We start from the raw sequence: 138,833 nt of genomic DNA, 5'->3' as shown, positions 1-138,833 counted from the left end.
TGCACATGCAACTGGTCCGCCATTTCTCAGATCATGCACGGCCGCTCCGCCAAGCAGTGCCGCGAACGCTGGGTTCAGAACTTGCGTCCCGACATCGACCACGGCCCCATGACTCCACCCGAGTGCGCCTTCATCACCGCCTGGGTCGACAAGATTGGCCAGAAATGGGCTGAAATCGCCCGCCGCCTCCATGACGAGGGCATCGGCAACCGCAGCGACAACGCGGTCAAGAACTGGTACAACGGTACCCGCAACCGTCAGGTTAGTGAAGACGACGATGAACGGTGGTGGCACTGTACTGTAACTAACCCGTCCAGAAGCGCACCGCTGCTCGCCAGCAACGGCAGTCCTCGACACGAGGCCGCGCGGTGCCTCCGGCACCACTGAACCTGAGCCAGCCGCAGCGTGAGCTGCCTCCGCCCGTAAACGGCCAGGCTACGCCCACGACACCCGTCAACGGCGACTACGGCTACGCCTCTCACGCCTCTCACGCCTCTCACGCCTCTCACGCTTCTCACCACTACTCGGCGTACCCCCGCCATGCCGCCCATGACCGCAGCCCCTCCGCCGGCCCCCAGCTACCGCCACTGCAAGACGCCCTTGCCCGGGACCGCAGCCACGACTGCTCCTGGCCGAACCCGTACCATCAGCAGCCGCCAATGTCCCTGCACAGCAGCAACAACGCCCCGCTTTCGCACTCGCACTTTCAGCAGCAGCAGCAGCAGCAGCAGCAGCAGCAGCAGCATCAGCGTTTCTCGGACCGCCGCAACTCCGCCTACACCACCGTGGGCTCACCCCGCAGCGACGCCACCGAGCACCACTACGTCCCGTCGCTGATTTCGGATGCTGGCTCGCCCCCGTCCGCCCGCGAGTCGCCCACGCACGCACCCGCTTCGCCCAACTCGGCCATCCCGCCCATGTCGACTCTGCCCGCACCCAACGCCATGACCGAGAAGGAAATGGCCGCCCACAATCTCCACAGCCTCCGCTACCGCCGGTCTTCGTCATCCATGGTTCGCTCCTGGAGCAGCCGCTCGGACGAGCAGTACCAGTACCTGCCGCTCCCGCAGCCGCAGATCCAGAAGCCGCGCTTGCCGCCGCCTGTCCCCATAGAGCCGTCTGTCTTGCCTGGTCGGCCCAGCAGCAGTGGACGTGCCATGGATCTGAACAGCATGCTCAACCTCTAGGCGAGGCACAGCAGACGACAGGAAAAAACCGAAACTTGGACGAAACGATCAAAACAGTCGTGCGCCTTGTTATCTTAACCGTCTTTTGGTGCCTGGACGTCCTTTGCCAGCCCTTTCTACCCTGCCTTTTTTATTTCCACCCGTTTTTACTTTTCTTGTACATTTTACTACTTATACCTTTATATTTTTCCCCTCGATCCTTTGTTTTGGTTTTTCTTATGGATTCCTGGGGGTGGAACGGACCCATTCACATATACCCGTGGTCAAGGTCATGACCACTATACAATTTTTTGTTTTGGGGTCTTAGGGGTGATCTTTGGTGATCTTTGCTTTTTATGAGAGCTTCATGGCGTTTTGGTTTTGCTTTTTGTCGTGCCTTCCAATCGATTTTGTCAACCGAGGTGAGCTGCTTTGCGGGAGAGGAAGCACATACAAAAGGATGGTTCCGGGGGTCAAAACGGGGGGGTACGAGAGGCACGTACAGCATTGGGATGGGATGGACACCACCCACACACAGCCGGCGTTTGTCAAGGGAAAATTCTTTTTACATTTCCCTCTTTTTTTGAAATATACTCTTGGAATATATTTTGCTTGCCGCTTTTGAACATTTTGACATCCCTTTGAAGTCTCGTGAGCTTTTTGAGTCTAATCTACGGCTCCTTTTGTGAATGTTCCTCCTGTTTCATTGGTAACGCTTTAGTAATTTAACAGTTTAGACGAAATCGATGACTGTCGTTTGAACTTGTCTCTCCTCGACGAAACGCAATCGAGATTGCTTTTCATTCCTTCCCGCACTACCGTTCCCTCCTTTTTAACAATGCGGAGACAAGGACGATGATCGCCGTGGACTGATCTGATCTGTACCTGTCGCTCATCTGTTTGCAGTAGTGAGTAGCCTTTCTTTGTTGAACCGATGTACAACGGACACACGAACACCGTCAGTCAGCTAACCGTGTCTGTTTCCCAATGGCAGTAGGTCGGTCCGTGTTTGTTTTTTTTTTTTTTTTTTTTTTTTTTCCTTTTTCTCCCTACGCCTACATTCTCCATGCTTTTACAGCCGTACTTTTCTTTTCGACCATGTCTCAAATCTCTCGCTTGTCTTGGCCCCTCTTGCAATTCCCTTGGAAGAGATGAATTCAAAACAAAACCAAGGGCAAGACAGCGCCCATTGCAAGTGTGCACTACTCCGTTTTCGTACACATACTCAGTAACATGTCGTACTACACACTACATTGACGGGCGCGGATCTCTGGATTCTTGGTGGCCGCATCGGGTTCGTTTGTCTGTCTCTCCGACCCCACAGATGATGGTTCAATGATGGCAGTCCTGTCGTTCAGCCGTTTCTGTTGTTCTGTCTGTCGTCCTCTCTTCGTTTTTTATTTTCATTCCTGTTCCCTTTATTTCCTGTTTCTTTTCTTTTACGTACAGCAATAGGCTGAATCATCTCAAATCACCATTGACTTTCTCCCTTTGCCGTTTCATTGTTTTATAAGCCGGCCTTTTTCGCGTCAAATCTTCATTTCACTCCCTTGCGAAGTACAACATAAAGCTCACTTGATGTGAGTTGTTGGCGTTCCCGACGACGGCGATTCTCCGTATCGAGTAAAGCGCGCTAGGATCCCATCCCAAAGGTCGCTCCTTCCCTCCCGTGAAAGCCCATTCGCCCATTTGCCCATAACTGCCCCATTTGGCAAAGGATAGTTTGGGTGTGGAAGGAGTGCACATAATTCCGCTCCTTGGATAGTATGTACGCCATACATACGCTAAGTTCTGGGTGCTCTCCGTCGTTCCTCTGGCTGTTAGCGGGTGATGCTCGTCCCGATGGCAAGGATGCGCTGTAGGTGGGTCCCCCGGCTGCCAGCATCACTGTTTCTGTTTCCCTTAGGGACACCCCTCGCGCCGTTTCTCGTGATCACTTGTGACTTGTGTAAATGCATAAGGCAGCCGCGAAGCCCCGAATTATGCATACACTGCATATCGTGACGTCCAACCCGCCGTACATTGTTCTTTTTTTTTTTTTTTTTTTTTTTTTTTTTTTTTTTTTTTTTTTGGTTCTCACTCGAATTCTCTGCACTGCTGCTCTTGTTGCCGTGGCCATCAACTCGTCCACTCCCACCCGGTTCCCAATCTGTTCTCGACTTTCTGGTTTTGTTTTCCCGCTGTTTTGGTTTTGACGTTTTTCATCTTCTTTCTCCCGCCCCTGCGTTGCTCCCGTTCACCTCGCATCTCTCCTATATTCAGACTCTTCAACTCCAAAAGTTCATGACCACACCACCTCTCTCACACACACCCCGGTTGATTCCCGCTAGACAAGGGTGTTTCGAACGGCCGGTGCTTGCTGCCCCACACTGTTCGCCGACCTCGCGAACGGACGCAATAAACCTCGAAAAAGAGTGTGGGAGACGCGAGAAAAGCTGAAAGGTGGAGTGGAGTCCCCAAGGGTTCAGGACAAGGACGGCCGAAAAGGACAAGGATGGCCTTGAAGAGTTTCTCGGCGTGGGCTGTTCGACAGGGGTTCGATCTGTGCTGATGTGCTCAGCCGTTTCACGCCCTCCCCCCCTCCCCTTCTCTTCCATCCCCCCAAACCCCCTGTCGCTCGTTTTGCCTCTTGTTTAGCCTTCTTTTCGTTTCTTGGGAACCAGTGAGAGCAGAGGACCGTATGCAGCAATCGGGGTCGCAATCTGCGGAGGAAGGCTGAGGGGTGAAAAGACAAGTATTGAAGCACCTCAGTGCGATTCACCGCCAGCTTTGGGGCACCAAAACAAAGAAACAACCGAAACGAAACGTGAACAACAGAAAGCCGACGAGCATTGCACAACAGGCTGGACGCGGGCTATCCATTTCTTCGGGACTGGACGCTCGGGACCTCTGACGTGGGGCAGTCGGTGTGCGAATAAAGTATACGACGGTCAGCGTCCACAGTCGCACAACATGATCACACAACAGCACCAAACAGCACGGGTTACTCCCGGCTTGCTTTGAGGTCGTGCAGGGCGCCGACCATTTGGCTGTGTGTCTTTGTATTGTCCCACCTTTGTTTCTCTCTTTCTACGTTGCCCGACGTGGCACCGCATATCGGGGCCGCGAAGTGTCTTTCCTCGTCCTCTTTTCCCTTGCTTGTGTGTGCATCTTGCATGGTCTATGGCCTGTGCTCTGTGGTGGGCGTTTTCCATTGTACAAAGTATTTATGGGGAGCACAGAGCAGGTGGTTGATTGTCGTTGTTTTGAGCCATGGAATGTTGGCCGACTTGGAGAGGCTGTTTCTAGACAGGCTGTCCTTGTCTCTTTGACAATCGTCCAGGACACGTACTCACAGTATTGTCAGTAGTATATGTAAATGGAGTACATGTACATGTACAACAAGGCCTTGGAAGACAAAGCACAACGGCACATCCACACGGTGAACGGAAGATTCCGTTGATGCCCTGTTGAGGTGCAGGCAAAAAGGCAAAAAGGCAAAAGGCGTCGTCTGGTGTATGTTCGACGAACACTGCGGCGCAATCACGCTGTCCAGACAACTCCTTGCATCCGGCTCGTACCCAGAGCCAATGCCTTGCTCGGCTGTCTTGCAGTTGACTGTTTCTACCTCGGCTTTGCCAGTGCCTTGTTTGTTCTCTTGGCTGTACAGAATAGCTCGCACACCCTTGTAGTTTTCAACACGTCCAAATCCAAAACATCTCCTTCATCTATTCTCGCCACTCGGTCTGTCTCTGGCCTCAATTGACGTATCCCGTGGCCATGGCAACTGGCCCTGTCCTGTCGCTATAGGACGTAGGACAAGGAATGTAGGACACGGGAGACCGTGTGATTTGTGTGACGGCGGGAAGAGAAAGCGAAACCATACGGACCGCTGGGACGAGTATGCACGACGCACGCCGTATGAACAGACGTCAATTGCCGTGGTGGCCGTACGGCGCCCATGTTTTGTACCCGTCCACATCTACCGTAAGGCCATCACGATCCTACCCGTGGGCAACACCCGAGATCGAGAACACGACGTATGTGCGCCAATTGCCGACATGGCGGGGGCCGAAGCAGCACGTACGAAGTACATTGTATTGGTTTGGTGGATTCCAGACTGTTAGACTTGCTTTGTGTGATTGGCACCGTTTGGATCAAGGATCGTCTCTTCAATTTTGTTTCTCCGGAACCACTTACTGTTTTGTGGACTGGCGCGATCGGTTTCCCTCTTTGTAAGGCGGCCAATTCCCATTTTCCGTTTTCCGTATCGTCGTTTTCTTCTTTTTCTTCTTCTTGTGTTCCAGGAAACACAATGGAAAAGAACCGCCGAGCAAAGCCAGCTGAAGACAGGGAAGGGGGATTCTTGGGGACTGGGCCTACGAGACCAAAAACGACGGTGATCTTTGGGGCGATCCGCTACTTCTATGTACACCTGCAAACCACTTTGCTTGCTTGCCTTCTCGTTGAAATGTCATCCGTCAACATTCAAACGGCGGATCGACAAAGTGGACAAAACCGTACTGGGTGCCGTTTGATTTACATTCCACGTACATCGTACATACCGTGTATCGTTTTCAGTCTACATGTACACCCGCTGACCCGTTACGATCTTGTGATCTTCAGAGACATTTACTACTTAGTTCCTCCGTATGCCAACTTTATTTCAGAGGCCCTCTCAGCGCCGGGGATTCCGAAAAGAGAAACAAAAGGTAGATCGTGTCCTGATGATCGACGACATCGTTGCTAGACAAGTCTCAGTCCGCATTTTCCTTTGCTGGTAGGACGAATGCAGACAGACTACTGAGCAGACTGAATGCAGTACACCACAGCCTCAAACCCACACAAACCCCAGCGGCAAAGCAACGCTGTTGAGTACTGCGACGTACTACTGCACGACAGTCAACGGCGCTTGTCGACGGAGAAGAATGCCGTCACATTTCTCCTGCCTACGACATTTGCCCCCGATAAGCGAGATGACCTGACCTGCGATCGTGAGACAGCAGCCGCAAAAAGGGGGGGGGAAAGGGGAAGAGAAAAGAGGACAAGAGGTAAAGGCGAGAGGAGGCGGATGAACGAGAGGGAGAGGACTGTCGATATCAATAGCTAGACTCCTCTTCTTCGGCGAAAGGCTGGACTGGCTTATTCGACACTGCGACGCATGCGAACAGGGTCCAGAACGGGGCAAAACGGCATACACCGAAGTGCACCTGCACATCATAACTTTGTCATCCAAGACAAACCAGTCCTTTTGACTTTTCCGGGAACACAACTATGATGGTCCAAGAGCCGAGCCCCATCCCATCTCCCTTTCAGAAGTCGTGAACCAACACCCTCCCGGCGTGTTCGAAGTATCAAGGGCGAATTCGTTGTTCTGAGAAAGCCGTTCTTCTTTTTTACAAACGACGAGGTCAGTGGTAGATATTGTCACGCTGCCCGTTGGCTCCAGCTCCAGGGGCTGCCGAAGGCGAGACAGAACAATAATGTCTCCTGATCTCTTGATCTGAACTTCATGGCCTCGTACTAACTAATAAAAGAAGTATTGGGCGCGAACGATGTTAACGATGCTGGCCTGCCTCGGGGCTGTGAATGGGCCAAACGGGTGAAACGCGACGAAAGCACAAACATGTTGCTCACTAAGTAGGGATGCCTAGGTCGGGGATGCTCTGTTGGTTTTGCGGAGGAAAGCCGGGAAACAGCCGGGCCTAACGAAGCTTTGCTGGCTTCATACCCATCTAAGCTGACTTTTGCCTTCGGCCGGTGCTATCCGTGCTCCCAACGGTCACCAAGCGCCCGGATGGCGGCCTTCCGAACTTCTTGCAGTCTTCGATAATATGGGCACATGGCCAAATAATTCTCCATGGGCATTCATTCGAGGCAAAGCTAAAATGCAACTGCGGAGAAGAAGACGTTGTTTCCCCGTTCGTGCCACGGCCTGTCTGTTGGTACTTAAGTCATGGAAATGCGAGCTAGAAAGAACTTGCTCGCTCAACTCGCTGTTGCACAAATCTACCGCCAGAATCAAACGCGCCATTGTCGGTTGTAACAATAGCCTCAGTGAAGCTGGTAGAGTCTCCTGCTACCAATTGTGTCGTGAGTTCAATTCCCTGGGCGTTCGTAATGTGCTGCTGAAGGCCCTGTCCAGCAGCGGCGTGCTCTGGTGGCTCTGCGTGCCCTGCCTGTCCTCTTGATCCTGCCTGCTCGGATTGGTCCTGAAATGCTGGTCCTTCGTTGCCTCCGTTTTGAGCTTCATCCTCACCGTTCGCACTGTGTGACAGAGACCGAGCCTTGTTGTACTCATACATGACCAGGTCCTCGTCCGAGCTTGAGGTCGAGGACGACGAGCCGCTCGACACTGGGAGCGCATTGGAGGTTGCCGCAGCATATGCTTCGACCCGTTGCTCGCTTGCGGAGGTTGCTCGTTCGGTGGGCACAGCGCCATCTCCTGTTCTGTTCGGCTTCGTAGCCACCCTTATCTTCTTCTTCTTCTTGCTTGTCTCGTGGCTACTTCCATCCGCTGTTCTCTGCCCTGACTCGTTCCGGCCGTATTTCTTTGTGATCGTGTCGATTGCTTTTTGGTTGACTCCCGGTAGATCATTCTGCGCAACCAGCATGCCTCCTGCGCCTGGCCTATGCCGGCGAGACTGTCGGCTGCAATGACTGAGCCGTTCTTTCGCCACGGCACGTAAAACCTCGTCACTTATGAGTTTATCGTGGTCTTTGTCGATGAGTGCCGGAAGTGACCGACCCTTGCCTGTTGTTACGCCGCTGGTTAGAATAAAAGAGCGAAGCTCACAGACGCAGTGATGTGAAATACGCACCAAATACATCAATCTTTTCCACTAGAGACGGAGACAAAGTCAAGGGTTTTGCTCTGCACGACGAGACCGCAATTGATTTTTTGACACGGTCATGAAAAGAGGCTGATATCGAGTCATCCGTAGCCGGGACATCGAGCGTACTTTGCTCGGCCCCATGCGATGTATCGCGTCTTCCGTCCGCGCCTCGTGCTTGTTTCGCCACACCTGCCGCTGCGAGGGAGTATCGTAGGCGTCGTATCTCAGCTGTAAAACGCTCTTCACGAGCGGCCCACTCCTTGCTGAGATCTGCGAACTGGTCCAGATCCCGCTCGTGAGCCTCGCGGGCTTCATCCAGTCGAGTTTTGGTCATGTCTAGGGTGTATTGCATATCTTGAAAGCCTTCAATGGCCTGTGTAATGTGGCTCCGGTAGCGTCCCGGGATTGGGTGGTCTAGGTTGACCACTTTCGGGGAAGGAAGAGGAGGCAAATCTGGCCGTCGTTTGGATGAAGGAGCGGTTGAAAGTGCCTGAGCTGATTGCCAATCCATCTTTGGGATTGTGGGCACAGTCTCGCCTGACATGGCGGCCAGGTGCAGAGACTCAATAATCTGCTTAAACGAGGGCCGATGCCAGGTGAGATCGGACTCGTTTACGAGACGAGAGAGCTTGGCATCGGCCTCACGATCCCATTGTTTCCAGTCATGCTGCTTGGCTGTGTGGGCTGCTCTTGGAGGCGCTTTTGGACTGGACTCTGCCGCTGGTGCGTTGTGTTGGCCGCCAGCCTCGGTGGCCCGATCTCGGTCGGGTTCATGACCATCGCTCTTATTGCTGGCTGCTCTTGAGCTGACGCGTCTGCCAAGGACACCAAACTCAAACCATGGCTTCCCCGACGGTGCTGTTTCACGGGGACTCTGTGGATTCGGCGTCCACGATTGATCATCTCCATCCTCTCGTTTCCTTGCCTGTGATGCAGAAGTACCGCTTGTGCTTGAGCCAAAGCTGCTGTTGCTTCGCAGATTGAGGAAACTGGACGCCCTGAAGAGTGCACGGGGCCGGCTGGCTCGTTGGGCACCGATGGCCTCCGTAGCGATGGGCGATCTCGGCGACAGCGGGGCCTGTCTGTTGCTTACAAACGCCCGGGCCATGGCTTGTACGGTCGCTTGCTGTGCGTCTCCTATGTAGGGCTGCTCCGTTCCATCATAAATGGGCGAGGTCGGTGGGCGGGAGAGCAGCGACGGAAGGAGAGCCGATCGCTCACCTGGATGGCCGCCGAACGAGTGCAAGTGTCCCCCCGGTTCTGCCGCCCGCCTCGTCACAAAGGACCGTCTCTCTAGTCGTGTTTCCTGCGTAGACGATGATACTTCTGATGGACTGTCTTTCCCGGGTGCTGTGTTCTCGTTAGCGTTGGCACGCGATCCTCCGAAGCTTAAACGACGTCCTAGATCCGACATCATGAAGGCAGATGGGCTGATCGAGTTTGCTTGTAAAATTTTAAATGTTTATTCGGTCGTGAGTGCAGCTGTTTGAAAACCATGGAGAATCGCGATACCACACCAAAAGGATGAAACACGATACTGGTTACGAAAATGAAAGCTGCAAGGTCAACAACAAATGCGGCGGACAATAGACAAGATAGGAAATCGCGATGGTTGCGCCTTCCCTTTTCATCATCAACGTGTCTACAGCAACGGAATGTGGTCGGGAAGGAGCTACCATGAAATCTGTTTGGCAGCTCCTGCGTTACAAAAGAGTGCACAATAATATTGTCAAAGTACGTCAATAATAAGACATCAGATACCTGTTCATTGTCGAGAGTTGTCCTGTTGTTTTGAACGTTACGTTGAAAATACAATCGCTGTTTTTTATTATTCTGTTTGTTGTCCTCCTTTTGCCCAAAAAGAACCCGACCCGAATATCCCTACACAACGCCTCACCCACTGCTGTCTTTTTTTGTCGCAGAAAAATCAACAACGATAGAAGCCATTAGCAAAATAATGGCCACATAGGCTTCAATGGAACATGTCCTCGGCCCTCTGCCGTGGCCGCTGGATACGGCTGGCCAGACTGTTGTCAAAGACCTCCTTGCCAGAATTGCGCCCCCGACCACCACCGCCGTTGCCGTTGCCGTTGCCGCTGCTCAATTTGTTTGGAAACAGCTCGCGAGCCGAGGCGACACCTTTGATACTGATGCCCTGCTGGTTGTTGCTGCCTGCGAGACCACGGATGTTGAACGTGCTGCTGGACGACGCGTCGGAGGGCCGCGTGATGCGATCTGTGAAAGGGTTAGCCGGATTTTCAGACTACTTTCTCACACGGGGGGTGCAGACACTGGTGCTGCTACCCTTGTCGGCCTCGTTTGGCCTTGTGGAATGCAGAACTACCAGGGCAGCAATACTGTCGCTGTCACGGTCGCCGTCACTGTCGCCATTGCGCCGACTTCTTTCGTCGCCATGGCATGCACCATCAGAAGAGAATACCGACATACCGCTGAGCCGATTCGTCACTGCGCTTGTGTCGTCAAACCGGTCCATATGCGCTGAGCTGCGTGATTCGCCCGGAAACAGCTCGCGCGAGCTGTTGCCGCTGCCGTTGCCGTTGCTGTTGTCGCCTTTGGATGTTGACAGGCGGTCCTTGATCGAGCGTGCCTTGTCGCGGTTGCGTGCAGCGGCCGCCGAGTCTGCCTCGGCCCGCTCGTCGGCTAACCGGCCATCGTAGTCGTCGTCGTCCGCGTCGGCCTCGTCGTAATAAAATCCGCCGCCGTCGTCCCGCCGTGGCGATGCCGACCGGTCGCGCAGCCGGCCCCGCTCCCGCCCCCGCTCCCGCCCACGACCGCGATCTCTACCACGGTCATCCGACCCCACACCCAGCTTCTCCGGGAAGAGCTCCTTGCCGCGGGCGTTACCGCCCACTGGGAACAATTCCTTGTCCCTGTTGTTGCTGCGACGCGACCGAGACCGAGAGTGCGACCACGACCGCGGCGTCCTCCGTCGCGTGCGCGAGTCGTAGGACCGTGACCGCCGGCGGGCACGACGAGAGGGTTCGTCGTCATCGTACAGGTTCACATCAAAGGAGTTGTTGCGGATGTCGTTTTCGCGGTCGTCCTGGCGGTCGTCGCGGTAGGAGCGGTGCGACCGGTCGGAGCGGCCGCCGTCGCGTCGCCGGTTGTATTGCTGGTTCCGCCGGCGCTCTTCGGGGTCGTATTCGGGATGCAGGAGGTAGAAGCGGCTGCGCAGCGCGGCGCCGCTCTGCTTCTTGTCCGAGGCGAGCGCGAAGCGGACCGACAGGCCGCCCGAAACGTCGTCGGGCTTTGCAGAGTAGGTCTTGGCCGGCAGCAGCTCGCCCAGCGGCAGCTGGCTCACGTCGTCAATCTGGACACCGGAGAGGGCGGCGAGGGCCGTGGCCGCGGCAGCCTCCGAGGAAAACAAGAGGTTGGCAGACGTATCGTCGATCCACTCGATGCGCTCAAAAGGGCCCTTGCTACCGCCATTGCCGGTGTAGTGTTCGGCGACGTAGGCCTTGATGTCGTCGGGATTCAGGGCGTCCAGTCCGCGGATGTGGACTTTTGTGGGGATGAGTGTTGTGGCGTCGGCTGCTGCTGCTGCTGCGTCGGCGGCCGTTGTCGCAGAGGCTTCGTTGATCTCGCCAGGCTCCTGGTTGTGTGCGTCGTCCGCGTCGATTGCGAGGATGTCTTCCTGCGGTAGGACTTCCGGTGGCGCATCATTCTGGAACTGCCCCGCGGCATCTTCCATTTCAATGTCCAAGTCGTCCATGGCGAAAAGTTTGTGTGTGATACCCAGCCGTGTCGGCGCGGAGAGGTTGGAAGGGAGAAAGGGTGAAAGAATGGAAGGATGGAAGGATGCAAGGGAGGTCAGTTGCGCACGACTCCGGGGAAGAATACTGTGACGAGTGCGACCAAAGGTTAGCTGGCGCTGAGAAGAGACTGGCAAGACAGCAAGCAGAAATGTGCACAGGGCGTGATCGGGGGGGGGAGCTGACGCTCCCCATGCGCGCTTGTCGGATACTCACCGGTAAGCGATGTCGAAGGTGCAAGAAGGGAGAGCGAAACAGACGACTCAATTCGGCTGGGGGGGAGCGTGTCGATGGCCGCAATGTCTGTCGCGATGCCCGTCGCGAAAAGCTACGCAATATGAGAAGGCGAAAGAAACAAGGCGGAAAACAGCTGTAGTGTCATGAAGGGAGTTGCAAGGCTGTGGCGCGCGGGGCCGGTCTTTTGCCTGGTGTTTGTGTTCTGCTTGGATGCCTTTTTCTAGCTGCTCTTGTCGTTTGTGCCAATGGGAGCTGCGTATAAAAAAGCGGGTCTACGGTGATCCGCATCGCATCAACAGCGTTTGCGGGACGACATCGCAATACTTTCGGTCAATGAAACAGGTCACATGCAACCCTCGTAGGCTGCTCTAAAAGACGTCCGCAGTAGCAATGACACTCGTATCGTGTTGCTTGTAAACATGTTCGTACTGCCGAGTGTGCATTGTTCTCATTCACTTGAATTAATGCCCGAGCGAAGAAAACGGTATAGGAGAAAACAGTAAATGTTGCCCAAATGGGGACCCGACAAAGAAAAAGAGAAGTGTGTCCGCTCGGTCTCTTTCTGTTGCCAGAATTTGATTATGCTATGTCGGAGGGTAAACTGGACCGTGGTCACTTTTTGTCTTCCCTAATGAGACGAAACAACCCATAGATAACACCAAGTAAATAAACGCAGAAATATGAAGGGGGGGAAATAGAAAAAAATAAAGAGAAGACCCAAAATCCCAAACACTAAGAGTATCAATAAAAAGAAAAGAGAAAGACATGAATTCGTGGCCGTTTTGCTCCGGGCAATGTTGCAGGAAAGCCTTGTACATGACAATTACGCCTGTGGTCTCTCTATTCCACAGTGGAAAAGAGGCAGTGTGGACAAAGGGAATAGGAAAAGAAAGCAGTACATGATGAGCCTGATCTCCCAGGTCTAAAATCCAAAACGCTCTCAAGAGCCATAAAAAGAAACGCTTTCGTCAATTCCGTTCCAATGAATCGCGCCGCATGAGTGGAGGAGAACTCCGGTTTGCACCAAAAAAGAGATTTCCCATGGTAACAAGTCAAAAAAAGAAAGCATCGCAAAAGCATCGCAAAAGCACCAGTTTTGTCGCTGGAAGGTGGAGCTGAAAGGCAACGTGAACGGCCTCAGAGGTAGATGTCCCCGCGCTCGCCGTTCGCCCACTTGCGCCACGCCTCGGTATAGGCATCTTCGAGGTCTCTCACCCAGCGGCGAGTATCGAAGAGGCCGCACTCCCACTTGTGGTCCCAGAGCATCTTGCGGAGGTCGGCAAGACGACCCTCGCCTTCGCCATAGGTCCCGACACCGTCGGCGCAAGCGACTTGGCGGTAGGCCATGCCGCTGGCCAGTTTGATGGCCATCTTTTCGTACTGGTCGTCGTCCTCGGCAATCAACTCGGCTGCTGCTTGCTGACCAGCGGCATCTTTGGGCAGCGCGCCCTTGAGGACTGATGCGCCAATGCGCGAGCACATTTTGTAATCATAGCGCGGCGAGGTCAAGAGGGGCGTGCTGGACCACAGCGCGTCGGCGGCTGTCGTGTGGGCATTGCACTCCGGCGTGTCAAGGAAGATATCACAGATACGGGCCCGGTTGATGTGTAGTGCCTTTGGCGCAACGTCGGTGAAGATGATGCGGTCTGCGACACTCTTACCTGCCCATTTGAGCGCCGTCTTTCGGATGTTCGGCTCGCCCAGGTCAGGGAACCTGAGCAGCCAAAGGACAGTGTTGGGCACTCCAGCGAGAATGCGCAGCCAGCTGCGGAACGTGGTCGGATCGATCTGGTGACGTATTTGTTAGTACAACCCGTCGTCAATCTGCGTTAGATTCAGGGGTGAAAGGGCAGAAAAGGGTAGAACAGCAGAAAGTTGGAAGACATCGCGTACCTTGTAGAGCTGGTTGAAGTTCCCGAGAATGATCGTATCGTCCGACAGACTGGGGAACATCTCCTTTCGCATCTTCCAGCGCCGCTGCTTCTCGTCTTGCCACGTCACGGTACGCTCGCTAGCATCGGCAAATTGCTTGTGGTCACAACAGAAGAACGTGTCGCGGCAGTAGATAATGTTCTCGGCATAGATCCACTTCTCCGTATCGACGTCGGCCTCGTCACGGAACACATCACCAACGCTAACATTGCCACGCCAGGGCCGCAGTGTGGACGGTGGGACTGCCGTGGTATCGGCAAGGAGGTAGTCGCACCATTCAGCGCCTAGCGTGCCGGCGAAGCCCATAAAGGCCATCTGAATTGGCGCCGGCCGGGCCGCAAAAATCTCGTTCTTGGCACCGCGGGTATATCCGTTCAGATTGACTAGGATGTGGATGCCATCCTGGATGATTTGCTGGATCACGCGCTCTGGGGGCCAGTTGGTCACATCACGGAAGACCGGCGAGTCGCGCTCAATCTTTTCCCGGTAGGGAGACTTGTCGCTCGGCGTAGTTGCGTAACAAAATGCTTTGGCCCGAGTGGGATTATGAAACCCAAAGACGGACTGCATCAAGTGAGCTAGAGGATGGTTATTAAAATCAGACGAGATGTAGCCGACGTTGAGCTGGGGCCGCGGAGGAGCCGGCGGTGGGTAGACTGTGCCGGAGAGCCACGGAGACCGCAGCGTGTTGCATGAGATTCGGAGGGCATTCCGCTGCGAGATAAGGCGAACATCTTTGGCTGGTAGCGGGCAGGTGAAGGTGTGGAAGGGAAGCACGGTCGGAGCGCCCGGCACGGCAAGGCTCGCGGGTGGCCGAGGCCTCGAGTATCCATTGGGTGATTCTTTGCCGCGAATGTAACGGTCGCAGTACCAGCGGTACATGACGACGCGCGTGGCTCGCTCGATTAGACGAAGCACACGAGAGCCCTCCCAGGGCTGGCCGGCCCACTTTTGCAGCTCAGCTGTGACATCAACGGCGTCAACTTTGACCGTTGTGTTTCGGTCCGCTGTGCCCATGGCCTCCTTCATTTGGCAGGCGAGCATGGCGATGGAGCTCTCGTGAAGGACACCGCGACCCCACAAGGAGGCCTCGTTGAGTTGGCGAGCCACAATGTCCACGACGCGTTTCATGAGACCACTGCCGCGGCCATATTGGCGGACATCCTGCAGCATCCCTTCATCGTCGACATGCCAGCGGTCGTAACGGCCACCGTAGAGCACCACACCGCCACGACCGGCCCAATCACAGACCGAATTGAGTGCTGTGGACAGACCACAGACGGCCTCGGTGAACTCTGGGTTGGCTGCGACAGCACGGCGATAGTACGCTATGGCCTCGCCGGAGCGACCTCGGTCCTTCACAGCATTGGCCAAGTTCGTGAGAGCAATATCGAATTTGCCGTCGCATGCCACAGCTTGCTCGTACATCTTGATAGCAAGATCCAACTGCCCGACATCCTTCAACAGGCTGCCCAGGTTCGTGTGGAGATGCACGTGCTTTGGATCGAGCTGCAAGCCGTAGCTGTAGTAAGTGAAGGCCAGCGCTAGACTGCTATCCGGGGGAATGCCGGACGGGACGGCGTTGGTCGTAGTCGGTGTCGTACTGGCAGCAGTCGGTTGGTGTGAGTGTCTGCGCGCAATTTGAACTTGCTGTTGCTGCTGCTGCTGTGGCTGTTGGGGTGCATTCTGTATCTGTTTGATTTGTTTTTGCACATTTGCGGGCTTTGCGGCGGTGGTTTGCTGAATGCTGGCAAGAAGAATGCCGACATTGTTTGCTGTAGAAGGGCTTTCCTGGATGGACATTGACAAATAGTACAGCGACAAGATGTCGCCGACTGCTGTTGACTGACCGTTTGAGCCCTGCGCTAGGCAGCCATTGGTTGCCATGCCGTCCTGTAGAATTTTGGCCATGGACAGTAGGGCATTGCTCGTGGCCGTCAAGGCAGCCTTCTTGTGCTGATACCCCAAAACGTAACGCAATCCGGGCAACTGGCCGTTGGTGTATGGAAATGTTCGCCGAGCCGTGAGTTTGGCCACTTCGGGAGCCAGAAGGGGAGGGCCGGATGATGGTCGGGAGAAGTACGACCGAGGGCTAGATTGAGGTGCTTCGGGCGAGAGGGCGGTGCGAATTCGCTGGATCAGGTTCTGGATACTGCGGAAATGGCGGCCGACGCCGACCAGCACACACTCTTCGTAGGCTTCCGACGCAGCAGCCATCTCCTTCATTAAGTAGAGGCTGTTAGCCTTGGCGTGGAGAAGACCCAGCATACGACCAGTGTCATGGCCAGGGATGGCGTAGCCGCAGGAGCCAAAGCCAGCCTGCGATGTGTCAGGACTCGACGTATCCTTGGACACCATCGGAATGTCTTCAGATGCTGTTTCGGACGAGTCGCCCAGTCGAGCAGCAGACGGTGCCGCGTCAGGAGCGACGTCGTTTCCAAGGTCGGCCCGCTTTGTGGTTCCGCCCCCGGTCGAGGCATTATCGGCCGGGGTAGCAGCGCTGTGGTTTGGAAGACGCAGGGTGTTTTGTACATAGTTGACAATCTCCACGATCTCGCGGTGCCGGTGCTCCGTGGAGAGGATGCCGATGAGATGCTCAGAGGAGTCAAAATAGCTGGGCTTGGAGTGGATAGCACGCAGCCAGTATTTGATGGCCTCGTCGCGACGACCCATGCAGAAGAGGGTCGCGGCAATGTTGGACAACACTTCGACATGGGTCGGCTGCAGAGCGAAGACTCTCTTGAACCACTCAAAAGCTTGCTCGAAGTGCTCCAGAGCATAGTGGAGGCAAGCGCCGAGATTCATCCCTTCGACCCATTTCCAACCACTTCCTTCACAAATTGTGGAAAGGAGTGTGAGCACGTCCCTGGCTTGCAGAACCAGCGGCGCATGCATAGCAAACGCGTCTCTGCGATTTTGGGCGTTCGGGTCACCGTACGGTGTGCGCATAGGGGACTGGAAGTTCTGCATCTGGTTCCCGCCCATCGCTGCCGTGGCCGCGGCAAACTGGTCTTGGCCGGCATTGTCGGATGCCAGACCTTGCGATTCGACTTGCTGTGCCTGTCTGTGCTTGAGCTGCAACTGCTTGAGCTGCTCTAGTCTGGAAACAGCTGCTGGCTTGGGTCGTGCATGGAGATTGGGAAGTGGCCGTCCGTTGAACGACTTCTTTGTCTGTGAGAGATGCAAGACAAGATTGGCGTATGTGGCCTCTGCAAATTTCAGGGTCGCATCCTTAATGTGTGCCGGCATATCCGCCCCCATCGGCGGAGCCGAGCCCGGAGTCAGCCCCACAGCATGCATCAAGTGCGGCAGGACGCCAGGTTGCCGAGTGTCGAGGTTTTCGAGGCTGATATGTTCCTGTCCGTGCATGCTGAGAGTGTGCATGTTCATGCCCGTGTGCCGTTGTGGGACGGACGAAGAAAGCCGGAACGCAGCTTGCTGTCCGGGCATGGCCGTTTGCTGCATACCGTCATTGTTGAGGCCTGGTGGAGAAAACATGGGTTGGGCAGCAGATATAAACGCGCTGTCGCATGCAACGTTTTGCGGAACAAAGCCGTAGTTGCCGACGAGACCATTGTTATTGGTGGCGATGTTACCGTTCAGGCTGCCAGCACCCGTGTTGAGGTTACTCATGTTGGCGAACGGGAACATGTGTGCTTGCAGTTGCTGCTGCTGCTGCAGCTGCTGAAGATGCGGCTGATAACCCTGCAGCAGCACGCTGTCCGGCCAAAGGGATTGCCGGTCGAAGCTGGACGTGTTAAACGACGTCGGGCCGGGTGTTGGCTGATATGCCGGTGCAAAGACGGGCTGCATGGTGGGGTTGTTGATTGGGTTGAAGCCGCCATTGCTTGGAAGCTGCTGAGCGAACGACAGTCCTGGTTGTATCTGGGCGGCCTGGTTGACCATTGCATTGTCGAAATTTGCTGACACGGCGGTAGCAACGGCGGTGGCGAGTGGTGTTGCATTGTTCCCTACCAAAAACTGGCGACCAGCGACAGGCGCAGAGAGTTGTTGGATTTCCCCAGTCTGACCCAGGAAAGCTGCTGCTGCTGGCGTCCGTGAGAAGCCCTGCTGCGATTGTACGTCCGGGGCCGATCCTGGCTGTTGGACAAACGGTGTTGGGAATATGGCAGGCGTCGCGGGAAGAGCCAATTGTTTGGAAGGCGGAGGGCCGGTTGCGAGACCAAGTGGAGAGCCGTCGTAGCCGGCATCGATGGTTCCGTTGGGCGTTTTTCGACGTAAATGGTGTTCCGGACCATGGTTGACGGTCAATGACGACGCAAACGGATGCCGACTCTGTCCGTGAAGCTGTGCATTCAGCAGATGGCCTGGCTGCGAGTTGGTCGAGGGACTGGCGGGGTGCGAGCTTCGAATGGGAAAGGTCTGGGCAGGACCGTTGGAAGGCCCTGCTTGCTGTCCTTGTTGTGGCCGTACGGCGCGGCTCTGGGACAGGTACTGGTTGTGGGTTGGGAAAGGATGTTGCTGGTGTGTTTGCAGATGATGTTGGTGTTGGTGTTGGTGTTGGTGTTGCTGCTGGACGTCGAGTTGCTGTTGGAGGGCGGCAAACTGTCCGGGTCGGAGGTGGGCGTGAAATGGCATCAGAGGCTCGAACCGTCGTCGAGACGGCACCGGCTGCTGGTGCATCTGAATAACCGGTTGCTCCATGGCGGCCGGGGGGGAAAGACGACGTTGGGACGGGGAGAGGAAGACGGCGGGAATGAAGGAAGCCGGCGAGGGGTGCGGTACTTTGCAACGCCTGCCGCCACTTCGGTGACAGCTGCGGCTGCCGTGGTCGTTATGGTCGTCAGTATCACAAATGCTGTTTGGTTCGGCTCCGTGTCGTTTGCCGTTGATCGGCGCTGCCGCTTCCTGCGGCGCCGAGATCGCTATCGAGAGCCGAGCTCGACGTCGGTATCGGTCTCTCGAGACCCTAGCCGTAGAGGCTGGGATGGAGAAGTGAAAAAGGCAGAGACATAAGAAGTATGGACGTAATAGCAACGAAGCGTGGCGACGGATGGAGAAAAGAATGGAGGGGATGCGAGAGAGGATCCCTCGCGATCAACGTGAACCGAAACTCCGAGTCGACGAGACGATCAAAAACACACGATGCGATGGGCGAGACAATTGAGGGGAAAGGGGCGAAAACGCAAATTGCGAAATCGACAGGACACAAAACAATGCGATGCGAGTTGAAGGAAAGAACAAAACGACCGAAGATGGACAAGGTGTGGTTGACGTGCCTTCCCCAAAAGTGCAAGTTTTGACCACCGTCATGCTCAGTCCACTAGTGTCCACCTAACAAAGCATTGAGCGGACCCTTTACTTACACTGGGGCTGCCGCTAAAAAAAAACAGCAGGCTTGGAGGGAAAGGAGGGGGGGGAAGGGCAGCTGGTCAACGAGGAAGGCGCTTTGCTTGAAGCAGAGACGCTAGAGCCCGCTTGGAAGCCCTGAATTAACAAAGGACAGCAGGCCAATTGGGGACGGGGCTGGGCTGGTCGAGGGAGGGAAGTGACAGGTAGGCCCAACAAGGAAGGATCAAGGGATGAAAAATGCTGGAGAGAGCCTGAGTGAGAGACGAGGCATGGAAGATCCGGGAAGGAGCAAATGCAGACTACGTCGTAGGTGTTTGGCTCCAGGACAAACGGGAAAGGGCGACTTTCGCCGCAAGAATAAAGAGAAAAAACGCCGCAGGTGCCTGCCGAGCCAAGAATAGATGCCTTGAGACTGTTTCCATCCCCAGTCAGGCGTGCTTCTTTTACTCCGTAAGTTTCGAGCTCGCTCGAGTAGTTTGTTTGCTTGTTGGCTTGTCCCTGCCGTTTCGAGAAAAGGTCCCGAATGGTGTTCCTTCCTTCCTCGTCGTCTATCCAGGTGGTGGTCTGTCACAGTTTACTTTCTTTTGGGCAGTGGCGATTTCCACACGAGAGCAAGCACTGGCAGAAGGAGCGACTATGAATTCCTTGTACGCCGTACACCTTCTGTCCGCCCTTTCATGAAGATAGCTAAAGGCCGTATTCAAGAGAAAAAAGAAACCTCAAATTTAGAAAAGGAGGGGGGTGCGGTAAAATGGAGAGCACGACCCGTGCTGGATGGCTGGTGGGGAGGGAGTGGACAGGGGTAGTGGAGGATTTGCTTGGATGGGCGAATGAAGGAGGGTAGGAATGAGAGACAGAGACAACGGGGCTCCGTTTGTGAAGCTGGGGCAGAGGTATTTGATACGTCGTATTACAATGTGTGTGTTTATGGGTGTTGGTCACAACGTCAGTCACTTCAGCTCTGTGACGAGTGTGCTGGATTGGCGCTCATCCACACGGTGGTGCTTTGCGTGAAAGTTTCCATGGTTCCTTGGCGCTCTGATTCCCTGCTTCGTTGGGCAGACTGCCAGGCAACCCCTTGCTCTGCGTGCCCATCAAAGTGCAAGTCCATGCCCCATTGAGCCTGCCCAATCCACATCTCGCCATGGATATATGATCTGTGGATCGCAAGAGGTCGGTGCAGACGATGCAAACAGTCTTTGGTTGGAGCTGGTAAGATACAGATGGACCTGACGGTGAGCCAGAGAAGGAAGCCGAGCGTCGGTTTTGACAAGGCAGGGCTCCGAATGAGATTGGCGACGAAGAAAGCGGACAGATGGATGCATATGAGCGAGTGAGCTCGAATCAAGTTGAGACACATTGAATTGACATATCGTGCTACAGGCACTAAGATGCCTTCCACGACAACGTGCGCCTGCCTTGTTAGCGACGGTTGTGGTCGCTAGAAACCCAACCGGTGGGCTGCGCTAGGAAGCGCGATGGAAATACGCTAAGATACGTAATTACTCTGTACTTCGTAGTGGATATCTGTACGGCAGCTGTAGAACGTACGAGGTACTGTAATACTTTGTGGCAAGACTCGCCCCAAAATATACCCGGATCAAAGCTCCGCATCTTTAAAAGCAAAGCCAGTTTCTTCAGGCCGTGTCAATATGGAAACCTGCTGGTGTGTGGTGGTTGACAACCGGTGTGAAGAATGGAAGCTTGAAAAGTAGATACTGCGTCCTTTGTGTCTGATATACGCAATGCCTGCGGAGTAGTCATAGTCGGTGAGAGCAGCGACGTCATGAGCAAACCCTTATTTCATGCCCCCCCCACCACACCGCTAAGAATGCACCTGCAGTTGCACGTTTGACCCACGCAAAGCTGTCCTAAGATCGCCCTGCTGACGGCAAAATATAGCGCGAGGCCACTTGTTCCATAGCGGTTTTTAGCGGGGTCTGGTGGCGCCCAGCGCCACCCAAACCGCCTGAGTCAACCGCCGTTCGGTAGGTTGCCGTATGTTGCCGTTTCTTGTTTTCTGGTCCCCTTGTGCAGTGCCTGCGACGAATGCTGGTTTGCAGGGGTTTTGCGCAACGCCGGACCAGGGCTTGCAGTCTGCGGTGTGCCACACTGCATAAGATGGGGACAGCAGTCGTGCTTTAGCGCTGTTCTGTGCTCCGTGCCAGACGATGCCCCATACATTGCAACCCTGCTATGAAAAGAATCGTCAGGGAACAAGTGTGGAGAAGCTTATTGAAAGTGTTTTTTGTGCTTTGGAGAATCGTACTTGACAGCAAGAGGTACAAATAAGAGGAATATGGATTGAAAAGACGTGCTCGGAGGGGAGAGCAAATTAAAAAGGTACCTCGTACTTCGAGAGACAACCACCAGAAGTATACGGAGTACTGCAATACTTCCCATCCGTGGCACGGAGGCGAGTGGTCCAAGGACGAAAGGAGCAAAGGCTCACATACAAGGAACACGACACCAGGAAAGCGAGTGGCGGATGCAGGGACTGTCGAGTGTCTCGTCGAAAAGGACATCGAAATAAACGAAAAGACGAGATACGGCGAAGAAGAAATAACACAACCCCACAGAATATAAACGACGCCCGGCGCGCCTGAACCCTCCTGGACGTGACGCCGAGAGACGACGCATACGACACAAATGGCTCTGGAGACTCGTCCGTTCGAGAGGCACCTCGCCATGAGAGGCACACTTTTGCTCCCAAAATGGAACAAGTGAGCCGGTCTGCCCAGGAGTGCTCATGGCTGTGTGGGGCTCGCCGAGGAGGGTGGTTGCCGTTGAATAGTCGCAGAACCGCCACAACTATATGTTGTATTTTGTTGTCTTTTCTCTCGGCGTATTTTGGTCTCAGTCTGTCCTTTGTGTCTCGCGTTGTTGTTTCCAAGATACACTTTGTGTGACGCGTACGGCCTTGCCTCCTCTTGCCTCCTCTTGCCTCATCGCTCCTTCTCGCTTCCAACTGCCTACTTTTCCTCGCGTACGTCGTAATATCCTGCAGTTCCTTCCCTCATTGTGGCGGAAGGGCTTCTGTAAATCGGGCGCAGGGCAGCAAGAGCGACAAACCCGTACGTTGTTCCGTGGCAGCAACGGAAGGAACGGTTGGATCCCAGGACAATGTGCAGGAAAAAGTGCGCAACCCAGCATTGTTCTCAGCGTGCGGTCGTCTGACTCTCCATGCATTGTGCATCTCGATCTGTACAGAAAACTATGCACGTATTCGCTGTTTATGAGGCAGACACAGCCCGGCGTGAATGGTGCAGATCATTGCGCAAGTCGGGGCGCGCATCTGACATCTCGTACAACCGCGGGAGAAAAAGACCCCAAAGAAAATAAAAATAAAAAATAGGAAAGCTGAGGGAAACAGTAAATATCTCAGCTGCACCTCCCTGCGCCGCAAGTGAGAAACGACAAAAGCCCGAGCTTGTCTTCTCGTCACATATTGGGGGCAGTGACAAAGTGAAGATCTCCGGCATGTACATTCGTATGTACATGGGGTCTCAGCAGCCTGTCTCAGAAGCCGGCAAGCGGCTGAAGTTGACTTCAAGAAAGGAGCAAGGGATTTCTGTACGACACTGACGACACCGCCATTCTGCCATCCTCACCCCCCCTTTTTGCTACCGTGGATCTCTCGTTCATCATCTTTTGATACGTTCTACGACATTCGACGGGCGCTTCCGTCTTTTCTTCGAGATGTTTTGGCAATACGGGGTACTGCCTTTGTCTTCATCACCAAAGGTGTTGTTTAACTTTGGCGAGCGACTCTATTCTGGATCGATGACCATACACTTGACAAAGTCGAGGATCCAACTAAGCAAATCTTTTCGGTGGAAAAGGAGACCAATCCAATTCGAGAAATATACATAAAAAAGCGAGACATGTAGGAAACAGAGAGAGATAGGACCTTTTGAAGCGGGTGAGCTGAACTGCCATGTCCTCGCCGCATGCGAGGCGAAATCACACCTGCAGATTGAAGGCGTGTCTTCTTTGCTTCGTATCATGGGCCCGTTTCGTGCAACAGTTTTGTAAATAAGGCACGAGGGCAACATGTGCGTGTCAAATCCCCCCTCCACCCATAAAGGAGCGAGCAAAGGAAGAGGGAAGATATAAAGAGGCAAGCCGACAAAGCGGAAACGCATAATACCGTGGAGCAAGCTTGATCGCCAACGCGGGTAGATAAAACAGCACGGGCTGCTCGCCAAAGGTGCGGCCGCCCGTGGCCCCCTCCATCCCTCCACTTCCCGTGCCGTTTCCTTGTGCCTCTTTTGTGTGTCCCTGATATCTTCTTTTCATGGCTGCCTCTGCAGCTCAACCGGCGGTCCCATTGTCCACTGTCGGCTACTGTTTCCAACTCTGTCTTGGCTCCCCCCAGACCAACGGCTTCGGTCGATCTATCTTGTCTTTCCAGCTAGCATCGATGCACCGACACGACCCCTCGGCCAGTCCCTCGCTCACAGAACATAATTTGCTGTCGCCGTCTGATAATGACACCCACTTACCTACATCTGACCCCTTGGGCTGCCGTCTGCTTGAAATGCGATGGAGGCGGGACGGTTAATTTGGGCCAAGGGGGGGTGTAGGATGCGGCGAATTGGGTGTGGGAGCGTGTTTATGTGGTACGACTGCATATGAGTAGAGCATCTTATTTATTTGCTCCGAAGAAACTGGTTGGGCAGAGAGGCCTAGTGTGAGGTGGGATGTGCTATCGGGAACACCACTACGTTCTCTACCCAAGTCATCATAAACAAGACGCCGCCACTGCCAGGCTTTTGCGTCCCGAGTGTTGTTGAGGCACAGCTGCATATTTACGTGTTTGGATGAGAGTGTGTGGGGAGATGTGTAAATTATAAATAAGGTGTGAACGAAACAGTCGCGAAGGCGTAAAGAGCATAAATATGTGCCTGGGAGCGACAGGTCTTGAATAAAAACGAGTCTCTGCATATAAGATGCCGGAGAGCGAATGGCAGCCATGTCGGGCACCAGTCGTTGACAAGACCATGAGCCGTCTGGCAGCAATGACGATGATGTAATTCAAAACAGCCGGGGAGCTCGGTGCAACGTTGTTTGAACAACGCTCACTTTTACGGACAAACCTACGTCTGATATAAAATGACAAAACATGACGAGGCTGTGCGACTGATGCGCGGGAGGACAGTCAAAAGGCACTCACTTTGCCACCAGCTACCAGCCTGTTGATACACGCAAGGTTGTGGTACGCTACGTCTGAGTTGGCCTTGTCAAACCATACTTGCAGAAGCATACAGTCAAATCCCTACGAGAAGGCCTTTTTACGACGTACTTAACAACGACAGGCGCACAAGGCTGACGGCCCAAGAGCTACGTGGGTGAGAAAGGCGGCAAACGGTTTGAGACAGAAGGGTGCCTCCAAAAAAAAAAATGTTGTCCTGGATGATGGACCTCAACTTTCACTTCTTTACACAGAAAGCCGCGGTGAGTAATAGGACGCTTCAATCTTCCTAAGTACCAAAATTGAAAAACACCATGGGAGCGCGGCGTAATTCAGAGTGTAGACCAGGAGTAATGCAAATGTGCGCAGAACAGGGGCACCATGGGGGCTGTTGGTTTTGACACGGAAAGAAGCAATGGCATGAGCGGATGCCGTCAGGTGAAAGGCAAGGACATGTCGAGACAAGAGAGCTTGAAATAACAGCATCAAAGTGCAGTCGCCCATGCCCGATTTCAACTCCTGTCTCGATGATCGTGTCCCACCCTCCATCGCTTTGCTTCGCCCGGCCCGTCCAACTTTAAACCTAAAGGGAATGCGTTTGTCGAAGAAACATCGGATATCGCAAAATCACCGAGAGAACCTGTAATAGAAAAAGTTTGTTTTTGCACTTTTTTTTGTTTGTATCTTGTCTCGTTTTTCGTAGTTGCTCCTTTCCTTTCCTTTTAACTTCCTTTTCTGTTTGCTGGTATGGTAAAATAACATTGAAATCCGGTATAAAAATTTCTTACTGCCGAAAAGCGAAGCTAATGTCTCCTGTTTGTCGTCGTTTCGTTTCTGTTTTGGTGGGCGGATGAATCGAAGAGGTTCGGGAGAAGTGCCTTCCTTTCGGCGAGAGAGTGAAAAGAGGAGCGTGATAAGTAGGCCGAGGGAGAATGGCGGAGAGTGAGAGAGAGGGAGTAAAGAAAGAGGGAAGAAAATTGGTCCGGGATGAAGAGCAAACCCAGAAAAACACAACGAGAAGAGTCTAGGTAAAGGAGAAAATCCTGAACTCCTTTCCATTTGTTTCGGAATGCCAAGAAACCCGTTACACAACGTTTCCGTCCCCACCTGCGTCAAAAGTCAAAGTCGTCGACCACCTTTTGTATCTTGAAAAATTTGTCGTATTGTCATTTTTTTCTCTTTACTCCTCGGGAATGTCAATCTCGCCGGCATCGATGGCCTCGATCACGTCCTGTGGCGGCTTGCCGTCGACCTGGCAGCCGACGGAGAAGGCAGTGCCGAGAATCTCCTTGACAGTGCCCTTGAGCTCCTTGGCAAAAGACTTGTAGCGCATTGTCCGGGCAATGTCAATGACCTCGTCCAGAGGAATCGACTTGTTGTGCTTGATGTCCTTCTGCTTCTTGCGGTCCCGTGGGGGCTCCTTCAGCGCGCGGATGATCAGAGAAGACGCAGTCGGGACAACCGACACAGCGGCTTGCCGGTTTTGGATCGTGAGCTTGACGGTCACGCGCAGACCCTTCTGTAGTGTGTGTTAGCCACTGTATCTTTGGAGTCTTTGAACCGTTGATTCGTTCTGGTCCCCCTCCTTCACATCCTCAATCGCGATCCCTGCCCTTGTCTCCGAGTGTCGAAAACTCGGACCGCAACCATGCCGCCTTCCGGTGCAGCCTCCTTCCTCTCCATCGCGTCGTCAACGTACCCAGTCACCAGTGGCCTTGGCGATATCTTCGCCGACCTTCTTGGGGGACAGACCCAGAGGACCGATCTTGGGAGCCAGCGCCGAGGAGGCGCCGACCTCACCACCCGTCGCTCTCAGGTGGCTAATTCGCAAACGTTAGTATTTCCAGTCTCTGTTTTTTCTCTTTTCTCGCTGTCTTTTCAATATCGTCGCGGATAGTCGTGGGGAAATCGTCGACAAGACAGTTTGTCGCTGGAAGGAGGTGGGAGGCAGGGAGCGGTGCATACATGATCTTGATCTCGTTGGGGTCGACCTTCGGCGCTGCATATTGTTAGAAGACGCTCGCAATTGGATGACAACATCGACTGTCGTCGACGATGAAAGGTCGACATGGATCGACGACAGGACCGAAATCGGGAGAGGAAGCAAGGATAGGGCTGGACGTACGCATTTTGACGGTTTGTTGTAACGAAAAAAATGCACTCTGGCAGGTGTGATGATTATCGTGGGAAGGTGAAGAAGAAGAGCCGTTTTGCGGGATGGTCGACAACGAAAAAGAACGAGGAGACTGTAAAATCCTCAAATCGAAACGGGGGGTGGTGAGGACCAGGGGGAAAAAAATTACTGCCAAAAAGGCTACTGCCCTCCTAAAAAATCCATACGGGGCTTGCGATTTGAGGAAAACAGTGGGGCCCTGGCTGTTGCGCGGGCCAGCAGGCAAATCCGGCGCAGAGAACGAGGGCGCAGGAAAAAAATTCTGTGCGGTCTTCAGGGCTGAGTGGGGTACAATAATTTTTGACCTTTCCAAACCAGCCAATGAGGAACAAGATTGCTTCTTGTTCAAGACCAAGCCACATGTGGCTTTGCTTATGTAATGAAACGCTAACATGAACGCATCAGTTCCGAAGCGGATGCAATACTTCTGTACGGAATACTTCTGTACGGGCAATACTCCATACTCCCCTCTGGTACAAGAGCTTCATTTTTAAAGGGCTTGAAATACAAAGGCAACTCGTATGATGAATGAAAACAAAACTAATCCTCCCGCTTATTTTTTTCTCCGACTTCTACAAAGGAGGCTACAGGACGAAAAAATGAAAACGAAAGGAAAGCACAAAGCAACACTTCTCTATACAAACCGCCCAGTGTCATTAGTTCGTGCCGCTCACAGCCAGCTTCATCAAATGGTCCATAAAGGTCTGCAGCGACACGTCATCGGTGAAGATGGTCTGCGCTGTCTGGGCGCCGACGCCACCATAGGCACCCGTAGTGTGTGTCGTCGACGGGTTCAGCTTGGACAACAGGAAACGGGCCTGCGAGCCACCAGCGTCACAAACAATGAACCGAGGCAGAGGGAAACGATCCGTGATGAGGTCCTGTGGTGAGTTAGAAGACATGGCACAGCGGAACAAAAAACAACGTTACAAATCAAGGGCAGGGCAACATACTCTTGCGTCTTCCTTTGGCTGCTCCAGTAATGCGGCAAAGTTCTCATAGCCCTCCTGGTTCTGGTACCCGGCTTTCCGCCACTGGGCGACGGTCTCGCCGTGGAAGATGAGGATGTGGAAGAAGGTGTCGAGGAGGAGGATGTGGGTGGGTTGGATGGAGGCCGAGTCCAGGAGCACGGGCAGGCCGCCGTCCTGATCAAAGGTGTAGGAATCCAGGGTGGGCTGGATCATGACCAGTGAATTGCTGACGTCCTCATGGTTCAGCACGTGCCGATAGAACGCGGTCTCATCGGGCGAGTTGTTAAAGACCTGCAGGAACTGGCTTCGCCGCAGATGGAACATGAATTGTGGGTAGAGGGTGAAGTTTTTCTCCAGGCGGAAGGAGGACGGGTCGTCTTTCCGGTAGTCGGCGAAGCGCGAGCACAGGCGGATCAGCATGCGGTCGACCCAGCGCAGGACATCCGGGCCGTCGTCGACCTCGGCCTTGAAGACGGCAATACGCGACATGAGCACGGCAGCCGCTTCCTGGTCGAACGAGTGGGCGAGGGTGGGGTCGCCGGCCGGCCCGCTGAGATTCCGGGCAATGGTGGTGACGCGGAGGTGGAACTGGCCGGACGAGTGCTGGTAGTAGGTCAGGAACTGCATCATGCCTTTCTGCGGGCCCTGCTGGATCTGGGACGGGCCGCCCTGGGCAATCTCAAAGTAGATGCCGTAGCTGGCGCTCGGGTCGATGCCGCACATCTTCCATGCGCACGTGTTGCCCATGCCGATCTCCGTCTCGCCCACCGACGTCGACTTCTTGTTGAGGGACACACCGTGGCCGATGAGGCCCGTGACCTTGAGCTCCTTTGTGGTCAGCACCTCGAGGACCGCGTTGAAGCCCATGAGCAGGTTGTCGTCGCCGTCCTTTTCAAACACGCGCACAAACGACTGCTTGAACATGGCGGACGTGAAGCTGTCCGTCAGGATCATGTGGCCGCCCGTGGAGTTGCTCAGCCCCTTCATTTCGAGCAGACCGACCTGGTCCAGACAGCCGGCGAAGATGTCGATGATGTGGCCGTTGTGGGCGGTGCGCTTGGCCAGGTTGTCGTAGAACTTGAGGGCCTTCTTGTAGTTCTTGGCGCTGTCGCGGTCGATGTCGTGGTGCGAGCGGATGGGCTCACGCAGCTCGGGGCCCACGACCATGCCGGGGCCCTCGGTGGCCGGGCCACCGGTGAAGACCATGACGCGGGCGCCTGAGTTCTGGAAGGAGGACTCGAGCAGGCTGACGGCGACGCTGATGGCCACACCGGAGCAGCGCAGGCTGCGGCGGTCATTAGCGACGGGCCAAGGGTCCTTTTGGAGCTGCTCGAGGGCCTTGGTGAGCTGGAACTCGCCCTGCTGGACGGGGAGCAGGAAGCGGGCGGCGGGGCCTAGGGGCATGTTGGGGCGGCCAGGCTGCATGCCTGGGCGCATGATGGGCTGGCCGAGGCCAAGCATTTCCTGGACCTGCTTCGGGGTGTACTCCTTGCTGCCACGGAACACGTAGGACTTGGCGCACTCGGCGTAACCGATCTCGTGGACTTGGGTCTGGGGTGGAGGGTGGTGTTAGCACAAGGGCGCACTCGCTATAGACTCAAAACAACGTACCATGGTGCCAAAGGTGATGAGGCCGACCAGGGCGTTTTCAGGCAGCAGGCTCAGGCTCATGACCAGCGACTCCTTGAGGGCCGCCAAGCTGTCCTCCTCCTGGCACATGTCGACAACATAGAGGAAGATGGGCGGGTTCTGGGCCGGGCGCGACAGCCGGTACTCGATGGTGGTGTTAGACGGGTGCAGCTCGGGCGGGATGGCGTTGGCGGTGATGTCCTTGTAGTGCGGCGGCAGCGGGTTGCGCGACAGACAAAAGGGACAGACCCAAAGGCGGGCACGCACGTCGACTTGGCTGTTGAAATTGGGGTTGGGGTTAGCATCATTCCTCCATGCCCACTCGTTGCGTTGCTCGCAATACCAATCCCATACCAGTCTCACTCACCAGAAGGGGTTGAGCACGGAGCGGCAGGGCTGCTTGCAGGTGACGGGCTCAAACTGCAGCAGCGGCGTGTCGGGCTTTTCCTTGAGCGGCGTGTAAAGGGCGCCAATGGGAACGACGAGACGCGATGCTTCCTGTACGCGAGACGATACGAAGGCACGAGCCGGTTAGCCAACGGCACATAAAATATCAAAGGGGCTCAAAGGGGCGGCGGTACTGCCGATCAAAACAGCACCATGGCTGTAGCAAACTCACCATGCGCGTGCTAGGGAACACGTTCCAGCTCAGGCGGACACCATCACGATCCTCGACCTCGCTCCACTGCTCCTTCAGAGCTTCGTAGTCCATCTTCAGCGAAGGGGCGGTGGGAGTCTTGCTTTATTTCACGGTCCGGTAGGCAAAGGGGGGGTATGAATCCGGTCGCGGCGTGTGGCTTTGTGTGTTGAGCAACCGGACAAGGGGATATCGGCATGCGATAGGCGAAGGACGAGACAGGTAGGAGAGCCGCGGTATCTTGAATCGGGCGACAATGTCAGGCGATGATGCGTCAACCGTTTCGTTCGACAGAAAGGACGAGTCGAGCAGAGAAAACGACGAGATGCAGCTGCAACGAGCGAGCAAACAGGAAAAGTGCAAATGGCAGGCAGCAATGGACGACGGACACTGCACCGGGAACAAGCTGCTGGGAAGCAATGGGACAAGTGTCTAGTAGGGTCGTGGGGAGCAGGAAAGGGGAGGAGGAGAGGCGGCGACGACAGCGGCGGTGATGGTTGGATGGCGATATTGTGTGTGGAGTGGGTTCCTTCCCGTGTTGGGCGGTCGAGGCCAGTTTGGTCTTCTGGGCTGGACTCTGCTGGACTGTGGCGCAAAGCTCTGTGTTGGTGTCTCTTGCCCCTCTTGGTGCAGCTCTTCAGGGGTGGCGGGGGCTGTCAACAGGGCCTGTCAACAGAAGGCGCCAGCAACTTGGTATGCAGTCGTAGTTTGCAATTAGGAGGGGAGTAATTACACAGCAACCGTCGCTACAGGGGATCCGAGAGCTGTAGCAGCGTGGCGTCTGCCTGTGGCTCAGCAAATTCGGGAGGACAACAAGGTGAGCTAAAAGTGGGTCTACAAACAAGCCAGCTGTTATCATTTTAGTGGGAAAGACACAGGGGAGGAACGGGGAGGAACGGGCGAAAGTCACATGTTCTGCTCTCCGAAGGGCTCCGCCAATCCCAATGGCGGGAGCAGCCCAGCCTCGCCTTGTCGTCGGACGGAATTTGGCTCGTCTTACAGGATGACTGCCAACGTGCTTACGTGCTCTCACTTACACGACGACACCTGCCAAAGTAGTGCATGTTGTGTTTATAATTGCTCTTTTTTTGTTGTTTTTATACTCCAAATTTAAAATTTCCGATTGCATCACCAAAAGAGAACCACATGCTGCTCTCTCTGTAGGAGAGCACCACCTCGACTAGAAATCCCACCGGCCGAACATACAGCAAGCTACAGCGTGCGGCTTACAGCAAGGGCTGGATGAAGGTGTAGGCCGTGTAGGCAGACGCTAGCTTCAAGGCCACATCGAGGACGTAGTGAACGGTACCACTTGTTGTATTAGCAAAATGTTCTCGACGAGTCCGGCCACTGCTCGATCTTTGGACAAAAGACAGGCACGTAGGGTAACTAAGGCACAGGAGGCACAGAAGAACTTACATGTGACGGCCCTTGGGACCGTTCTTGACGTAGCCGCGAGCGTACAGGACACGGGCAATGGCCCAGGCGACGCCGGCGCTGGCGCTCAGGATGGGGAACCGGAGGCCGCTGATGAAGAGGGCGCCCAGGAAGGTCGGCAGGTTCTCACCGAAGTTGGCATGGGCTCTTTGGGCTGTTTGGGGACCTAAGTTAGCTACTGACGCGAGGCAACGCAGCCCTGGCCTGCCTTTTCGGAGCAATAAAGGTGGCAGGGTCGCAGACTGGCGGAGGGCAGAAGGACAAATACGGAGAGACATACCACAGTTAAACTGGAAGGCGGCGTTGTCCTTCTGGGCGAGCTCCGCGCTGGCGTAGCAGTTGGGGTACGGGATCTTGGCGGCCCTGCGGTAAGTGCCGGTCAACATGGAGTGGTAGGCGTTGACGAAGAAGATGGCCGTGGCGGCGCCGAAGACGTAGCTATTTGGAGACGTGTGAGCTGGTGCAGGGCAACGTAACGATAGTCGCAGTTGCAGGGAAACGGGAAACAGGGACGACAAGAAAGAGGCCAAACAGACAAAGCAAGAGTGAGTAAACAAATGCGAGAAAGGACCTACCCATATTCGGCCGGGACTTGGATGGTAAGAGACATGATGCAGCTTTTGGAACGTATGTACGATGCTGGCTAGTTTGCAGAACAAAACGAGATGCTAGTTGAATACTGAAGATGGGCAAAAGGTAAAGAAGTCCAAGAACCAGGTAAAAAAAAGAGTAGCAAACAAGAAGCAGAAGTCAAACCTCGGCCTAGAGGGAGTGGAGGGCTGGCCGGCTGTTTAATATTCAACGACGTGGAGGCTACAAAGGGGCGTCTAGCCGCTGTCTCTTGCCTCATGTGCCGAATGAAGGAAAACGGAGCCCCGAAATATGAAAACAAGTCTTGTCTGTGCGGCCCTCGATTTCCCAAACCCCTAAAGGTAAAGACGTCCCCAAAACGACGGGTCGAGCTACTGGCTCGCCCTGGTGGCGTCGGGGCATTCGCTGGTTGAGATTTAGCGAGCCGCCAATGGCCCGTGGCGCGTAGTACGGGTTCAGGCATAGGCTTCAGGATGGCGTAAGTGCCTCTTAGAAAGTTGCGCCGCCGAGTGTACGACATGTATGTTTTGCCTAGACACGGTGTGCGGCTCATAGTGACCCCCAGTTCCTGCCAAAAAAAAAAAGGTAACACCCACGGACGGACTGACTCGCGCTCCGTTTGCTCCCGCTCCGACTCGCCAAAGCGTTACACGTAGTACACAGACTTGGGAAGGTGCGACTCTACGGACGTCGTCGCGGCCACAATACGAGGCTGTCTCATGACTTGCTGTGTAATGTAAGAATGATAGCTTGCTCTTATTAAAGACCCGAATGGCCTCTCCTCTGTCCGTTATGTTCAGACGGCTTCATATTGTGTTTGTTTCTCGTCGCTGATCGCTTGGTGCTTTGTTTTGCAGTCGTTTGCAGCAGGGACATATATTCGTCCGAATCGCCGACGGGGCGGACAGTTTTTGCTCTTGCCCAATCTGGTGTTGAAAGCCCCCAGACTTGCAGTGCGCTCCTGCCGCTGTCTCCCTATGGCACGCGGTTCCAGAGCAAAATGGAACACCATAAGGGGGGCCGGTCGCAGCAGGCGCGGAAACAAGCCGAAAGCCTTCTTTATACTTCTGTGGTTCCGCCGCTCCAGTTAAATTGGCATTGATTTTTCAGCAAGGCAGGAAAAGTCTCCGGGTGAGGGATGTGTGGATCGGCAGATGTATGCGATGTTTGCCATGTTTGCCATGTGTATCGTCTCACAAGCTGTACGTGAAAAAAATGCGCGAAAAAGGGCAATGCGATTGAATGAAAATATCAACGCCAAATACAGCATCTCGTGATAGCCAGGGACAAGGCTGTGATGGCAAGCTAGATAATGACCAGGCTGCGGCAACGTGTCACTCGAAAACCTTAAATCGACAGTGCTTATTCGCTCCGTCTGGAGCCTCGTTGTCTGGCGTTGCCGCATAAGCACAACGGGCGCAAATGGCAACTCCAATGGCGTGCTTACGGACACGCCTGGCGCCATCGCAGCGCACCCGTACTGCCCGTCCACATGCCTGGTCAGGTTAGGCAATGTTTTCCAACACCAGCCGGCTCATCCCGCTCAGTCAACATCTGATCATCCAGTGCACCGCTCGTTCGGCGGACGAAACTCCAGCCCAAGCGCGTCAAACACACGCCGCTCGGCTGTCAGCATATCCGGCGCAGGGTCGCCCCCATAGTACCCTTCCAAGTCCACCACCGATCCGTCCGTTCTGCTGCGCGCGCCGCTGCTGTCGAAGCGCAGGCCCTTTTCGTACTTGCAATACCGCCGCAGGTCACGTTGGAACGTCGTCCCACTGGACCAGCCGAGCACGGCGCACCCGACTGTCTTCCACGGCGACACGATAATGTCCACCCGACGGTGTGGGTTGGTGTTTTTTTTCTTCGCTGGTTCCGCATCTGTTTTGGCGTCCTCTTCCCCGTCTTCCGCTTCCATCGGCTCCTGCCAGACCACCAGTGCTTTGTCAAGTGTGTCAAACCCGCCACCGCCGCCGCCGCCGCCGCCGCCGCCGCTTTGCGAGTCGAGGTTGTGCTTGGGCGCATTCCCTTTCCAGCTCACCGCCTCTTGGCCGCGCTCCGAATTGGCTGTGCTGAGTGTCAGGGTATGCGTCACCAGCCCGGCCTGCTCAAGCGATAGAACAAGCCGTCCAATGAAGAGATGTGTCGCCGCCTCGTCTGGGTGGCTGATGAGAATGTCGACGTCGCCGCTGAGCTCCTTACCCCGGCGGTAGCCGCCCACAATCACCATCTGGAACCCCTCCTGCAGGTTGGTGGCGTGCTGCAACACCCGATCGGCAATGGCTTCGACTTGCACGCGCGTCAGCGGGTCCTGCAGTTCGTCGTAGTACTTGACGCCAATCTGCTGCACCCGCGTCAGCTCTGCCCAGCCGTACTCGATCACGTCGTCGAGGTCCCGCCAGCCCTTGTTGTAGAATGCGCGTGCCGTGGTATCGGCCACGCCCCAAATGTTGTAAAAGAGACGCAGGACCGCCAGCCGCGCGTCGGTCTCGTCGGTCTCGGCTTCACGCACGTGCCCACCGTTGGCCTGGAACTCGCGGAACAGCTCGGCCGTCTTGGGCCCGCACCCCCGCAGGCGGCTGACTTCGCGGGGCGTGGACAGCTTGTACGGGTAGGCGGCGATCGTGGCAATGGCCGTCGAGTACGCCCGGATGCCAATCTTGTCGCCCGTGAGCTGCCTCGCCACGCGGATGGTCTTGAGCGCGTCGACAAACTTGTCGTTTGGGCAGTGCACGGGCGTTGACCGCTGGCACGAGTAGGTGGTGTGCAAAAAGTCGGGGATGGGTGGTAGCGTTTGCATCTCGTCCATGTCCGAAGTCGACTGCCGAATCAACGACGGCCGCGGTAGTGGTGCTCCGGTGTCGAGCTTAGTCCTGCGTGGCGACTGGAAAGGCGCGCTGCCGTGGCCGCCAGCAGCCGCAGCGTCGGCCTGTGCGCGCTGCAGGATGTCGTCCGACCTTGGCACTGGGGATGAGAATGTGGACGGCTCTACTGTCGGCTCTGGCTGCACCCTACGGCCTTCGTAGACCATGTATCCGTCGTCCAAAGGGAGGACCTCGCCACGAGCGACCGAGTCCGTAAACCAAGAAAGCTTGACTACTTTCAGAATGGGCTCTGGTGGTGCTACAACCTGGACGCCGTCGTCGTCCGACGAGCTCGATATGACGATCGGCACCGGAGATCGGCCACCGAGCTTCCTCCGTTTTGCAGCCGGAGGGGCAGCAGCCGGCGTTCGCGTTGGCGCAGACCTGGCCCTCTTTCCGGGCTTTCGCAGTTCAATCGTCGCAATGCCGAGGCGCCTCAGCTCAAACTGGGCTCTCTCTTTGTTCGACAGCGTGCCCAAAAAGATGTCCGCTTTGCTTGCGTCGGTCGTTAATGATGGGATCTGTTTCTGCAGCGTTTCAAACTCGTCTGTTGGGAGGCGGCCTGGTAGCAAATATATGCTAGGGAAGGTGAGTTTGCCTGCCATTGTGTCTTATGCATGGCGTCGCACACGCGGTATGTCTCTCAGCGGTATCCCTTGTCTCGAGACAGGTGGGATGCCTTCACCGTCGTCATTTTCAAGTGCCTGGGTCTGGGTCCAAACAAGATACGGCAACGAGGCAGATGGCGGGAAGTGCGCTATGTAGGGGTGCAGAAGATGTAAGGGTGGTTATTTCGACTAAACACGGGTTGAAACAACATCTAGAGCAATCACGAAGCATGCAGGTTGTGGTGAGTTCCTACGTATAGGATATAACGACTAAAAGATACTGGTGACGCAGATGTGTCATTTGTGGGTCCGATTACGACAAGTGAAGGGGAGAACTGCCCTCCAAATTAACGCTTCCAGGAGGACATGTTAGGTCAGTCCAGGTACCTTTTAGCGGTTTACAGTGGACTAGCCAGGCCCACGCCAACAATTATCTGCTAAACGGGCAGAAGCTGGATAGTGGTGCTTCCCCCCAGATCCACTTACATCTTCTGTTATTCCAACGATAGTAGTTCCTGTTTGGTAGTTGCAAACCGGCTTGTTTTACGCAGTCGCGCCTTCCCCGCGAGTATTTCTTGCCTCAGTCGCAGCTTCTGTAAATGCTTCCATCCCTCAAAACGTACAAGGCAAGAGCAAACGCGCGTTTTGTAGAGAGGCAGGCTCCCAACTCTTTCGTAGGGAAGGAGAAAGCAACTCACTCTTGCCTCAGCCGTTGTAGCCACCAAATACGACACAGCGCGTCAACAGTGCAGTCATCCTCTTGCCGTGTGCTGTTGGTCTGTTTTTGGCTAACCCAATCCACTCGCCTGCTCCAGGTGGCTCCTCTTTTGAGAGTCCCCACTTTTCCTGCGCAGTATTTTGCCTCCCTTTTTCTCACTCTTCGCTCTTCCTCCTCAACCTCTGGCGTTTGTGTCTGCTGTCATACTCTCCTCCATCGCCATCATCGTCGAAGGAAGAACAGGACAACTCACACGATCAATCGCATCAAGAGCAACATGGCGAGTACAGCAATGGACTACGAGCCCACCAACGGTGAGCGCTTCGAAGGTGCGTTTTGTGGCCTTTTTGGGGGTTGTTTTGCAGGCTTTTTTTCTTGTTTTGGGACGTTTTTTCGCGATCCTTGCGTGGCACATCGCCACTGCACATCGAAACGACGACACATCACGTCTTCTATCACACTCATCTTATTTATCTCTCACGCTTCAAATGCTAACTTCCATCCAGATGACGGTGCTCGGTACGAGCGCGACGAGCAGCGCAGTGCTTCGCCGCGTCGCGACGAGGGCCAGGAGAGTGCCCCCCGGCGTTCTGCTTCCCCTGGCACTGCCGGCGACAGGTACGATACGTTTCCTGCATCTTTCCATTCCAGAGCATTCGACGGCACTCAGTCTAACGATACCTCCGTCGCAGACCCAAAGACAATGGCGGCTCGCGTTCTGGCGATGCCGATGATGACGGTGCAGTCAACCCCGGCTCCAACCTTTTCGTGACCGGCATCCACCCGCGCCTGTCAGAGGCTGAGGTGTCGCGCATGTTCGAGAAGTACGGCGAGGTTGAAAAGTGCCAGATCATGCGCGATCCCCACAGCAAAGAGTCGCGTGGTTTCGGCTTCGTCAAGATGGTCACGTCGGAGCAGGCCGATGCCGCTAAGGACGGCCTTCAGGGCGAGGTCATCGATGGCCGCTCGCTCAGCATTGAGAAGGCCCGCCGGGCCCGCCCCCGCACGCCCACCCCTGGCAAATACTTCGGTCCCCCGAAGAGAGGTATGTAGCTGGCACTCTCTGAATTGATTTCCGTGTCTTTTCTTGTTGTCTTGTCACGCGACACTTGACTAACATTCTCGTCATCATAGACCCCCGTGGTGGCGGCCGCTTCGACAGAGGTGATGACCGCCGCCGTGGTGGTGGTGGTGGCGGTGGTGGAGGTGGCTACAGCGGTGGCTACGGTGGTGGCCGTGACGACCCTTACCGGTACCGTGGCTACGACCGTCGCTACGAAGAGCGCGGCGGTGGATACGACCGCAGCTACCGTGACGACCGCGGCTACGATCGTGGTGGTGGCTACGACCGTGGCTACGACCGTGGCGACCGCGGTGGTGACCGTGGTTTCCGTGATGACCGTGGCGGTTACGACCGTCGTGACCGTGACGACCCGTACGGTGGCAGCAACGGTGGTGGCCGCGGCGGTGACCGCGGCGGTGACCGCGGCGGTGACCGCTACGGCGCTCGTGAGGACCGTGACCGTGGCTACGGTGGCGGTCGCGAAGACCGTCGTGGTGGTGGATACGACCGTGGTGGTGACCGCGATGGTCCCCGCTCTCGCGACCCTGCTCCCACCGGCCCGGGCGGCTACGGCGACAGTGCTCCCCGCGACCGCGACTACGGCCAGCGGTACGACACCTCCGAACAGAACGCTTAAACGTTATACGTGTCAAACATCTGCGCTAACGCATCTCTTGCGCTCTCCGACAGGGCTTAAGTGTTCCGTTTCCGATCAACTGCTGTGTCGCTTTCGAATACAATAATCCAAAAAAAAAAACTTAATTGCACGAATGTAAGCCCTGATTTGGCTCACGCAACCCAACTCCCAGCCCTGTCCAACAAACATCACCTGTCTGGACAACGCAATTGCACTACGCGCTTTATCATATTCTCGTCTCTTGTTTATTTGCACACTGTACTATTTTCTATTTCCTTTTCCTACCCGACACTCGGTTTCCGATCAATTTGTCATCAAAATTTTCGAAGATGGGGATGCGTTTACGAGTTTCTTATTTGCGGTACTTGTCTCTGAAAACGGAACTGAATAATAGGCACGAGACGGCCGGGCATAACATGTCCTCGACCTGCGAACGGCAGACTCACGGCTTCGCTTATAACTTCGGTTTCTCACGTGGTCCTGGTTTATTTTCGACGCATTTAGTTTCCTTTCTTGATTTGTTATCTGTTCTGTTTTTTTCTTTTCTGTTCTCTGTTTTCTGGTTTTCTTTTTCTTTTTTTCGTCACTTACTCTGTTCTTTCGATTTTCAAAGTCACGATCGGCGGACCATGGCATCCGCAATAAAAGGGGCGATATTTCTTTTCGACATGAAAGCAGATAGTACGGCGGACAAAGAAAGCAGCAGCAGTAATTCAGGAAGCAAACGTCAGAGCAGCAAAATCAACAAACGCAGCACGGATCAGAGCAGCACACAGAAAGACAGAAACGCAGAACCGCACAACCGCAGCGGCAAGGATCAGCAAATGTCAGCAAGGCAGCTTTTGTTCTTTTTTTATCCTAGTCGTCGTTCATCAATTTTCAACCTCGTCCCATGGAATGCCAGTACCTCGCCCCAGTTCAACCACGCGTTCGGCGACATATTCTTTAAGAGCTTCTTCCCGCACATCCCAGCCCAACCATCTTCCTGGCCTCTCGTTGCTTGCCGCCTTTCCACAGTTTTGGTTCTCGCTCGCTGTCCTTTGACATTCTAACCCCCTCCCCTATCCCGCCTCGTCGCACTTTCCCGGCCCCATGTCACTGGTCGCGTCTTTTATGGCCCTTGACTGTACGAATATGTGTACGAATATCCGAATATGTGTACAGTGTCTCGCCTAATGGCTCGCCGCATTGAGCTTCTCTATTTCCAATTGCCATTCAACATCTCGATATGCTCTCCCTCCGTCAAGACTGTTTGCACAGTGCACAGTCGTCGTTTTCGTTCTCGTCGCCAAGGCACTTTTGCCTGTCACCTGTGCTCACTTAATCTTTCAATCAAAATCAAACGCATCTGTGCCACCCAATCCGCGCTGCACGTAGCCGCCAAACAATAAATTGCGGAAAACCAACTCTCTTCATCGCCCCCAATAACACGCCATAAACGTCATTTTTTTGGTTCATTTTTTCTGGTTCTCCTCACCGCCAGTTTCTAGAATCCCAAACAAACGCCCGTTGTCGTGATTCAGAAACCTCCGCATCGTGAAGATCAATACAGCCGGCTCTGGGCCAACCGTTCACCCCATCGTCTCATCCTCATTCTCTCTTCTTTCGCCCGGTGTCACCCATAGGCGTGGCCAGCAAGCCTCGTTTTGTCTCTGCCGCCCCTGTTGGTTCTCTCCCGTTTGTCACAATTGGTCGCACTTTTAACCAACATTGCCCCTCATGCCGACGAGCTGTCATATAGCCGCAACAAACACAGCCAACATGCCCCGCGCCTGTGGAAATGGATGCATGACAGACGGCACATAGTAGACGGCAAACGGCAAATGGCAGACGCCAAAAAAAGCGAAGCAATAAAGTGCCTTTTGTCGCTCCTGCACAGCAGCAATCCATGCCGTGAGGATCGGCCAATAAACTTCCGAACGTACGCGACCGCGCGGATGCACGTCATTATTTTTTTTTTATCACCACGGGTGAAACAAATGAATTTGCTGTCGATTTATACGCCGACATTTGGCAAACACCTCTCAAGCTTGCAGCCTACAGCACACAATCACGGGTACTCGTTGCGATCGCCTCTGACAAAAGAATGGTCACACAAACCGACAGAGACCCGCTGTGACACACCTCCCTTTTCTCTTTTTTTTGCCCTTTCCGGTATATTATTGGTTACACTAACAAGACAGGTTGATATGCATCCTCGCCTCTTCGGGGAAGACCAGGTAAGACAAACGCTTTGGGGCGTGTTCGTCTCCCAACAGCACGAACGCAATGTACCACTTCTCATCCCATACCCAAACGAAACCCACTGTCAAGTTGACATGAGACTGAAAAAAGCTGTCTCTTCCCTTTTTTGCGTAGCAAATACTGTAGCAAGTGGCTATGGTCTACTTTGTGCTCTTGTCTGTTTCCAAAATCACCCAAAAGGTAGGTTCTTAGTCTGCCTTTAGCGACTTGGCAGTATTAGAAATGAATTTTTTGTGGTAATCAATCTACTATCATCTATTTCTACCATGCAATGCTACGTGCTGTATTGTATTACGTGTGTATGTACGTGAGTAACGAATATGGGGCAACATTAGGAGGAAGAGGTATACCACGACGCGAGAGGGCTGTAGCATTGGCCGTTTTTACAACTCCACCGGCCACCGCCGCCGGGTGGTGGCACCGTACTTGTAGAAAACAACGGGCAGGGGCGTCATCACCAGTGCAATGACGGCCAGCACGGTGTTGCCGCCGCCGTAGTCGAGGGCGGCATAGAGGGGCGCGCCGGCGAGAGGCAGAAACGCGCCCATAATAGACATGGCGGTCCGGTTGGCGGCGACGGCCGAGGCGGCAAAGGGCGTGAAGGCGTCGACCAAATAGGTGACGACGGGGATAAAGATGCCAATGATACCAATACCAAAGAACAAGAGGCTGATGACGGGACAGGACCAGTGGACTCGTTCCTGGGTGGACCAGCCATACCAGAACAAGGAAATGGGGACGCAGGCGGCGTAGTAGACGCAATGGGGCAGGCGCATTTCGGGTTCGTAGACGCCATTGTTTTGTTTTGTGAGCTTGGCAATGGTGCGGTCGTTTGTGGCCATGATGAGAGCGAGGCCAAGCTAAGCTGTTAGTTGGGGGTGGAGGGGGTGGGAAGGGGTGACAGGGCAATATGCCGAAAAGACGAGGTACTTACAATCATGCCGATGCCGACTGTTGGGGGTCTGTCAGCACTCTTATGATTGTAATATGGTTATTCTGCTGGGTCTTTGGAGAACGTACACGGAGCATAGGCGAGCCCGGCGACGGAGACGTTCCAGCCGTACAAATCACCAAAGACGGCCGGGATGGTGGTAAACATGAGGTACAACATGCCGTACATGGTGGCAATGTAAAAGGACAGCAGTGATGCAATGGCCGAGCGCGTCAGCAACTTGATAGGGCGGATGATGCTGCGCAGCAGGACGTCGCGCGTGCTCGTCTTGCGGTTGAGCAGAGGGTAGAGGTCGGCCCGGCCCGAGGACTTGCGCATGCGGGCCGCCTTTTTCTGGAGGACGCGGGGCGCGTACGTCTCGGGCATATACAGAGTAAGGCCGGCATTGGTGGCGCCCGTGACAATCAACAGCAGCCAGTAGGTCCAGCGCCAGTTGAGGTACTCGACGATAAAGCCGCCGCAGATGGGGCCGATGGCAGGGCCGACGCTCTGGGCCATGGTGATGAGGGACATGGTGAAGGTGCGCTTCTCGACGGGGAACAGGTCCGCCACCATGGCCGGCGCAATGGTCATGACGGCCGAGCCGCCGATGCCGGCAAACAGTTGCATGACAATGAGGGCGGGCATCGAGGGCGCGAGGGTGCCGCCGAGCAGCCAGGCATCGAAGAACCAGGTGGCTAGAATGACGACAGGGTAGCGGCCGTACACTTCGCTCAGAGGACCCAAGAACAGCGGGCCAATGGCGTAGCCAAGGACATAGATGGTGACCATGAAGGAGCCGACAATCTCCGAGGACTCGTGCAGCTCGGCCATGGTTGCAGCGATGCCGGGGGCGACCATGGACGAGGCCAGCGGGCTGAGGGTCGAGATGATGCCCATCATGGTCATAATGTAGGATTTTTTCCAAGCGGAGAAGTTGCGCGGGTTGGCCGGGTCGTCGAGCGAGTCCCAGCCGACGAGACCGTGGTCGGGGTCCATCAGCGCCAGGGGTTCGGCGGTGATGCCTTCCGTGGCCGTGGCGGTGCCGTCCGAGCCGTCAGAGCCGCTGCGGTCCGGGTTGTAGTCCTCGAGGGCGGCCATAGCGTCGTCATTGTCGAGCTGGCGCCCATCGTTTTCGGCAGACGCAAGGACGGACAACGGACGTTTTCGGCGCGAGCGAGGGAGTGGCGGGGCTTTGCTTCGTTTTGTTTTTCAAGGTCGATGTCCGGGTCGATGTCGCTGGCATGTTTTGTGCATTGGGGCATACTTCTTGCGTCTGGTCGTGTTTCCCTTTTTGTGTTTGCTGGTAATGGTGACGAGTCTGCCTCTGTTTTCTTCCGTAAGAACCCCATGGCGAAGACGTGCACCCCTGTGTGCGGTCGTCTTGATGTTTATTTCGAGATATCAGGCGTCCACTCTGTCGAACCTGAGAGCCTGAGACGACAATGTGAGTGAAGTGAATGTATCTGGAGAATATCCAGTTTGAATTCAACCGACCGGGTCGGTGTGGTCCGAAGATGATAAAAAAAATAAAACAAGACAGAAAGGCAAAAGAAAGACAAAAGAAAGACAAAAGACGGTAAAGACTGACGGAAAGAAACGGAACGGTCACCGTCACTCACAGTCCCACTGTTCAGCTGCTCTGCCAGCACCAACAATCTTCATATCGACGTAGTAGAGTATTTTTTCCGTTCCTTTCTTTTCTTCTTTTCTCGGTCTTCTTGCCTCCACTCCGGCTCCCTCCACTCCCTCTGCCGTGCCGAGTAGCCACGCATAGTATATAAGCGGTCGTCGTGGCCGCCCATTGACCGAGTCGGGTCTAGTGGCAGACGCCCCGGATGATGAGAACCGTAGCGCGGCATACTCTTCGTCTTCGAGTGTGGGGCCGCCCGGGCCATAAATACCCCAGCCCCGGACCACCTGCCGTAGCGGTGGTCAGTAGTTACACCCCAGAAGTGGAGGCAGGGACCAAGGTGCAGCCCATGTCGTGGCTAAGTATCCGTTTGTTCCCATGACTGTGTTTTGTACAGGTCCCATTGGTTTTGTTCTGGCGGCGCTTCTGGCATAACCGTGCTTGCTCGACGACACTGTCGTAATGGCCTCGACTCTCCCTCAAACCACTGACTCGCGTTTCATATGCGTGCTTCTGGTGTCCTTGCGCCGTCGGTTTGACTTGTCCCATTGCATATTGCATCCAAGATCGCCTTGACAGAGGATGCACATCTCCGGTAGAGCTCGGCCGAGCACTGGACACATGGCCTAGAAGTGTGCCAGGAGACTGCACCTTCTGAGGGTCAGAGAAGCGTCCCCGTGTCTTTGTCCAGCATATCTGATGGACAGAAGTGAGGCCTAACGTCGAGAGTTGTCAAGAATGAGACGAGACTTTGCGAATCTTCGCAGCATGATTGCGAAAAATATGTGCTGCAGGGATTTCGACTGTAGCCACCGGTCGACTGCTCGGCAACAGAGGAAAGATGAGGTGACTATGTTGTCGCCATGCTGCGACGGACAGCGGCACTTCCGCCTTGCAGTTGTGAATACGTTGTGTATAAAACGTTTTGTTTGCATTCAAAACAAGACGCAAGGCTGCTTCGATGCCTCCTTCCCCAATGGCCAGACTCAGTAAGCTCGACCTTTAGATGTCACTGGGTCACGCGTTGCGCCCCGCTTTTTACAGCTCCTGTTTAATGGGTTTCTGGTGCCTAGGGCGCGTCCCAAATGGGCAAGTGCGACACGCTGTCCGACATCGATAGCACAAAGCGAAGAAAAGAAATAGAAAAGACAGAAAAAAACGACATCCAATCACGACGGCGATGGGCAACCAACTTCTGCCTGCTCGATGACTTATGACTAACGACTATAAATACTCGAAACGACCTCGACAAAAGGGCCTGCGTCTCCTCCGCTCCCCAAGTAAATGCTACACTGCGGCATCCGACGAGCCGCTCGCCTCTTTTTCTCTTCTCCGCAACGGCTGCTCCTCTCCACCGTCCATTCTCAATCACACGTCTCCAAGATGCCCTCGCCCGCAGCGGCGCCGGCAAAGCGCAAGATTGCCGACCGTAGCAGTGGCAGTTCGGTGGTCACCGGCGCCAACAGCAACGCCCACGACCCAGCCATCTCTCCACCCCCCACAAAGCGCAAGACCCAGGCCTCCGTCTCCAAGACTGTCGTCGCCAACTTCTTCACGCCCGCCTCCCAGAAACCGAAGCCGCCGAAACCCCCGCCGAGCCAGGTGACGTGGGAGGAGCGGGCTCCGGCCGAGGGCCAGCCCACCAGTCTGCTGGTGGCCACGTTCGGGGGCGGGGCACGACGACAGCCTGTCATCGCGCCGATCAAAGTCGCTGCGTTCGACCTCGACTCCACCCTGATCACGACCGCCTCGGGCAAGAAGCACGCCGAGGGCGCGGGCGACTGGGCCTGGTGGGACCGGCGGGTGCCGGAGCGGCTGCGGGCGCTGCACGACGACGGGTTCCAGGTCATCATCTTTTCCAACCAGGGCGGCCTGGCCTTGCACCCGGATCCCAAAAAGGATGCGAAGAAGAAGAAGAACGATACACAAGACAGGGTGGCCGACTTCAAGAAAAAGTGTGCGCTGGTGCTGACGGACCTGGGCCTGCCGGTGACACTGTATGCGGCGACGGGGAAAGACCGGTTCCGCAAGCCGAGAACAGGCATGTGGGAGGAGATGGTACAAGACGTGGGGAGTCGCATGGCGAGCCACGATCGCGACAAGTCCGCGAGCGCCACCGAGGACAAACAGGACAAGGTGGGCGCCCGCGCGGACCAGAAGCAGGACGCACAGACGGTCGACGTTGACAACAGCTTCTTTGTTGGCGACGCCGCCGGCCGTCCGGCCACCGTGCGCAACGGCAAAAATGTCCCCAAAGACTTCAGCTGCAGCGACCGCAACCTGGCCGCCAACGTGGGCGTGCGCTTCGAGACGCCGGAAGAGTACTTTTTGGGCGAGGCGCCGCGGCCGTTTACGCGGGCGTTTGACCTGGACGACCACCCATTCGAGGATCCGAGTCCAACAACGGCCACGGCCACAACAGCGGCAAGCCCCTTTGTCAAGGGCACCGCCCCAGAACTGGTCGTCTTCTGCGGCCCACCCGGAGCCGGCAAAAGCACCTTTTTCCGCACACACCTGGCCCCGCTCGGCTACGAGCGCGTCAACCAGGATACCCTCAAGACGTAGGTCCGCTTCCGCCCGCACCGGGGCCATGTTGTCTCCTTGGTAAACCGTCCTGTCTAACACAACACCTCCTGCTCCAGAAAAGAAAAGTGCCTCAAGGCTGCGGCGGCTCATCTTCAGGACGGCGCCTCTGTCGTCGTCGACAACACCAACCCGGATCCGGCGACACGTGCGCTCTGGGTCGACCTCGCCAAGAAGGCCGGCGTGGCCGTTCGGTGCGTGTGGTTCACGACCAGCCCGGCCACGTGCGAGCACAACGACGCGGTGCGCGCGCTCAACAAGGCGCTGAACCCAGACAACCGGGAGGCGCTGCCGCGCATCGCGTTCAACGGCTTCTTCTCGCGCTTCCGGGAGCCCAAGCCGGCAGAAGGGTTCGCCGACATTACCCAAGTGGCCTTTGCCTTCCGCGGGACCGCGGCTGAGTATGCCATGTGGGGGAAATATTGGTTGTAGAAACATCCAGGGCATACGAAGTATTATGCTGAGAGTAGCAAATGAAACGAGAAAGAAGAAATAAAGTATGTTTAAATTTTTATTTTTTATTTTTATTTTTTTTTTTTGAGTTGAGAAAAATGGCATAAGATCTTTTTCTAAAAAGGCACACTGCCTGTGTCGGCTTTATATGTGATGGGTATGGTGTATGAATATATACAAAGGAAAAACTGAAACAAAAAAAAGGTATCTATGTACTCATAAAGGAATGTCGGGGGAATACTATATAAAAAGGGGTATCTTGGGCAAAAAATCAACAACCTTTTTTCTGTTCAGAAGAAAGGTCTGCCGTGAGGCGTGGTCTCATGACAAACAGAGCCGGGCCTGGGCCATTTGCATATCCAAAATGCAGGCCAGTCAACGACTCCGTACAAACGTCATCATTACTGTCTCCTTCTTTCTCGTTCGTTTTTGTCCTCCAATCGTGTGACAAATTACCTCCGCTGCGTCACCGTTTCGACTTGTGTTTTCGATTTTTTTTCCCTTCGCATTTGTGTCGTGTTGGATTTTGTGGTATAAGTTTCGGGTTTGTCGTCATTATTAAACAATATCGCCGAAAACGACGATATCGAGTAAGGGTCATAGTGTCATTATTTGCGGTGACGGACACGGTCAGCCAGACCGCGCAGAAACCGCGACATGGCGTGCTTCTCGCCGTGCGCGCCTGAGGGACCCGGAAACCCGGGCACACCGTGCTCCATGTACTCCACACGGTCCATGGGGCCAACAATGTCCTCGTCGCCGAGGCCGGGGAACTTGCCCTCCGCGTTGTCCAGGATCTGTGGGATCACGCACGACACGTCGTGGTGCTGAACAGGCGGTAGCATGCCGGGCGTCGCTGCGCACTCGCGGGCATCGCTGCCAGCGCGTGTCAGGACATTGGTAATATGCACTGTCGCAGCCTGGTGGGCGCGCTGCCACTCACGCTCCGTCTCCGCCCACTTGGCCTCGGTCAGCATGTATGTGTTGGACGTCGTGCCGTAGTGCTCGCCCGTGCGCACAAGGTGCTTGGCGTAGTTGATGCGCGCCTGCGCCCAGTCCTCGCACAGCGCGTGCAAGGCCTGGGTGTCGGTCGTGTCGTCCTCAGCCAAGTGGTACGGCTTGGGTAGGATCGTGTAGTTAGCGTGACCCAGACGATCGCACCACTTGTCGTGCGGCTCCTGCGCAACAGACACCGGGACGGAGATCGGCGCAGACGTCGCTGGTGTAACCGCCGAGGCTGACGCATTTTGCACGTTGGTCGCACCAAAGGGTACGTAGAACGAGGCCGTGGAGAATTGGCGGCGCAGAGGCGGAGGCTGCATTACTTCGGCCGGAGACGTGGGGGCTGTGGCTGCAACACTGATCCCGAGGCCCGTAGGCGCTGTTGGTGATAGCGGCGACAAGGACATGGCCGGGATGCCTGCGTCCGCAACAGGGCTGGTAAGGGGAAAACTGGAAAGACCATCGACGCCGGCAGGCGAGGTCACGGAAGACGCGACGGCGGGCGACTGAAGCGGCGAGGTCTGCAGAGACGGAGGCGGTAGGGGCGAAACAGGTTGCTGACGCTGTATGGCACTGCTCTCGGTCATTAAAGGTGGCAACAAGGGCGTGGCGGCCTTGGTGCGATCGCGCTCGAGGCTCGACAGAGAATCGTCCTCCGGCTCCTCGTGTGCGCTGCCGGAGGTCGGAAAGTGCTCGATGCTCTCCGTGCTACCGTAGTAGGAAGAAAGAGTAGGCGTCAGGATTGGCGCAGGCTCGAGGACGGGGGCCGGCTGGCCGGCCGACAGAGAAGATGAACGGCTAGAGGGCTGGCGAGACAGCGACGGTTCAGAAGCCGGAGCGGCCATGAGGTTGGCGTAGTTGCGCCGGGTGGTATGCGACTTGCTGCGCCACCGGGACAGTGCGTGGATGTGCGAGCCGAAGCGGAGGGTGAGACCGGAAAAGGCCGAGTCGTGTGTTGCATTGGATGCACGCGACATGACTGAAGCGGTGCTGCTGGCACGGTGGCGGTGTCGCTGAACAGAGGGCTCGTTGGCGGCGGCCTCCGAGTCACTGACAAAGCCGAGGTCGTAGATGAAGTCTTGCTGGTCATACGAAATGTCGTCACGGCCGTGTGAACAGGGCTCGTCACACAAACAGCGGTAGAGATGCGAAGTGCGGTGAGACAGTGTGAAGCCATCGCCATACTCGTGCTCCTCGGCAACACGCTCCAACAGATGTTCCTCTTTCACGTCCGGCAGCGGCCGCTTCACGGGGGCGCTCCCAGCCAGAGTCGCAGCACCAGCCGCAGCGACAACAGCAGCAAGGCCCGTGGCAGGGGTCGGTGACGCGGGGCATTCAGAGACGGAGGGTGACGGAATCGATAGTGGCAGATCGAGCGACGATGTCGAGCTTGAGTAGCGCAGGTGGCCAAGGCCACCGCTGCGGTGTGAGAAGGTAGGCGTGGCAGGCGAGGTGATGTCCGACATGGACGCGTTGTCGACAAGGAACAGGCCACCGTAGGCGTTGTTGGTGTTGTTGGCGCCGGCTTTGACAGTTATACTGCCGTCGACCATCTCCGTGGTTGCGTACTGTCCATCTTCCAGACGCTTGCGCCCCTCCACCAGCTGGGGAAGAACCAGGGGTTTGAGCTTGGCCGGCATGATAGAGCAGCAACAAGCAGCGTCGGCTGCTGCGTGTGCGCGCTGAGTGAGAAAAGGGGTCGCGTGTGCTTGTTGACTATTTTCTGCAGTTGGTGTGATGGGTCGTGAGGGTGGTGGTGTTTTATTAGTATTGCCTCGAAGCAGGCAAGTAGCTGCGCCGGAAGCGTTGGATGAACAACCACGACAGGGGAAACGTCAGTGAGTCGTAGACCGAACAATAACGGACTTGGCCCCCAAACCAAACAAGACCAATATACCGCCCGTCAATACAGCGGTCAAATAAGAGTCAATATAAAGAGGCGGTTCATAAAGCAATAGAAAATTGCCCGAGACGCGGGGTATGGCCTTTGAGCGTTGAGCTGGTTTGTTGATTGTTGGTTGTTTGGTTGTTTGGTTGTTGTTGATGGTGCAGCCGGCAAAATAGCCAAGGTTGTCTTGAACGAGAAATGAAACAAAAGGAACAAGTGGAAAGCAGTCATACGCAGCAAAGAAAGACGTGCGCGCAAAGCAACGAAGAAAAGACACTACCAACCCCAGAGTTCGTACGGTGCCTGCGTCTTATAGAAAGTTGCGATGGCAGCGGGCCGTTTGCCGGGGGGTCAAGACAGCCACAAACATCAAACCGTTGAAAGAGGCGTTCCGTTGTCGTCGAGCGATGAGTCGTTGAGGCGGCAGCAGCGTAAAGGCAAATGCAAAGCGGATACGTCGCAACGGGATATGGGATTGGGTTCGTTCGTTTGACGAGGCGGTCTCCTCCAGCGTTTGATACGTTTTGATACGTGGTTCGCCAGAAACGTCCAGGGTAGAAAAGCGAGCCAAAAAAGTGACCTGGAGTCTTTGGAATGATGCCAGACCACGTGTAAGTCGTCGGGCAGCCGCTTGCTTGCTTGCCCTCTATGTACCTTGCTGCGCTGTTTTTCTTTCTTTTTTTACCTTGGTCTGTCTTTTGCTCTTCTCCTTTTATTGAGTCGTCGATTGCTTGGCGACTCGCTTCAGGCCCTTTTGAATTCGAAGCGCGCGTGACAGACTGAGGGTCGTATGCATTTGCTGCGTTGGCCAGGGCGAGAGACCAGAACGATGGGCGGATGCAGGTCAGACCCTCTGACGACCCGTTGAAACGCACACAAATACTGCTGTACAAGCCACAAAAAGCAGCCGGGTGTTGCAGCGGGTTTCGGTTGGTGTTCTGGCTCGAGTCGTCTCCTGTTTGTCGACGGCGACCGGTAGTAATGCGTGGGGGTGCTGGCAGTGTTTGCTGTAAGACTCTGTGGGCGACAGCCAGGAGCTGTTTTGCTTGTTTGTGCTTTTTGCGCCCCACGTGAGCCACAAAAGGCGGGCAAACGAGTCGAGATCGGGTGCCCACGATGACTGGCCAGCGGTTGTCCTGCAGGATGCTGATGGGAGAATGGGGGGATGCGGGCGATGAGGTGTGACAGCAATGACTGGCTGTGGACGACGATGTTGGAGAAAGAAAAAAAAGTACAAAGTAAAAGAGAAGAGAGAGGAAGAGGAGGGGGAGAGAATATGAGTGGATTTGGAAAGAAGTAGAAGCTAGGCGCAGTTGGTCAGAGTCAACAAAAGAGGAAAGAGGTATACAAAACACACATGGCAAACAGATAGACAGGGAAAGAGCTTTCCAGTCCAATGGCCACACATAACCGAATATGGCGACAGGGCCAGTCCAGACCTTTCCTTTGACCGTTCTGGCGCCGGCGACTGTTTGTCTCCGGTGTATTTTTATGGGGACCTTGTGCTGGAGATCATCGACCAAAACAAACCGGCGTGGCACCGGAGCTGGCGGAAGAAGGGGAACAAGGAGGGTAAAATAGAGAAACGAGACAACAGCAGTGGCCACAAGAAGAGAAAACGAGAGGGAAAGTACAAAGTACAAGCCAGATACGTGATGCATGGACAGGCGAAATAGGCAGGAAAGAAACCGAGGGAGCCTGTAAGGAAAGAGCCACGGCGGGAAGACAAGAAGACATGCCCAAAGAGGCAAGGGCCACGACGACGCACGCAAAAGACAATCGACGTACGCGCAAAAACGACGGTAGGCAGAAACCAGAAGGCGGCAAAGAAGAAGAAAACCTCTCATCACTGCTGCTGACCGCAAGGGCATGGGGCGCTCCATCGGGGAAGAATAGCCACACGCCGCCAGGTGGGAATCAACGGGGTCCAGAGGCTTGGGATGAGCGCCATGGGAAGGAGGATGACGAGAGGCAGACCGACTGTCGAGAAGTGGCGGACGGCAGACGGCCGCCTGTGGGCCGTATTACAAACAAAAAACATGCCCCCTTGTAACCTGACTGGCGGGTGGCATCCTTCAGTTGTCGGCGGACCAGGGTCAGGGTCGGGATGACGGCTCACGCTCAGAAAAATCGCCCTAAAAAACCCTGCTAGCGGGTAAACAGTCGACAGTGGGAGGTGGCTTTCTACGTCGTTCCCTCTTTTTCTTCTTGTATCTGGCCAAGTCACGCGCTATACCGCAAATGGACGCGGTTGACCACACTATAGTTAGACGCCCGCCGCTTGTTCGCCATTTAGCACAGTTTTCACTACCTTTGCACATGCTTTGGCATTTGCCTTTGCACTTGCCTGCGCTTGCGGTCACTGGTTTCCTCTTTGGTTCTTGACGAAATACTACGGACAGCACCCACCCGCCCGCGCCTCGTGGTGGCCCCACCTTTGCATTGGCTGTGGCTGCCCGGAAGAGAATAAAAACTGGAGCACACTTCTTTTTACTCAGGTTCCGCCTTTGACAACCGGGTCTCGCTCGACATGGGTGGCCTGGCCAGCCGTGTGCACAGAAGTACACAGCGTCATACGACGAAGTGCCTTTTTAGGTGCAAGGGATGTATGTTTGTACTGCGTACTTTGGTTGCAAACCCGTCTCTTCCTTTGCCTTTAGGGGTGGTCCTTCCGTACGATGTATTACTCAATATTGAACCTCCTTCCCAGACGGGAACTCTGGACGCGGGGACGGAAGGAGCAAGGAACGATGAAGGAACCAGGATGCAAGGAAAGAAGGATGGCGCACGGAGCATTGTGGCTGGAAAGGAGACGCCAAAAAGGAGACGCCAAAAAAGCCTCTCTAAAAAACAACGCACCTTTCACAGTACAGTCAGAAATCCTCCCATGAGAGTAAAATACAAATTGTAAGAAAATGACGTTTGGAAGAGTCGCGGTGTGGGAAGACCCATGGGCCTGCATGCTTGTGGCTGCAGTGCCGATGAAGAGCGCGCCCGTACCTTACATGAAGAGGAGCGAACGCGCCCACGGACCTTCAGGGAAACATTGGGGCCTATCCTCCATCTCAGGATGCTTTTCAGGATTGTCAGGATTTCCAAGCCGTTCAGTGTGCTTTGTGTGTGTATGTACCTGTGACCATGGACTAGGCCCTTCTCCAACCCCTGCGTACCTGTGCTGCTGTGTCCTGGCCCTGTCGGAAGCCGTTGCCGACGTAAGTGGCTGCCTGCAAGGACCTAATCAGGGCATGGCTCCGATCTGGGCCTGCATGGCGAGTTCCAACAAGGTGACAGCGAAGCTGCACGCCGAGAGACGAGCGGCTGGTCGTGGAAGCGGAACAATGGACAGGGACAAGCCATTGTTTTTTACAGTTGGGCATCAATAGGCTGTAGAATGATATTAACTGTTTAAGGGGAAGAACCGGAGCAAGAGCGAAAGAACGCAAGAACTCAAGAACTCGATAGCAAAGAACAACAAGGCGCAAAATGTGGCTTGTGGCTTGTGGCTTGGACATCCCTTGCGGGCGGGGAGGGCCGCACAAGGCAGAGACGCGAGGAGGGAGACACATATGCTCGTAAGCCCTAGCGCACGCAGAAGCAAACAACGAAATAGTCAGTAGTAGAATCACCAGTGAAAAAAAGTCGCCGTTCTAGAGAAGTAGGAGCCTGTGGAATTTAGTGTCCTGAATACGACAGACGGCTCACACGGAGTACTCCGTCTCTTCAAAGACGTACTCGTTAATGAATACTCATCTACTGGGCAAAGATGTAAACGGGAAAAGACAATGTCCTATTGGTGTATGTTAAACAAATGGACCCGTTTTTAACTGGTGGAGACGCGGGACTGGGGAGGGAAAAGAAGAAAAACATAGACGGGGATAAAAAAAAATCGGAGCAAAAAAGGGCAACCCAGGAGGCGAAAACTCTAACAGTGACTTTGTCGTGCACCAATATCACACATAATATTAAGTACCTTTGGTTTTACAAATACGACATTTTGCCGTTCTTTTTTGGCCCTATTTTCGTCTTTTTTTTGTTCGTTGTTTTTTTCGTCCGTGGCAACACAATAGACCAGAAGCTGTTTTTACACTGACGAATGAATACCAGCAAAATATATCCATCATATTACCGATACGAACTGAACAACATCATTCCGAAGCTCCCTGACACAGTCAATAACAACCTTTGAAGCCGAAGAAGAAAATCACAGGCAATTAGGCCTATCTAAAGAAAGAAAACAACCGAGTCTAGTGGCGGGGAGGCACCCAAAATTTGTTTTCTTCCCCCACAACAGTGTGCGAAGAACAACACATACAGAAAGATAACCGTCCATCGTCACAAAAAACTAAACTGTCCGTACAAATTATATCTTAATATTGTCTGGTGGAGACAGACACTCATCGTTCTCCTGCCAGAGGTACATGATATGTACTACTTCCTTTCGCAGCAGTATGCCTGTATACATACGGTCTCTGCGTACAACTGAAATTTTTGAGTTGAAGAGACAAGACGTAGGGCCACAGCATGGATCGCAATATATCACCAGCCCCAGATAATGGAATTTAACCGACAAAAATAATATGAGAATGGCGTGCCGCTCATATATTATCCACGTGAATGTACTCGACCCGGAAGCACAGCGTAAATTGGATTTCGGCTGGTGACACGTTTTTTTCTGTGAATCGTTCTCTCGGCTCGTGCGATCCTTGCTTCCGAGTCGATAAATGAGGGCAATATAGACAATGGACATGTACGTCGTCGTAGAACGGACCAGCTGTGGAAAAGAATTGAAGTACTCTGGAATCCTTGGAGTCCTTCCAAGGTCACATGCCAACGGAGACTTTGACTGGCAGCGGTTTCTTGTCGCACGTTATACGAATGCATGTCATATAAAAAGACGACGGGAGTGAAAAACAGTCGTTGGTTTCCTTTCAAGGTCCATTCCGTAGCGGCAGCGGCCGGTGAGCTGGCTGGACAATCCCAGTATTTGACGGCTAGAATAAGTAAGGACGCATGCCAGACTGTGCAATCCTTTTTTTCGTTTTCTTACCCTTGCATTCATCTGCGCATTCCCCGAGCAGGATACATCGCGCGGGATATGAATGGCACAACGCATACTTGGCAGAAGTCTTGTGATGCGTGATTTTATTCTATGGTCAACGGTCGTTTTTTTTGTCATTGTCCAGTAAGCCGTGAGTACACGATGCGAGTGGCCGAGGTCTTTATTTTATTTTATTTTCTGATACGACGAGAACGTGCCAGCTGTCTCGGGCAGTCTGCTTGTACCTTGCATTAGCTTCGTCGTAGTTCGCTTATGGGCATGCTCCTGTGTTCGTCCCTTTTGTGTTGCTGGCCATTATGATGCATGGTACGTTCTTCGTTCTTGTCGCATTCCATGGAAAATTCACCAACCACATCTAGATGTCAAGTAATCTTGCGACATAAACTCGAATGGAACAGCCGGCAGACAAAGCACAAAAAAACGTGTATGGCAGTACAGGAAGGCATAGCAGCCGTGATGATTAAAAATGAGGGGGTCAACGAAATAGTAAAAGTTTACTCGCCCGCAAACGTCAAGGTTGTCTATCGATGTATTATTGACGCATTCTCTAGTCATATGCCAGGCATTGCGCTTGGGAGACTGTTTGCTGGCAATATTGGGCATCATGCAAGAGGACATTTGTAGTGTGATACAGGCCGAATAAAGCCCCGCGCCGCTCATGTTGCTTTAGAAAAGCGGAGGAAGGAAAAAGAACATAGATGATTTCACGTTTTCGTGTGTCCGTTGATAACAATATCAATGTAAATTAGATAGCCGGAAGAAAGGACGCTGCAGTGTTGTAGGTCGACGTTGCCGTTAATAGATTCACGAAGGCCACGGAATGGTGTCGTTCAACCAACTGCAGTGTCTTGAATATCCTGTACCAGCACTTGTAGTGTGTTTTCGTAGATTCTCTGCCTGAAAAAAAAAAGATAAGAACGAGAATTTGACATCCGAAAATGAGAGGAGATGTAGGTGAAAATGTAAGTGTAGATGTACGTGAAGATGTACGTGAAGATGTAAGTGTCAATATAAATCTACATAAGCATATGCTATAAAAGAATGAAACCAAGGGAGATACAACCAAAACAAATCAAACGAGGACAATTATAGCATGTAAAATGAGTGTACCGGAGTAATAAGAGTAAATAAAAGACATCCATCCGGTACTTACTGTATAACCAGGTCGTTATCTATGTGATGCTAATCCTACTACTTACACAACAGAGACGAGACACCAAGTCAGAGGACAGTTGCATCACCAGGTTGAGAACGTATGAGTTACATATTCCATATTTGTATCCTCACCCATCCCTGATCTCTCATACGGCCACCGCTAATTTGATGTCGTGACATACGCTAGACAACGGCACGGTACACGCCCTTTCCTGTTTGCAAGAGACAGCCGATGTCCAAGAGCACAGTTACAAACGAATTACCTCGAACGACTGAGACATGGCGTGGATGGTACAGTAATAGCAATTACTTGCGCGTGTGTTGCTGGAGGGACACTTCCGCGACAGGAGAGGTTGAGATGGCGATGACATTTGTTAAGAGACGGACTATGACGAAGCGCAAAGACCTATGGATGGAATATTTCTACGGACTCGTCGACGTCCGTAGGTATGCCTCGTTGGTTAATGCGATGCGACATTGACGGGACGAGAAAAGGGTACGGTTGAATGTCTTACAAGTACGACATATGTCGCAGACCGCACGTCGTAGAGAAGTGCGCGAGAGTCCTAGAGACGATCGTCTACGGATTTGGGCCAGGAGCTCAACTGTTGGGACTGCTTCTTTGCTATTCCCAGTCGCATTTGTCACTGCACGGTCATGGCCAATGCACTGCCAGCCGAAAAGTTGCGGTGAACTCGGATTGAGACACAAATTTGTGGCCTTCCAATTGCCGCGTTGGAACGACCTCACACCGACACACCGACTGTATGCGGCGCTGTTTGTTGGGAAGACTGTACAAGCGAAAAACAAAACAGGACTGGGGTAATGAGATACCGGGGACAAGAGAGATGAGCTGGTCAAAGGTGAGCCCTGGCAGCCTCCCCGGATTCGCGATACCTTGTAGCTTCATTCGCTCCACTCGTTGCTAAGCTGCATTGGGACGCGATCGACGCCGGGCAACGTTTGCAACGTTTTGTCAGGCTCCGTCTCAACTGACATTGTACGGGGTAATTACAACATATTACTTTTGTCAACTTGTCTTTAGAAAAGCTTTGGGCACACTTGACCCTCACCGTCTAGTGCCTGCGCTTCGCCTTGTCTCTGGAGGAGCCGCGAGTCTCCCTTATTTTGCCCTCATTTTGCCCTCATTTTGCCCTCATTTTGCCCAAGGCCCGGCCAGTTCAGCCTCCGGCCTGAAACCAGTGAAGTGGTGGCTTCAAGTATGGCATGATGTTAAGATGGCCAGCCCATTTGTTGCACGTGCAAGATGCTTCAAGAACCGCCTGACAAAACCAATCCTCCAAGGTCGGGGGGCGCAGTTCAGGGATATGGTTAAATCAGAGTAGTGATGATGCCATTTCAAGATAACGGATCTATCGGGACGTTGTACAATGATCGCTTTAGGGCTGCAATCTTTCGTGTCTGGGGAAGCACAGTGGCCCCTGCTCAAAGTCCTACATGGTAGTACGACGTAGAGGGACATGCATATCGGCGTTGTGGAGAAACGTTCAAGTCTGTTGAATTGCATCAAAAGAATCGAGTGAGGTGAAGCGAGTCTCCAAAGACGGAGGAGCGGTACAACAACTGACGGGGAAGTGGAAAGAACGAATGGTCATGAAGAACATCGGAAATAAACTCAAAGGGAAACGGGGAGCGCCGACCAGTGTGGAGGGAAGGAACAGTCTGAGGATGGGCGCTGCTCTGCCCTTACGTCTTGGCTGTCGTCCTTCCTGCAAGCTTATCTCTGTCGACAAACTGCGTGCATCTGTGATTTCTATTGGCTGCAGGAGCTACTGGTCATTGCGATTGATAATAAAAGTTGGCGGCAGGTGCGAATGAAATTGTGTAAAGACGGGGTTCCTGCCTGGAACGCCGCGGCGTTGGCGGACGCGGACGCCGTTTATTTTGGCCTATTGGAACTTTTGGCGTGCGCCATTGCTGGACCCGATGGCCTCACGGCCTAATGAGTAATGTGTGGGTTGCGACTTCCTCATGCAAGTTCAGACGGAGCTTTCAGGTCATGTCGTCGGTAGGCCGGAGTTTTATGGTTATCGACTTGGGCGGGTTCGGGCACACATGCTTTAAGCATATGGCGCAATGGCGTATTTTCTGCGTCCTATTTAGTGCGCTCAAAGTAGGCACCTAGTCCACGTATTAAGACTGAAAATCGCCGAAGCACGCGCCAAATGCTCACACACGCTGAGCGAACGTCGGAGCAGTTTCGATTCGGAGGTGGGATCGCGCGATCTGCTGCCACTAAAGAGGGGGCGGGGTGTGGGCAGGCACCTGCCCCACGTGACGTGAGCCACCCTGATGGCACGTGACCTCAGGTGGCAGGTCCATTCTTAGCATCGCTACAGTCGATAGCATTAGTTAGACAATACAAGATTCTTACTATTCAGACTATACCACCCACACTTGGTAGTAACTCCTCGTTAGCCAGACAAAAACCTTATTCCTATCACCCTTACCCTTACACACCCTTACGTACGTCGTGGACTTTGTCCCCGGTCGTCGACACGATCGTCGAAACCCCCGAGATTTTTAACCACCTACCTTACTACTATTCTTAATATAAAATACACTATAAACCTACTCCCACCGTGAATATAATAATAAGTCAATCAACTATTATATTTTTATCACTTCTTTAACCACCCTTATATAAACCTTATTCGTTAAGTTAACCTTTAAGCCGTACGTTAACTTTATCCGTAGTTCGACGTTACTATACTTAACCCTTTTAACTCCTTATACCCGTTGTTTTAAGTCGAGCGTCGTAACGCCCTTTAAACCTTTTTATTTTATTAGAGACGCCGTTATCCTTTCCTTTTACTACTTTTACGAGTATTACGCTCTTTATTTATTTTATCGTACTCGTTAAAATCACTCTTATCCCCCTTTATTAAACACTTATAACGACTTTAGTTAACTAAGTCGTTTAGTGTTTTAATCGCTTTTACTCTCTTTATCTTTAACTTTGTTTTAATCGCGTTTACTTTTCCGACTATTAACACTATCTTAGTCGTTCTTATACTTTTTAACGTTAAGTTTATTTTAATCGTTTTTACGTTTTTAAGTACTAACGTTACTCTCGGCTCTACTTTAGTTAACCTCGTTTTTAAACTTACGTTAATCTTACTTAACGTTTACACCCTTATACCGGTTTTACCGTTAACCACTTATTATAATACTTACGTAAACGTATTTATATAAACTATACTTAACGACTCGTTTACGTCTTTAAACCCCCGTTTACTTTAACCCTTAGTTAAAAATAACGACCCCGGCCTTTTACGTCGTGGTACTTATAATAACTTTATTAAGTACGACCTTAACGCCCCGGTTCCGGTACCCTTAACCGTTGGAACCGTTAAACCTATCTAGTTATAACCCGGACAACTTATTACGACCGACCAAGTCTTTTAGTTTATCGTTAATTTAAGGTACGACACCGTTGTAGATTTCGTTACTATTCTTAATACCTTTTACCGTTAGTCACTTTAAGACTAACCTTTTCGAGAACGTACTTTAAACCACCGACCCCGTTTACGACTCGTCGACTTAAGTGTATTTAACCTCGTTTATAAAAATGTCGTTAATTATAACGTCGTTATTAACGGTAAAACGACCTTTTATATAAACGTTATTATTTTTATTAATAATTTAACTTATTTAATCCGTATATATTTTAAAAAAGAAGTCTTCCTTTTTTAAACTTAAACTTTAAATAGTCCCGTTCGTATTTAGTATAATTACACCCTTACGAACGACGTACGTCGTTACTTTAAGAACACTAATTTAAACGACGTCTCGTGTTAGTTAATAAACCGTTTTTAACCTAACCTTAATAAGGCTCGCGTCTTTTTTAAACACGCCCGTTTTACTTTAATAGATCTCGTCGTAGACTAAAATGTTTATATATTCGTGTAACTTATAACGTGTAAAGTTAAAGTTTATTACTTTAATTATATTAATTAAGTAGTTAAAACCTACGTATACCTCGACTTTAAGATACGGTTATTTATCCTTAAACCCGATACTATAAACACCCTTATTTATAACCTCCGTAATAAGTACTTTACACTTTAAGTACTAACCCGTCGTCGTTAAGTAGTTAAATAACGAGACCGTCTTTAGTCTTAATAACCCCGGTCGGTTAATAAACCCGATAAGTAACCTATCGTTAAGACTTATAATAAGCCTTAACTTCCTCGTAAGTAGTACTTACGCCTTCGATAAGAATAGGTAATAACGGCGTTTACGTTTTAACCTCGCGTTTAACCTCTATTTACGAACACCTCGTACTAACCTTACTTATATTAACGCCCTCTTACGTCGCGCCCTTATAAAACGTTAACCGCCGGACCCGTATAACGTGTATTCTTAACGGTTACCGTTAAAGACTACACTTTAACCGACGATAACGAGTAGGACTACGACTACGTCGGTAACGACGATAGTTACCTCGTTACGGAGATTTAAGACTACGAGACCTTACCGGACACCTTACCCGTTAACCTAACGTTTAAAACCCCCTCTTCGACCTTTTTCGACACTACCGTCTTTACTCCGGCCTTAAAGACTTACGTTTATCTTTTTTATTCCGATCGTTTCGAGTCCCGTAATTTACTCTATAAACACCTACGATAGACTTATAACGTTTCGTTAAAAAACTAATAAGCCTTAATAAATCTCGACTATTAAACGAAGGGTATTCGACTATCTTACCAACTCTCGTATTTATACCTTTACTCGAGCCCCTTTTTTTATTAGTAGTCTTAATAACGTAATTATAATATCTTTAACTACCCCCCCTTTTTAAGTAATTTACGTAGTTTTAGTAAACTCTTTTAAACCCTTCGTAAACGTCACTCACCGATATATATTAAATTACTTCTTACGTTCGAATATCCTTTAACGACGTATAACGGATACCGTTTACGTACTCGTTTTTATTCACCGGTATATACGTCGGTTTAAAATTTAACTTTTATAAGATATATTTCTTTAAACTTATCTTTACCCACTATTTAACCTTCTCGGCCTTTAATATTTACGCCGATACGGGATACGGACGTTCTTTCGTCGATAATAAGTGACTCCTTAAATATTATTTATAACTTAACTATCGTTAATATCTTATTCTTTTTATTAACGACGGTATCGACGACTTAGTCGTTTCTTTCACTTACTACGTTATTTTCCCCTTCCGTTTCGTCGGTATACGCCTTAACGGTACTAAGACACTCGTAGTCTTCGACTATAAAGTCTTAGTCGTTGATAATTTAGACGTCCCACTTTTTATAAGACTTAACGTACTCGTCCTTAAACGTTACGTTATTAACCTCGACCGTTTTACAACCTTTATCTTTACTTATAACGTCACTATACTTATATTTCCCCACCGTTCCTTATTTAATCGTTAAAAGTATCCCGTTAAAATTACGGACGTCGTAACTATTAAAACTAAATAGGATACCTGCCCTAAAAACACAAAACCTAACTAATAAAATAACGAAGTAGGTCTATACTTAGGACTAGAATATCTCACGTGTTTTTGTAGGATAAATTCACTTACGGAAGGATGGATTCGATGAATAGCGACAGGAGTCTTGAACGAAACTCCTGTTAACCTACCTCTCCTTTTCTTCTTTTAAAGTTACTTTAATTTCTTTTATCTCCCTTTTTCTTCCCTTATTCCCTTTTGTTATTTCTTACTACGTACGGACTTTCGAATAAAAGTTTACCTAGTTATATAATAAAAGGGGCGGTTTATTTAATCGTGTACTTAACTAATCTTAAGTATTCCGTCCCGACTTAAGTCTTTTTTAAACTTTTAATTTAAAGTCCGTTGTTTACGTAAATATTAATTTAAAAGAAAATAAAGGAAAAGATAAAAGAAAGAAATAAAGGAGAATTAATAGTAAATAAAGGAAATATTAATTAATATATAAGGTTTAGATTTAAATTAACGACATTTCCTTTTTAATAGTAATTTCTTTATTTTTATTATTATTAACTTAATAACGGTCCTCGTTTTTTATAACTCTTTTTACCGGTTATTTACGTTAGTTAAGTTTATAAGACGGAGATAGATATTTTATTAATAAGTGGTTATAATCGTAAAGTTAACGTTTTAATATACACCCGTACTTTTTAAAAGTTCGTTCTTACTCTTCCGATTTAATATTCGTACGCGTATATATATTAGTTTATTTCTTAATTACTTTAAGTTTTTTAAGTTTAATACGTACGTTTTTTTTATAAATACGTAGTTTTTACAACGTCTTTTTATATTTCTTAAACTTCTTTTAAAACATCTTACCGTTAATCGTTATATCCTTTTTAATAGTGTCCGACGTACTTTCGATCGTAGTCGTGTTTAACTCGTTTTTATAATCCTCGTCCTTATTATTATTTACGGTATCCGTAACCGCGTCCGTATTATTAAACTAATCGAACACTACTCTTTTATTAAAGGCCTTTTTATCCTTTTTATCTTCGTCGAATCTTATATCTCCGTCTTTTCCGTCGTTAAAACTAACGTAACTAACGATAAGGATTAAGATTAAAATTTAATAGTAGTAAAGGACTTCGATCGGAGTTATAATATACGGGGTGTAAACTTATATATTATTTAATACTTTTAAGTGTTTTTATATAAATAACTTAACTTTCCCGTTAACTTAAATATAAAAAGTCTTGTTTAATTATACGTAAGTAAGTATTTTTATCGGTTTATCGTTTATATTTACGATTTATACTTTTAACTCGACTTTACCTTTAATATATTTCTCGACGGTATCGTAGTCGTTAAGTCGGTTATAAAATCTATTAAGTAGTCCCGGGTTTTCGATCCGATCTTTATACTTGGTTTAACTCGTAGTAAAAATAGTTAATACTCGAGTGACCGTAAAGGTTTTAAATTTTAATTTAACTTTAATTTATCCGATATATATTATACTAAACTAGTCTTTTTTTTTACGGTCGTATCGAGTTACCCGATAATAAGTAAACGGTGACGTATTAATAAGTTACTTTTTTAGTTTCGAACGTTAGTACGGTTATAAATCGAAGGTTTATAAAAGAATTAACGGATATTCTTTAAGATTAAAAACCCGTACTTTTATATAAAAGTTTATTACTCGTAAAGTACCGTTTAATACTTAATTTCGTTTATTTCGATATTATAAACCGAAAACCACTTAACGAAAGTGTCGTAGTTAACGTTATCCGGGTACTTAATTAAAGTATTAAATTAAAAACTAACCTTAAACTTTCGATCGTATATAATAACCACTTAATAGTTCCTACCGACTAAGTACGGTATTATAAAATATAACTTAAAACCGATCGTTTTTTTTTACTTCGAGTAAAGTACCGAAGTTAAACCTTTATAAAGTATAATAAATATAAGGAACTATACGTTCTTTAACGTGTTTTATAATATTAATAATAACTTAACCGTTAATATATCGTTTAATAACCATTCCTCTTTTAAGATTACTCCTTTTAAGTTAAAGAAAGAAACGAAGTATTTACTAAACGTTAAACCGTAAACGTAACGATCTTAATTACTTAAAAAGGCCGATCGAGACTTTAAACTAAGGAACCACTTTTTAATATAACCTTAGAGTTTAACTTTAACCTCGTTAGTAATAAACGAAGGGCGTTCGAGTATAATTACGTAAAGAGTCGGAGTAGGATAAGTAGTTTTTAAAGTTAGTCGTTTTATAAAGAACTAATTAAGTAATATATTCTCCGGTTAAAAGAGTTATCTATCTTTTAATACTTTTAGTTAAAACTACGAATTTTAAGGATTTAATAGTAAATATAAAAGAAGTTACGTAAGGTATCTTATACGTTTTTTAAAAGAGACTTTTCGATCGTAAGTAAAAGGAAGGTTTAAGTCGAGAGTTCGTAAAGGTAAAAGAACGGTGGTAATAATATTTTAAGTGTTTTAAGTAAAAAATAAAGATATAAGTTTATAAATAAGGACCGGTTACGTATTTATAATCGTAGTCGTCGACTTTATTATTTAAAGTTTAAAAGATTATTTAAAGACTCCGTTTATAAACACCGACGATAGGTAATAGTTAACGTGTTTATAAAAGGTTTAAGAATAAAAGAGAGAGAGAAAGAAAGGTGAATAAACGAAATAACGATGTGTTGGTAAAAGTAATAAAAATAAATAATAGTTGTGTAGTCGCGGAGGTTTTATAATAAGGTGGTTAAAGTTTTACGTATAATAGTTTTAAAAGTAAGAATAAAGTGAAATAAAAGTGAGAGTAAACTTATAACACTTTATTAACCTTGTTTAAACTTTCGATCGAAAGTTTAAGGAATTTAAGGTAAAGATCGTTGGACTTTATAAAAGTGGTTGTTTATTCCCTTCTTTTTTAAACTTTTTCGTTATTCTTTCTTTTTCTCCCTTTTAACTCGTTTCTTATTTAAAAGTTTAGGTTCTTTTATTATTATTTTACGTTTACTTTCGAATATAAGTATTAACTTACTTTTTTTATAAAACCGTCCTTTTTTTTATTTTTCTTTTCACCTTTTTTCTTTCTTTTTTTAAAAATATCTTTTTACGTCTTTTTTCTTCTTTTATACGTATTCTTTACCGTTTTTCTCTCTCTCTTTTTCGTTATAAATATTAACGATTTAAAGTTTTAACACTTTTATTATAGTCTTTAAAAGGAGTTCGACGACTTTAAACGTATCTTCGACGATATTATTATAAGTAATAATCTTAAACCTTTAAAGATAATACTATTATTATCTTTAACGACGGGTAATATTATAACCGAGGATATTAACCTCTCCTTTTTTTTTACCGGTAAGGTTATTAAGGACGATATAACCGTTTCCGATTAAAAGTCCGTTATTACCGTCGTTTACTTTAGTACTTAATAATTAAAGTCTTTCGTTACTCGTCGTCGTCGTACTACTCGTAAATACGACACCGTTTTCTTAAAATATTACGTATCGTTAAATAAGGATATAACTTAGTTTAATAACGACTTTATAGTTCCTCGTCTCGTTTTAATACACGATATAACGGTTAACTTTTTTTTAACCCTTAAACGGGACTCCGATAATTAAACCGTTAAGGTTAAATCTCGTAACGTCGTTATAAACGCGGTTAAATATCCTTTTAATAATACGTAAACTACTCTTCTTTATTATATCGACGTATTTAAGATCGAAGGTTTTTATAACCGTTTTTATCTTTACTAAGTCCTTCGTACTACTACGAAGTAAGACTCTTTTTAACGGAGTATTTAGTCCGACTTTACTCTTTTTAACTTTTAAGACTACCGACTATCGTATTTGTTTTTAACTATCTAGTCCGTATATATTAAAAAGTTAAACGAAGGTCCTTTTAACTTTTATACTAACGTTTTAGTAAATAATAAACGTCGTATCTTTACTCTTTTCGTTTAAATATACGGGTAACGTAACGTTATCTTTTACGAGACTTACGAACGTAACTACCGTCGTAATATTAACGTTAACGTTGTAGTAAATAACTTCGATTAAGACCTTATACGGGTTATAACACTTTTTTTCGAATATATCTTTTTACTCGGATTTTTTTACGGTATATATAGTAATTACTTATATAACGTCGTAAATAATACTTATAACTTTTATTATAAACCTTTAAGTTATACACCGACTAAATAAATCGTAATTAAGTACGTGTCTTTTAAAGTCGAGGCTCGTTTACTTTTTCGTCGTTTCTTTTTAACGGTAAGTCCGATTATAAGTATAAAGTTAAACGTACTAATTTTACGTTAAAAGACTATAAACGTTAAAGGCCGTTCGTAAATAAAGAATTAGACTTCGTTCGATCGTTTTATCGATTAAAAGAAAGAAACGTTTAATACTTCGATCGGGGCTTTTAATTAAACACTTAGTACCTTTAACACCACTCTTTTAAAGTCGAAGTCCGTTTTTACGACCCCGTCGAAAACCTTTATTAAAAGAAAGAGGTCCTTTTTTATTACTTTTATTACTTTTAATAATTCTTCTTTAAACGGTATTACCGATTAAAAGTCCGGTAAAAGTTTAACTATTAAAAACTTTGACGGATTATTCTTTAAGAATTTTATTAACGGATATATAAACTTTAATCTCGAGGAAAAAATGAGTGACCTTTTTATTATATTTAAGAATCCCGATCGTATATCCGAGGATAGTAACGACGTTTAAATATTCGATTAAATGTAAAAGAGACGAAGAGTTTATATCTTTTTCGATCGGTATTATTAAAGTGGAAGAACGGTGGTTAAGAAAGGATTAAAAAGACGGTAGAGTCGTTAATAATAAGTTTACGGTGTTAATAGTATTATAACGTCTCGTTTTTTTTTTTTAAACGGAATATAAATAAGTTTTCGAATATAAATTATTTTAAATAAATATTATACGATATAGTTGGTAAACGTTTTTTTTAACGAGACGGTAAAAAAGTCGGACTTATTAACCTCGGTAGTTTAAATACGAAAGGATACCGTAAGGATAAATTAACCGACGGTCGACGAAGAGTCGGAAAAGAATACGTTAAAAGGATAGTTACCGGTTAAAACGTAATAGATAAATTATAATACGTCGACGACGATTAAAAGGGTTATAAAGGCGTTTAATAACTTCGGTTAAGACTCGATCGGGAATCTTTTCTCTTTTCTTTTATTTATACGTAGTATTTTTATAATTATAATAAAAGACGAGAGAAGAGTAAAGAAAGAAAGACTTAAGTAAAATTTTTTTTTTTTTTTTTAAACTTTTAATCGAAGGGTTAAAGGTTTATAATATAAGAATATCTTTATACTTATCCGGTAACGGTGGTAAGATAATTTCGAGTTTTTTTTTATACTTTTAACGAATAATTATTCTTTTTTACTTTCGTTCTCGTCGTTTTTTATTAAATTATCGTTATCGTTAATATCGTTAGTCGTAAGTTAAAGTATAAATTTAAAGATACGATCGGAAGTTTAAAGTCGTAGTTAAGATCGTAGTTAAGATCGTAGTTAAGATCGTAGTTAAGGTCGTAGTTAAGGTCGTAGTTAAGTATTAACGACGACCTTTTTACTCCCTTTTTTTTTACTCTAGTCTCGTTTTACTACTACTTTTTTTTAACGTCTTATTATATACTATCGTCGTTTTTAACGACTTTACGAAAAAGGTTCCGGTTAAAAGTACGAACGAGAACGGTCTCGTCGGGTTATATAAGTCGGTGGTTATTATAAGACCCGATCTTTTTTATTACGAAAGGGCCTTTTTAACGATAAAAGAGTTTCGTATTATATAATATATTTAACGTTTAAAGACTATCTTAAATTAACACTACGTCGTTTATACGGATTTCGTTACCGTTAGTACGTTTTTTAAACCGGTTAACGTAGTTACGATCGGAAACTCGTTTTTTTTTAAAAGTAGATATAATAACGACTACCGTAGTAATATCGGTAACGTATAACTCGAAGGTTTTAATACGGGTCGTTAAAAGTTCGTCGGGGTTTATATTAACCGTTTAATTAAAGATACGTTAAGTGGACGTTCGAGATTTAAAAGTAATAACGGGGTTATAATTATAAATAAGATAAAATAAAGTTTATTTATAAAAGGCCCGAATAAAAGTATGGTTTATAAATAAAACTAACTAAAGATACGATCGTTAATTCTTACTTATCCCGTACGTAAGTTTAATAAACGAAGACGTAATAAAATAGTAACCGTTTTTTACGATCTTATTAACTTTTAAATTATATAACACCGTCGGGATATAAGTGATACTTAATTACTTATAAAAAGTCTTAAACTCCTTTTTAAATTCACTTTTTTTATTTACTATAACCTCGTTCGGGACTTCGTATCGGTAAATAATACTCTTTCGTAAAAAACGAGTAGTCCCGACGGTTTTAGTACTCGTTAAAATAACGGTTTTTATAAATCCTGTTAAATTATAACGGGTTTCGATTAAAAACTTACTACTTTTCGTAAACGGTGGTATTTTTTAATAGTTTAAATATAACTTTTAAAATAACGTAACGGACGGAGTTTAAAATTAGACCGTATTTACGAACTTTTTTAAAGACTACTTCGTATAATTTATACACGCGTATATAATAGTTATAACTATAACGTTTAACTTAAACTATTAATAATTCTTTTTAATAATACTAATAGTTACTTTACGGTTACGGTAAATATATTTAAAATATATTACTTTAATAATTTCCGATCGTTTATTATAGTCGTCGACTACTTTTATTAAGTTCTTTTCGTAGTTTTACGAAAGACGTTAAAGGTAACGATTCTTATAAGTGTAGTACGTTACTTTAATAATAAACCGTCGACGATTCTTAAGATTAAGTCCGTTAAGGATACGGCCTTTCGTAAAGTAAAGGGTTATACGTTCGTTCTCCAACGTTTAAGTTTTATTAAAATTAAGGAGATCCGATCTTAAGTTTTATATAGTTTAAGTGAAAATTCGTGTCTCGATAAAGTCTTTTAATTAGACGTCACCGTTTAGTTCTCGATCGGAACTTTTAACGATAAACCGTTAAAAGAGTGTATCTACTATAATATTCTTCGAGTTAAGTATATAACGTACCTCGAAGTTAAACGATCGGATTTATATTACTTATTAAAGTAAGATCGATTCCGATACGTTATTAAGGGTATTATTTAACTAATAAACTAAGATTATAATATTTATTTTTAAAATAAAATAGACTCCGTATAAAAAACTACGTATTTTATAAAACGCGTAAATAACTCCTTTATATTCTCGTTTTATCGTATTATATTTTATTTTAACCGGTATTTACGTACTACTTTTATATTTAACGGACTTTCGATTAAAATCTACGACTTAAAATAAAATAACGTTTTATTCGAGTAAATTAACGTCGATAGTTAAAATAATTAAGTTAACCGTCGATTCGTAAGTAAGATTAATTAACACCGGGAACGTAGTAACGATAACCTTAAAGGCGTTAAATGTAAACTATTAAACGGAAGTTTAAACGAAACGAGTATCTTTTTTAAGTAAATTATAAAGTGACCGGGTAAAAAGTATAAATATAATAATTTATAAACGGTAAAAGGTAACGAGGTTAATAAACGATCGAACTTCCTTAGTACTCGTATAAATAGGTTAGTTCTCGATCTTTTATATATTACTTTATTAAAGAAGACGGTCTTTAAATGTATAAACGAAACCGACTAAGTTAACTTTTTTTTAATACTATTACGACTTTTCGGTAACGACCGTAACTTCGACGAGTTCGAAGTTAAAGAGTACTTAATTAATATTCCGTATATACTCCGTAATAAACCGGTGTAAACTAAAGATAACTTCCTTTCCGTCGTAGTCGATATACGGACCTTTAATTACGACGTCGTTAATAAACGACCGAACTACGTACGGGATTAAATTACTTAAAATTATTATTACCCTTTTTTAAAACTAAACGATTAAGTTCGTAACTCTTTAAGGTAGGGTTATACTACGTAGTAGGTTTAACGTCGTTTCGAAGACCGTTAAGTCTCGACTCTCGGGGTGTAGGGATATTTAATCGTATCTTAAAAAGAAGTCCGTTATAATGTATAGTTTTTATTTAACGAAGTCTTTAATAAACTCGTTAACCGTTAAAATAGTGAATATATCTTTAATCGTAACTACGTTAATCTTTATAATATTATTAATAAGACGGTACTTCTTATTTTTTTTAACTATTAAAAACTACGGATTTCGGTAAGGTTTATAACTTCGTTTTAATAGTTTATTCTTTAATTTTTCTTTAAAGATCTTATTAACTTCCTTTCGTAAACTCTTAAAAACCGGTATAGTTTTAGTTTATTAAGTTTTGTAGGGTATCGTTCGGATTTTTTACGGTAGGAAAATCTTAAGATTTATATATCCGATATTATTAAAATCTTAAATTAAAGCTCTTTTTCGGTTTTATAAAATTTATAAAAACAACTTCTTTTTTAATAGTAATAAAAAGTTAGGTAATTAAATAATTATAACCGTTTTTCGATCGGAAGTTAAACGGTGTCTTATAAATTTTTAAGAAAATCTCGGTGTAATAAAACTATCGAGTATAAATAGTCTTTTAATAACGACGTACTTTTATATAATAACCCACTTTCTAACCTTTTACTTAAGATCTCCTTTCGACGTAAAACCGTTAAACGGGGTATCGTTTATAAAGTGGACTTTATTAACCTACCTTTTATAAAGAGTGAAAATATTATACACCCCGGTACTCTTTTTATTAATAACTATTACGGTTAAAGGTAAGTCTTTACCGATATCGATTAATATAAACTTTTAATTAAGGATTAAGTATAATATAAAAGTATCTACTTTTTTTTTACCGAGGTTAATATTAACTTTACGGTACGTGTTTCGATATACGTCCCGTTTATTCGTTTCTCGTACGTTTAACGAGATTATTAAAAAGGAACGATTAGTTAACGATTATCGGTATAATAATCCTAGTACTACCGACCACTAACTTTCCGAATAGTTCTTTTTAATTATTATACGAAAACGTAAATCGTATTTAATAAAAGAAAGGTATACCGAATAACGGTTTATTTTCCTCTCGTTTACTTAAAGAAGTTTCGTTTATAAAGAACCGTATAATAATCGTATAACCGTTAATCTATACCGGAGTAGTAACCGTCTTATAAAACCGAGAAAGCGTTTTATAAAAACTTTAAGACACTGTAGTCGTAAGAACGATCGTAAGTTTAACTTTAAACGTATTACTTTCGTTAATAGTATTAACGGTTAAATTATTATCGATAATAATCGATAATATAGTTCTTTTAAGTATCGTATTCCTTATAATTACTCGAAGTTAACTTAAAGTATTAATTAGGTTATTAATTAAACTCCGGGTTTTAAAAACTTAGTGTAGATTAATCGGGATCTTTTTTAACGTTTAATCGGAAGTTTTATACGTAACCTTAACTCTTTTCTACGACGTCGTAACTTACCCTTATACTTCCTTAACCACTTTACTATTAAAGTCGATGTATATAGTAGTCTCGACCGAGTCCGTTATATTAAAGAAAGTGTCGGTTAAATAACGAGTAATTATCGAGTTAAATTAATTAATTTACCGTAAAGTTAACTTTATTTTAAAGTTTATAACTTTTTAGGTCGTAGTTTCGATTAAAGACTTAAAGGCTTTTTTATTTTTATAAACTTTAAAGGTAGTGTCGAGAATAAACGTTTAAGTTACCGGTAAAGATATAGTTTAATTAAACGTAAAGACTAGGATCGTAACTTCGGAACTATTCTCGTTAAGTAAAAAGACCACCCGACTTTTTTTAATCCCGTTAAGTAACGTATTATATATAACCTTATCTTTAAACTTAATCACCGGGAGATTCTCGGTATTTTCGTTTAAAAGGTTTTATTAAATCGTAAAACTCTCGTTATTATAAACTATTAATAAATTACTCTTTACCGGACCGTCGTTTAACGTGTTACCGACGGACGGGTCTTTAATCTTTTTTATAAAGATAATCGGTTTAAAGGTAGTGTAAACGTTAATAGTATATTATATACTCGTATCGACCTTCTCTTTTAAGTATTTTATATAATTACGTATAATAACGGTACCGATACGATTAGGGTACTTTTTAAAGAACGATTAAATAACTCGTCGAATAACACTTACGTTTTTAAAGAAATAAAAGATATTATTCGGGATCGAACCTTTTATCTCGTAATTTCCTTCGAAGTGAATAGTGTTTATATTCGGGTTAATATAAACGATTTTACGATCGGAATCCCGATTTATATCCGGATAATTATATAAAATATAACCTTTTATATTATAATAGTAATAGTTAAGGTCTCGGTCGGGGGTATTATATTTTTAACCTTTACTATTATTATAGTAATTACCTTTTTATATACCTCCTTTTCCCCGTCCCCGAACCGACGATCGGTAGTCTTATTTAATATTTTAAAAGTACGTCGAATATTAAGGTTTTACGTTTTTATTTTAAGGTTTTAACGAAGATTTATACTAGTTATACGTTAAAGTCGGGATAATAACCGGTTTATTAACGAGTTAATTTAATTAAATTATTAATTAAGTAACTTAATTAATTAACGTATTAATATCGTTTTAAATAAGGTTTCGTTTAAAGATTTCGATCGAAGTTTTAAACGTTTCTTTAAGTTTAATACGTCGAGTTTTAATAGTTTAAGTACGTTTAAACGACCGAATAAAAGTACGATCTTCCTCGAGTACGGGTTCGTCGATGTCCTCGTTTATAACTTACTTACGTATATACTCGTTTAGTTAAGTAATTATATTTTTATAACGTACCGTATTGATATTACGGAGACTTTTTTTAAAACGTTAAAAGATAACCGATCGGATATCTTTAAATAAGGTAGTTATAAAGTCTTTAATATACTGGGTAGTGTCGATGTTTTTACCGGCCTTTAAAAGAAGGTTTTCGAACTCGTATCTTTATTTTTTAAACGTAACTTTATTAAACGAAAAACGTAGTCGGTTAAGTTATTTCGTAAGTCGTTTAATAACCTATTTAGTTTATTTAAAATCTTTTTTTTTAAAACTTTAGTTTAATAACTTCTTCGAAACTCGTTTAACTTTTATTATTTTTAATATCCTCGGTATATCTTTTAATTAACGTTCGGATCTTTTTATCGTAATAGTAAAGGAACGACTTTAACCGTTTTTTATCCGGTATTTTAACTTAACTAGTGTAAAAGTCGAATATTTCGAGGTATTTAGTAATATCGTTATTAGTAAAGTATTATATCTTCTTTAAACCGGGTATAAAAAACCTATTAATTTTTCCTTCGTTTTTAAACTAAGTATTTTTAAATAAAGTCGATATTTCGATTAAAAGAACCGTAAACGTAAAACGAAAAGAGTTAAAAGTAAACCCTCTTTTAAAGACGTCACTCTCCGTATTAAAAAACAAGTTATTACCTTTTATAACGGTAATAAACGTCGGTCGGTTTCTTTAAAAGAGTTAAAGACTAATCGTCTCGTTTTTAATAACGAAACGTATACTTAAGGATTTATTACGTAAATAATTAAGGATACGGGTTTGTTGGATTTCGTTATTAGTATTTAAAGTAGGATCTTCGATCGGAGACGTAGAATTATCGTTTATACTTTACTAAGTAAAAGGAAGGTCGATATAGTAAGGTCGTGTCTTTTTTAAAAGTTTTTAGTTTAAAAAACCGTAAGATTCTTTTACTTTAATACTTTTTTAAAAGGACCTTCGATCGAAAAGACTTAAGTCTTTTTATATATTAATATTTAGTATTTTAATTTAATAAAAAGAAGGGTTACTTAAGTCTTTTTTTTCCCTTTCTTTTTATTTTAATTTCGTAGTTATATCGTTCTTTTTTTTTAAAGGTATATCCTTTATAAGGATTTCTTTATTTATCGTTAATACTTTAATTAAAAGTCCGATTAAAACGTTTTTACTGTTTTTTATAGTGTTATTTTAACCGTATTTATTATAACGTATTAAAAAGAGGTTTACGGGTATATTTTTACTTCTTTAACGATATACCGTAATATATAAATCTTATCGTTCTTTTTTTTATTATTTTCGACCGTTTTATAAACTTTAAAGACTTAGTCGTTTTTAACCGTATTATTAACCGAACGCGTCGTTAAGATTCGTTATTTTATTATATAATCGTAAATTCGTAAGAAATTATATAAGTCGGGGATAGTTTTAACTACCTCGTTTATTTTAATACGACGTATACACCGTATTTTTAACGTTTAAGGTTGTTTTATTTTTCGTCTTTAACCGAAAAAGGTATTTATCTCGTCCTTCGTTTATAAAGTCTCGGTTTCCCGTATAGTATAAAGACCTCCGATCGAAAGTTTAAAACGTTTATATATATATAAAAAATATATCGAGACTCTTTACTTAAATTACTACTTAAAACTAAATAAAATACTTACTTTAAAAATATAAAACCTAATTAATAAAATAACGAAGTAGGTCTATATTTAAGACTAGAATATCTTACGTATTTTTATAAGATAAATTCACTTACGGAAGGATAGATTCGATAAATAACGATAAAAGTCTTAAACGAAACTCTTGTTAACCTACCTCTCCTTTTCTTCTTTTAAAGTTACTTTAATTTCTTCTATCTCCCTTTTTCTTCCCTTATTCCCTTTTGTCATTTCCTATTACGTACGGACTTTCGAACAAAAGCTTACCTAGTTATATAATAAAGGGGGCGGCTTATTTAATCGCGTGTTTAACTAATTCTGGGTATTCCGTCTCGACTCACTATTTAACCTTAACACTACGTTTTACTCTCCGTCTCGTACGACCTAAAGTTAAACTTAAACGTCCTTAGTATTTTCGAACCCGTTAACGGTCTTTTTATGGACGTATTTACGTTTCTTACCCACTCTTATCCCGTCGTCCTAGTCTTTAACACCTCCCTTTTTAAGGTATACTTGGCCTTTAAAGCCACCGTAGGATATTTGTCTTTTTTAACCGTCGACGTTTTACTCGTCGTTACTTTATAACACTTGTTAACTACGACGGTTTTAACCTATAAACCCGTAACTACTTATCCTTCACCACCCACGTTATATAATACCGTTTTTCTCTCCACTCTTTTATTAACCGTCGTAACGAACTTAGTCCGTTTACCGTCGGACGTTATAATCTACGACGACCTAACCAACCTATTTACTATAACTCGGTTTATACGTTTTATTTCCGAGTTTAACGATATTTTTTAAAACACTAGTTTCGTCGATATTTTTTAATCTTAATAACTTACTATTCCTTTTAAACCTAACTAGGCCGACCTTGTGTTTAAATACACGCGACTTTATCCCTTTAACGTTAAAGACTAAGTAGTGGTGGACGACACTTTATTTAAACTTAAACGTTAAAGTAAGGTGTTACGTACGATATTTATAGTCCCGTTTTCGTTTCCCGTATTCGTCGTTTAAAGAACCGTGGAAGACTAGTTAAAAGACCGTATAGTTATCGACGTCCGTGGGTTAAATAAGATATGTTTATTAAATAGTTATCTTATACGTATTTAAGACGAGATCTTTAGTACTATTATACGTCGTAATATTAGGTTTATTTTTATTATAAACGTATCGGTTTTTTACTATTAATAACGCGTTTACTTTAACTCCCGGTGGGTATTTACTATTACTACCGAAAGTCGTTAATTTACCTTTAATTACGCCGTTATAAGGTATAAAAACTTAAATACTTACGTCGTCCGTTAAATAGATATTATTCTCGACGTTATTAATACCGTTAAGATATACTACGACGACCTCGTCGTTTTAAATAACTCTTTCGACGATTATATCGTTAACCTTAAGTAAGTATTACTACGTCTTAAACATTTTAACATTTTTATAGGCCTTAAGAAGTCCTTTATCGGTTTCCTTAACGTAACGTTTTTCGGTAACGTTTTTAACTATTTTATACTTATAACACGTAAAGAGCGTTTAAAAACTATTAAATAACTTAATTTTCCTACATCTCTCGTTTAACTTAAGACCTTTATCGGTATTATAACTTCCCTTTATAAATACGTCGAACGGTTTATATAAATTATAAAACCCTTTTAAAAACGTAAAACAACTATACTCACCCTTCGTTCTACTAAACCCGGTAAAAGTACCCGACGTCACTTTACGTTAAAGTTAATTATTTAAAAACCACTCTCGGAAGAACGTGAAGTATTTAACACCGTTAAAACTACTATACTTCGTAACATCTCTCTTTTCCTTTATAACGTGTTAAAACTCTTATTTATAAAATTCGACTTTAACCTCGACGGTATCGGCCTCCACCTCTTTTATGTAGACGACGCCTACCTCGTTAGTATTATAAACGGTTTTAAAGTCGTTAAGTATCCGTTAAAGGCCGCGATCTAATTTATCGTCTTTTTATCTCGTATCCTCTTAATATTTAAACGTAACCTTTAGTCGACTAAACTGGAAATCACGGGTCTCGTTTAAACCCTCGGTAAAGTTTCTTACTAGATTATAACCTTTCGTTACCTTTTAACTATTATTTACACCGACTACGACTTTATTATATAACTTTATAAGTAAATATTTATTACTAACTTATCGGGTAATAAGTTATCGAATAAACGACTAATTCGAGCCTTATAAAAAATAAATAAATACGACCTTTATATTATCCACCGTCCCGGTCGTATATATACGATACTTAACGCCTTTAACCGTCTTTTACGGACCGATAATATATACTTAATACACGCTTCCGTATAGTTGGACGTTAAACTTAACGTTAATTAACCGTACTACTACGTTTTTTACTAACACTAGTTATTACTACCGGTTTAAATACACGATAATACGACCTTAACCGTTATTATATGTTATATAACTCCGGTTTTTAAACGGTAATTTTAACTAAGATACTAAGTTAACTTTATATTCGTCACCGTTACCGTCGTTATCGTATAGAATAACTCTTTCGTGTCGGATAATAAAGTCTTACTCTTTTTCGTCTAACGTGACGGTCTTTTATAGTAATACACTCCCGGTCTTTTAAATAGACTTTACGTTCTCCGTTTATACGTTATATAGATATTCGATCTTGTTTACGGTTTATTTTATTACGGTTTCGATGTTATAGTCGATTATCTTTAACGTTTTTATATATTAAAGGGCGTTAAGTTGTTTAAATAATTTATCTAGACTTACTCGTAATATCGTACGATTAAAAAGCCGTATTATAAACCCTTCGGTTTTTTATAACCGATTTTAAGACCCCTTTATTTTTACTTTACGGTCGGTATTAACTTTATATTAACCTTACTTTTAACGTTCGACGGGTAATTTAATAATATTATAATTATTATCGACAAGTTTAATAAGTAAACTATCCTTATCCTTAGACTCGTAACTTACACGACGTTACTATAAAAACAACTTTTATTAATACACTTACTTTTATATAACTAGGGTATACTTAAGGTTTTCATTTCGGATAAAGACCCGAAATTCCTTAACGATATATAAACCGCCCTTTAGATAATAACCGACACTACACTTATTTATATAACGGCCTACTACTTATTTACGGACGGTTAAATCGAACGTCTTATTTAAACTATTTAAACGTATATTAAACACTACGTTAATACTTTATACGACGTTAGTTAGTAGTCTTAAACACTTCCGGTATTATAATTTATATATAATAATTATAAGACTTCCGTAATAAACTAATCCTTTAATAAAACCGTTCTCGGTTTTTCTTTTAATAACCTATTATCGATTTTAATAAACCTTATACCGGAAGTGAACCTACCACTCGTTAAACTTTCAACCTTCGATATAATTTACGAGGTAGTATTACGGATAAAATAATATTACGATTTTTATTACCGGTTAGTTTTCTTTTAACCCGGTTAATAAGTGATGTTACGTTTATAAAAAGAGTACGACGTCACCTTTTTAACGTCTTTAAAACTCTTACTAACCTTCGTTAACCTCTTCCGTGTCGTTAAACGTATCGGACGAACAGTATATAGGTTTAAGTTATTATTTTATATTAAAATCCACGACGTCGTTAACCTTTAACACTTTTCACTTACTCCCGTCGATCCCTTCGGTAAACGCGTCCCTTTTATTACACCTATTGTCGTCGGTGACTATTATAGTATTTTACTTAAAACTAACTTAGTAAAAAATCGATTTTTAATCGGAAAATAAAACCTCGGATACGAATATTAGTAGTGGAAGACTTATAACTAATTGACCGACGAGGAGAAGGCGTTACTATAACCAACCTTACCTTTATACAAGCGTCCTAGGTACCGTCACCTCGTCGTCACTTTCCACTTATTTAACCGTTATTTAACCTTTTTAGTTACGGCCTTCCGTTCACCGCCTTTCTCGTTTATAAACACTAATATATTTTAATAATTAACCTACTCTTACCTTTTTACAACTCTACAACTATTATTATAACTAACTAAACTATATTAAAACGGTATTTACCCCGTTATCTTTACTTACGTTAAATAACCACGTCTACTTTAATATTAAAATAAGTTTCCCGACGTTCGAAGAGTACTAACCCTTTTTTAACGAGACCTTTAACTAGTTACCGTTTTAAATTAAGGGTAAGGAGTTCGAAAGTTAGGAGAAATATAAACGACGTGTAATCGTTTAAACGGCCTACCGTATTAAAGAGGTTATAAATAACTAAACTTTAACTTCGTTAACTAATTTTTATAAAAGTATAAACCGTATTGTTAAGTTAAAAGTTAAAGGTAAAGTTAATCGTGTATTAGTTAATATCGTTTAAATAGGTGACTTTTATACGGTTTATATCTTCGGAGTTAACGAGTAAATTTTAATTATTATTTAGTGTTTTTTAAACTATTACGATAAAACTTTAGTTTAGTTTCGTCCCGTTTAAGATACTAATAACCGTGTACGTTTTAACTTTACGACCGTTAAAAGATTAAGTAACGTAAAACGTTATAATAAATCCCGTAAAAAGACTTTAACTCGACCTTTAACTTAACCAAAACCTTTTTAACTTAAACTTTTAAAACTCGACGACCTCGACGTTAACCTTTTAAAAACTTTAGTATAACTAACCCCGTTTATATAACCGGAGGTGATTTAACTCGATTTATTAAACGTCGATAACTTAGTTAACCTTCTCGTAAACGCCTCGTAACCTTAAACGGTACTTAATTTAATTAACTAACCTTAAACGACACTTAACTTAATTAAACCTCTTTAAACGACACTTAACTTACTTAAATAACCTTAAACGGTACTTTACTTAATTAAACCTTAAACGTTTTAAATATTATAACACGATAAACACCCTTAACCTCCGAACTCGTTTATTAATATTATACGGTAATTTAATACTACTTTATTACCGACTTTACGGGTAAATATCGACGTTTAATTACGGATAAAATCGGAAAAACTCTTATTTAAACTAATAATATACGAACTTAATATTATTAAAAACACTCTCTCCGACCTTACTTAATTTTAAACAATAGTTACTACGTAAATCCGACACTTATACGACGATATCGACACTTAATATCGTCGTTAATTAAACGACTTAAACTCTATCTATACCTTCGCTACTACACGTCTACACAACCTTAAACACCTAAAGTAATTTTCATTTTACTACCCCCGGACTATTCGTTATTCCTATTAAGGTTAATATTATTTTCCACGCGTTGATTTTCCTTTTCGTCACGAGGTCGTGACCATATTCTAGGGGCGGGGGAAGTGTGGGCAGGCACCTACCCCACGTGACGTGAGCCACCCTGATGGCACGTGACCTCAGGTGGCAGGTCCATTCTTAGCATCGCCACAGTCGATAGCATTAGTTAGACAATACAAGATTCTTACCATTCAGACCATACCACCCACACGGGGGAGCCCTTGTAGCCTACAGAATACTGTAACTCCCCTAACTCCTCTAACTCCTGCAACTTTCTTTGTCGGCCGCAGAAGCAACCGGGCGATTGGAAATACAGTCGGCGTCCAAGAGGCACTCCGAGACACAAAGACAAAAAAAGGGCGACAGAGCGTCCCAAATCCCGGCTGTCCGGCCCACTCCAACTTTCTTAGGCTCTACGGAGCCCATACGTCTCTCCTGTGTTTCTGCCTCTGCCTCTGCAAATCTTCTGCAAAACAGTAGGCAGATACACCCCCATCGTTCCTGCCTCCTCCCGCGGTTCCTTCCGGCTGCTGCTTCCCTCCTTCTCTCAACACCACCTCATAATTGACTATATCTTTCCTCTCTGTCTCCTCTCCAGACCCAAACGCATCTTCCTCGTCACTTTCACGGCCAAAATTCCATTTCCCAGCCTCACAATCGCCAACTGTGTCCGCCGAACCGTACTCCAAAGTATTAAAAAAGGGACGTGGCCCACATTAAGCCTTTAAGCCCCAGCCAACCAGACACGACACAACCCGAAAAAAAAAGGCTATCGCCGATAATTCGCGAACCATTCTTTCCCCGAAGCATTGCGGCAAGCTTGCACACATACTCCTTGCAGCTTTCAACCTCACGCAACTTCACGACATAACGCGCCCGGCCGTCTTTTTCGCTCTCCACGTCCGTTCACTGCAACTGACGTGCTTTGGCAGGCGGCTTCTCTCGACCAGAATCGCCGTACCCTGAAGCTCCCGCCACACGCACACGCAAAACCCCCGTCAACCTCGCTCTCTCCCTCCGTCACAGACACAAAGACGCCATGTTTGCTACACGAGTCCTTCGCCAGGCTGCTGCGCACGCCGAGCGCGCTCCGCTGATCAAGTTCATTGGCAAGAGATCAGTACCTGGTATGTATTATTTTGTTTCTTTGCTTTCTTTTGACTCCTGTCCGGATGCCGCTCGTCCTGCTAACTACCATTTCGTAAAGCCTCCATCGACCACTCTCCCCAGCCGCACCCAGCGAGCCCCAGCGACTCTCTGCCCGCCGACTTCGCCTCGGGCACCCACACCTCGTTCAGCTCCTACCGCGACCATGCCCAGCAGTTCGGCCCGCTGCGAAAGACCGTTCGGAATGCCGGCGACCGCGGCATCGGCGGCACCTCGGGCCGCGAGCTCGGTACTGTCCAAGCCGGCAAGGGCGAGTTTTTTGACCGCAACGACCTGCCTGCCCGCTTCCGGAGGTCCCCAATCTCTGTGGCCGAGATCGAGGCTGTGGAGACCGGCGGAGCTGCGTTCTTTGCTTGAGGCTGCCTGAGGTCCCCGAAGCTACAATAATAAAACCGTACAGGCGACAGCAGAAAAAAAAAGCGACAGAAGACCTTGGACATGGGCCTGGTGACGACCATATTGGGCGGCTTCTATTCTTCTCGTTTGGCATGATTTTCGCATTTGTTTTTGTTCCGTTTCATTTTCTTTTGTCATTGCTTGCAAGCACATTTGTTGCCTCGGTTTTGCATTGCACCCCCTTTTTGCAAATACACCCTTTTGCGGACACACGACACGGGCACCAGCCGGGCAGGGCGGACATGGCAAGGCGTTGAGACGTCGATTTGGATACTGGCAGGAGACATTTGGGGAAAGCATGTGCATTGACGTTCGGGCGGACAATGCCCAATCATTGGCGGAAGCGGGTCCCGTGCAGATGCAAGGTGCAGGAAGAAACCGGGCGCGAAGACAAGAGGTCATGACTCGCGAAGCATGCGCATCCGCATGTGAAACCGAGTTTTTACCGTCGCAACGTACTCTTGCGCATTTGTGCTCATGTCGTCCGCCGCTGTTTCCTTTCTATTGCTTTTGCGCACCGCTCCGCATCGACACCTCAGTCGTTGATGCTCGTCCCGTTGCTGGCTTTTGGTCATTCTCAGGCAGTTCATAGGCGTGTTGCCTTTTTGCCAAATGTACTTATATTACGTACTCCTCTCGTACAGCAAAACTTAAGTCTTTCCAATTTTGCTATTCAGTGCTCGTGCTTTGTCGTAGCCTCCTCGATATGGTTCGCACCTGCCGTCTACACCTTTCTAGTCGGGTGTTGCCATTTACGACAGATGAGTGAGCTCTTTCCTGTCCACATGCATACTACGAGTGCCTCGACAGCACATCGTACCTGCCCTGCGTCGTAGCTTCACGTGCCATGCGTCTTGCCAGCTATCGACGTTTATGTGCATCCAGATGACAATACTGTTTGTTTGCAATTGTCGCTGTCAATCAATACGTCGTCACGCCGCCATTTGGAGATTATTTCTATAATTGCTTTATTCTTCACGCATCATACTTTACAACACGCATGCAGGTATCGACTTTCTATACAACAAATCTTTCCACAGGTTACTGTCAGCCCGCGAACACTCCATCCAGCCCATAAGATACTCGGTCGCCGCACTTTTGTCGATAGAATCCTTGGGCCTTCCCGAAGCTCCTCTGATACCCGATCTGGCCGTTTCATTTAAACCACCGTCGTTCGGCCATCTCGAGCAGCGCCCGTCATGGACTCTGCAATGGACCTAGACACGGCCGAGCGAGATCAATATCAGGTTTCCGCGAACCAGGACCAAACCGTACAATATGCAAACCATAATGATCCTCCGCAGGACGACGACGCCAGACGCCCTCGCTTTATACCGGCTCCAGCTCCAGCTTTGGACTGGGATGGTCTCCCATACCTTGTCCGGAGAAAAATTTAGGGTTCCCTGTTGCTGGCCGCGGACGAGGCGCGCCGTGAGTTCCAATGGAATCGAGCCAGCTCGGACCGCCCTGCGCCACACATCCTGTCGACATATGCCGCTGTGAATCGCCAATGGCAGCGAATGTTTGAGCCTGTGATATTCAGCACGCTCATGGTCTACGGCGACGAGTTGGACGACTTTGCCAACTGCGTGGTCGGCGAGCCTGGTTCACCAAAACACGCTCGCCTCAACTACTTGATGCACTTGCACTTCCACTGCCGGCTCCTGCCATACCGCATCGACGAGTTCAACAAGGAAGAACCCAGCAATACCGTCCGGATCGACAACCTCCGGTTCGAGGACCAAATTATGGGGCTGTTTGCGGTACTGGCAAAATGGGACGGACCTGGAGAGAATGCGAAGCTGCTTTTGGAGTTGAGTGCTGCCAGCTCGGGTGACACCTTTCATAAGGTTTCAAATTTTCGCTTGAACGAATACTACCGCTATGGAAGAGGAGAAGAGACTCATCATCGACCCAACTGCGACATTCCATTACTGCCACACAGTGGAGTGCCACAGGACGTCTCTGACAGTGTCGATGATCCTCTGCCCACCCGCCGCATGGCAGGCATCTCCAAGGATGGGTTCGGTCGACTTGGGCGGGAGTGGCAGTGGCACGCCTTTCATACAAAAGATACGCCCTCGATCCCCATTGTGCGTGGCCTCACAGTCAGCCTCCGGTTTCACCGTGTCATCAGCCACACGTTCTTGACGGCCATGATTCTCACGAAGCTGCCGAACCTCAAAGACATTCGCATCGAGCAGTGGAGATGCCTCGATTTGAAAGGTTGGGTGCAGAGCATGCTAAGAATGACAGAGTACAAGGCAGAAGCTGACCAGCGCGTGTCTAGGGACCATGGCCGGTATCAGCCTGGAGGACTCGCCGATGATCAAGTCACTCCGGTCGCTTCGCATTTACTACGAGCCGACCATATTGCGAGGACGGCCCGAGGACGACATACTCACCGCTGAACAGGAGGTGCTCCGGGACAACCATTTTCTAGACAAATTTGTGCGGGCAACGCGGCATCTCAAAGTCTTGGCCCTGACAAGACCCGTCACCGCGACGGAAATGTTCTTGATGGCAAAATATCAATGCCCCAAGCAATGCTGGGCGGATCTCTACAAGGGGCCGTATTTCTACCCATCCCTAATCAAGGTTGCCTTGTGGGAGCCGGGCCTCTCCGAGGAGCACAAAGACACCACCGTCGCCTTGATGGCGGCTGGGCGCATGGCAGTACAGATGCCCCGGCTGCGGATCATGGAATTGTGGAACATGGAGGAACCATACATCTTCCGCTACGAAGCGACGCCCTGCACATCCACCATCACCATGCTGGCGCCCTACAATCCGAGACCGGCCATCACCACAGCGTGCTTTGATTTATGGGAAGCCGCAGCAAATAACCACTACCGATCAAGAACGAGGAAACTGGAAATCAATGCTTGCGAGGTCGATTCGCAATTGGATGCTGGCAACCGAGCGTGTGTGGTATCCTTTTTGCGGCGCCTGAAGCTCTGCAACGAGATCATCGATCCCAGGTCTCTCTGTCAGCTCGAAGTCCTCGAACGAAACGCATTCAATATGCACGGGCTCGGCGATCCTTTGGAACAGGCGGGGGAGGATGACCAAGAGTCGATGGAGACTAATGAAGAACTGAGCGATACAGCTGCCAACATAGAAGGTGCTGCCGACTTGGCGGTGTCCGACGATGCGGATTCATCGTAGATTGTTTGGCGGCGGTCCTGTGACTGAGTGGCTGTTGATGTTGAGGGAAAGAGGAAAATTACAACAATGAGTTTGCACGGGAATACTAGTGTGGGCTAATAGAAAACAAGACGAGAAAGAATAACAAGAATGCAGCCGATGCCTAGGATATCGAAGAAGTGCGAAAAAATAATGATGGATAAAAAGAGATTGACAATGAAGACAATTTTTTTTAATAAAAAAAAACGATCCAGGCAGGGATCGAACCTGCAATCTCTTGGTTCGTAGCCAAGCGCCTTGCCATTTGGCCACTGGACCTGCTATGAACAATGCGATCCGAAGACAATGCTTTTGAAGGCAGGTCTGGTCGCTACGAAAGAGATATCTAAAATCCGTCCCTACACTGACCGTTCTACCTCACTTGGCTGCATACCATTTCCTTGTCCAATATCCATACAAAGTAATGTTGACCTGTTGTCCAAAAGGCAAATATAAAACGCCCGTCATGATATAATGTACAATGCCACTCCATTCTGGCTCTTCTTTAGTGATCCTTGCAGCATCTCCTCCCAAATTGTCTGACAGTCCCGCGTCCCTTTAATATCGCACATGTCCTCATGTCCCAACATCGAATGCACAGCGGAGAAAGTCGTCTGTGCGATCCAAAGTGTAAAGACGTTTCGCGGCCTCGATATGCCGGGGTGAGGCAAAAGAAAGGTTGCGGGCCACTGCCGTCCTTCTCCCGTTGTTCCCTTCCTCCCATTGTCGACGCGGAAGCCGCTTAATCCTTCGACCCCTTGTGGTAGATCCGACCTTCCAGTCTCCGTTGGAACCGACCCAGGTGGTAGTTGATGCTGGATTTCCTTTCCTTCTGTGGCACCCGGGAGTCGACGCATTGCCGTAGTGTTGCCTCGACGGCTGCGCAGCCCGCTGCGTTGTATCCGACCGACGCCCAGCATGCTTTTTATCCTTTAGTTAGTGAGTCACTCGAGGAAAAAAAGGAAGGAGAGGAAGGAGAGGAACCAACCCAGAACAGAGGACATGGCCACAATGCACGGGTCTGTGCCCTTGTTAACCACCGGGTCCTTGACGCGCAGCACCTCCATTGGAGGCAACTTGGGCGGTTTGGGGACCATGTTTGGGACGAGTTGTGGAGTGAGAGGGAGAGGAGGGCGTTTGTGTGGTGGGGAGAACGACGCGGTGCTGTATTGTCTTGTCGCCGTGTCGCCGTGTCGTCGTGTCTTCGTGTCGTCGTCGTTGTCGTCGTCGCTTTCGTCGCAGAATGGCAAACTTGTGATCCAATGGGCACGAGTGCGAAAATTGCGCTTTGGTTTCCGCCAGTCCAGAGGAGCTACTATCAGCACGTGACGATAAGAACAACAGCGCCTCGGAAAATGGACCACTAAATTTGGTGGGTCCAACGCGTTAGTCCCCTAAACGTCCGGCAACTGCATACCCCGCCTCTGATTGGCTGGTGGTCGATATGTAAACAAACGAGAAATCCTGGCCCCCATCGTCAGTTGCCCAATATCAGCGCATGCCTGAGCAGCCCTTTTCCGCTGGAATTCTGCTGGCCAACATTCGCAAACCGAGGATAGCTCGAGATAGTGGCGGCACGCGTTTTCTACGCTCCCACAATACGGAATACCCATCTTCGTCTCTTCTTCTTTATACTTCATTTTGCCTCTACCTTGCACAGCGATATTCATTATTGCAAACAAAACTTCATATTTCCAACCAGCAGTAGCATCAGCACCAAGTTCATATACGCCAACGCGGCACGCGATACTCTTTTTCTTTAGTTTCATGCGTTTCACGAAAGCCCAGTTGACCCTCGAGCGCAAAACGAAACCGCGATGGCCAGCAGCTATCCAAGCACACGGGGCTTGGACGGCGAAGCGGTCCTCGAACGTCCAACCGACTCGACTCCTGTCGCGACAAGCTTGTCTAGGTACATCGCACTAGGTCAGCGCTTTGTCTCTGCGATCATGTCTCTTACTGACCAAACTCGCAGGAATAGCTTCGCGGACACTGCGAGACCGACAATTACTGCCGCCGACTTCGCACCGATACAGCGCCCCCATCCTCGACCGTGGAAACGCATCGCAGTCCCCGGTGCGGGCAACAAGCTAGGCCTGCGCACCGTGTGGAAGCGGGTTGGCGGTGTGCCGCGATCGAGCGCAGACACGCGATACTTTCGGGGCGTCTTCGAGCTGCGTGCCAACGGCAGGGGGCCGCGAAAGCACAGACGAACCGAGCGCTATGTACCCGTCTGGGGCGACGCTCGATGGCAGGCCAGAGAAACGGAGACGCCGCTCGAGGACGATCTCGCCAAAGCTAGAGGTAAGGTGTACAATCGTGGCCCTCGCGCACTGAGGTGGAGGAGACGAGGGCTGACATGGTGGCATATTGGTGCAGACGACGTCATGGCCGTCATGACAGTCGCGGAAGTAATCGACACAAACATTCTGGGGCGCAGCCTCGCCTTTGTGCCTCGAAAGCGAAACAGCCACCGCCAGCCTCTGGCCGTTTCACTCCCAACGCCGATCGAAACTAGGGCGACCGAAAGCCCCGTACGTGCTGCGTCCGTTGATGACTCGCTGGAGGCCATTGAGCAAAGCACGGAGCACATCACGAAACGCGCCAAGAGACGCATGAGCCGACGCATCAGCATCCTGGCGAAGCCGGAGGGAAGCAGCCTGCTGTCGCCAGAAAAGAAAGCCGCACAGCAGCACGTCTTTTCGTCTCCAGTCAAGAGACGGGCCTCCGTGGTCAACATCCATGAGCCACCAGCAACACCAGCAACACCCGCCATTGATGCGGCGCCTGCGACACCGGGCACGGCAAGATGTGCCAAGTCAGTCGCCACCATTGCACCACCGATTGCTTTCGAGCCGACCTTTTCCAGCCCGATCAAAACGCTGGCCCCAATGTCCGAGAATCTGTCGCCGGCCAAGGCTGCCTGCCCGAGCGGAAAGTTGATGCCGTCTATGTCGCCTGTGGTTGTCTTTGACCGGCCAGCCGCAGAGGAGACGGAGGCCGAGTCGCCCCATGAGGTGCAGCGGCGGATCTCCTTCCATAACGCGCGGCGCCGAGAGACTTTGTTCTCGACCATGGAGCGCCGATCACCAGCCAAGGCCACAAGCGCAGCACGAACCAGCCGCCGCCATAGTTTCATGCCACAACATGTGCCTCTGGTGTTTGCACAGGCAAGCGCCAAGAAGACCCTCAACCGGAGGCATACTTTCCAGCCTGGTGGCCTTGGTATTTTCCTTGCGTCCGCCGGTATGTCTTTCGACGAGAACATATCCAAGGTGGACGACGTCCAAAGCGTGTCCGTTTCCGAACCGGACAATTCCACCTCGACCATTGAAATCAGTGGCCTGGATGAGTCCACCGTCAACGACCCGCCATCGGCCCCAAAACAAGACGAGACCGTCGTTGTGGATTTACGCACAAACCTCGACATCTTCGGATCTGGTCCGCCAGTTCAAACGCACCACTCGCCATCGTCGGAGCACCATGTGTCTTTCGACTTGAAGCCTCATGTTGGGAAGCCTACTTCGTCGACCCCGACGAAGGCTACGATAGACGGCAAGGCCATTGCACAGATTTCCTCTCCTGCTCCCAAGGCGAATGGTCTTTTGGATGTGCCCGCAGCAGAGTTAGAAAGTATCAACGACCCTACGGACAACCCCAGCGACGAGTCGCTCGATACTGTCAACGACGAGGATACGGCGGATGTGTCCAATGAGAGTACACCCCGTAGCCTGAGCCCGGAGATGGACATCGATATCTCGGAGGAGGATAGCCGCGAGGTCACCGACGAGATGGGCATTGTGTCTAGGCGACGTGCTACACAGCTAGACGAGTCGCTCCTGTTGCCACTTCCCGAGACAACCGAAACCGAAACGGAAACCGTAATTGACATGGATGCCGAGACAAAAATTACCAAGGCCGAAACAAAAGGCGATGACTACGGCTGGCAAAGCCCAACATCCGCCGAACTGGGCCACCTTCGGGATGCCATGCACACACCGCAACAGGACAAGACCGCAGAAATTGCCATCTCACCGGCAGCTCCTCTCATGGACGTTGACATGGAGCTCCTAGTGGACGAGAATGATGTTGCGGACCATGAAGAGATGGTTAAAGAGGACGAGCTCGTCGATGAGGAGGAGGAAGTGGAAGACGTGGAGGACGTGGGGGATCTGGGGGATCTGGAAGACCAAGCCATTGAAGACATGGAAGAAGTCGACAATGCCGATGCCGCAGCCACGGGCATCGACGATGTGTTCACTGCACCAGCCTCGACAACTGAGGATCTGTCAGACGGCTCCTCGCCAGCGCGCTCCGTGGATGAGGAGAACGGAGAGTATACGCTTACTCAGCCCTTCAACATGTTCCCTGGTGGCGATGATGACGCAACAACAACGATGACCATGGATTTCGATAACCTTGCGCAAGATGACCAGCTATCAGCGCACGAAGACTCCGAGACCGAGATGCTGAGAAAGTTTGTCACACGCGTCAAGGCCGACAAAAGCGCGAAAGCTGCCGCTGCTGCCGAGGAGGCGTCCGCTCGGACCCTTGCCAAGTTGCAGCGCAGACGCCGCTCCGGATCGATAAGCTCGACTGCTTCGTTGTCTGGGTCGCCTATGAACAAGAAAGAGCCCGGCGTTTTCGGGTCGCCATTCACGTCCCTGGAGGGCCGTATCCCCTTTGGGAAGAAGGACCATAACATGAGCCCAAGCCCCCGGAAGAAGAGACGGCCGCTTGTCGGCCCGTCGGATGGAAACGAAAACCGGTCCGAAGATCTGCTTAGCAAGCCATTGTTCGACGACAACTCTCCGCCACGGCCGAAGCGGCGCCGCAAGAAGATGGAGGTCGATACGGGCGGTATCTTCAACCCCGAGTTCATGTCCACCAAGAAGGATGACACGTCCGCCGAGGGCGGCGACGATACCGCTCCGGGTCCCCGCCGTTCGAAGCGTACGCGCAACCAGACATCCCTCAAATCGGCGGCACCGACGGCCAACGGCGCGGCCATTGTCCTGTCGCATATCCCCGTGCGCCTACCTGGCTCGCTGAACCTGAATGGCGACGACAGCTTCGGGCTCTCGACGAGCAGCCTCAGCCTGCGGCGCAATGACGAAAAGGACCTGGCAGCGACGACCCGTGTCAACACGCGCAAGAACAAGGGAAACGCCGATCCGCCGTGCATCGTTGTCGCACGTCAATCGCACGAGGCGCTGCGGGCGATGCGCGAGCAGAAGTCTGTCTTTGATTCGCCTCTTCTCCCGCCGAAGACGGCGAGCCGTGAGAAGGCTGACAAGACCGATAAAGCGGATAAAGCCGACAGACCCGACAATGACGAAGGTCACGGCAAGTCGCGCAAGGCGAAGAAGACGTCGAAGTCGGCCAAGAGCGTGCGCTGGGCAGAGGTTCTGGCTAGATTCCAGACCGATGACGAGACGGCCGAGAAAGGCGCGACGAAGGCCGATTCCGCAGCTGCTGGTCCTGACGTGGGGCCTACCAGCAACCCTGGTCCGGCCGAATCTGTACGGTCCTCGCGTGCGACTGAGCAGCCGTTGTCTGCGGAAACTGCAGAAGTGCCTGAAAGTGCACCGTCCACCGCGACGTTGGTTTCTACTGCGCCGTTTCCGACCTCCGCCCCCAATGCGTCTTCTGCTCCCTCCGCTGATCCTGCCCCGCAAGGCGATGCGGACAAGTCATCCATCCCGCGCCGGACAACTCGCGTGTCGCGCCTCCAGCCGCCGACGCAGCGGAAAATGTTCCCTTCTATTGCCGCCAAGGCCGCTGCGGCTCCACCGCCAGCAGCCGCACCTGCGGAGCCTGCGCCCATGGGACTGAAAGCACTGCCGTCTGGTGGTCGGATGGCGACACGACGGGCCAAGATTGTCGGGATGGGCATGGCCGGCAATGGCACGCCGGCGCCGAAGAGACGGACGACGAGGACGACGTAATACAGGATCTAAAGATAAGGAGGATACCGAGGATGAGGAGACTAATTTTCTTTGGTTGCTTATTTTTTGTTGATTTGTGACAGGAGGATGATACCACCAAGACGGGGCGCAAACCACGCAGTGAGCATTTTGTTTTTGTTATAATGTTTTAGCTGTCTGTAGCGGGGTGAATGAGCGAACCATTCCGGATTTTGTTGTGTTTACGTTTTTCTCGTTTGTGGCATTCACTTTTTGACAGTTTTTGGCACAGATGTTGGTTCTCAGGAGAAGACAATGCATGCTACATTCATTAGATCCGCGGGTCCACGATTCTAAGGGCATATCCCCAAAAACATTGGGCATGTAAGAGGCTACAGGCATTGGGACGTTGGCTTAAATTTTTATGTGGTTTTTATATTCCGTATTACCCGTATTTGATATGTATCGAAGAAGACGCCAAAGGTAATAATAAACCAAAACAGTATAAGAAATCAAATCGCAAAACACGCTCCTGAGAATTTTTTGAACTGAAACAGAAGAAGCGCAACAAAAAAGAAAGAGTAGGGGTGACTGGTACAGATATGACAAACACGAGCGAAGAAATACAACAACAAACGCAGGAGGAACAACAGCAACAAGCCCCATGAGACTCATACGCGCTCGTCGGGATGCTTTGTCCGGATGTGCCGTGTCAAGTTGTCCTGCCGAGACTCAAAGCCGCAGCCCGGCACGTGACACACGCGCATGGGGCTCGGAATGCCCTGTGCGGCCGCTGCCTCCGGGTGCGTCGACCACAGGTGCCGGTGCAGGTCTTTCTTGGCGGCGTGGGCCTTGTGGCAGACGGTGCAGGCAAAGGGTCGTGTGTGCGTGTGCTCGTGCTTGCGCAAGCGGGACCGCGAAGGGTACGGGCGGTGGCACGTGCGACAGCGGAAGCTTGGAGAGCCTTGCGAGCCAGCGGTGGCGGCGTCCTCTGCTGGCGACGCCGGCAGAGACACCGGGGTCGACACCATATCCGCGCCCATGGATGGGTCGAACAGGTCCAGGGACGGGAAGGCGTGCAGGGCAAAGTTGTCGACCGCCGGCACGGGCAGCGACATGGACAGGGGCACAGACATGGGCACAGACATGGGCAGAGACACAGCCGGCTCACACAGCAGCTGCGTTGTCGGCAGCATCATGGAGGCCATGTCCTCGGGTGACAGGCCGTCGAGCAGCAGCTGGAACTCGGCGTCGGACATGGTGCCCTGGGCCTCGGATGCAGGTGCAGACACAGGTACGGCGGCGACGTCAAAGCTCAGCAGGCTGTCGGCATCCAGCGTTGTGGACGAGGCGGGCGACAGAGACAAGAGAGACAGCTGAGACTGCGAGTTGGACGGCGACGCCCAGGCGCTCTGCAGGAGGGACGTGGGCGAGGGGAACAGAGGCGGGTCGAGCACGAAATCCCGAGGGCCAGGATGTTGCGACGACAGTTGCGCTGACGATTGCGCCGGCTGCTCCCAGTCCAGATCAACGTCGTCCCAACCGAGGGGCGAGGGCGTGTTGGGAACACCTTCGAGCCAGGCCAGTGAATCGAGCAACTGTCCTTGTCTGCGGTGATCAGAGGCAGAAGGCATAGCGAGACTGTAAATGAGGTCAAAGTCGTTGGATGTATTGTCAACGTTGTTTCCGTCGTTCGTGGTGGCAATGTAGCCAGTCGAGTAAAAATTGGTGGATTGTACTTTGGCGTCGATCATGTAAGGCTGGATTGTGCGTGGCGGGAGTCTTTGGTCCCGGCAGGCAATCCGTTTGAGAGATGCTTTGGCAATTGTTGCTCTTGCGGTTCTCGTAATTCTTGCGGTGATTCTTGTTCTTGTTCTTGTTCTTGTTCTTGTTTTAGTACGCAGTGGTCGTAGCGGCTGCAGCGGCGAGTGGCACTGGTGGCAGCAGTGGTGAAAATGGTGATGTTTGTGAGCGGTTTGTAGTTCGGAAGCGGGTAGACAAATGTGTCTGTGACCAGTTTAACGACGTAATCAGGTCGAATGCCAGCCACCAGGCCACCAATGGTCAAGAACAAGAGAAAACTAGAAAGACCAGAAAGACGGGAAACAACAACAGCAGCAGCTAAGCTCAAACGAAGGCCCGCCGGAGCCGCGACTCCCCCAAATCCATGTTGGGCGTCATGGTCTGCCGGGAAACTCAATGGGAAAGGCAAGGGGAAGGAAGAAAGAAGCAGAATACAAACCGAGAAAGATAGCACCGAAGGACCAGATATCAAAAGAAAAAGAAATGTGTACAGGAAAAAGGAAAGAGGAAGAAGCACTGCGGCGCCGAAGCACATCGGAACGAGGTGGGCCAAAAATGGCACGAGGCGAGTGTAGCATAGAGGCGGCCAAGAAGGCACCTCTGTGCAGGATGCTACTCCATCAGGGGTCCAGCAACACTGCCAATATACGGGCAGCTTACCGATAAGATGGAGTAGCGCGGTGCAAGGAATCAGACGAGATGTGCTAAGCTAAGGGCTCGTTGACGCCGTCATCGTCACCGCAGTAGAGGGGCCGAGTAGCGTTGTGCATTGGCTTGCAGTGTATGGTGGAGGTTGGCCAGAGCGCGATTCCGCTCTTGTTGCTGTCGATATTCTCGAGGCACGTCTCATGGGACATCTCACGGCACGTCGCCATGGCTGTGTCAAGATTGGGTGTCTCGATGCTGTTGATGCGGCAGTGGACGTGAGCAATGTCTTCCGGCCGTACCCACGCAAACGGATCTTCGACTTGATAATTGATGGGTGCCGCGCTCGGGCACGGAAGGCTGTCATTCATGAAATCCCAGAGGGGCAGACAGAGGGGCGGAACGTCGTCCAAGTGCGATCCAAAGTCGTCGGCGAGAAAACCAAAGTCGTCGCCGATTTCGCGCTGGACCGTCTCCAACTTGAGCCGCAGCTCGTCGAGATCCTCGCGGAGCCGGGAGTACTACATAGGTGTTAGTCTTTCTGTCACAAAATTATCCTTGTGGACTCGGAAACGGAAGAAGAGTCAGGGATGGTAGGTCTCAGGTCGCATGCCTACCTCGTCGGATATGCCCTGGTGGGCGAACGTCTGGTAGATCTCGGAGGCCAAGCTGCAGCAGGCGGCGACGTCGCCGAAGAGGAGAAAATCCGCCATTATTGGCTCTCCTTAGATTCTACCTTTACTATTTGGCGAATTGTGGCCTCGAGGCCGTGGCCGTGGCCGATTGGGTTGGTGAGCAGGGTGTTGAATTGTGTTGCGATCAGTAGCAGATGGGCCTGTGAGGGTGGAGAGAGAGACAGAGGTTCTGGTAGTTGAGCAGGAAGGAATAGTGAATTGCGGGTGGGTGGTGAAGGATGAAGGTCTGAAAAACGAGGTTTGAAAAAAATGGATATCGCCGACTTTATACGATCGATCCTTCCGTTTCTGTGTCACGTCTCAATCTCGGACGCTCCTGCCAAGTGTGTGCCTTCTGAACCGTCTTCCACGAGTCCGTCGACTCATACTGCCTTGTGGGGCAGGAGCGATGGAGACTGAGGCTGCAACAATAACAATGGCGGTTGCTGCGCCTTGCCCAGCTGCGAGTGGAGATACGCTGTGGCCTGTGATTGGTTTATTGGGGGTAGTACCCACTCCACCAGTTGGCCTCATCGATGCAGCATCCAATAATAATCAATGCACCCGACAGAAAAGTGGGTACTAGGTTGGCCTCAACAACCTCATTAAGCTTCTCCCCAAATCGGCGACGCCAAGCTTCGCCTTTAAGTGTCTTTGCAGCAACATCTGGACCTCGTCCATGTCGGAATGCAGCCTCTCGACCGCTCACCTTGCCATTTCGAGGTTTCGTGATGACGGGCTTCAATGTTGTTGGCTGGCTTAGTTGACGTCGCGGCGGTGTTTTCGAAGAAGCCTCTCAATGTCTGCTTGTTTGCACAACTCCAATCAACAAGGCTGCAAGATCAACAAACCCCTTTTGCGCTTGCAGTCGAACGAGCACTGGTATATTGTCTCCTGAGAACAAGGACCTCATGTTACTATGAAGCAGGTCAAATGGAAAGGAAACACAGTACCCTCCGCGTTACTATTGCTCTACTTTACAAAGAATGCAGGTCTACTGATCGTCGTCCCCATCGTCGTCGTCGTCCCCATCGTCGCCATCCTCTCCATCGTCTCCACCTCCATAGACTGGCGATGCCACGCGACACAGCGGCCCGTTCTGCGACCCCGGGTAGCCGTCGACCGTGTGCACTGCCCAGGCCTCGCTGCCGGGCGTTGTCGGCGCCCAGAACAAGCCCCACGGATCGCGCCGCCGCTTGATGGCCAGCAGCCGTGGATACAGGTTGCCATAGAAGCTCTGCTGCCAGCCGGGCTCGGTGGGATCGCCCTCGTTCATGTAGGCGCCGGATCCGGGCGTGACGGCGCGCCAGGTGTCGATCTGTGCGTGGGCGCGGGCGTCGCGTGCCTGCGCCTCGTGGGCCGTCAGCCCTACGGGCTGCGTCTCCATGAGGCTGGCGTGCAGCAGGGCCTCGCGCCAGGCCGGGTTGACGGCGCTGTGGCGGCCGGGCCAGCCGGCGGTCTTGTACGTGGGGGCGTGCATGATGGCATGAAAGGTGTAGCCGGCCTCGATGGAGCCGCGGATGGCGGCCATGGTGCGGTTGAACAGGGCGTCGTCGGCCCAGTTGGCGCGCGGGAAGAGGCGGCTGCGGTAGCGGGTTTGGACGGGCCCGTCACCGCGCCCCTCGCGGTGGCCGGCGCCGTAGACGGACACGAAGCGGGGCAGGGGGTTGGTGAGGCGGATGCCGAGTGTGGCAAGATCGTCAAACAGGGGCTGCATCATGCCGTGGGCGCGCTCGGGCGTGACGTTGGCAAAGAACTGGCTGCTGGTGAAGGAGAAGCTGCCGTTGCCCCTGGGGTAGATGTAGCCAAAGCACATGCCGCCGGCGTCGAGCACCTTTTGGCCGAAGCGGTAGTACTTGCTGACGGCGGCCCAGAAGACGTCCGCCGTCGCAGCCGTGCCGGGCTGTGGGAAGGCAAAGGGGAAAGGTGCTGAGCCGTTGGCGGTGGCAGTGCCATTGGGGAAGCCAAAGGGACCCGTGCCGTTTGCTGGCGGCGACCCGCCCGGAAACACAAGGGGCGGCCGTGCCGCAGCCGGGCCGTCCGCATTGAAGACAATGTCCACACTCGACGACGTCATCGTGATGGGCGGGAAGGCCTTGACGACGACCGATGTCATGACGCCATACGTGCTCGGCCCGCCGCCGCGCAGGGCAAAGAACAGGTCCGTGTTGTGGAACGGGTCGGCCGTCACGAGGCGTCCGTCGGCCGTGACGACCTCGATGGACAGCGCCTGGTCCGAGCCCAGCCCCAGGAACGACGTCACGGTACCGTGACCGCCCATGGCCAGCCAGCCGCCGAGCGTGCCGACGGTGCTGCCGCCGGGCGCGGCAATGGATATGTTGTGCTGGCCCATGTGGTTGAACAGCTCCCACGACTCGACGCCCGCGCCGTACCGCACGGCCATGCCGTCGTATTCCCTGGACGACGAGGATGAGGCGCCTGAGCCAGCGCCGGCACCAACGCTGGCGCCGATCCGGTAGCGTGGCAGAAACTCGATGCTCTTCAAGTTGTGCACCCAGACACTGAGCGCGCCGGCGCCAACCGAGCGGCCGCCGAAATCGTGGCCCGTGTTCTTGATGACGATGCGCAGGTTCTTGTTGCGCGCAAAGTTCACGGCCGCCTGGATGTGCTTGACCGTCGTGGCATTGACGACGTACTCGGGGTAGCCGCCCTGTGTGCAGTTGGTTTTGTTTGCGGGGGCCGTGCCCAAGGAGACCAAGCACGTGTTGCCCTCGGGCCATTGTGTCAACACGTCCAGCGGCGTGTCCAGCCAGTAGTGTGTGTGCGGTGCGATGCGTGACAGGTACCGGCAGGCCGTGGCGTCGTACGCGGGACCGGCGAAGCAGACAGCCGCGGCCGGTTGAGGCCGGAGCAGGGCGCCGTCGATTGTGGCATTGAGACGCGCCCACTCGGCGTCGGCTGGCCACGCCGCCGTGCCGGGGAACGCGCGGCAGGATGCTCGGGACATCCGAGCCGCCGAGACGTCGTTGTTGTTGCCGAAGCGAATGGCGGAGAAGTTGGCAACGTCGCTCTGGGTCAGCTGGATGGCCTCCCAGGGGAAATTGACCGCCGCAACATGGGCAACATGGGAGGCCGAGAGGCCGAGCAGGCCGACAAGGACCGTCCACGTGGAGAAGGGCGCCATGGCGTCAAAAAGGAAAGAGTATCGCGAGGCGTGAAAGGAGAGCCGTGTCATGTGTCCGGTTTGTCCATCGCGTCTGCGTGAAGCACACCATCGAACATCATGTACGGGGCTCGAGTCATCTTCGACCATCGCCAGAGTCTTCCCGCTCGGAAGTATGCTTAAATGGAATTCGGCACATTGATATGTGCAGAAAGGACGGGACAATGGCGAACAAACAGACAGAGATCCACTGCAATATGGACGGAGAAAATATCATGGACAGGGAGACGGATGATGTGCGGGGTGTAAATTACGGTGTCATTGAGGCCTCTTGACGCGTGTGGATGATTCACACGTCGTTCCATTATCGTGAATGCTGCAGCGTTTTCTAATCCTTCACGGGAAGGGTTGTGGACATAAAGGCCAAGAGACGAGGCTCTTTTTGTCCTTTCGCGCCGTTGCTATGAACTTTTTATTTTTTTCACTATTCTTTCCGAATGGCTTCTACCACTATTCGTCGCTGGTTACATCCCGGCTAAAAATGGACAGCTCAACAACCGCTGTACACATATATGTCGTACAGTGGCTACCGCTGCCTGCTCGTGGCTGAAACGGACGCAATTTGAGCTGAACCGATGCCGGTAAATGCCATCAATTTTCCCCGGCTCTCGAAGAATGATTAAATGATTACCAACCAGTACCTCTCCCTCAGCGGATTCGAGTGGACTTGAACTTGTTTATACACCGGCGAGATGCCCGAGGCCTACGGAGAATTATATAATGTCCAACGGCAGTTGCAAGGACGGCTGTTGATACTATATTACAGCCATTGACGGTGGCAATGCTCACACGTGACTATATCAAAATATTCTTGACGTCGCAATTGCATCTCCCATCTATTATACGAAGTATGTCGTGATGACATGCTGCCCCTAGAAAGTAAACAAACAACGTAAGCACGGACGCTTCCATCCTTGAAAGGCAGAGAAACTATGGGTCTTACAGCCGGCCGTCGGATATAGGCTGCAGGTACCAGATCGTCTTATTTGAACGGAAAACTCCGTACGCCTGAGTACGATATACTACCATACTCTAGAACTGTCGGCAGGGCTCGGCTGTTGTGAATTATCTTTCCAACTTTTGTATCGTCGCAAACTGCGAGTAAAATGGGTATGGGGAAATGAAAGGGCAGCGTGGCTTAACAGAGGAGAGACACGCTCCCTGTCTGGGATTGGTTCAATCTCAAGGCCTTCTACTAAGTAGATCAACGAACAGCTCGGTAGGCGAGACAGTGCTAGACTTGTTAGACTTTGCTAGGCTTGTTAGACCTTGATACACCTTGCTAAACCTTTGATCAGCTTTGATCAACTCGGGACCTTGCTTCCTTGATCAAGAGGTCTATTTTTGACGTCGAGTTAATTTGAAAAAGTAATATGTAGAAAAGGGGGAAATGTAAAAAGAAAAGAGAAAGAAAGCTGCCTCAAAAGGTAAAGAGAATGGGTTTAATGAATCGAAATGTCAAGAACTAGGTTGACGTACGGGATGAGCAGATTTCCATCCATTCAGCCTCACCACGACCCATCCGACGCACGAATGCTTTTCCGTTTGACTATTTGCTTTGGCCATGTGCCTCGACGTCTTGCCATTGCCATGCATCGTATGACTTTAAATGTGCCAGATGGAGCACGGCAGGATGTCGGCTCCTGTTGATTTGTGGCACCGGTCTCGGCCTCTCGCCTCTCTTCAGTACTGTATATCTGTATATGACTACAGCGGCCTCCGTTTTGTGCGGCACTCTCTGCCGCTGACAGACCGTGAAGACATGGACAGGCCCAAGGGGATGGCAGGCACCGTCACAAACGCCGGCGACTGTTTGACCGTTGGAAGAAACTAGGGTCCTGAACGGTCAATGATCTCTTATGCCTCGACAACACCAACATCTTTGCCCCGTTGATGTGTCTCCGCACTTGGTCTAGATGCTGCCACGCTGCCCTACCTTGCCTTTGTTTCTAACTCCCCCATTTCCTTGCGTCTTGTTTCCTTTGCTTATCCATCGTGCATTGTGCCGAGGAATATTGACATAACAAGGTAAAAGTGGCCCTGTCGACGAGTACGGAATAGTGGATGCAGTGGTGTATGTAGACTGGTAGAGCATGCCAGGCATTCTGTCTGCAGTCCCACATTTAAGATCGTCTGTGTCGGCCGTATTCCGCAGGGCGTGTATGTATACAGAGGAGTGTAAGTCGTCGGTGAGTCTGTTACCTGTTTTCAATGGCAACTTCGACATGCCCACTCATCGCTCGTTTTACTACCAATGGCTTTTTTTTTATAAAAAAAAATTGTTGTCTTTCCTTTGGCCCTCTAGTGCGCCGTATTCATTGGACTCCAAATAGAGATTGACAGACGGGGTCAAACCGACGAAGCAAACTCGTACGACAGAGGCGGGCTAAGAAAGACAAAGAAAAGAAACTTACCCATCGCGTGGCCAACGGCTTTCAATGTGCCGCTTCCCGGTACGGCAGACGGCGTATGACGGCGTGCGAGACGGAATGATGGACGAACGCAAAACTCAAGTGCGGCCCAACCGGCATCCGTGTACACTCTACTGTTCGTCTGCTGCTTTGTTGTGTCTATACAAAAGTACCGGTACGAGTGCCAAGGTGAACCGAGCGAGATCCGCGGATTACCAGTGGCAAATCTATGAGAATGGAAATAAAAGGGAACAAAAAATCAACAATCACGATGTATTTGTTGAGTCAAACTGAAAAAAAAAAAAAAAAAAAAAAAAAAAAAAAAAAAAAAAAAAAAAAAAAAAGAAACCACTTTATTTAGTGTATCCACAGAGTACAAACTCTTGTCATTGAATCGTGATGTTTCGAGTCTCCTTGTCGTGTTCAAACGGTCCAAGTCGATCATCGTTTCTCGGCATTCCATGTCGACTAGGCTCTCAGTGCTCCGTATTAGGGCATGGGTTCCTTACGTCCATGTTCTCCATAGTCCATTTCCCCATTCAGTATATCCGCCGCGATTTTTTTTTTTTTCTTGGTGGGATTTTCATTGCCACCTCCATTTGCCGACCGATTTGCCGGCAGCTTTGTACGGATGGGGAAAACTTCGAGAAGGCTTCTAGATCGGTCGACACCTGCGCGGGGCGAGGGCAGTCTATAAAGGGGAAAAGAAGAAGAAAAAAAGAAAAAAAAGGCACGAGATGTCACCCGTCCGTCGTTACGAAGTATGTTGGCGTACATTTCACTCTTGTTCTTACACAGTGTAATCTACCCACAAAAAGGACGTCCTCTGTTGGTGCAACTTGCTCTCTCCTAACTTGTTCTCTCCTATTCCCGCCGCTCTCCTTCTACCGTCTCTTGCCCTGCCCAGCGAGCCTCTCTCTCCAGGGCGGTTCGCCCGTCCCACCTTGACCCTGCGTCGGCGAGCGTCGGCCAAATACCGAAACAGGCGGTGCACACTAACCCGCACGAAAAGAAATAAAAATAAGACAAAATAGGGACCAATCTTCAAAAGTGCAGGCACAAGCACGAGCACGAGTAAGGACCGTGCATGTACGACGTAGTAATGACGTTGTAAACAAGTTTGGGCATCGACGGACGACTGGGACGCCAAGATGATATCGTGATCAATAAAGATTTAGGTGAGCAGGTGAGTAGGTGAGCAGGTGAGTAAGGGGCAACTACAAGTACAAGCGTACCTTTCCTCTGTTACATAATGTACTCCATTCTCAGACCCGGACGGACGCAGCCCATCGTCCACTTCGGAGATTGGCTTTCTTGGAAAACGGGGGCCGTGTTTGATTTGTCGTTCTTTGCTCGTCTCCGGTTGTCCCGTGCGCTGCCTTCATTCGGCTTATTGGCCGATCGAACCAAGGCAGCTATGGAGAGGGGGGACAAAACTAAAAGCATCGTGAGGTGTGCTGTGTAATTGTTACTCTGTTTTATGCCGTTGGATGCCGTTGTTTTTGTTGTATTGACCGGCAGCGACCGACAGCCAGCCTCTGATTGCCAAGGAGATTGCCCGCTCTTCCGCGCCAGGTCTTACTGGGCTGGGGCTGCATGACCCTCTCGTATTTCCTTTTATTCTTTTCTTTTTCTTTTCCAAGGGTGGGTTTTGCCATGCCACGAGGACAGACTCCAAGACATGCATGAGTTCCAGCCTGCCAGTCTCCTTTTTTTGTGTCTTTCTTGTCTCTCCATCTCACGTGGGCACGGTTGCGAATAGTGGCACAAAGTCGGCAGTGATTGCGACGCGTTTACATCAAACAGGAAAATCTTGTTTGATGCCCCGCCTCTCTCCCCCGTCGCGGCTCGGACATGTGCTGGAAACGGGAAGAGATGTGCACAGGTGAGTGTTAATAGATGGCCCCGCTATAGCCCGCTGTAGGTTGCAGTTTGCAGTTTCAGGGTGGTATGAGCCGAACGGGAGGGGACAGGAAGCATTATGAGAGGACGACCCAAAAAAGGATGTCTCAATCCCATCTTTGTAAGGAAGGCAGGCCTCCACTCCCGCCTCATGGCAAGGCACGGACAGACTCGCAGGGCATGGTCATTCCGTCGTAATGGCTCCAAAAATAGGCTCCTGATTGTGGATGGAGCGTGGGAGTGTTCCTCTGTTCCTGTTTTGTTCCTTTGGGAAGCAATTACGGCCTCTCGTTGGTCAGTTTACGAACTACATCAGCACGAGAGGTTCCCAGTCAGATGGGAAGCAATAAATGGTAAGATGCTAATCAGACAATAAAACATTAAATGGGAACAAAAAAAAAAAAAACGATGCGAGAGCCAGACGAAAACACAAGGAAATCCTTATATTTCCCAGTCCAGTTGTCTTCTGCATTCCCAAGACAGTTTTGCACGAGGAAGAGGAGGTGTGGACAAGACGGGGTTTGGTTTCGTGGCAAGTCTGTCCTGTGTCTGTTGTCTGTTTTCTGTCGGCGTCTCGGCGTCTGTCACTCCAACAAGAGTGGGTGTATCATCCCTGCTGCTCTTCATGGCAGTCGTAGGGCGAGATCGGCAAGGTGAGGGGGTCCATGACCAGGAGAGGAGACACATTGCGAGGCGGGGAGATCTGTCAGTCCTGAGTTAAACAAAAGCGTTTGATGACGGCCGATTTGTGGCCTTTTTACCCCTTTCTTATTGTCGCATATTCGAGCCCATCTTAAATCAGGGACCAATCTCGGAGTACGACGTCAACTACGACGGTTCTGTGACAATATTGGCATCCATCCATCCAGTCCTGGCATTCCCACGCGCATCATCTCTCCTGATCGGTTGCCTTGTCCGCTGTTTGCTTTGCCGGTTTGGGGGGTTTATTTCGAGACGTACTTTGTAATTTCGGCGCTTTTAATTTCAGTGTTTTCCTTTTCTGACGCTTGTTCTCGTTCAGTTCATGCTGTCTTGCGACATACACAGTAGTAAATCGTAATTTGTACATCCCATCTCACCCCCTCATTCCCTCTCGCGCCCGATACGAAGCATACGAACACCCAACTGCAAGTCTCAGCAGCCTTACAATGAGGCAAGTGGTATTCCGCACATCGGCCGATGGTCGGATTTTGCAAAAGCCAGCCGCCCTGCGCTGCGGCCGTGTTGCTTTGGATGTGCATGAGACGGTCACAATGGCGGCCATTTTACTTTGATGACCACAAACGACTTACGTACTGAGACAGGTACACACCCCTTTCCCATTAGCTTTTTCTTTGTCAGCCCTGTAAGGAAGCATGTGAGGAGAATATGGATGGACGATGAGGGGACCAAAGAAGCGACTGGCGGCAGCGGCGGGCCTTTTGTCCTTTGCTGTTGGGGCGTCTATCGTTGGTCTGATGTCAACAGACGCACAAACGTAAGGGGTGAGACAACGAATGATTTTATATATATATATATATATATATTTTTTTCCCCTCTTTCTTTTGACGCATCTCGCATATTCTTGCTGCACCTCAGCTGGCCTTGGGCTTCAGCTGGCCAAAGCTCGTCCTGGCCAAAGCTCGAGCGTTTCCCCAACCAGTGACAAGATTCGCCAATTCGCCACTGTGACGAGCCGGACGTGTGGCAGGTAATTGCGTTGGTCGTGGTGAGAAGAAAACACAAAACTGATCCTCACGAGCCGCTTTGAGCTTCTTCGTCCCAAAGCAGCAAGGCGACGCGTGGATGCTCAAGTCTTTGATGGCCTTCTCTTTATTTATTTTGTTACTTTTTCTCCTCTTTTCTCTCTCATTTAGGCCAAAGTTACGTAACGAGGCAAGTCTTGGAAAGCCTGGGTCCTCGTGCAAGACATGGCTGCTTCATTCCGGGAGTTTATTTCCAGAGTGATTTTGTGGCGTCTTCACGTCGCCTTTCATGACGTCCTGAAGTCCTTTTGTGTCTCATTGTTTTTCCACTTGACCCTGAGGGCTACCTATTGTCCACTTTCGTGAAAAGCTAAACGAGGAGACGATACACGAGAAAGGCTGTGGCTGCGCCGCCAAAGACCTGGTTTCGTTTCGTTCTCCCCTTATGACGCTGTGGCGTTTTTCGTTGTTCCACTATGGCTGCCCGCGCTCTCTGTCCATGCAAAATGACTTGGATATTCCTGAATATCCTGGAAGAGCCAAGATTGTTACTGCATAACCTTGGACAGCCTTGGGACAGCCTCAGGCGCCTTGGTCATCGTCTGCGCCGCAACCTTGCGGGAAAAGCTTGTCTGAGATTAACCCACGTCTTTCGCGATGGGCGGCACGACATCTGGCATTGTACGACAGTAGATTACCTGCATTTTATTGCTCGTGTCTCTTGTCCGGGGGCGGTATTTTATTTTATTCTTTTTATTTTTTTGTTTATTTTTTTGTTTATTTTTTTGTTATTTTTTTGCGTTTGCCATTCCAACGCAGCCTTGCTGAACTGCTTTACTTGGCCACAGCGGCTCGCCCGAGTCGGTGACAGCGAAGAGCCTGCATTAACCCTTTCCCATTGTTTCTCCGTTGCGTGTTGGCTGAGGGGAAATGCGTGAAAATGGATCCTTTGCGATGCACGTCTGAGCCAACAGCCTCTGTGACGTTGAAGTGAAAACTCTGATTTGGATGATGACATGATGTTTTTTTATTCTTTTTTTTATTCAATACAATCAAACCTTTTTATATTCATCTTGGTTCTTCCCCTCTATTTGCCTCCAATATGAATACGTCTGTCGGCTACGCCGAAGCCGATTCCATCCAGTCAATTCAATTCAGTCGACTCAATTCAGTCTCAACTCATGGGATCAAGACACGAGATGCTGATACGAATGGCACCTAAATATACTGTATGTTGTACTGCCGGCTCTGCTTCACATGCCTTTTAATTTTTCTACTTTACATCTGTCTTTGAGGTAGTGCCTGCGCTTGTTTCGATGTCGATCGTACGCAGTTCATTTTCTTTCTACGTTTCTCTCCTCTTTTTCTGCTTGGAACAAAAGGCTGAGGGGATAATCTTGTCACCAACTACCTCTCGCACCCCACAGCACTTTGCCTCGCTTCGCTTGCCTCCCTCGCCTCCTTATCTGGAGCCAAGATGGGCGATCGCCGTTACTATGGGTACTTTGGCCTTGTGGAAAAGAAAGCCCAAGCATGGAAGACGAATTGAAAAAGTACACTCATCGTACGACTTACTTGCTCCGTATGCACTCTCGCACTGTACTTTTGCCAACGCTCACAGTACTGAGTTTACGAATACGGGGCAGGAAATGTACTTGTTTGCGAGGTGTGACCATGGGATGGCAGATGGCCCAATATTGGACGACGTGGCGAGAGAAGAAAGGAAGACAAAAAAAAAAAAACCCCAAAAAAAACCATAGTTTCTTCCCTCATACGGTGAGCAGAGAGACCGCCATCATCCCATGCCTATCCCGACTCTCACAACGACACATACATGCGGCCCTGCTCTTTGGTGCCTTTTGGAGTAAGCGGAACCGTCTATGGCCGTCATCTGTCTGACATTGAATGTCTGTCGTCAACGTCATCATCATCATCATCGCCATCATCGACGTCGCCGTCATCGTCGCCAGATTGTTATTTTCATCCGTTTTCTCCTCAGACCGCCATTCTCTTGACTTTCCGGTGTTTGTTACTTTACCATATTTACTGCTCGGTGAAGGTGAGACGTTAGGGCAGCCAAGAGGATCGCTGCATGACCGCTAAACAGAGCACGCTATCAGGCTGCGTCGTAATTCGTAGGCTTGCTCCTTATTTCCATATGCGTAGCACCCTCGGACTTGCTGACTTGTCCGCCGGAATTTGCCGTGAAAGGCAATGCCCTGTTGAGCAATGCCGACGGCCAAAATGGACATGAAAGCCACCATGACAAAACGGGCAGGGAAACCAGCCTTTCGGCGCCCGAGAGGGCCCCAGTTTTTGGTCAATCTGTGCATCTACACGGAGTTGCCCCTGTTTTCATCTCCGTTGCTTCCTGCAGGCTGTAAGCAATAAGGGGGGAATCCTCTGTACGACAAAAACTCCATCTGCTGCCGGTGCGTCCATCGGGATCCGTCTGGTAGCTTACACCTGGTCGTGATGATCTTTGCAATTGAGGATTGTCCGTGGTCCTTGGTGCACGCCGAGGCACAAAATACTAGGGCAGAAAATAAACAATTCAATAAAAATATAAATAATGAATAATTCGTACATAATAAGTCTGTCAACCAGATGATTGTCGAATGGACGGAGCAGGTACGGAGCAAGTCTGACAGCAGACCAAGCCCGACACAAGAAACCCCTGCAGGGCGGAGCCGCATTTCGTTGCATGTCGCACTCCTCGTCCTCCGTATTACTCTGCATTTTCGCCATCATGACGGAGACCAGGGGCTCAGAGGGGAGATCCAGGCGAGATCCAGAACCGATCCAGGACAGTGGCCACAAAGGGAAGCTGGCAAGCCTCGTTTACGTTGCATGCGACGTACGCTGGTATCCTGCTCCTCCGCAGGGCCACCAAAACGTCTGGTGGCTGCCGAGAAAGAACCGAACAGGGACGAGTCGTCTCACAATCTCCCGTCCCCAGTCTGCAAAATGTTTAGATTGGCTCGATTGGGACATTGTGCCGACGCCGGGGATCGTCAAGGAGGAGGAGGAGGGATAGGATGATAGGATGACGAAAACACGGAGAACATGTCCTCTTTCGAAGACGTTTGAGACGAGACGAGAGGCGCAAGAAATGAGTGGTCCCCGTCTCGTTCCCATAGGGCGCAGTTGTATCGCCAAAGACGACCAAAAATACGGACGGCGTCCGCCAGTGCATGAAAGGGCAGGCAACTGGGTCCCATGTCTCTGGGTCACGCTATCAACAAGCGCCGATGTGAAACGCCAGATCCAGTGGTACATATGCTGTATGTAATAATACAGAATACGCATCGAAGAGACCACCAAGCCCGGCAGCTGGCAGACCACCTTTGCTTTGTATCAAGTGGTACCGCCGGTATGCACGGAGTATAATAGGACAAGACGGGAAACAGTGGTGGCGTGTATGCAACTCAGAACAAACAAAAGGAACCCACAGCTACCAAAAAGCCAACAAACGACGCCGCAGCGATCACCTTGAAACCGGGCAGAATACGTTGAGGTCGCCGTACGCCGCCAGCTTGGGCGATCATGGCCCAAGACCTGATGGACCAGGGGCGGTCGGCAGTGCAAGTCTGCAAGTCTGGGAAAATGGAAAAAGGCAAAAATATAAAAAAAAAAATAAAAATAAAAATAAAAAAGGAGAACAGTCTTTGTGAGTCGCGCGTTTGGTTAGCTGACGTTGCTTGCTGGAACTGGAAACACGGAGGTGGTAAAGTCAAGAAATGGCAGCTGAACGAAAGTAGACAGCTGAGTAAAAGTAAGAAAATAAAATGTATATAAATATTTTTTTTTTTTTAAAAAAAAAAAAAAAAAAAAAAAACTAAATAATGAAAGGGAACCTAACGGTCATTTTCCCATGTCCGTTGGTTCAATACACGTACAACAATACACGTAGACTATGATACAAAGCCAACTGACGACGCCTCACCGCCCTCGCTTGGATGCGGCCTGCAGGAACTGCCGGACAGCCGGCGATTTTGCGATGTCGTCGATTTCTTCGATTGCATAGACCAAGTGGAGGCAGGTCAGAAGTCAAGGTAACTTACGTCGTCCTCCGTACAATACAACTGTTTCCTCCTCCCTGTTTGACTCTAGTCGATTTACAGGGTCCATTCCTCCACCCCGTCGCCTCTCTCACCTTGCAGCCCTTGTCCGCAACGGTGAGGGCTTTTGTTTTCGGCGGATTTGGTCATTTGTTCTAGAACCGTTCTAGTTGTTTTGCCCTCTGGCTGTGTCCTGAGTTGTCGATTCTGTTACGCAATGCTCCGGGCCTTTGGGAAGCGTCTTTAATCAGACGGGTCAGACGGCTACTCGACTGGCCAACGTCCGGAGGATGCATTTCCTCTCCTTTGTCTTTGCTGTCGAGTTGCGTCGAGTTACCGACTATGGATACGAGTCAATGGCCATTGACCCTAGAACTCGTATCGAATACAAGCGAAGCCTTTCAAGGCGGACCAAACATGCAAGGGACACGTACGACATATAGGGTGGGGACGAAGAGAGGAGATGAAAAAGAAGGTAACAAGAAAAAGAAAAAGGAACAATCGAACAAAATGGAAGCTTGATAGTCCGAGAAGAGATTCTTTCTGTCTATACGACGTTCTGTTTCTTGCCTTTTGTCTTCGCCCCTCATTCCCCCACTTTAAAATACAATAATGATTGAATGGATTTGGCAAGTCGACCCGAGTAAAATAAAAATCAATAAAAAACATTCTTACCGCCGATGGCCCAACGTCAGCTGATGTATACGGAGTCGATGTTCTTGTATAAGAAAGACCGAGACAATCAATGATGTAAACATATGACACAAAACGGAGCATCAAGGCAAATAAGCAAGGACGGTTGGTCGTGACGATGGCAAGATTAAAGTACTCGATCGACGCCGTGTAGACGTGCAGTTGTTCTTGGCCGTGAGGGGCGAAGGGCTGGACGGTGGAATCGAGTGTCTTTCACGAAAGTTGGAGGGAGGAAAAAAAGAAACATGAAAAAGAAAACACGAAAAGGGAATGTAACCATCCAGGCGGTTCCGATGGAGCCAGGACACGACTGGACACGACTGGACACGACTGGACAGTGTCCCATAACGCTCCAAGGGCGTCGAGGAAAAAGCAAATGGCCCGGCAGCAATGCGGAGCATGGGAACGGCATGGGGGGTGTTGGCAACTGGACACCTCTTGGACCTTTTCTGCAGTCCGGCTCGGCCATACACCGCACGGCCGAGCCAAGAAAGGAGCCAAGGAGGAGCCAAGAAAGGAGTAGACTGACCAGACCTCAGCGCGGCGACAAGAATGACAGACGACTGTTCCGGAAACGGCAAGGGAGTTTGTGACGGGCTCGTGACGGCGAGACAGGCCAAGGGGTGTCCTGCTGGCGTCGATTCTAATTTCTCCAGTCGCACATCGTATTCCGCCATATGGACTAGAACTACGGAGTTTGTCGTGCTCCGTACCTTGTTACATCAACGCACCGCGCTGTCCGAGACGCGCAGACATGGCAGACGGTTTGTCGTCTTCTCTCTTCTTTTTTTCTACTTCTCTTCCAACGTCGTGAACTTGTGACCGTCAGATCTCACAACGCATCGATGCACCCATAAGATACCAGCGTCGGTGCTCGGAGAACAAAGTCAAACCGCCGCAAGAGCAGGCCGTGGACGATGCACTAGCTGAGGCTGACAGTCCGTCCTGCAGGTTGGCTCGATGCTCGATGGCTCTCACGTTATTGGCGGGATTTGGCACCAGCCCAGCAGCGTCCAGGAGCATTCCGCCAACCCGTACGAAGTATAGTTTGCCCGTTGATTGGAGCCCGGGGATTGGCACAAGCGTAGCCTTACGGGACATGGGAACCAGTGGGTACAGACGACAAAACAGACAGCCAAGACCGACAGGGGGCTGCGTTCCCACATTCTTGGTCGTCGGCGGTTTTGGTGGACGTTTTGCCCGGGGGCCTTCACCGCAGACAGTGACAACATGCAATAGTATTTTCTCCATCGACACACGCCCTACGGCGTACTAGCACTTAGTTCCAGGGCCGGCAACGCCAACGACATGGTCCCCTGCGAACCGTACGTTGCACGCCGTCATACACCGTGATTGCTGCGTCCTTTTATCTCACTCTGACGGGGAGTTTTGCGTTGCTCACTGAAAAGAGGAAAGCTCTTGCTGACTCGGCCAATGTCGCCGAAACGAAGCGGCCGAATCACGTCAGCCGTCTTTCCTGTTTTTTTTTTTGTTGTCTTTTTTCTTTTTTGTTTCTTTTCTTTTCGTTTTCTTCTCTCTTTGTCACAGCGCCTGGGAGGCTTGTGCGCGTCAATCTCGATCGATGTGGTATATTCGACGATGCAACAATTAATAATCGAATAAAATGGCTAGATCACAGACACCGTTGTCTGCGTTATGTTTGCTATTTGGAAGCACCTCTAGCTTGCAGCGTTGCAGTGCTACGGTGCGAGATCCTTCAGACTACGGAGTACGCCGTCTGATGAGTCCCAAGCGCCTGCATCATCCCAACATCCTTCGTCCTAGTCTATTTACTCCGCGGCGTTTTCTCTCCGCGGGAAGGCTATGATGCAAAGCGACAGTATCGCTGCCGGCCCCGGCTGTCCGTCTGATATGAGAAAGGAAAACGACTATTGTGAATTGGTCTGAGATGGTCCACATTCGCGATTTTTCGCTTTTTCGTCCTGGTCCTTTCTACAAAGTATCTCTTTTTCTTCTCCTTTCGACAACATCCACCAACAGCATTCCTCCGTATTTGCGGTCGGAGCAGCCCTGCCCAGCAGAGTAGGTCTCCTTGCTAGCGTGAAACCTTTTGGGCGTGTTCTCCTGTCCTTTTCATTCATGTGCAAACATGGAACGACGACCTACGAATTACGGAGAACGACAAACTACGACAAACTACGACAAACTACGACAAACTACGACAACCCAAAGTACGGCATACGGGGCACGGAGCACAGCAAGGCAGTCGGTCGTATTACCAAGCCCATGTCGTCCAATTAGCCCCTTTTTAGACAGCTCGTTATTTCGTTCTTGTCGTTCTTCACCTGGTATTCCTTTCACCTCTTTTCGCGCAGTGGCGTGCGTCCTGTACCCTGTTGATCGTCGTTGTGGTCCAAGTCCCGACAAGGCTTAATTCTTTGTTTGCACTGCACTCATGTATGACTGCGACCCTAACTGCAGAGGGCAACGTAAAAGACCAGCCCCTTGTCTGAGCCGCTTGTCGCGGGAAACGAGGAAACCGCGCAGTAAGGCGCCGTCTTGCGAGAAGGACGAGGGAGGAGAGAGAGAGATAAACAGAGTTGCTTAGTTGCTGACCACGAGATACACGCCGGACCCTGTCCCTCATGGCATCGGATGGACAATCGCAGCCTAAATTGGGCATAGTGAGTGAGCCCCGTCCCCCTCCACGTCTTTTCTGTAGAGTTTATTTCATGTGCCCGGCTTTCGTGTGCCCGGGCAGGCCAACGTTCCGGCGACTGGTGCAGTACAATGTCATGTTTCCCGATCGAGTTGTGCCGGTATGTTGTCCACAAGTACGAAATAGGGTTACTTGCGATACGAAGTACGAAAGCATGCGAGCGTGTTAGTGTTTGGGGCCTCGTCGTTCCGGCCAAGAAAGCCTAGGACCTCTTGACATTGTTTCGTTGCATTTTTGTTGCTTTTCGTCTTTTTTAGTTTTTGTTTTATTATCGTCATTTCCTTCCACCTCCCCTTCTCATCATCTGCGTGGCAAATGTGCACTGGCCAGAAGCAGGACCAAGACTCCATCGTGACCACATTGGCCGAGGACGAAGCGGAAACGGTAGAAAGAGAGAAAGGAACGACCCTGGCACAGCTGACAATGCTCGTTCTGGTTGTGCTGCTGACGCTGCCATTCGTTGACTCAACATCCCCTGTCCCAACTGTCAGCTTTCGTTTTGTTGCCTGCAGCCTGTTGACACGCTCTGCTCCATATTATTTGCTTTTGTCTTGGCCCTACAGGGACGGGGGTTAAGCTCATGGTACCAATACTGCTTTGCGGTTGCGGCTGAGGGAAAACGTTACAAAGCCAAGAAACGCAAGGCAAAAAAGAAACAAAAAAGAACAAAATAGTCACCAAGACGAGTGAGAGAGGCAGCCAGCCCAGACTTGCTCTGTAACACGTCGTTGATCAAAATATCGGACCAGCAGAGTGGTCCGAGAGAGGTCGGTGCCCTCTGTGCCCTCTGTGCACAAACGCTAGGCTGCTGAATTGCATCGGAGGCAGGCGGTGGACTGATTCCGTTGCTGATCCCTGCCTTTCCTCCTCTCGCGACAAACTGGGGGTCCTGCTGGCCTCTGGTCGGTGTATCTTGTTTGTCTCTCATGTCACTTTTGCCATGTTTTTTTCCTGTCTTGGCCACCTTTCAGCCTGCTCTGTTCGTCTCGTGCCTGCCTTCTTGTTTCTTCTCACCTCATTTGTCTGGTGTCCCACTGTCGTTTTTCTACTTGACTGAAAGGACTTTCAAGATCATCCAAGGAACAGGAATGCCCCTGCGGTCCCCCATTGTGTCTCATGGGTGCGTAATAACAAAAGCAACTCACTCCATTGAAAACTAGTCATCCGTTCATACGTTGTATGTACACTGGCCTTTCTTTCTTTCTTTCTTTCTTTTACTTTTTTAATTTTTAATTTTAATTTTTATACGACGGCATGTCCCAAGGGCACAAGAAAATACGACACGGACTAAATGCAAAAAGGGAAAATGCTCAACAAAAAATTAGGTGAGTAAACGAGTAGACGTACTCTGTAAACGAGGCGGAATGAACAGAGAGAATGACTACAGAAAGAACAAAAAGAAACGCCACGCGGTATTGCCGTTGGGACGCCCCTATCTAACTGGTACCTCCATTTACACCAACGCCATGTGCATTCCAGAAGTACCTCTTGAGGAGGGGGCAAGCCTGGTCTTGCAGCAGGGGGGTGCCCCCATTTTGTTCCCTTTTACCCCCTTTCCCTTTTCTGCTCCAATCACCATTCCGCGTTTAGCGTCGAGTCCGAGGTTTGGTAGGGCTGAACAGCCGTCCCCCTCCTCCGCCGGCTGTTTTTTTTTTTTTTTTTTTTTTTTGCCTCTCTGGTGGCGGGCAAATCCAAAACGGGCATTAGTGCATAAACTCACAAAATCGCAGTGCGCGACCATTTCCGCTCAACAGAGGCCGCACGGGATTCGACTGTTGTTGGTGACGTACGGAAGGCAAGTCCGATACAAATAAATAAATACAGTAAGTGCAATAATAATAATAATAATAGAATGAAAAAATAAAGCAAAATAAAGCAAAAATAAAAACAGCCTCGCGAAATCCGCCTCCGCCAAGGCCTGGTATCTCGATGCCCGCCTCACGCGTCCATTGTTTGTTTCGGGCAACGGTTCCCATTTTTAGATTTTGTCGTTGCCGGTCGGTTACGAACGAGGGGAGAGCGAAAACAGAAGAGTTACTCCTCGGCCTGGTAAGATACAAATTACGTTGCCGTCGACGTACTCTACGTGACGTGTTTGGAGGCAAAGAAGGCTGTAATAAAACGGAAGGTAGCCCCGCAAGGGGGGGACGCCTTGACAACGCCCCAGGACGCCTGGTGTGGCTTCGTTTCTCTTTTTGGCTTGCGTTTTGGCCCCGAAGGACGCGGAAACAGTGGGAGAGTGGCCTCGTTGGATCTCAGCAAATTCAGACAAAGTTTCTCTTTCGAGTGTAGTGGCCTTTTAAGAGGGCTTCTGGAAGTTAGGGCCTCTACATCGTCTCTGCGACGCGTTAGCCCCTTGTCTCTGCTGTTCTTAAGGTCACAGCGTATTGATTTTGGTGCCTATCTACTCCGTAGGTCCAGTGTCGGATGCGGGAATCTGTATGAAAAGGGACAAGGAAAAGGGGACCCTGGAGGAGGACTGCGCGGGACCGTCGTCCTATCCTATGGTGGAATTGGGAATGTGACGACTAGGGTATGGAATCGCGGTGCCGTGAAGACAACACGCGCGGGATGGTTTGGTGGCTTTCAGTTGACGAGTGCATCTTTTACAGTAATTACACTGCATCTCGCATCGCGGTACTCTCACATGCCCAAAGCTGGGGCAGATTGGCATCGAAGATCTCTCCCTGGGAGGGCTGCATCATCGCAAATGTATCGGCGCGACGGCGCGGCTGTTCTCCGAGAGGAGAATGATGGTGGGGAAGAGTCAGGAAAATCAGAGGTGGCAAACAAGGACAAGACAGACCTGCAGACACGGATGGCTAATGGGACGAATGGGAGTTTGAGGTGGATTGACAAGACCACTCCCTCACATCAGTTTTTTGATTGTTTTATATGAAAAGACGTCCGAGTACAACATAGAGTCGCGCCTGTCTCGCCCGACACATGGCCGAGCAGTCGACCTTGTAAGGCAGCCTGAATTTGGGCAGGGCGAGGACGAATGCGGTAACCCGAGGATAAAGAACAATAATGCACACAGTGAAAAAAAGGCGGGAAAGATATTTTTGTACTGACGACTACGGGTGCCAACGACGTACGGCTTGGGGTTTAGTGTTGTGTATCTGTGTGCCGTTGAACATGACGACTCTGAAATAAGCAATCTGTCTGATAATGTGTGCCCATACAGACGGCCGGCCACACAAGGCCTGTAGCCCTGTGAGGAAGGGAAATCATCCGGCCGGCCGTGTTATTTATTGTTGTCTGCAGCTGTAGGGGGGTCGACCCTACATGTCTTGAAAACAGGTTGTCTTGTGCGGCGTGCGTGCGTGACAACCTCCCTGTGTTTTCCATACGTGCCACCTGCATGTGCCTCCCGTACGCAAGTAAAGAACACAAAACCAAGGAAAAGAAAAAGAAAGACAAAGGTCGCCTTCCTCCATTGAGCACGGAAATACGGAAATGGTGTACAGATTACGGACTGGCTGGTTGAAACGTCTCATAATTACAGTACCAATGAAGAACTAGGATAACACCGGTAGTATTGTGTCTCTGTGTTCGGTTACGGGGTATTCATTGACGTTGCAACAAAACTGTGTTATTTTCCTTTGATTGCTCTTTCCGTCGTTGGCCCCATCTTCGGCAGACGCCGCCGGGCCTTGTTGTCTCCTTCCTACCCATGCGTATTCTGTAAGATCTCGCTACGATTACCCGTTTCGCTCTTTCCCTGCCGATTTCCATGGTTATATTGGCGGCTTCCATTTCGGGCTTCTTCCTTCTCCCTTCTTTTCCTTCTTTCCTTACGCCTCCTTTCCTTGTTTCCCTCTACTGCTCTCCCGCGCTCTAATAAGGAAGTTTCGTGTCTGTTATCCAAAATAGAGCGGCCACTGGCGAGTCTGCCCGAGAACAGCGCCGGATATTAAATCAATTAGGAGCAAAATAGAACAAAAAATATGACAACGCCAGATACCCCAGACATAAAAGAGGAGAACATGGAGAGACGAAGGAAGAAACGGGACATGCCACCAAGGATAATCATGCTCAAAGGCGGACACGGAGCCCATCTGCGCTCCAGGTTCCGCAGGTGTACGGCGCGCAAAGTACAGAAGAACCCAAAATTGCAATTACCAAAGGCCGTGCCGGGGTCGACTCTAGCGACGGACGTAAGATTGTGCGATGCACAATGCACGCTGCACGATGCACGATACACGATACACGATACACGATACACGACCAAAGCGAGACGATGGCGAGCACGTAAAACACAGTAAGACTGATGGAGACCTAACAACGATCAAGTCATACGGAGCCCGACACACAGAGCCGAGAAACCATCTCATTGTCATGCGGATTGACAGCGGCAGTTCCCATGCCTTCGTACGTCAATATGGAAGAAACGAGATTCAGCCCTCTCCCACGACTCGCACAACACAACGCGAACGATGGAAAACTGCATTTTCCTTTTCATCTGTCTTGCCACAAGCCGCATCGATTGATCAGAGTACGTAAGAGAGCAGCTTGGCAGGAGAGCAAGAAGCACGAAAGTCCACAAGCTGGAAATCGTACGTGATAAAACGCCAGTGCGTTTGACGATTCCCAGAGCCAGGGCCGGGCCCCTCTTTCCATTTCCATGCCCTGCAGCCAGGGGAGCAGGGCTCGAGGCCAGGAGCTTTTTTTGTGGCGAAGCCAGTCTTAGCGCAGCGACTAAAACCTTGACAGGGCCGGCCGGCATGGTCTCGTAAGGCAAAAACGATCAGCTGGGACAGAGGAAATAAGGATGTGTACGATTTATTATGAAAGGGGTTGAAAAGAGACGAAAAGAGAAGGAACCTAAGGACGACGAGCAAACGCCGAAGGCAGGAACTTGCCGAACGTATCGGGGGAAAATAACATAAAAATAAATAAATAGCCATTCTCCTAGACAAGAACAATCTACTTGGTACATTGCAGTGTCAACGACGGTGAGACGATTGTGTGTTCTACAAGCGACACAAGACAGCAGGTAACACGTCGTAGGGCGAATCATAGACCAAAGAAACGGCTGGGAACGTGTAGGCCGCGTGCCACGACCGTTGTGTTCATCCACTGCACAACTGGTGAATATGTAAGATACGGAATATGTGTAAGCAGACTGGCAAATGTAGCAATATCACAGGGACACAGTTACCGCCGTGTTGTAATCTGGAACAAATGGAACAGAAATTGGGTGGAACGTTGATACGATGATTGATATGCACACGAATAACCAACAACACTCAGACTCACACAAACTCACAGAAACGCACATGAAAACAACAAATGACAGCAGGGTCGTCGAACGGTCGAACGCGGCACATCCACGACACCACTGTCGTACCGCAGGGCTCGATGGCATCCTGCCAGGCGCAAAATGCATCTCTCTTTGGGCTACGGCCCGTTGGAGGGGGTGGGAACGGATCCTCTATTTTTTATTTGTCTTCTGCGCCGCCATATGGACATGCCGTTTTGATGTCGCTGCCCACGAGCGCAACTGGCCGAAGGGGCTTGGGGTCCAGGGGTGGTGGGAAAGGTAGGAGGAAGGAGGGATTAAAGACGGAGGGACTTTATTTGTTTTCCTTGGGAGAGGGACACCCAAACAGAGACAACCTCGACAAATCATATTTTTGTCATTGTGCCTGGGGTCGTATCGGGGCGCTCTCAATGGCGCCTGCCTTGCAGGTCGAACAGGATTTGACTGAGTAGGCCTGGCAAGGCCCAGGCGAACGGGGAGGGGGGCAAGAGCCAACCAAGTGACCCAGGTCCAGGGGCCGCCCATGGGCAAAACATTTGGGCATAGCGCCAATAGCGGAACTCGGCCGTTAGAAAAGGCAACAAAATAAACGATCCCCCGCCTGCAGGACGCCAGAACTGGTTGCGACGCCTTAACCCCCTCGCCCCCCTACGGACGACCATTTTCAATGCCACCCTGAAAGCCCACTAAAAACCACCACAAGTGCCCGCCAAAAACTGCCAGCAGAGGCGAGACGACCCGCCGAGGTCCAAATGCAGCGGCCTTTTTCCACCCCCTCCCCGAGTTTCTTTCCGCACTCTCTCACTTTCAGCATGGCGCCGTGTTTTCCCGTTCCGCACCTGCGGCAGCGTGGGAAGCTCACTCTCACGCCGTCCGCCGACTACGTCGTACTGAAGTATACAAGTATACATCGTATGTCTGTCAGGTTAGGCAAGGTCAAACGATGCCAGTGTGAGCGGTCGTCCATGTCATACAGAGATATGCCCCTATGCGGTTATACTGCTGTATTGCGTACGTGTGCACGGCTGTCCGAAGAGCTCCGTCGTTTCGAAATTTGGCCTTTCTTAATTGTATTCCCTTTTTGGGCGATTTCATTCGACTTTGAAAGCCTCGCTATCGTCAAAGTGGGATACGCAGCACAAACACGTCGGCCCCACTGTTCCTTGGGGGGGTTACGGACACGCCCAAGCCCCACTTGCCCTCTGCCCTCTGAAAACGACCTGAAATCACAGCGCAAACTACCCCTTCACCACCCTCTCGGTGACCTGCAAGGCGTCAGACGCCCCTACGGCCGACCGAGTAACTGAGAGGGTTCAGTGCGTGCCCTCTGCTGCCCTCCACTATCTACTGTCGGTAACAGACCCCCAGACTTCCCTCCCAGACTCACTCCCCCACACCCTGCCAACAGCCCTTTCGCTTTTTTCGGTTCCCTGCCCTAACGGTCTAGCGTATGCATGGAACCTTCACGCTGTCCCTTTTTGGGTGCCCGCAGAGAACTGCCAGTCAATACATTACCACTCTTCTGGAGCGGCACGGTCTGCCCACTCACTACTGTGCAGGCCGGCCCTCTTGTGTGCTCCGGAGTTTATTCTTATTCTGCCCATTCCGTTTTTCCTTCCCCTTTCTTTTGGGTCGTTTTAACTTTGTTCCTTCCTCGCTGGGCTGAAATGCCTTGTGGCTGCAGGAATACATGTACAAACAAACAAACAGAAGGAGGGGAGGGGGTGTACGTGGACCAAGGACAGGCGCATTTTCATTTTCAACATGCGCCGTCAGTGCACAAATCATTCGTCAGAACAGACACGGAAAGAGGAAAGGACGAATTCCTCTCGCATGTGCGTGACCGCCACTGGCCCTCTGTTGTTTACTACGTTTGCCAGTCGTTCTTCCTCTTTGCGGATCAACGATCGGTACACCGATCGTGCCTGCCGTGACGTACAGTAAACAAGCTCCTCTTCTTCATCTTCATAGAACATCATCCACCCAAGGACGGATCACCGCATCGTCTCGAGGCCAACAACAGATGTGACATGTCGAGGACACACCGTGTCCGGGCGTGCACACACAAAGCAAGAAAAACAGCCTTAAATCCATTTGATGCACGGGCTATAATCTGGCTGGTATTGCACGGCTTGCCCTGCATCGCCTCACCTGCTCACTCACCTGTTGCCCTCCCCGCTGGCCTTTCTTCCCTTTTGCTGACGGCAATCTGCAGGCCTTCCTGCGAACGGCAAACCCTGTCAAGAAACACTGGCAAAATTCCACCATGCGTGCAGGAACAGTGCAGGAGCTGGACGGCGCCAACATGGGTAGATGGGAAGAAGAGTCAAAGTCAAATGGGACTGCGGACATATGTGACGAGCCGACCCCAAGAGCAGACCCCGATTGCGCAGAACTTGCAGGCAAACAAACATTCATACGTGCATACAAGCATACACAAGGAACACCCGCCCCTCTCGACTGGCGAATGCTAGAGGCCGGTGGCCCTGTTGACGTAGTGTCTTGTCGGGGAACCAGCATATCACATCATGATTTAGCCCCCATTGATATGTGCACGACTCCCACATGCATACTCCCACACAATGCCTTTCTTGCCTTTCCCATATTTTCTGCCCCTTTTGTCGCTTTTGTCCTTTTTGTCCCTTTTGTACTTTTGTTGTCTTGCCCTTTCGTCTTTTGTCTTATTCTCTCTTATCTTTTGTTCTTTTGCCTTTTGTTCGTTTTGCTGTTTTGCCCTGTCCTTTGGGTTATCCATTGCGCCTTCCGGGTATCGTGGTCACTGGTCTTGCCTTTTGTCGTTTACCTCCGTCGCACTTTCCCCGTCATCGCCCTCCAAATTCTGCTCTCACACCCCCTTTCTCCTGCCACCCCCTCCTCCCATGCCATGGGCAAACCCAGGCGTGTATGTACCTCGTATCCACGCTAATATTTGGCAACCCACCACCCCTTCGCGGGTTCGCTCTTCTGTGTCTTCTAGCCTGTGGCCCCTGCTGGGCCCAGGCTAAACTGGCCTAAGCGGCCGGCCGCCCTACTGCCCAGTATTGCTGTCATTCCAACTACTCCGTAGCGAGCCTAGCTCCTTGCCTGTCGCCGACTCTCTGTCGCCCTCTCCCCATAATATTTTAGCTTCGCCTGTAGTTTGCATCTTACCACTGGTGTTTGTTTTTCTGGAAGGTCGCTACTTCCCGCTGACTGTGTTGTGTGTGTGGTTTGCGCCTTCCCACCTGAACGGGTCCTGCCCAAAACTAGAGGCTTGTCCCCGTTCCCTCCTGCCCCAAAACCACGCCCGCGCTTGCTGCTTTTGTAGCAGCTGAACACACTCGACCACGCACCACACAATAAACAGTCCTGCCCATATTGAGACAAGGTACACACACACACACACACATCGTTGCAGCTGCCCGCCTCCGACACAACATCAGCTTATTTTGCCTTATTTGCCTTTATTCTGCCATTCTCTCTCTCGTCCTCCTTTCCTCTTCCCACCACATCCTCTTGACCTTTTTTTATATTTTATTTCTTCTGCTCCCCTCCTGTCCTCGAGCCACTCTTGCACGCTTGCTTGTGTCTGATCTTGTTTGTCCCGGGCCAAGATCGATCTTGTTTTGATTGTGTCGTGTCCCCTCTTCCGTTATATTTATTCTTGCCAACGGGTGCCAACTTGGACATTTCCGCTTTCTACTTTACTTTTGACTTGCTTCTCGTCGTTCCTTTGCGCCTTTGGCTCCGGCTCACTCCTTGTGCCGTTTCTCTATACGGTATATATCCGACTCGTCTTCTCTTCGTGTCTGAATCGCCTTGCCATAGCGCGATCTGTTGGCGCCTGGCCTTTTTATTTATTTCTTCTTTGTTTTCTTTTTCTTTTTTTTTTTTTTTTTTTTTTTTATCCTTCTTTCTTTTCTCGTTTATTTCTTGTTTTTGCTCGCCATTCCACTTCTTTGCAGCTGTACCTCTCCGCGGCCCAGTTTTGCCTCTGTATCCTGGCTTCTGTTCGCCGACGTGCTACGTTCCATCTTGCCTCTTTGCTCTCTGTTCCTTGAGGAAAGCAAAAGCTCCCAATTTCAGCTTCTTCGCCCTCTTCGCATCTTGTCTTTTCAGCCGAGACCGCACAGATCTATGTTCAGTCCGCCTGCGGCACGAGTTATGATTCGACGTGCTACCTAGCGGCGATTCCCGGATTTCCCATTCTTGCGCCCGTCCAGACCGTCAACTTGTCAAATCGTCAAATCGTCAAACCGTCCACCCTTTTGACCCGTCAACTTGTCAAATCGTCAAATCGTCAAGTCGTCAAGTCGTCAAGCCAGCCCACACGCACCGGTCCTCCTCGAACGCTTCAGCCACATTCAATCTCTGCATCCCAGGAGGACAGAAACTCGCCTCCCCCTTTCATCCGTTTTATTTTTTATTTCCTTTTTACCACACACAGACTCCACCCTGTGTCCCTGATCCAGTCCCTCGGATGCGGTCGACTGCTGAATTACGACATAGCTCTTCCACTCCCTTCTCCTTCGTATAACTTCCTTTGCCTCCCCTCCCTCCTTCTCTCCTTTTCGTGTCCTCCCCTTCTACCTCGTCCACTCTAACACTCCCCACCCCTTTCTCCTCTCCCCCCAAGCACCCCCCCTCCCCCCTGCCTTGCTGTCGCTTCCCTCTTGTCCTTGCCGGTGGCAACAACAGCAACAAGGCGAACGGCAACTCGCTTGGTGTCCACTTCCGTCCTCTTAAGGCTGGTCTGGTGCCAATTCTCGAAGGCGACTACGATTTTGCCGACGTGCAGACGAAGAAGCCCACATCTCCCATAGCCACAACAACAGAAACAAAGAGAGGCCTTTCGCCAACAATGGAGATTCCTCGACCCGCCCCACGCCCCCAAGGCGGCCATGGCCTGCCCTCTATATACATAGACGACGACATGCCCTCCAGCTCCTATCACGGTTCCCATCGGTCTCCCTATGCCTCGCCCTTCTCGCACGCCATCTCCTCCACCCCCATGTCGATCCCCAACACCTCAGAAGACGACCGGCCGCCGCCGCCGTTACCACCTCCGCGCGTGGTTCCCGTCTACGGTCCAATGTCGGCCGCCGCAGAGGAGTACCGCCGCCGTGAGCTCGAGCCCGTCGAGGAACTGCCCAACTACAAGACCCGGCAAGACAGAGACGAAGGATACCACTCCATGGAGTCCCGCAGCCGAGACTCGTTTACGTCTGCCAAGTTCGGCATGCACCACGACCACTACCAGTTCAAGTCGAGCGCCGACGCCTACGACAATTCGCTGCTGAAGAAGCTCGACATGCGCCGCACACTCGACAACCGGTCACCGCCCCGCCTCGGCCGCCTCAGCGCATCTGCCCGCGACGCATTGCGCCCGGCCGACCGCTTCCCGGCCCTTCAGCCCCTGTCGCTGCCCACGCGCATGAAGCAGCCGCACGGCCAGCCGCTCCTCGACTCCCCCAACCGGTATACCGACACCCCGATGGTCTCGGCTGTGTCCCCGCGCAGCACACCCTTCAGCCACCGGTACAACAGCAGCGGCTACCGGTCACCGAGAAGCGACATGCCCGACTACGACCGGTCACCTGTCGGTGCTCGCAACCGTCGAACGAACAGCGGCTCGATCACCGACGACGCGAGTGTGCACGACCCAATGGATGACGACACCAGCTTCACGATGGAAGAGACGCGGCTACGCGACTTCCACATCGACACGCCCTTGTCTCGCGCAGCAGGCGACTACCATGCTGCAGGTCAGAAGCGCCGCGCATCATCACCGCCTGGCGGCGACGAGCCGCCCATGCCACTGTACAACATGACGTCGAGCGAGCACCTGCGCTGGCGCGAGGGCGCCTCGCGCGGCTCGCCGGCTCCGCGACTCAGCGCCAACACCCAGGACTCCATCTCCTCCGTCTCCTCGTCGACTCGTACCGGCTCCTACAGCTCCAACCTGTCTGGGGCCGCGACCAGCGTTACCAGCATGGCCGTGTCTCTGGCAAACGGACAGGGACGCCGGTCACCGAACGGCGGCGTCTCACCCCCGGGCGGCATGTCTCCGACTGAGACGGCGAACGCGTCCAACTCGGCGAGCACGTGTACATCGCCGTTCGCGTCCACGGTTCCTCTGCAGGTGTCCCCGCGGTCGGCCGCATCCGCGTCGCGTCCGCAGCAGGAACGGATTCGGGAGACTGCGCATATTGTGTCGTCGCCCACGCGCCGACTGCCGGACATGACGAAGTCGACCAGCCTTCTGAAGCGTTCCGAGTTCTTTATGTGTGATTGCTGTCCCAAAAAGCCCAAGAAATTTGACTCCGAGGACCAGCTTCGGTACGTTTTTAACTTGATTGCTTGATTTGACTAGAGCGTTACTTGCCACATGGGGTCCGTGCTAACATTTGTCTTCAGCGCACACGAAATGGAGAAGCAATACGAGTGCAACTACTGCGGCAACCGTTTCAAGAACAAGAACGAGGCCGAGCGGCACCAAAACTCGCTGCACGTCCGGCGGCACAGCTGGTCGTGCGCGGCCCTGTCGAGCTATGACCGGGCGTTTCACGAGAGCACATTCCGGCCCGGCGAGGCCGATACGTGCGGCTACTGCGGCGAGGAGTTTATGCGCAGCGGGTTTGCCACCGGGCGGACCGACGCACGGCACACGACGGAGCAGGACTGGGACGACCGGATACGGCATCTACAGGACGTGCACAAGTTCCGCGAGTGCAATGCCAGCAAGAAGTTCTTCCGCGCGGACCATTTCCGCCAGCACCTCAAGCACAGCCACGCAGGCACAAGCGGCAAGTGGACAAACATGCTCGAGAATGCATGCATGATGGAAGAAGAGCCACCCCTGCCGATTCGGTAAACAGGGGCTGGGCGTCTTTATTTCATTGTTTTTTTATGACGACGCATTGTTTCATTTCTTACGACAAACGGTATGGATATACCAGACGAAAACAAGGAAAAGAGTGAACGGGTTGTATGTGGCTTGGATTGCCATTTTTCACGCTGATTTATTTTACTTTTATTTTATTTTTTGCATTTTATTTCATCAATGTACCTACCAGGTTGGGATGGTTCATTCGGCTTCAAAGGGTTCTTTTTCCGGGTCTCCATTGTGTTTTTGCTTGCTTCCCTTCTTCTCTCTCTTCCACTTTCTCCCACCCGCTCTTCACGATGCACCCATCGTTGTTTCTCTTTTACTTTCTACGTTTTGCGGTTTTGGAAGGGTGGGATCGAAGAAAAGAATGAATACATATGAAAACATGCAAGGGACACACCACCTGGGCGGGAAACTTAGCTGTTTACATAATTGCGGACATGAGGGCATGACTTTAGGTGGCTGTTTGACGAACCCAGCAGCCCAATGACAAAAATCCAATCACAACCTACGACTTTTCAACTTGCCATTCATCACTAGCTGTTCGTGCTTGTCGTTTCACTTATTTTGATTTGTCCTCACTTCCGACTTGGCTGGGCTGGCATTCGGGATCCAGCCTGGAAATCGCCTAGCTTTTGGCCGGAGACGTCTCTCAGCCTTTAGGCCCCGCCCACCGTATCTCGCATTGGTAGGCAGAGCGCCAGACAGACATTTACAACGACTATGCCGGATTCGTGACAGACAGGGAGGTGCGAGGAGTTTGTACGATGGAACGAGGGAACGGGATGGAGGAGCGGACGATCGTCTCTCGATGGAGAATGGCCAATGTTGCAAGACCTGCGACAGGCAAGGGTATGACCAGACGGACAGGGTGAGATTCCGTCGGGGAAGGATGACGGCGAGACAGGGCCGTTTATCTGACCTGTTTTTTGTGTGTGCCATGTCATTGTTTACTCCTCGTCTTACATCTACGGAGTTGGAACCAAGGGGACATTGGGGAGAAAAAAAAAAAAGAAAGAAAATGAGAAAGAGAAGAAGAAAAGGAAAAAAAAAGGGGGGGGGGGAGTGCAAAAGAGAACGTGAGAGGAATGAGACACTAAAATGTGCGTCGATAGACTGGACGATGTATTACCGAGTACCCCGTAATAACGCATCGTGAAGAAAGGAAAACATTGCGAGGCCGAGGTGAGAGTGCGGCGCGCCATTGAGCGAAGCTACGAAACCACTGGCAGAGATTTATCATTTTTTGCTACATATTTTGTATTGAACAAAAAAGAGAAAAATTTTAGTGGCAGCCTTCCATGCGCTAGTGTGGTTGGTGGAGGTGGAGTGCGCTTGCCTGCCGAGCCTGTTTTGCATGCCTGCCTTGCCAAGAGGCAGAATTGCCAACGACCTCACATGCTAAGGCTCAGAACGACAAACCGCACAAGACCGCCGGAGGCCAGCGTCACTACACAAACGACGACGACGACGACGACCACCACCACCACCAGGACACGGCCAAAATGCCCCTCGACAGGATACCGGGGGACGACAACCTCTACATTGGCAGCGCCTTTGTCGTCGGCCAGGAGAAACTGCTCGACAGCCACAACATCTCGCACATCCTGTCGGTGCTGCAGTACACGCCCAAGGAGAAGGCCGACATTGCCGCACGGCCACAGACGCGGCCACGCACGCGCATTTTTGTAGACGTGGACGATGTCGAGGAGGAGGATCTGCTGGTGCACTTCCCACGCATCGTGCGCTTCATCGACTTTGGTCTCGCGTCTGGAAACCGGGACGGCGACCGGGACGGCGACCGGGACGGCGACCGGGACGGCGGGGCCAACGACGGCGGCCACGCGGCGGACGGTGCCCGGAATGGCGCCGTCTATGTGCACTGTGCCATGGGCAAGTCGCGGTCTGCGACGGCCGTGATAGCCTACCTGATGTGGAAGCGCCCGGAACAGTTTCGGAGCGCAGAGGGCGAGGGCCACGACGAGGGCCACGACACCCCCAAAGCGACACAGCGCTACCCGCCGGCGGTCGCCGAAGACGCGTTGCGGCGGGCCCTGGCCTTTGTGCGCCAGGCCCGGCCGCTGGTCGAGCCCAACCCAGGCTTCATGCGCCAGCTCGTCCTGTGGTGGCACATGGGCTGTCCTGCGGACGCGCCGGACGCCGTCGAGCGGAGGCCGGCGTACCAGCGCTGGCTCTACGAGAAGGACGTGGAGGAGAGCACGCGCATTGGACGGGCGCCAGGCCGGCTCTGGTTTGGCGACGAGGCGGTGGCGACGGCACCCGACAATGTGGACGCGGGCGAGGACGCTGCGCCGCAGAATGATGATATGCAAAACACGCCGTCGTCCCAGAACATCCAACTGCGCTGCAAGGTGTGCCGTCGCGTGCTGGCTGGCTCGCAGTTCATCGTCCCTCACGACCCACCGGACGCTGCTGCCGTGCACACGACCAACGGCCGCTTGCCACCGGCGCAGACGCAGTCCACCGCCGCCTGCAACCACCACTTTGTCGAGCCGCTGTCGTGGATGCGCCCCACCCTGGAAGAGGGCGCGCTCGAGGGCCGCCTCGTGTGCCCCAACACGCGGTGCAACGCGGTGGTCGGCCGCTACTCGTGGCAAGGGTTCAAGTGCACGTGCCGCGCGTGGGTGTGTCCGGCGTTTTCGCTGCAGCCGAGCCGCGTGGACCGGATTGTGGTGAAGCCAAGTGCGGGTGCGGGTGCGGGTGTAAAAGGAACAGGTCCGAACCTACACAACATCCGATCGCCGCCGGGCACCAAAGGGCCGAGCAAAGTATAGCCCGAGCCGATAGACAAAGACATGGACAAAACGAGACGAATAATGATTGATGAGATACCTCGCTTGCAAAGCAAAGACGCAATCGTACGACGCATTCCATACTCTGCTCATGGCCCAGTTCGTTTTCTGGTTTCCGCCTTTTCTGCTCTGAAACAAAACACAGCCTCGACCAACTCCAAGACAGCGAAGAGCGTGCTTGGCAGCCTTGCATACACGTGCCCTTTTTCTTGTTTGCTTTTCTTTGCCTGTTGCGGTTTGTCGGGACTGTGGTAAATGCCCCCCTTGTTGACAGACATGGGCAAACATGGAATTTGTTCCGCGGGCCAAAGTCGTGTCAACATCCCCGAAGCCCCCGCTCTTCCTTCTTCGACAACGTACTCCCCGTACAACGGGATTAAACGAGTTTCTGACAAGTCGCAGCGGATTGGCTCTAGGAGAATTGTCAGCTCGCCGACCTCCATGACGAGATCCAACACCCAATGCAACATACGCCGTGCTCCGTCAATAGGGCGAAACACTACGAAAGTTTCTTCTGCTTTTGTGCAAAAGAGGTTCCAGTTGCTTGTTTGCCCGCGGCAAGGGGCGGAAGGGCGGAAGGGCAGAAGCCGCCATGGGGCCTGTTTGGGACTGTTTTTGGATCTTAGGGCTGACAGCCTTATGCGATGCGGGCTGTTGACGCGCTTGGCATCAATAGTGCTCCCCGAAACAGGCAATGGTCAGCAGTCCACAGGTGACAGGACCTCCAAAAAGAAAATACTGGACGAGGTGGTGAAAATACAATGTCTCCGGAGCAATATCACGTTGTGGCAGCAATGCAACCGAAGTGTCCGGAAAGCTGAGCCGTTGCGAAATTCGTTTTTTTTTTTTCTCTCCACAACTTCAATAGATGGATCAACTCAGACGCAGGGCGCACCAGGGCTGCCCAGGGCTGTTAGTCGGCGTACTTAGTGCGTCCTTCAAGGCAGGTTTGCGATAATGCAGGCATACTGCGCAACGTTTTTGATTTTCAGTATCCTTGGGAGACGGATTGTATGACAATACTGTATAGTCTTCAATCTCTCGTCTCTGGTTAGTATTTGAACACAAAATCCTTAAGGATCTCGCTAATACAGCTCGTGCAGCGGTCGTCTCCACTGCAGGATGCCGACGATGCGTGCAGATCAAAGAAAATGCAAATAAAGAATTCAAATCATAGACAGAGATCGCTTGAACGGCGCAAACGAGCCGCCCCCCCTGTCATTTATTCCTTGTCTACTGTCCCTTGCCCTTTTGCCAAAGACACGATGGTCGGGCAAATGCAGCAATGCAGGACAATGTAAAGAAGAGATGGAGAATTGGCCAACGGAAATAGAAAAAAAGAACAATTTGTGAACATGGCGACATGTCAACAACAGGGGCCGGCGACGGCGGATGCCCTCCCATGGCGCTGCACTGCATCCCCGGCAGAATCCATGCGACGATGTCGTCCATGGCGCCGTTCATCAAGCGGGCACAATGCACCTGCTAGGACCGAACGAGAAGGAGAGTTGAGGCCGACAAAGGCCAACAGAGACCTCAAAAACCGACATCCTATCATGCAGCTGCAAGTCGGCGCAAGTCGGGCGGCGGCCAGACAGCTTATATGATGTACCGTATGAGTACGTCGTACGGTCACAGGAGGACTCTGTAAATATTTTGAAGAACCACGGGGGGGGGGGGGGGTGTCGTTTTCCAGGGTCTAGCGATGTCATCATCCTTTCCTTTCTTCCAAATGTCTGCATCCACATCCCATCCTTCGTCCACAACGGCTGGCCCGCTCCCGAATACACGCATGAGAGGTCGTTTACTTTCTTTGCATATTCCCCGAGCGCCAGCAAAGCCATTTCTGTCGACTATTGAAGTCTACAATTCAGCGGATCAGTGGTTGGTAGCCGTGGGGAGAGGGAACGGCGACGGGCGTCAGGTGTCAGCCGCCGTCAGCACTAACACGTTTTTGGAGGGGCGTAGAGGAAGGGCACAGGGAGACGGAGACGCACAACAGCTGGGGGGGGGGGGGGGCATACATACGACGTATACGGAGTATTCCTCTGTTCAGATGGAAGGATTTCCAACGGCGCTGTCCGCTGAGGAAAGTCGGGTGGTCATATCCTTTTTTGGCGTTTGGCGCGGCATACATCGTACAAAAGGTGTGGGAGAAATTGACGAGAGACCACGAATAAAAACGGGGAAAAAAGACAATGGCATCTCCGAATCTCCGCTCCAACGGTTGCCAGTGGCCATTGCCGGCTTGGTGCTTCTCAGATGAGCGAGAGAGAGGGAGAGGGAGAGGGACGATAAGATGGAGGGGCGTGTGCTTCGTCGTGGTTGCAGTGATGTAATTAATAATCAGATAGAAAAGGGATAAAGGAAAAGAACCTTAAACAGTAGCATCTGTTTACTCGGTTTCCAGGTCTTGTGACACAATTATGCAGCCATCTGAAAGAGGGCCGAGACTCTTGATATGCATCTCCGTGGGCAAGATGACAAACCATAACTAAGTGTGAGTGTGTGTGAGTGTGAGGGTGTAGGTGCAGACCGAGTATCGGCAAGGCAATACGAGATGCCAAAAGTGCATTGTTTGGAGACAGAATTCAATAGAGCTGAATTTCTTTGGACGAGGCGGACTGGTAAACTGGCGTGACCGGTGGACGATGTGCCGATAACTGTACGGTGATGCACGTGAGATACTGCAATAACAAAAGAAACAAAGAAGAGAAACCAAGAATACGAAAATACAGCCCATGAGAGGTAAAAGGAGAGAGAAAATGAATAAACTTGGACAACCATAAAATGAAGATGAAAAAGAGGACATCAAAATCAACAAAAGTAATATATAATCATTGAAATCTAAAAGAATAAACCCCATGGCTGCCGTAAACCCGCTGAGCAATGATTGCAATGACAATAAAAACAAAGACTCAAGTGAGAGAAAGAGCGTGCGTGAGTGTTGTATGGCAAATAAGATGAAAGGAACAGCACCAGGGGCCGAGGAGAACACCACCACAGACGCTTCTCTGCTGCCACGAGGCGGATATGCCAACGCATTCACATTTGTTGCATGTTGAGCTTCGGTGCGTCAACCATGGCATGAAGACGAATGGGTGTGTAGGCGGCGGAACGGCGTGTGCAGCGTGCAGCGTGCAGCGTGGTGAACAGTCTGGATGAGCGGTATATGTGCAGAGTAAAGACTGGCTGCACAATGACGGCCACCATGCAACTGCATCGGTCCAATGTTTATGGCATCCAAGGGCAAACACCCCCTCCTCGATGCTTATCGTCGTCGCCGTCGGTGCAGTAGCTGTGTCTGGCTACTGCCGAGACGGCATCGACGTGGCATCAGGACGGCCGGCCTCTGTTTAGAAGCCGCGAGTCGCCCGTCGCCTGTCGTCACGTCGTTCGTCCCTCGTCATGGTAGGCCCTTCGGAACGGACGGGAAAAAGGACGGATTCGCCAGCCGTTCCCGGTTGCGCCTGGCAATCTCGGCCTGCCGTTTCCTCTCGAACCGTTGTTGATAGATGTGTCTAATCGGTCAGTCTCTCTCTCTCTCTCTATATATATATTAAAAAAAAATAAAAAAATCTCATACCACCATCCGACTCACCTGTTCAGGGCAAACACGCGTGGCTGGTCGCTGGCCGGTGTCTCTTCTTTCTTTTGGTTTCGTCGTGTCAGTCGTGTGTCGTACAAGCTTCATACGAGGCCTCGATATCATCCCGACTTACCTCCTCCTTGTCCTTGTCGTCTTTGCTGTCCTTGTCTTTGTCGTCTGCTTTGTCTTTTTCGTCCTTTTCTTTCTCCTTGTCGTCCTTCTTGTCTTCCTTGTCTTTCTTGTCCTTCTCGTCCTTCTTCTCTTTCTTGTCGTTCTTCTTCTTCTGCTTCTCCTCATACTCCTTCTTGACACGCTCCATCTCCGCCTTGATCTCTGCCTCCTTCTCTTCTGCCGCCTTTTTCTTCTTGGCCTCCTCTGCTGCCTTGTCCACAATCGGCGTGCAGAATCCCCGGTCCCTCAAGTGGCTTGGGCAAATGTAAAAGAAGTCCTGTATCTGGTTAGTTCTGTATACAATACAGAGGGCAAACAGAACACTCTGGCCTGCCGAATCGACCTGCCTTATTCTCTGGCGTAATCAAGACGCTCGTGCTCGGCTTGTAGCAAATTTCGCAGCCCTTGGCCGACCCCTCCGCCACCTTGCGGTGCGTGTAGACGTTGGGAAAGCTCATTGCAAAAAGTGACGGGGGTTGTTGTTGCACTGGCACGTGGGTGTCCACGTCGGACACAGATCTCGGTCGCTGTCTGGAATCGCGATGCTATGAGAAGACGTTCCCAGCCTTGGGCGCGGGGTTCGGGAAGGCGCCCTACTGTGTGCAGACATATACACTGTATACAATCGCACTGTACACAGCCTTGCGACAAGTCACGACCTCATTGGTGATTATCTATTCTGATTGCAACACACTTGATATGTTGAAAGCCTGTGGAGACTCTTACGCAAACTTTTAATAAAATTATATAATAGCTGGCACATCAATAAATCAATGCCGTAAGAGTGACGGCATCCGTCGTTCGCGATAACGTTTTGCTATAAAATTCGGAATGATCAAATTCAATATGAAGATGCTGCAGGAGGGCTATCAAGCTTGAATATCGGTCATCTGTGTTTCTCGTGTTCCTAGTATTGTATTTATTCTAGACTAGGGTATGCGGACGAGAACTACTATGGCCACACGCAACGCTCTGGGTGAGCCATTTCCAAAAGTGACCCATACAGAGCGTTCTTAGGGAGGCCATCTTCCATCCAGCGAACACATTCTGCCTGACAATAGAGCAAGCAACATATTCAACGACAAAAAGACCAAAAATCAAAGACGGGGCCGGCCAAAAAACGTACAGCAGCGGGTATTCGCTGGTCGTCACCGACCCAACTACTAATCCGCCGATTACAGGTTTGACTAGGGGAGAGCGGACGGGATCCCGTATTTTCCTGCATCAGAGCCTGTGCTACCGCCCAGGGAACCCATTTTAGCCTCCTCCGATGGCGGCTTTCAGCACCCCCAAACACACCCGTTAAGTACATACGCTAAATTTACATGTACCTTGCATCCACCTCACGATGTACCTAACCGCCGAGCAGAAAACAGAAAACGGAAACCAGAAACCAGAAAATAAAAACAGAAAGCAGAAACACCAGGAATTGGAGAAGAAAAACAGAAAACGTAATAGAATAACAAGGACGGGAAATTTAAAGAGAAGCACGTAGAATATGTAAAGCATACAACCTCACCAATCGACACGGCCGCTCTTCTCTTCTTCTCGTCCCTTCTTGTCCCTGCACAGAGCAACGAGAATGTTCGCAAGATGGACGACTATCACCTTCTTAGTCGTGTCCAGGCAGACCTCCGAGAACGTCACAAGTCGCGAGCTCCCGGAATCTCCAGAGGAGCACTCATCAAACACTGGCACGCTGGAAACCAACGACGACCCATCAGACCTGACCTCTCGGACGCACACAAAGTGAACGTTGTCTACGGCCAGGACCGATGGAGTGCGTACTGCGAACATGTGGGTATTGAAGACTGGAGGTCGGCCTTGGCTACAGTCACCTACGAAAACAGAGGCTTTTTCGAGTCCTTTGTTCGCCATCTTTTACAAAGAGAACACGCCAACGTCGGATCATACGAAACGATGAAGACTTATGTCTCCGGGCTATGGGCCATTCGCTTCAAGTATACCAATACTACAGTTGACCCGCGCCTTCGAAAACATGCTAAGTCTTTCGTCCTTCGCTCCATGAGGAAGACAGTAGCTCTCCGAACTGAGCCAAAGGTGAAAAACCACCTCGGTCCCGCAGCCTTTCGCTACTTGGCTCATTTTCTTTGGGTTCGAGACTACAAAAACGCCTTCAACATTGGCCTAGACCGACTTGACGACAGTGCGATCAGGCTGTTCCAGACGTATACTGGGGCTCGTACACATGAGTTCGTCCTCCCGCGACAGAGGAAAGCGAAGGTTCTCGAGTATTACGATGAACTAGATATATATACCGACTCTACCGACTCGGACAACGGTGACTCCGACCGCGAGTCCGACTGCAACTCCGACCACGACTCCGACCTCGACTCCGACCCTGACTCCGACTCCGAGCAAGAATCTGAAAAACCGGCACGCGTAAACGGCCATGCGCTGCTCCGGTGCAAGGCGTGCTGGGTCTGTGGAAGGACGGATGACAGAACGGTCGCTGAGAGAAAAATCCTTTGCTGGGAAGACATCCAACTCTGGATTATGCGAGACCCGAATGGCAATGGAGGGCGCGATCGTCTTACGATGACCGTTCTTCTCCGTTTCCACAAGGGCTATGTGACACGCCATCGTCCCACAAAGTTTCTCTTTCTTGAGGAGAAGCTGCCTATGATCTGTCCGATTACTCACATCCTCGCCAAGGCTTTGGCTGAGAATGTCATCCAACATGACGGGTATACGCAAGCGCGCCATTTTTTCCAAACCAAGCTCAGCGTGGATGCAGTTCAGATTCATTGGAAGAAGGAGTTCTGGCACGAACCGGTGTTTCGGCGATCGAGTAAAACTTTGAAGGGGTACGAAAAATCGAACAACCCAATAACAAATGCAATGTACGAAAATTGGACGAAGAGGCTTGGTCTCGCGGCAGGCCTCCCAGACAAGCTCAAAACCTATGACCTCCGACGCGGTTTGTTGGGAGCCATCGACAGTATGTATTTCTTTCCCCTCTTCCAACTGAAAAATAACCTCTAACATCGTCGCAGAGAAATGCCGTAAAACTGTCCGTAACAGCATTGCGCGCCACAGTGGGACGAACGACGGCACGTTTCAAAGTTACTACAACAATGCCAAAATCACCGTCGTTACCCAAAACGCATATCTCGGCCGAGAGACCGACTCCGCCTACCTTGACGTCTTCAACCACATTGGTTTGCGATGCGATGAAAACGCGCCCACCAGCGTCAGCGACGAATTGATGGATGGGCTTGAGCCGACCGACGAGATTCGGCATCTTGAGAAAGAGATGGCAGCTCTCACTCTGGAGCAACACCATGTGCACTTGGAACCAGCCAGCCAAAAAGCGCGCTACGACGATCTCAAGAAGAAACTGAAAGCTGCAAGGCAAAGATTCAGAAGAGAGATCGAAGAAAGCACTCGCCGACAGTACTTCGAGGCCAAGAATGATAAGGAGCTCGATTTGCAGCTATCTGGCATTCATCGCCCAAGAGAACTGGTCCCAAAAATCACTTTTACGCGTTTGGACCGGACGTACATTGCGGATCTATTCGAAGACTTACGGGAAGACGATCTCTCAGAGGAGGACATAGTACGAAGAAAAATTGTCGCCATCAATGCGCTCGTCGCTTACGCATGGACGATTGAGGCCAAAGAAACACCCCCTCAACGAAGTGGCCTTGTCCACATAGAGTCGGGGCCACGACATGTCGATGCGGCTTCGAACCCGGATAACCGACTGATACGCGAAGTGGGCAATGCACCTCTTTGCCGCGCAGAAACGGTGCTGGACAAAAGCCCTGGCGTAGGCACGGGCATTAAAAAGAAAGTACGGGTCCGGCCAGCACCGTGTATTTTTTGCGGTCGCCAATTGCAAAGAACGGCAGATATGTGGAGTCATGTCGAGTCACATCTTAAAAAAATGAAGGATCAAGTGCCCTGCCCCTTCCGCCAGTGTGAGGCCCGAGGATACGTCTCGGACAACAAAACTCGGTTCAAGAACCACATAGCCAAAGAACATGGCATTCTCCTGAGGCCGACGACGGCCCTGGAGAAGACCACAAACAAATCTTCGACTTTTGAGCAGATGAAATTTGGGAAGTAGCACACATGGCTGAACAGATATGGTATAATAAAATACATCGTGAAAAGCACCTCAACTTCTTACACTTCCTCTCTACTGACCGACTGGTTAGCGATAGCGTACAAACACTCCGCCGGGTAAGCAATGCGAGCATTTGTCGACACAGGTTCCCGTCCCGTCCGTCCGTCCATTGATGGGCATGGGGACTAAAGAGAATACTGTGACCTGTCAGGGTTGCTTAGAGTGAGACGTGCTGAAAGGAGGGAAAGAGACAAAGCCTTTTGCGCGAAAGGAGCATGCAGAATCAAACATTAGGTACAAGACGGGCCACCTGAATTTGATCGACGGGTCCCGGCATATTCGAAGCACATGCACAGAGGTAACAAGAGAAAAATAACACCACCATGTACGTATTTATTGTAACTGTCGGTTCACAAGGACTAGGAGCATGTTAAGCCATGTGGATGCTCGTCTTCAACGTCGTATGCACGTTAATAATCTCGACCAATCAAGCAAGCATCGAAGCGCCCGGGCCGGGGCCGTACGAGGCCGATGCGGCTCCTTTACAAGTCGAGCAGCCAGGCCCGTAAATAGCGTCCTAGGTTTGGTAAGTAGGCCGGCCGCTGGTGAGCATGACGCGGGGTTGGTTTGGGTGGCTGTGGTTTTCTGTTTTGTTTTCAGAAGATGACAAACGACGTTTAAGCGCCAGCGAAACTTACGATATTTAAATATGTACTTACAGGGGCTGTTAGGGGAGGCGTAAAAGTTAGCGCTATGGGAACGGGCAGGCAGGCAACGGCGCTGGCACCACTAATTCGCGTGCCGCTGCCACGGAGGCCGGTTCCTGATTCGCCTAGAGGTGCACCGTCACGTGTGGTGGCCGCCGCTGTTACAAGTACCTGACAGCCCGGGCTTCAGTAGCCGCCGACCAGAAAACAGAAAACAGAAAACAGAAAACAGAAAGCAGGATAGAAAACGGAATACGGTAGATAGACTGAAAACTGAAAACAGACTGAAAACAAAACAGAAAACAGAAAATGGGCGAAACAGAGAATAGACAGGAAGTAAGAAATAGATTGCGTAGCTGCGGCGACAAAGACGTCTAAGGACGGCCCCACCCTCCACGCATGAATAATCAAAGAGATGAAGGAGCGAGAAATTCGCACCCGAAAAAGAGGGACGGGGCTCGATTAGTCCACGCTGCCAAAAGCCAAAGACAGGTAGCTAACGCGCCAGGCAGTCGTGACGGTTCAAAAACACAAGGTGTGTGAGAATGTGAAAAAAAAAATGCAGGATGAGATGCGGAAAAGTGGGAAAAAACTCGATCAAATAGGATCAAATCGGATCAACCTGGATCAAACAGGATCAAATTGGGAAAAAATTATGGATACAACTGGATACAACGAGATAAAATCAGGTAAAATGGGGTAGTATTCAAACCAAGCCGTGTAAATGGTTTCGTTCTGCTCTAGTGTGTGCTCGGCCGCGAGCGACCGGAGGTACTTGTTGAAAGGCTCCAGGGTGGGATAAGTGTACTCTTTCATTCTCGGCCACGGCAGCTCTTGCGATGTCGGCTCATTTGCTGTAGACTTAACTCCTCGCCGCAAGAGTTGCATTTCGATCGTTTCCCCGTGTAAGTCCTTTCCTCACCATGTGCAGCTCTAAGATGGCGACGGTAAGCCTTGGCGGAAATCGACTTCGAGCAGTGAGGACAAGTTTTCTTCGACGTCGAGCTGGCTTGTGGAGATGTAGTGTGTTCGTGTTGGATATGGGCGATCAGATGAGTCTCTTCCTCGATTTTTGGGCAGATCGGACACTTTTTCCATAGATGAGCTTCCACCAGGTGTGTCGCCATTTGCTCCTCCTCCTGTAGATCATCGCAAACGACACATTTATCAAAGTGGTGATTTTGTTCCCGGTGCTCTAGAAGCATCTCGTCGCTGCCTATTTCATCGCAGAAATTGCACTTGCCCCAACCGTGCTCTTTGGCGTGGGAAGCAAGAGCATCCTGTGAATGCAGCCCGCCACAGACGGGACACTCTGCGCTTAGGTGTGACCCCGCATGGAGCCGGAAACTTTCTTGCGTAGGAAAGCAGTGCTCGCAGCATCGAAAGGAGTGCTTTGAAATGAGATGAGGGAGAAGCTGTGAGTCCATAACAAGGTTGTTACAAAAGGGACAGCGTTCGAAAACATGACGTCGTAGGTGGAACAAAATATCGACCTGTCTTCGGGAACAGCATTGTTGGTCTTCCGACCACGAGTGGTGGAGCCTGAGATGTTTCTCAATGTCGTATGAGTACACCCCACAAAGCGTACACACGTGGTGTCCGTGGTCTTGGTGTCCGAGGATATGATAGAAAAATTTTTTCTCGGTGGGGCAATCGGCGAGGCAGATGTTACAAGGTCGGAAGTCGTGGTCGTTTTCCGAGTGTAATAGATGGTATTCTTTATCCCTGAAGATACGGTTACACAGAACACAGCCGAGCGGATTGTTAGTAACCGCGTCGGTAGATAGGGTAGGATAATAAATAGAATGCTCGCTTTTGTGGTGCGAGTTTAAGTTCTTTTGTAACATCCATTGAAAACAAATGTTGCAATTAGCCATGTTGTGCTTTTGCCTCATGTGCTCATGTATGTCGGCGATTTTCATAGCTGCATGACAACTTTGACATTCGTGGAATCCGTCTGGAAGATGCCGGGCGGGAAAGTATTCTCCGTTTGGATCGTCCGGGAAAAAGGTGCGTGGATAGCCTGTAAAGTGGTTCACCACTTTTTCCCATTTATCAGGATGTTTGTGTTTGTTGAGAAGGTAGTTTTTTGCGTCTGATAAGTCGCCCATGGTCGGCCATCTATCTGGCACATCTGGTTTTCTGTCCGGATGGCGACATAGGCTCGCTTTCCTAAAGGCTCTTTCAATATCGTTTGCAAAAAGGTTGCGCTGCGGATTAAGACCGAGCGCATCGAAGGGATTGGTCAAAGAACTAGCTTCCATTTCAATGACGGGTGGGAAGTGGACTGTCGAGTGGACTGTCGAGTGGACTGTCGAGTGGACTGTCGAGTGGACTGTCGAGGTGGATTGTCGAGGCGGACTGTCGAGTGGACTGTTGAGTGGACTGTCGAGGCGGACTGTTGAGGTGGACTGTCGAGTAGGCTGTTGAGGTGGACTATTGAGCGGACTGTCGAGGTGTTAAATATTTTTTTCTTCTTTAATTACCGTACGCCCCGTGTCCGACGTGCTGAATTCTAATCGCTGTTCGACCCATCCGACCTACAGGTAATAATAAAGCGAAATATGGGGTAAAACTCAGAGCCTCCGTAGGACGTAGGAGAAGCCGTAGACAAGGTGCTAGCTTCTAGCCCGGTGCAGGGCGCTCCATTCCTGTCAACTATGCAACCGTACCCTGCACTATGCTACGCCATACTCCTGTCCAGAAACTGGCTTGCCATGCTGCAGAGAGGCGCCTGAGTAGGCTTTTACTCCGGCAAGGTTCTTCGGTTAAGGCACACCAGGCGCCTACATAGAGAAGGTGATATTACAGAAGCGAACGCCACCGTTTCGAAAAAGTGATTCGCTTCCTCCTTCTTATTAAAGGGTCGACATTGCGTTATCCACCACAAAAAAAAGGGACGCAAAAGTGCAATATTGACACGGAAAAGGTGTCAATGCGCGGTAGACGATATCAGGAAACGGTAAGTGGCTTGTGGAGGGCTGAGCATGGATGCTTCCTCCCCCCCTCGCCCTGGCAACGCTGTTCGAACCCGGGTCGCATATCCTTCTCTCCTTTCTTTTTCAATATCTGAAATTTCACAAGAGTAATCCCCTACGTCCTGTCAAAGGCCCGCTGTAAAAGGTTGTAATCCGGCTTTTCTTCGATGCCAAGCGCGAATGCGCACATGATAAAATCCCGCAACGGATTCAACGACAGTGGAAGATGGCCCAACAGTACATCAATGTCAAAGTTGTTTACCTCGTCCTGGAACTTGACGCGGTGCTCTGCCAGAGGATTCCTGGGCAGCCTTGGAACCGTTGCGCCTGTAAGTGACACCAAAACCAAAGCCAAAGTCCTCAAGTCAGATCGGTGCGTCACCTCAATCCGACATGTCCCCGAGTCGTTTATCTCCTCCGAAACGTCCTCCCAGTGTGGTGTACCGCTGGCCCGGCCAAAGTCGACAAACACGAGCTGATCGTCCTTGAAAGCGAGACTCCTCTCGGTGATGCCACCATGTATGATCCCCACCCGGTGGATGTCCGTGATGCCAAAAACTGCTGCGCGTGCGATATGCAGTACTTCATGTGTTCTCGCAGCGCAAATATCGACAGTCGAAGGCAAATAGTCCATAACCATAACGTGGAAGGTATGACAATTGCCGTCCGCGAAATGTCGGTCCAAGGAAATCAAGGTTTGAGCATGAATAACGGGAGCTCTTCCGAACAGGAACTGAAGAATGGCAAACTCAATCTCCATCGACGCGGCCACTTTCAAGGCGGCGTCTTTGCCATTTCTGTCGGTACCCCGAAAGACGCCGGCAAGTCTTCCACCCCCGATCCATGTATTAACATAGTATCCAGCGATGGTAGCTCCACAAATGTCTTCCACCGGCTTAATCTAGGTTTAGAATACATGATTCACTTCAAATAATAGGGAGGTGAATACTCACAAATTCCCCTGTAGCAGTTGGCAGAAGAAAGTCTCGAGGAACTAGGGTTGGCATCGAGGAGGCCATGTTGTTTTGAATGAAGAAAAAAAGAATCAAGTTGAGTTTATTATTATTAGACAGGCAAAGGACAACCGTTTTGAAAAAGGCAGGGCAAGATGGAAGATAAAGAAGTGAAGGAATAGCAAATACATAAAAGAAAATAAAAGAAAACAATTGCTTGGTTTTGCCAGCGATGTAATACCCAGCCAATCCGTACCCTCTCGCATGCTCTTGCTTGCATTGAACCTCCCACCCACCCGACCCATGCTTAGTACGAAAGCCTCACCATGCCCGACGCGCCTATGCTTCGATGAGCTGTCTCCTCTATTCCTTTCCTATGTCCTCGTATGGGCATTCAGGTGGGGGTCAAGACCAAAAAGGGCAAACTAAAGAAAAGATCCTCCGGACAAGCTGCGTACTTGTCTACAACCCTTGAACACTACCAAGTGGGCGATTGACGGGACGCTTGACGGGACGCTTGACGGAACGCTTTAGCTTCTCTCTCCCTCTCTGTTTTCTTTCAATAATACAGATTAAGAAATAAAACTCTCCTGAACACCCCCTTTTATCCAGCTGTGCACTGGCCATGGCTGTTAGAGGGCATACCGGTACCACCTTGACGAATGGATTTCTTTTTCTGTCCGGGGAATGGAATGCCACACTCCGTAGGCACACTCCTCCTGCCCGAAACTGTCATGTTGCATCGCTCTTCCAAGGTCGTGGTGATGATTGTTTCCACAGCTAAATATTTACAGATTGGTCCCACAGGGAGTGATCTTAGTGTTCAAGGGTTGGAGATGAGTACGCAGCTCATTGTCCGCAGATCGAACTAAATCTGGAATTTGGGGATCTATGGCAGGATTCCGCTTGTACATCCAGGTGATATCGGGTAGAATGAGGAGGGGGTTGTCGAAGGTGGAATAGGGTGCCGTGAAAGAAGAGGCCTGTGAAGGACAGTAGTGTAGTGTTTAAAATCAGGTGTTCTCCTGACCAGAGGTGAGATCCTACCTCACCCGCTTCACAGTGATTCTATCGTCCGGCACTAGCATCCAACGGCCTAACCCTGATTTAGCTGTGCTTCAGCTTTCGACAAGCACGCTGGTCACCTCCGCCTCTGATGACGGACGCAGTATCACTTGAAGATGCTCATAATGAAAAAGGTATTGTAGAACGCTCTTCTATTTAAGTACTTGATCTCCCCCGTGTCCCTCGCTTTTCATTGTGGCAACACAGCCATGCTCAATCTTTCATCTCCTCCACGATATTCTACTCCTCTCTTCTCCCTACCCACGACTGACGCGTAACAAAGACGAGACTCTATGGGCCTGTATAAACTGGCGATGTTAGGCGACTCTGGCGTTGGAAAGACGTCCTTAGTATGTCAACTGTGTCACGGTCAGTTTATTGAGCAGGTATGTTCTTGGTAAAGCAACGTGTGTTATATTCGGAAAAGCTAATAGCAACTTGTTCGTGTAGTACGACCCGTCAATCCTAGAATCCTTCCTGGCGAAGGCGCTCGTCGACGACGAATCGTGTGTTCTTGAGATTCTGGATACGGGCGGTCAAGAGGATGACTTGTGTCTGGAAATCCAGTCATCCGATGGCTTTGTCCTCGTCTATGACACCAGCTCGCGGTCGTCGTTTTCACGTGTCAACAAAATTGCCAAACAGATCCAGCATATGGAGAATTTTGCATCACAATCGGCAGACTTCCACGACCTGGTCACTTTGATACTTGTTGGAAACAAATGCGATCTTGACCGCGAGGTGTCGTCCAAAGAAGGACAAAAGCTTGCTACGAAGTTAAACTGCGGGTTCATCGAGACATCAGCAAAGAGCGGTACGAACGTGGAGAAGGCATTTATTAGCATCACCCGTACTCTCAAGACAAAGAAGGACATTCAGACGACAGCGGTCGAGGGTGGCTTGCTACCCAAGTTCATAACGGTGCTTCTGGGACCCTTTTACTCATGTTTCGGTTTCTAATATGGCTAGAGCAAGTCGTACCTTTGTCCAGATAATGAAATAGGATCTGACATGTTTCCAGTAGTGGGGGGCAAAGATGAACAAAAAGAAACAATAAATGGAGAAAGGAGTGTTGTCAACGTTACGTGACGGTAGCAGGACTTTCACAAAAAGAGTTCGGAGTGCTCTTGTCTGTCGGTCTTACCCCCTGCCGACCCATAGTGATCACTCTCCACGTCTTTTGTGTCTTCGTTTGGTACCCTACGAGCGCTAATATTTCAGCTTTGATATTTTCAGTGCTTCTCTCTTTCTTTTTACCCTCCATCCCTTTCATCATATCGTTCACGTCTTGCTAAGCTTGTGTGTCTACGGATGCAATCGTTTAAACTACCATCCTCCCTCTTTATGTAATTAAACATAGGCCTGGGCCGGGGTGTAGGGCGTTTCCTTGTCAAGAGCCGCGGGGCCCCCTCTATTAATCACAATTTGCGACTCTGCTTTGGGGTAAGGTACAGCACCCCGCGACATGTAGCCTAGTTGGCGGAACGTCTCCACGGGAAACGAAAGGAACGATTTATTCTCCTTAACCTTGTCCATGTCTCCTTTCCTCAAACTGAACCTCGCCACAGTCATTCCCGTTCAGGACTGCGCGACGACCCAACTCCAAAGATAAAGTTCGATATCACTTATTTCTGCCTTCTTCATCACACCAAGCCCCCTCCATCGCTACGAAACGTCTTTCCTCCATCCAAAATTCTCTAGCCGAGACAACACAGGCGAAAACATTATCATACAAGACATCACCAGCGTTAATTCCTGATCTCGAAATTACAGTACGACTTCACTACCCTCGCTGCCTCCCTCCTTACCCCCGCTCACTGCCGAAAACAGTCGTGGCCTGGCAGATACCATACCGGTAAAGGCTGCCTCGACCATCAGACGGAGGACTCGTCCGGACGTGTCGGACGTGTCGGCCGTGCTACCACAAATGGCTGTCCCGGCCCAGGGGAAGAAG

At 50.0% G+C, this 138,833-nt stretch overlaps 27 protein-coding genes and 1 non-coding gene across 28 annotated transcripts in view; 11 read left to right on the top strand and 17 right to left on the bottom strand.

Moving 5' to 3' along the window:
• The window catches only part of SPBR_05963 (uncharacterized protein), a gene marked incomplete at both ends in the record, with an annotated part of 1,277 nt that extends 90 nt beyond the window's left edge, over window positions 1–1,187 (top strand). Inside the window, 2 exons of the mRNA XM_040764225.1 lie at window positions 1–261; window positions 318–1,187. The exon at window positions 1–261 is cut by the window's left edge and continues 90 nt beyond it. Coding sequence (XP_040622286.1) covers window positions 1–261; window positions 318–1,187 — 1,131 coding nt within the window. The remainder of the gene's footprint in view (window positions 262–317) is intronic.
• A 5,927-nt stretch (window positions 1,188–7,114) lies between these two features.
• On the bottom strand, window positions 7,115–9,089 carry SPBR_05726 (uncharacterized protein; the record flags this gene model as incomplete). The annotated part of the gene is made up of 2 exons (XM_040763989.1): window positions 7,115–7,770; window positions 8,108–9,089. The coding sequence occupies 2 exons, from the start codon at window positions 9,087–9,089 to the stop codon at window positions 7,115–7,117; spliced, it is 1,638 nt and encodes a 545-aa protein (XP_040622285.1).
• An 864-nt stretch (window positions 9,090–9,953) lies between these two features.
• On the bottom strand, window positions 9,954–11,714 carry SPBR_05788 (uncharacterized protein; the record flags this gene model as incomplete). The annotated part of the gene is made up of 2 exons (XM_040764051.1): window positions 9,954–10,216; window positions 10,286–11,714. The coding sequence occupies 2 exons, from the start codon at window positions 11,712–11,714 to the stop codon at window positions 9,954–9,956; spliced, it is 1,692 nt and encodes a 563-aa protein (XP_040622284.1).
• A 1,414-nt stretch (window positions 11,715–13,128) lies between these two features.
• SPBR_05475 (udp-n-acetylglucosaminyltransferase) lies at window positions 13,129–18,588 on the bottom strand (the record flags this gene model as incomplete). Its single annotated transcript, XM_040763739.1, has 2 exons — window positions 13,129–13,779; window positions 13,885–18,588. The coding sequence occupies 2 exons, from the start codon at window positions 18,586–18,588 to the stop codon at window positions 13,129–13,131; spliced, it is 5,355 nt and encodes a 1,784-aa protein (XP_040622283.1).
• Window positions 18,589–25,610: 7,022 nt separating this feature from the next.
• On the bottom strand, window positions 25,611–26,559 carry SPBR_06104 (large subunit ribosomal protein L12e; the record flags this gene model as incomplete). Its single annotated transcript, XM_040764366.1, has 4 exons — window positions 25,611–25,949; window positions 26,130–26,250; window positions 26,396–26,429; window positions 26,517–26,559. 4 exons carry the CDS (start codon window positions 26,557–26,559, stop codon window positions 25,611–25,613), a joined length of 537 nt encoding a protein of 178 aa, XP_040622282.1.
• A 700-nt stretch (window positions 26,560–27,259) lies between these two features.
• On the bottom strand, window positions 27,260–29,915 carry SPBR_05620 (protein transport protein SEC23; the record flags this gene model as incomplete). The annotated part of the gene is made up of 5 exons (XM_040763883.1): window positions 27,260–27,484; window positions 27,557–29,125; window positions 29,186–29,480; window positions 29,571–29,701; window positions 29,823–29,915. 5 exons carry the CDS (start codon window positions 29,913–29,915, stop codon window positions 27,260–27,262), a joined length of 2,313 nt encoding a protein of 770 aa, XP_040622281.1.
• Window positions 29,916–31,066: 1,151 nt separating this feature from the next.
• On the bottom strand, window positions 31,067–31,887 carry SPBR_06147 (glutathione S-transferase; the record flags this gene model as incomplete). Its single annotated transcript, XM_040764409.1, has 4 exons — window positions 31,067–31,199; window positions 31,260–31,431; window positions 31,558–31,715; window positions 31,853–31,887. The coding sequence occupies 4 exons, from the start codon at window positions 31,885–31,887 to the stop codon at window positions 31,067–31,069; spliced, it is 498 nt and encodes a 165-aa protein (XP_040622280.1).
• Window positions 31,888–33,426: 1,539 nt separating this feature from the next.
• On the bottom strand, window positions 33,427–35,337 carry SPBR_05742 (DNA polymerase lambda subunit; the record flags this gene model as incomplete). The annotated part of the gene is made up of 1 exon (XM_040764005.1): window positions 33,427–35,337. One exon carries the CDS (start codon window positions 35,335–35,337, stop codon window positions 33,427–33,429), a length of 1,911 nt encoding a protein of 636 aa, XP_040622279.1.
• Window positions 35,338–36,335: 998 nt separating this feature from the next.
• SPBR_05918 (uncharacterized protein) lies at window positions 36,336–37,758 on the top strand (the record flags this gene model as incomplete). The annotated part of the gene is made up of 4 exons (XM_040764181.1): window positions 36,336–36,387; window positions 36,565–36,676; window positions 36,751–37,103; window positions 37,193–37,758. The coding sequence occupies 4 exons, from the start codon at window positions 36,336–36,338 to the stop codon at window positions 37,756–37,758; spliced, it is 1,083 nt and encodes a 360-aa protein (XP_040622278.1).
• A 2,627-nt stretch (window positions 37,759–40,385) lies between these two features.
• On the bottom strand, window positions 40,386–42,034 carry SPBR_05831 (MFS multidrug transporter; the record flags this gene model as incomplete). The annotated part of the gene is made up of 3 exons (XM_040764094.1): window positions 40,386–40,862; window positions 40,937–40,953; window positions 41,023–42,034. The coding sequence occupies 3 exons, from the start codon at window positions 42,032–42,034 to the stop codon at window positions 40,386–40,388; spliced, it is 1,506 nt and encodes a 501-aa protein (XP_040622277.1).
• A 1,915-nt stretch (window positions 42,035–43,949) lies between these two features.
• SPBR_05838 (bifunctional polynucleotide phosphatase/kinase) lies at window positions 43,950–45,581 on the top strand (the record flags this gene model as incomplete). Its single annotated transcript, XM_040764101.1, has 2 exons — window positions 43,950–45,127; window positions 45,209–45,581. 2 exons carry the CDS (start codon window positions 43,950–43,952, stop codon window positions 45,579–45,581), a joined length of 1,551 nt encoding a protein of 516 aa, XP_040622276.1.
• A 629-nt stretch (window positions 45,582–46,210) lies between these two features.
• On the bottom strand, window positions 46,211–48,244 carry SPBR_05713 (uncharacterized protein; the record flags this gene model as incomplete). The annotated part of the gene is made up of 1 exon (XM_040763976.1): window positions 46,211–48,244. The coding sequence occupies one exon, from the start codon at window positions 48,242–48,244 to the stop codon at window positions 46,211–46,213; it is 2,034 nt and encodes a 677-aa protein (XP_040622275.1).
• A 30,778-nt stretch (window positions 48,245–79,022) lies between these two features.
• Window positions 79,023–79,507, top strand: SPBR_06247 (uncharacterized protein; the record flags this gene model as incomplete). The annotated part of the gene is made up of 2 exons (XM_040764509.1): window positions 79,023–79,110; window positions 79,224–79,507. 2 exons carry the CDS (start codon window positions 79,023–79,025, stop codon window positions 79,505–79,507), a joined length of 372 nt encoding a protein of 123 aa, XP_040622274.1.
• Window positions 79,508–81,066: 1,559 nt separating this feature from the next.
• SPBR_05832 (uncharacterized protein) lies at window positions 81,067–82,714 on the top strand (the record flags this gene model as incomplete). Its single annotated transcript, XM_040764095.1, has 2 exons — window positions 81,067–81,772; window positions 81,837–82,714. 2 exons carry the CDS (start codon window positions 81,067–81,069, stop codon window positions 82,712–82,714), a joined length of 1,584 nt encoding a protein of 527 aa, XP_040622273.1.
• A 225-nt stretch (window positions 82,715–82,939) lies between these two features.
• On the bottom strand, window positions 82,940–83,011 carry SPBR_09475. The gene has a single exon. It is a non-coding gene; the product is annotated as a tRNA-Arg (tRNA).
• Window positions 83,012–83,474: 463 nt separating this feature from the next.
• Window positions 83,475–83,829, bottom strand: SPBR_06275 (37S ribosomal protein Mrp10, mitochondrial; the record flags this gene model as incomplete). Its single annotated transcript, XM_040764537.1, has 2 exons — window positions 83,475–83,653; window positions 83,721–83,829. 2 exons carry the CDS (start codon window positions 83,827–83,829, stop codon window positions 83,475–83,477), a joined length of 288 nt encoding a protein of 95 aa, XP_040622272.1.
• A 720-nt stretch (window positions 83,830–84,549) lies between these two features.
• Window positions 84,550–88,680, top strand: SPBR_05506 (uncharacterized protein; the record flags this gene model as incomplete). The annotated part of the gene is made up of 2 exons (XM_040763770.1): window positions 84,550–84,644; window positions 84,708–88,680. 2 exons carry the CDS (start codon window positions 84,550–84,552, stop codon window positions 88,678–88,680), a joined length of 4,068 nt encoding a protein of 1,355 aa, XP_040622271.1.
• Window positions 88,681–89,309: 629 nt separating this feature from the next.
• SPBR_06044 (uncharacterized protein) lies at window positions 89,310–90,392 on the bottom strand (the record flags this gene model as incomplete). The annotated part of the gene is made up of 1 exon (XM_040764306.1): window positions 89,310–90,392. One exon carries the CDS (start codon window positions 90,390–90,392, stop codon window positions 89,310–89,312), a length of 1,083 nt encoding a protein of 360 aa, XP_040622270.1.
• Window positions 90,393–91,145: 753 nt separating this feature from the next.
• On the bottom strand, window positions 91,146–91,799 carry SPBR_06194 (uncharacterized protein; the record flags this gene model as incomplete). The annotated part of the gene is made up of 2 exons (XM_040764456.1): window positions 91,146–91,607; window positions 91,704–91,799. The coding sequence occupies 2 exons, from the start codon at window positions 91,797–91,799 to the stop codon at window positions 91,146–91,148; spliced, it is 558 nt and encodes a 185-aa protein (XP_040622269.1).
• A 955-nt stretch (window positions 91,800–92,754) lies between these two features.
• Window positions 92,755–94,905, bottom strand: SPBR_05688 (uncharacterized protein; the record flags this gene model as incomplete). The annotated part of the gene is made up of 1 exon (XM_040763951.1): window positions 92,755–94,905. One exon carries the CDS (start codon window positions 94,903–94,905, stop codon window positions 92,755–92,757), a length of 2,151 nt encoding a protein of 716 aa, XP_040622268.1.
• An 8,786-nt stretch (window positions 94,906–103,691) lies between these two features.
• Window positions 103,692–103,979, top strand: SPBR_06294 (uncharacterized protein; the record flags this gene model as incomplete). Its single annotated transcript, XM_040764555.1, has 1 exon — window positions 103,692–103,979. One exon carries the CDS (start codon window positions 103,692–103,694, stop codon window positions 103,977–103,979), a length of 288 nt encoding a protein of 95 aa, XP_040622267.1.
• Window positions 103,980–118,482: 14,503 nt separating this feature from the next.
• SPBR_05720 (uncharacterized protein) lies at window positions 118,483–120,495 on the top strand (the record flags this gene model as incomplete). Its single annotated transcript, XM_040763983.1, has 3 exons — window positions 118,483–118,576; window positions 118,655–119,960; window positions 120,039–120,495. 3 exons carry the CDS (start codon window positions 118,483–118,485, stop codon window positions 120,493–120,495), a joined length of 1,857 nt encoding a protein of 618 aa, XP_040622266.1.
• A 1,520-nt stretch (window positions 120,496–122,015) lies between these two features.
• On the top strand, window positions 122,016–123,305 carry SPBR_05959 (dual specificity phosphatase 12; the record flags this gene model as incomplete). Its single annotated transcript, XM_040764221.1, has 1 exon — window positions 122,016–123,305. One exon carries the CDS (start codon window positions 122,016–122,018, stop codon window positions 123,303–123,305), a length of 1,290 nt encoding a protein of 429 aa, XP_040622265.1.
• A 3,063-nt stretch (window positions 123,306–126,368) lies between these two features.
• SPBR_06002 (uncharacterized protein) lies at window positions 126,369–127,541 on the bottom strand (the record flags this gene model as incomplete). The annotated part of the gene is made up of 4 exons (XM_040764264.1): window positions 126,369–126,480; window positions 126,925–126,974; window positions 127,046–127,366; window positions 127,401–127,541. 4 exons carry the CDS (start codon window positions 127,539–127,541, stop codon window positions 126,369–126,371), a joined length of 624 nt encoding a protein of 207 aa, XP_040622264.1.
• Window positions 127,542–128,598: 1,057 nt separating this feature from the next.
• On the bottom strand, window positions 128,599–128,880 carry SPBR_06296 (uncharacterized protein; the record flags this gene model as incomplete). Its single annotated transcript, XM_040764557.1, has 1 exon — window positions 128,599–128,880. The coding sequence occupies one exon, from the start codon at window positions 128,878–128,880 to the stop codon at window positions 128,599–128,601; it is 282 nt and encodes a 93-aa protein (XP_040622263.1).
• Window positions 128,881–129,003: 123 nt separating this feature from the next.
• On the top strand, window positions 129,004–131,176 carry SPBR_09199 (uncharacterized protein; the record flags this gene model as incomplete). Its single annotated transcript, XM_040767325.1, has 2 exons — window positions 129,004–130,045; window positions 130,101–131,176. The coding sequence occupies 2 exons, from the start codon at window positions 129,004–129,006 to the stop codon at window positions 131,174–131,176; spliced, it is 2,118 nt and encodes a 705-aa protein (XP_040622262.1).
• A 3,800-nt stretch (window positions 131,177–134,976) lies between these two features.
• Window positions 134,977–135,501, bottom strand: SPBR_06232 (uncharacterized protein; the record flags this gene model as incomplete). The annotated part of the gene is made up of 1 exon (XM_040764494.1): window positions 134,977–135,501. The coding sequence occupies one exon, from the start codon at window positions 135,499–135,501 to the stop codon at window positions 134,977–134,979; it is 525 nt and encodes a 174-aa protein (XP_040622261.1).
• A 1,671-nt stretch (window positions 135,502–137,172) lies between these two features.
• On the top strand, window positions 137,173–137,839 carry SPBR_06193 (Ras family, other; the record flags this gene model as incomplete). Its single annotated transcript, XM_040764455.1, has 2 exons — window positions 137,173–137,229; window positions 137,330–137,839. 2 exons carry the CDS (start codon window positions 137,173–137,175, stop codon window positions 137,837–137,839), a joined length of 567 nt encoding a protein of 188 aa, XP_040622260.1.
• Window positions 137,840–138,833: the final 994 nt, after the last annotated feature.

Source organism: Sporothrix brasiliensis, assembly GCF_000820605.1.
Source record: "Sporothrix brasiliensis 5110 chromosome Unknown Cont15, whole genome shotgun sequence".
In the NCBI taxonomy this organism is placed as follows: domain Eukaryota; kingdom Fungi; phylum Ascomycota; class Sordariomycetes; order Ophiostomatales; family Ophiostomataceae; genus Sporothrix; species Sporothrix brasiliensis.
Note: the sequence above shows the minus strand (reverse complement) of the source record. Positions and strands in the feature narration are given on the sequence as shown.